The 143,649-nt window shown below is 44.7% G+C and overlaps 3 protein-coding genes and 2 long non-coding RNA genes across 7 annotated transcripts; 2 read left to right on the plus strand and 3 right to left on the minus strand.

The window, feature by feature from the left end:
* Positions 1–13,080: 13,080 nt before the first annotated feature.
* On the minus strand, positions 13,081–20,188 carry LOC139594066 (zonadhesin-like). 2 transcript variants are annotated; one of them, XM_071435650.1, is made up of 3 exons: positions 19,940–20,188; positions 13,995–14,562; positions 13,081–13,780 (listed from the first exon to the last, which is right to left on the minus strand). In XM_071435650.1, exons 2-3 carry the CDS (start codon positions 14,428–14,430, stop codon positions 13,308–13,310), a joined length of 909 nt encoding a protein of 302 aa, XP_071291751.1. In that variant the 5' UTR covers positions 14,431–14,562; positions 19,940–20,188; the 3' UTR covers positions 13,081–13,307. The 2 variants fall into 2 exon arrangements, with proteins under 2 accessions (XP_071291751.1, XP_071291750.1); XM_071435649.1 differs by lacking the exon at positions 19,940–20,188 and having other exon boundaries at positions 13,995–15,144.
* On the plus strand, positions 20,158–31,191 carry LOC139594067 (uncharacterized). Its single transcript, XR_011680503.1, has 2 exons — positions 20,158–20,274; positions 26,434–31,191. It is a non-coding gene; the product is annotated as an uncharacterized lncRNA (long non-coding RNA).
* Positions 31,192–40,089: 8,898 nt separating this feature from the next.
* LOC139594069 (uncharacterized) lies at positions 40,090–46,100 on the minus strand. Its single transcript, XR_011680504.1, has 2 exons — positions 46,010–46,100; positions 40,090–42,900 (listed from the first exon to the last, which is right to left on the minus strand). It is a non-coding gene; the product is annotated as an uncharacterized lncRNA (long non-coding RNA).
* Positions 46,101–46,224: 124 nt separating this feature from the next.
* Positions 46,225–69,500, plus strand: FCGBP (Fc gamma binding protein). 2 transcript variants are annotated; one of them, XM_071435651.1, is made up of 20 exons: positions 46,225–46,344; positions 49,472–49,528; positions 52,604–53,812; positions 53,899–54,233; positions 54,436–55,006; positions 55,371–55,975; positions 56,261–56,831; positions 57,478–58,058; positions 58,426–58,993; positions 59,208–59,401; positions 60,118–60,259; positions 60,770–61,101; positions 61,810–62,389; positions 62,866–63,464; positions 63,958–64,522; positions 64,961–65,553; positions 66,079–66,571; positions 67,094–67,293; positions 68,020–68,394; positions 68,888–69,500. In XM_071435651.1, exons 2-20 carry the CDS (start codon positions 49,486–49,488, stop codon positions 69,176–69,178), a joined length of 8,847 nt encoding a protein of 2,948 aa, XP_071291752.1. In that variant the 5' UTR covers positions 46,225–46,344; positions 49,472–49,485; the 3' UTR covers positions 69,179–69,500. The 2 variants fall into 2 exon arrangements, with proteins under 2 accessions (XP_071291752.1, XP_071291753.1); XM_071435652.1 differs by lacking the exon at positions 46,225–46,344 and adding an exon at positions 47,837–48,489.
* A 70,639-nt stretch (positions 69,501–140,139) lies between these two features.
* On the minus strand, positions 140,140–143,098 carry RGS2 (regulator of G protein signaling 2). The gene is made up of 5 exons (XM_071435654.1): positions 142,929–143,098; positions 142,673–142,774; positions 142,510–142,571; positions 141,491–141,657; positions 140,140–141,112 (listed from the first exon to the last, which is right to left on the minus strand). Exons 1-5 carry the CDS (start codon positions 143,036–143,038, stop codon positions 140,918–140,920), a joined length of 636 nt encoding a protein of 211 aa, XP_071291755.1. The 5' UTR covers positions 143,039–143,098; the 3' UTR covers positions 140,140–140,917.
* Positions 143,099–143,649: the final 551 nt, after the last annotated feature.

The following is a 143,649-nucleotide window of genomic DNA, read 5'->3' on the forward strand; positions in this document are numbered from 1 at the left end:
ATTTATATTTTTCATATTTATATTTGCCTTTACATTTACAGTTTATATTGATGTATTATATTTACAGAAGTATATAACATATATCACAATAAAATAATATATATGCTTTATTTCTATTATATATCTATTTCTAATACTTATATTTACTTACATTTTATATTTATATATGTATTTATGGTACATTTCTATATTTAGATTTCTAGTTTTATGATAATTATATTTTTATAAAAACGCTGCCTATAACACAATAAAAATAAAATAAATTTAAAAAATTATTTTAAACCATATTTAAATATTTTTATATTTTTATTTTTTATATTTCTATTCACATTCAGATTTATAATTTTGCATTTATCATCCTATAATCTATTGATGTACTATTATAAATTACACATAATATATTACAATATAATAAGATATATACAGTATTATTGTTATTATAAAATGTATCTATCTCTATTATTTTGTATTTATTTATATTTTATCTTTTTCTATATATCTCTATACCTTTATTATATATTTCCATATTTCTATTTCTACATGGTGATCTTTCCATTTATAACCTATGTTTCTGTATTTTACATAAACATATAATGGATATTAAACATTATAATATCTTGTAGTAATATATAATATTTATGTTGCATGTTCTATTTATATATATTTATTTTATTTACATTTTATATCTACAATTTATATTCGCATTTCTAAATTTATATATTTGTTTTGCTTATTTATAGTTGTATGGCAGGGAGGCAGGGGGACAGGATGGGATGGGATGGGACGGGACGAGAGGGGACAGGACGGGCGCCCCGCATGGCACGGCAGACATACGGGCCACTCCCAAGATGGCTGCCGTGAGAGGACCTCGGCAGAGAGAGGCGTTTTTGCCGCTGCATCAGTGGGGGACTGCAGTACTGCTCTCTGTGCACAAAGCGGCAGCACTGCCACCCACCTCAGCCAGGGGCTGCGGCACGCCTTGGGGCTGTGGGCAGAGTAGGCGGGAAAAAAAAGAACAGGTGCCATCCCCTCCAAAATCTCCTCTAACATACGTGCCCCAAAATAACCCACACAAAAAACCCCCCAAACCCTTCCTCTACCCCAATAAGAACCAAAAAGCCACTCTTTCTTTTAAATATATTTTAGTTTTATATTTTTAATATTTATATTCACATTTATATGTATAATGTATATTGATGTATAATGTTATGTATATTCTATATTCCATCTGCTCCTATTACTTTTTATATATTTCTATTTTCATACATATCTTTATATATTGATTATATATTTCTATATTTGGATTTATATTTCTATAATGGTTATATTTTTTAAAATAAAACCTCTGCCTCTACGCAAATAAAAATCAAAAAAGGCCCTTTCTTTTAAACCGTATTTAAAATTTAAAAAATTTACATCTTTCACATTTATATTAACATTTACATTTAAAACGTATATTGATGTATGGTGTTATTTATATTTGATATTACATCTCTTCCTATTACCTATATTTATTCATATTTAATATTTCCATACATATATCTTATCTATCTTTATATATTGATTATATATTTCTATATTTAGAACTATATCAAAATAATATGCATGTTCATATTACTTCAAATAAAACCCCTGCCTCTAACCAAATACAAACCAAAAAAAGCCCTGTCTTTTAGACTATATTTAAATATTTTTGTATTTATATTTTTCATATTATATTCACATTTGCATTTATCGTTTATATTGATGTATTATATTTATAAATATATATCATAATGTAATAATATAAACTTTAATTTATATTATATATCATATGTTTGGCTAATACTTATATTTATTTAAATTTTTATTTATATATATCTTTAAGTATTTATGATATATTTCTATACTTAGATTTCTACCTTTATTTTATTTATATTTATAATTTTTATAATAAACCTGTATTTCCCTTGACACAGCATGAGACTGTGTCGTCTGGTTCTGTCAGTTGCTGCCTGGGGAAAGAGACCAACCCTCACCTGACTACAACCACCATTCAGGAAGTTGTAGAGAGTGATAAGGTCACCTCTGAATCTCCCTTTCTCCAGGCCTGGAACATGTGGGAAAGGTCTTGAAAATGTAGGATGGATTCTTGGAAAGATGCAGTGGGTTCTGGGACACAAGAAGCAGCTGGAGCACCAGGAGAAAGTTCTGGAGAATTTCCAAGGATCACCTGAGGGACTAGAAGGCTTCAACCCAAGATGCATCCCACTCCATTCCCCTCCTCCCCTACTCTGGCTCCTTCCCTTCTCAAAGAAAACCCCAGCCTTTACGGCATCCTGATGGCGTCCTCCAGTCATGGACCATGGCCCCATGCTTCTGACACGTCGCCGCATAGGTCTCCAGCACCTGGCAGAGGATTGACCTCGCCCCATTGCTCAGACACAGGTCAGACAGGCAGTTGCAATAGAAGTCATGAGGTGTTGTAGTGCGTTTTTATACTTTGTAATACTTTGAAGTAGTTTTGTTTTGTATCCCCATATTTCTCCCAAATGGTTTATCCCCGACTGTACCCCCCTCCCTTTACCTGTGTTATCCCTCTCCCTGGATGAGATCATCCCCAAACCCTCACCCTGGCTCTGTCAAGCACTCAGCATCCCATCCCTCCGAATCTAGAAGATTCGGTCCAAGTCGTTGAGTGATTAGCCAGAGGCTAGGGGTCAGCCCCCCAAGCCTTGCCCCATACTTGTCCTAAATGTCTATCCCCCAGTACCCATCTCTTAGGGTCACTTATTGGTTAGTAAAATGTTATCTACTTTGGTTTCCACCTCCCTTTAAATATAACCTTGGCACATCTCCCGGGGCTCTCAGCAGGAGGCCCCCTGAGGCGCAGGAGCTCTTTTGGACTCCTAATAAAACCTTGGATTAACCCCTGCTAAGAGTCGACCCTTTGTCTTCTACTGATGTCTCTAGTGTCTCTTCTGCTGCAAAGGCGGCCAGCCCAGGTGCCCTCAGTACCCTCGGGGCACAGAGAGTGTCTCCCCGAGGTCGGTCGTGTCGGGGCTGCCCCCTGGTGTCTGCCGACTCAGGACTGGCCCAGGGTTACTGAGAGGCTCACAGAGGGACCGAGACAATGAGGCTTCACTATGTCGTGACATGCTCTGAAGGGCCCCTGGAAGGATTTTTTGATGATCCCACAATAGTGGCTCCTGCCATAAAGCTCCATCTTTTTCTCATCACACACTGGGCATACGCCATCACAATAATCCCAACAAATCGTCAGACTTGGAGCCAGTGCTTTTCCAGCTTTTAGCCATGTGACAATTGCAGTGATGTTGTCACCAGCCTTGGGGACATTGTCAAGGGGCTTGAGGTTGAAATTCCTGCAGAGGCCGCAAACATGGCAGAAGTAGGTGCTGGGGAGGTTGATCTGGAGGTGCCAGTTCCAGTCATGGGAGACCTGGAGACCAAAATCTGTCTCCAGAGCAACACAGAGCCCACTGGTACACACCCTTCTATCTGCCAGGAGCACAGAGAGCAGTGTCACCTCCCCGTTTGTTGTGGTGTGTTTTATGTTTGTTCAGTTTTCCCCCCATTGTTCTCTCAGAAGGTCCTGCCCTGTTACCAGTTTGTGTCAATCCCCAAACCCCTCCCCAGTTGTCTTGGTTATCTTTCTTGTTCCCCACCCCTGGCAGCCTGCCTGTCACTCGACACCCCTGCCTCTTTTTCTAGAAAGTTCGGGCCAGGATGTCGGGTGATTGGGTTAGGGGCCAGGGTCCCTCCCACAACTGTGTTTGATGGGTTCTCCGATTATGCCAATCCTTAATGTATCCCTCTCTGATTTGCTATCTTTCACCCCTCCCACCCTCTGTAAAACCAAGGCTTTCCCTGCCTCGGGGCCCTCAGCTCCTTCTACCTGAACCTGCACGTTTCCCTACCAATAAAACCACCCTCCCTGAAGAAACTGAGGGTCGCCTCTTCATTTCATCCTGCGACTTCGGAGCTCTCTACTGCGGCCACACGTCCGCAAGGCTTGACATTGCCTTAGGCACAAGGCCCTGACTTCGGGTTGGGGAAGTGCCTTACTGGCTGGAGGTTGGCTGGACACTTATCTAGCCTGGGTGTTTTATTTTCCACCGGCCACCGCTCCAGTTTTGGCGCCCGGCGCGGGGCCCCCCCTTTTTCGGACTCGTGGACCCCACGGATGGGATTTCGAGAATCCCAGCGGTCGCGGAACTACCCTGTGGTCAAGCAGACCTTGCTCGTGAGGTGGCGCTCCCCAGGGACCCTGGACGGCAGCTCCTTGCACACTGGAGGCGTCCTTGTCGCAGGACCCTCCTCGTTCCAGCTTTTCGTTTGTCGCCTCCGGACTTTGTGAGTATTCTGCTACTCTCCCTGTTGCCTTCCCCTCTCTTGGTGTTTCGTCACCACCCTTCTTTTTCTCTAGACAGGGGCCGGGAGTGGGCACCCTTATTTTTTTTTCTTTCGCGTTTACTGGAATGGGGGGGCTTTATCGCGGCTGCCACTTATAACATCGAGCGATGGGTGCGAAGTTTTCGCTCTCGGCAGCTCAGAAGGGGCTGTTTTACCAAGTTGTGGGTATCCTAGTTGGGGGGGGTTGTTCCGTTGATAAAAAGGAAGTTAAAAAATTATTCCAATGGCTTTTTTCTGAGTTTCCCGAAGTCTCCCCCGATCTAATCAAGGATCCTGCATTTTGGCAGAGGGCAAATGCCAAGTTATCAAACTTGATTAGATCAGGAGACACCTTGCTTTCTCCGTTAGCTTTTTGGATTTCACAAATTCGATCTATCTTGAAAGCAGGAGGAAACTCAGAAAAACCTTCGGTCAGTTTTAATTCGTGCCCCAGTTCTTCCACCTCTCCCTCTACCCCTAACCCTTCTTCCCGTCCCCATAAACGTAAAACCGGGATTCTGAAGGGTGCAGTGCGCTCCAGCCCCGCGCAGGGTGACCATTCGTCCCCTGGCCCCCTTCAGAATCCTCGGCCCCCCCGCCCTAAGAGTCCTGGCCAGTCTCTTAGGGGCTCCTCGTCTTCCCCTACCTCCCCTATTCCCGTCCCCAGGTCCTCAGTTTCTAAAACCCCAAGATCCAAAACCCTAATTTCTAAGTCCCCAGTTTGCTCCCAGTCGCCTCCAATTCCCCAAAATGGCTCCTATGGGGCCCAAGATGGAGGCAGCCACATGGCCGAAATGGCGGGAAAGCCCTCTTCTTCTCCCCAGAATCCCTTCTTCCCAAGCTCCAACCCCTTCCTGCCATTCGGCCACTCCCAATGTTCTACCCCCTCGTCCTTCCCCCCTCCTGGTCCCTCCGCCTTTCCCGAAACCTCCCCTTCAGTAGTCCCTCCCCTTTCTCCTCCCATGTCCCCGCCCATGGCTCCTCCCTCGGTCCCTCCCATACCACCTCCCATCTCTCCACCCCCTGCCAGTCAAAAAGTTCCACCCCTTGTCTCCGCCTCCTGGGAGGGTCCCTCGATATCAGACCGCCCTGCTCAAGTTCCCAGCCATGCCCCTACCTCCTCCTCTCCTGGTTCCCACGCTCTCCCTGCTGGCTCCCGTGCTTTGGGTTCCGGGGGGGGGGGGGGGGGGGGGGGGGGGGGAGTTGGGAACCGGGAACCGGAGTCTGCTGCGATACCATCTGCAGCCCCGGTTGTTTACCATCCAGAAGGAGATGGTGGGGTGCGTCGCCAATGGGTCCCCCTACACCATTCTCAGATCAAAGAGCTGTGCAAGGCACAGAAAGATTACGGCCGGGACAGCGAATACTTTTGGGGAGTGTTGCAGGCAACACTTACCAAAGCCGATGTCACCCCCTATGACATCCGGCGCCTCTTCACGTGCCTGCTCAATCCCACCAAGCAGGCTATGTGGGAGGCAGCCTGGAAGAGGGGAGTGACGGAGGCCCTCCCGAGCCTGTGGGAACAGCCCCACACGGGGCTGGACCTAACGGGCAATGTCCTGGCCGTCGATCAACTCCTTGGGACCGGGAACTGGGCAGATGGGCACTCGCAGGCGAGTGCCATCCCCCAGGAGGCTCTCCGGGAGTCAGCGCGGGCAGCCGAGAAGGCATTCCTGGCGCTGCCAGGGGCGGCTCCTCTCCTTTCTTTTTCCAGGATCTTTCAGGGTGCTGAGGAATCTTTCCTCGATTTTGTCGAGCGTCTTCGAAAAGCCGTCGAGCAGCAAGTGGCGGACGAGGTTGCCCGGGAACATATCCTGAAGGAAGTAGCGTCCACGAATGCAAACTCTGCGTGTAGGGACGCCATCCTCAGCCTCCCGGTGCACCCACCCCCCTCGCTGCACGATATGCTCGAGGTCTGCACCCGGAAGGTCCTAATCATGCCATCTAGGGAGGGAGAGAAGAAAAAAACAGCTGCCGCCCCGAGTCAGCGCCGCAGAAGAAGCGCCTGAAGACACCTTCTCTGAAGCCACCTGCCGCTCGCCTGCTCCCGGTCCTTCCGCCGCCAAATCACCTTGCCATCTGTGCGGAAAGCTCGGGCATTGGATGCCCGACTGCCCGCTGCGGCGGGAATTTTATGAATTCAAAAAGGGGCAGGGACTCCTGGGGAAAACCCAGACAAAAAACTAACATCTGAGCGCAGTTCCCCCCTGCGCCATGATAAAAATAGAGCGGGACAACCAACACCACGCAGGGAGGGGAGATCTCAGGGACCGCCGCCTGCCAAACAAGACATATTCTCACCGGACTTGTCATATGTTGCACGTCTCCAACCTAGACCCGTGCTAACTACCTTTTCTGCTTTCAGACCCTTCCGGCTGCAGCTGACGGAGCCGCTACATCTTAAGAACTCCGATTTTCAACTCGTGTCAGTCAGCCCGGAATGCCCAGGTAACTGGGGGCAGATAAGGTGTAAGTACGTCATTGTTGGAGACACTAAGCACACACCTTTAGAGGTGAACATAATCCTGGGTCTTCTGCCATCTGACCCGGGACTGTTCGCCGTGGGGCTGCACTGTGTCCAACCCCCCACTTTCCTGCCCAAGGGACAAGTGATTGCGCAAGCGATCCCTGTTCCCGAAATGACTTGGGCCCTGGAGCTTCCTCCGGCTGAACTCCAAAATCCAACAGTAGCTTGGGCCCAGGTCCTGGGGCGGGAAAGGCCTCATGTCACCTGTCATATCTCGAAAGGGGGAGAGGGCAAGCCTCTTAAAGGCTTGTTGGACACAGGAGCAGATGTAACGATCATTCCTTCCCGGGAATGGCCGTCACATTGGGAATTGCAAAACGCGCCTGGCCACGTCCGAGGTGTCGGGCGTTTACAATTGGCACGTCAATCAAAGAGCGTCGTACAAATTACGGGGCCGGATGGGCAATTAGCTTCAGTGCGCCCATTCGTATTAGATTACACGGAACCCCTGTGGGGGAGAGACCTCTTGGCCCAGTGGGGAGCCCGAATTGACCTCCCAGCAGCTCCCCAGGTTTTTCGGGCAGCGGTCACTGATGAGCGCCCTACCTGGAAACTGAATTGGAAATCAGATAAACCAGTGCAGGTAGTGCAGTGGCCGCTCAACAAGCAAAAATTAGTGGCGCTCAATGAGCTCGTTAAGGAGCAGCTACTGAAGGGCAACCTGGTGGAGACCATGTCCGAATGGAACTCCCCAGTGTTCGTTATCAAAAAGCCCAACAAAGATAAGTGGCGGCTCCTTCACGACCTCCGCCAAATTAACAACATCATTGAAGATATGGGGCCTCTCCAACCAGGGATGCCGTCCCCAACGATGCTCCCCCAAAATTGGAATTTGGTCATTATTGACATAAAAGATTGCTTTTTCCAAATTCCCTTACACCCGGACAATGCTCCGCGTTTCGCCTTCACGGTTCCTGCCATCAACCATGAAGCCCCAAGCAAGCGCTATCATTGGCAGGTCCTTCCACAAGGCCTAAAGGCCAGCCCAGTGATCTGCCAATGGTACGTCGCTTCCTTGCTGTCCCCAGTACGTGCAGCCACCAAAGACACCATCATTTACCACTATATGGATGACATCCTAGTGTGTGCTCCGACCAACAACCTACTTACCCACGCGCTTGACCTGACAATCGATGCATTGGTTGTTGCAGGGTTCGAGCTCCAGCAAGATAAGATTCAACAGATGCCACCCTGGAAGTACCTGGGCCTGGAAATAACGAAGCGGACCATTGTTCCGCAAAAATTGGCTATTAAAACTAACATCAAAAACGTGGCGGATGTCCACCAGCTGTGTGGGTCCTTGAATTGGGTAAGGCCTTAGCTAGGCATTCCAACAGAAGACCTAGCCCCCCTTTTCAATTTATTGAAAGGGGGAGAAGAGCTTAGTTCTCCAAGGTCCCTTACCCCAGAGGCCCAGACAGCACTGGAGAAGATCCAAAACTCCACCTCGGCCAGGCAGGCCCACAGATATCACCCGGGCCTGCCATTTAAATTCATTGTTTTAGGTAAGCTGCCACACCTCCATGGGGTGATTTTCCAGTGGGACGATTCCATCAAGGGCAAGGACCGGGGCTCGGGGAATCCCCTCTTAATCATAGAGTGGGTGTTCCTCAGCCATCACAGGTCCAAAAGGATGACACAGCCAGCCGAGCTGGTGGCAGAATTGATCAGAAAGGCTAGATCACGGATCAGAGAGTTGGCAGGTTGTGACTTTGACTGCATCCACATTCCTTTAAAATTCGATTCAGGCCATCTAAAAAGAAAGATGATTGATAACCTTCTGGAAACAAATGAGACGCTTCAACTGGCTTTGGACAGCTACACCGGCCAAATTGCAGTGGATCGGCCGGCCCACAAATTATTCAATCAGGAATTCACATTGTCTATAAAATCAGATCAGAGTAGAACCCCTCTGAAGGCTTTGACAGTTTTTACAGACGCGTCTGGAGCATCCCACAAGTCAGTGATGACTTGGAAGGATCCTCAGACTCAGCGGTGGGAGGCAGATGTCACCGAGGTGGAAGGCTCACCTCAAGTTGCTGAGTTGGACACAGTCGTCAGAGCCTTTGAGAAGTTCTCTGAACCATTCAATTTAGTCACTGATTCAGCCTATGTCGCGGGTGTAGTTTCCAGAGCCGAAAATGCAATTTTACAGGAGGTATCAAACATCCCTTTGTTTAACTTGCTCTCTAAGCTTGTGAACTTAGTCTCCCACCGAGAGCAACCCTTTTATGTGATGCATGTCAGGTCACATACCGATTTGCCTGGGTTTATTGCGGAAGGCAATAGGCGTGCTGATGCCCTTGCCTCTCCTGTTCAAGCTGCCCCACTCCCTGATCTGTTCAGTCAGGCCAAGATCAGCCACCAGCAATTTCATCAGAACGCCCCTGGCCTTGTTCGACAATTCCATCTTACACACGAACAGGCCAAGGCGATCGTGGCTACATGTCCTCAATGCCAGTCCCACCAGCTCCCAACAATACCCTTGGGAGCTAACCCCAGAGGTCTATCTAGTTGCGAGGTGTGGCAGATGGATGTTACCCACATTCCTTCCTTTGGCCGTCTGCAATTCGTACATGTCTCAGTGGATACCTTCTCCGGCGCAGTCTATGCCTCTGCCCACACAGGGGAAAAGGTAGCAGATTGTGAAAAACATCTAGTTCAAGCGTTCGCTGTCCTGGGCATCCCCAAGGTCCTGAATACAGACAATGGCCCGACGTATAAATCCAGGGAGCTGCGAAGCTTCCTGCAACAATGGGGAATAGAGCATAAGACCGGCATCCCCTATTCCCCGACAGGCCAAGCCGTGGTAGAAAGGACCCACCAGAGCCTAAAAAGAGTTCTAGAACAACAACGAGTGGCCGTGAAGGTGGAGTCCCCCCATATCCGTCTCGCGAAGGCGCTTTTTACCATTAATTTCCTAAACTGTTCTTTCAAAAATCTCAATCCGCCTATCGTGCGACATTTCGGGAGACATGAGCAGCTGCAGGCCGGGGCCAGGCCTCCTGTCCTGATTAAGGATCCGGAGACCTGGAAAACGGAAGGGCCTTTCGATCTCGTGACTTGGGGAAGGGGATACGCTTGCGTGTCCACCCCCTCAGGTCCGAGATGGATCCCCGCTAAGTGGGTCAAGCCCTTCCGCCCTGGGAAGACTCTGAGAGCAGGAAACGTAGAACAGGTCACGGAGGCACGTTGGCGGCGGCGGCGGAAGCTCCCAGGGATGGAGCCACTCCTAGTTTAACCCTCTCCCTGCCCCGGGCAGGACCTGATTCAGAGTCATTCCTTATGTCTGTCTCTTGTTTGTTTTTAGTTTTCCCCCGATGGAACGTGTCTACATCTTAGCCCGCTTGACAGCCGTCCTCATCTGGACCCTGATGCCATCAGTGGGCCCATGGATCGTCCCTCAGCCCAAGGCCAACGTTTGGCGCACCCTCGCGAGTGCCCTCGGCCAAGAACACATATGTTTAGATATGGACTCAGCAGAGGACCCTATGTCGTCATGCCTTGTGGGGATCCCTCTCTCCCTTAATGAATTTCCCTCCCCTTTCAATACTTCCCTCACCTCCCTCTTATCCAAGACCCCTCCTCTAAAAATCAATGCACAAAATGCCTGGGGAGAAGGAGTCAAGGGGCTGGCCCCTTTGAGCTCTGAACCTCCAGAGCTTAATTTGCTCGGCTCTGCCAATGCTTCCCTCTGTATTTGGTTTCAGTTCGCCCCTAACCCTTGGGACAGCAGGTACTCGTGGATCAAACCATCAAGGCCCGAGTACAAAGCTGCCCAGTGGTGTCAAATGACCATCGAGATGCCACTTGCTTCCACCCTGGGTAGCCAACCGCTGTCCCTGCCCCGAGGTATCTTTTTCATTTGCGGAGACCGAGCTTGGGCAGGCATCCCCACTCGTCTAGCCGGAAGTATCTGCACTTTTGGGCGGCTGTCGCTGCTTACACCCAACATTACCCAAATTCGCGATTGGAAAACGAAAAGAGCACAACCGAATTCGGCCCGCTCCAAAAGAGATCTCAAAGATCTCGACCCGGATTGTGACTCCCAAATTGAACATTGGTCAAAACCAAAAACTGTAGCCCTCACCCTGTTTTTGCCCTGGGTGTCTGTGGCCAAGTCTCTAGGTGAATTGGCCCACCTGGAGTGTTGGGTAGCTAAGCAAGCCAATTTAACATCAGCGACGCTATCAGACCTCCTCACAGACGAGGAAATAACAAGGAAGGCGACCCTCCAAAATCGCGCGGCAATTGACTTCCTGCTTTTACTGCATCACCACCGCTGCGAGGAGTTTGAGGGCCTCTGCTGCCTTAATTTGTCATCTCGGGCCGAGGACGCGAGGGTGGCCATAGATAAAATGCAAGGCCTTGTCCACCAAATAAAACAACAGACATCAGACTGGCTGGGGAACCTCTTTTAAGGATGGGACCTTCAAGCTGGGCTGAGTCCATCCTGAAAGCTATACTTTCCACCCTTTTAGTTTTACTTATTGTTTTGATCGCCTGCTCCGTAGTCTGGGGACTCGTAAAGAGACTTATATCCAGGACCATCAATGTCCCAGACGTCAGCCGAGCGGAAGTCTCAGAAGAAGAAGGAGAAAGAGTTGACACCGCTTTGTTGGAGAACTCCGATCCTGAAGACTGCAGCTTGGTTTCTAGCGACGCGGAGCAGGCTGAAACTTCATTTTGAACGGTGTTTGCCCTTACTGTTCTTTTAAACGAAAAAGGGGGAGATGTTGTGGTGTGTTTTATGCTTGTTCAGTTTTCCCCCCATTGTTCTCTCAGAAGGTCCTGCCCTGTTACCAGTTTGTGTCAATCCCCAAACCCCTCCCCAGTTGTCTTGGTTATCTTTCTTGTTCCCCACCCCTGGCAGCCTGCCTGTCACTCGACACCCCTGCCTCTTTTTCTAGAAAGTTCGGGCCAGGATGTCGGGTGATTGGGTTAGGGGCCAGGGTCCCTCCCACAACTGTGTTTGATGGGTTCTCCGATTATGCCAATCCTTAATGTATCCCTCTCTGATTTGCTATCTTTCACCCCTCCCACCCTCTGTAAAACCAAGGCTTTCCCTGCCTCGGGGCCCTCAGCTCCTTCTACCTGAACCTGCACGTTTCCCTACCAATAAAACCACCCTCCCTGAAGAAACTGAGGGTCGCCTCTTCATTTCATCCTGCGACTTCGGAGCTCTCTACTGCGGCCACACGTCCGCAAGGCTTGACATCGCCTTAGGCACAAAGCCCTGACTTCGGGTTGGGGAAGTGCCTTACTGGCTGGAGGTTGGCTGGACACTTATCTAGCCTGGGCGTTTTACTTTCCACCGGCCACCGCTCCACCCGTTCACCTGCCAATGGCCCAACATGCCTAATTATCTCAATGTTTTATTCTCAACATACACCAATATTTCATTTCAAATGTATCCTAATATTCTATTCCTTACATATCCCAATTCTTTATTCCCAGCATATTCCAACACTAAATCTCATCATATCCCAACATTTTACACCTCAAATATCCCAATTTATTCTTGCCATATTTTATTACTGATATGTCCCAATATTCTATTCCCACTATGACCCAATATTTCATTCCCAGAATATCCAAACACCCCATAGTTTTTTGTTCCTGCTGCATTCCAACATTTTATTCCTGAAATATACAAATATTTTATTCCCTAGACACACCAACATTTTATCCCAGTTTATCCCAACATCTTATTCCTGGAATATCCTGTCTTTTTGCTGACACATACCAACATTTTACTCCCAACAAATCCCAACATCCTATTCCAATCTTATCACAACATTCTGTTCCTGACATATCCAAATATTCTATTCCCCATATTTTGTTCCTACCATTTTCTCAACTTTTTATTCCTGACATTTCCCAACATTTTATTCCCAAAATATGTCAATATTTCAGCAATCAGCTTCCCAGTCTGACTGATTTATCCCAAAATAACATTGGCACTGCTGGATGAAGAAGGAGGTAGGGAAGAGCTGGATGAAGCAAAAAGTTGAGAAAAAGCCCAAATTCTCACAATTCCACCCAACTCACCAGACTCTTCTGTCTTCATTCTGACAGAAGGAGATGCATTGTCCATAGATGTCAACATTGACCAAGGAGACGTAGTGTCACTGTTGAGACAGAAACAGGAATGAAGGCAACACAACTCCATGCATTTTCAGCAGGCATAAAAGCTCACTTTATTACAAAACTTCACGTTTTTATAACTGATATCATTCACCTAGAACCTGATTGGTTCTTAATAACAGCTGTCACCCCATTGATTAATTAGGTTAATTAGGAACAACACCATCTTTCCATAACATCACATATAAGACGTTCCACATGTTCACCAACACCAGCTGCAGAGACCAAGATAAGAATTGTTTTAATTCTTTTCTCTGAGCTTCTCACAATTTCCCCAGGACAATGCCTGGGAAACTACCTGTTTCTCTCTGACAATGTCCACAACATAAGACACAGATTGGATCCCACCACGGATGTCATTCTTGGCCTGGACCCTGAAGGGCACCAGCCCAGGGTCATTCCCATGGGATTCAGCCATGGTGTAGGTGCAGGTTCCTTGGAAGTCAAAGTCAAGGCTGTCGAAGGTTTGGAAGTGTGGGTCACCATGTGGCGACCAGGGCTGGGACACAGTGGGATTGGGCACCGCGGGGCCGGCAGTGCTCCTTGGGGCGGCAGTGCAGGGACTTGCAGGGAATGTATCACTGTCCTTCAAAGACTGGTGACACTGGCAGCCCTCAGTGCAGGTTTGGGGACAGGTGGTGGTATTTCCGGTGCAGATGTTGGCACAGGTGTTGGTGCAAAGGGAGTAGGTGCTGTTGGCTGGGCAGGTGGGGGCTGGAAGTTTCATGGAATCATGTATTGAGTTGGGTTGGAAGGGACCTTAAAGCTCATCCCATCACCATCATCCCATGTCCTGTGTGTCAGCACTGTCACCCAGACCCAAACAAGGAACATTCCCCACCTGTGCCCCCCCCAAACTCCAGTATCACCTAGAGATCTTTCCAACTCCAAAGAGGGGATATTTGCCCCTGTGCCCTCCCAAACTCACGGCAGAAGGATGATGTCCTCCAAGCCCCCACGGTGACACCGGCACCTTGGCATGCAGTGACATAGCTCTGGACACTCTGGCACAGGACATGTGTGTCCCCTCCCATCAGACAGAGGTCATGGATGCAGGATTGGGAATACGGGATGGGGTCAATGATGCGATGGCAGGAGCCAAAGGGACCTTCAGAGGCCGTGAGTAGGCCACAATAGTTGGGTTTCTGGAGGACTGCCACTTTCTCCTCTGTGCAGGTGGGACACTCATCCTTGGGACAGGTGTCATTGCAAGGTGTATCTGTTGTTTTCCATGCAGATCCAAAGGCTGTTGCATCTGGAGCCAGCTGGCCACTGGAAAGCTGGAACTCATCATTGCCTTGGCCATTGTAGTTGCCGCAGAGGCCACACAAGCGCCCCATGTAGGTCTGGGGGACCGTGACCATCACGTGCTGGACGAGGTCATAGTGGACAACGAGGCCGAAGTCAGTGCGGAGCAGGACGCCTGTCCCATGTGGGTAGACCTGCACCTGTCCCTCACTCAGGATGGTGGGGAGGTGGTGGGAGATGGAATCCACCTGGGATAGAGAAGGAAGAGTCCTCCAGTGAGGAGGTGGGACCAAACATTTGGGGGAAACACCTTCCAGACAATATTCTGACAGATTTGTGGATCCCCCTTGGAAGAAAAAAGTTTGGATGAGAATGGATTAGTCTTGGAGATGGGGTGAGGGCTCCCCTCACCAAGGAAACAGAGTTTTGGGGTTGATTGAGGCAGAACGAAAAAATTAGGGAAAACAACTTCCAACCAAGGTTTTAATGCATTTACAGATTTTGCTTAGAAAGAAAAGTTGGGAGGAGTATGGATTGGGCTGAAGTGTCCCTTCCATCAAGGAAACCAAATTTGGGAGGGATCCCATGAGATTTGGAACATAAAGTGCCACCATACCATGACACCTATCCCCTTTCCTTGTTTCAAGGTCAAGGTGAAACAAGGACTCCCATAGACTTCCACAGACAATGCTTGGATCCCGAAGACTTTCCCCTTCTGCTGTGACTCCTTCTAGATTGTGACCATAAATGATGTCACATTGTCACCTGTGCAGATCTGGGTGAGGACATAGGAGCAAGTACCAGTGATATTGAAGGCTATCCCCTCAAAGGTGACAGGTGGTGGACACCTGCAAAGGACACTGATGACCTTCCCATGGCCATCATCAGGACAGGAAGTGTTTTGGCACTCGGAAGCATCACAGTCTTGGGCTCACTGTGACCCCTTGTTCAGCTTGGCCGGAGGGAACTGGCAAAATAAGGGACAGGAATGATGGTCTTGCCCAGAAAATAAATGTTTTAATAACAAAAAACAAACATGGAAACTGCAGAGTACAGGGGCAAGATTCAAAAGACCCAGGGGCGTGGCCAACGCAACCACATTTAGGGGTCTTTTGATTGAAGGGTCCAATTACTTGGGGGAAAACCTGTTAAAATCTGATACAAATGATTAAAACACAACTTGCATACATAAATATGTATAAAAGTAGGTGATAAGGACTTTTTAAATTTAGGAAATAGGCAACTGGGGGGTTAGGTAAAAAAGGATAATTCTGGCTTTTTTTCTAAAAGAAATTGAATTTGGGCGTTTGGAGGAAAAATAGGAATAATGAGATTTGGGAATAAAATATGGGAATAAAGGGGTGTTTCTTAAAATATAAATCAGGGTTGGTTTTTGTTTTTGTTTTTTTTTAACTGTGGTTTTGAAGAAAAATAAACAGGGAAATAAGGAATTAGGATTTTAAAAATTAAAATACAATGAATAAAAGGGATTTTTCCTTAAAAATCCCAATTTAAAACATAGTTTATGTAGTCTTTTAAAAAGGAAGAAAAATAAGAAATAAATTAGGGGGAAAAGAGGAAAAAAGGTTTTTCCTTATAAAACTGCATAAGAAGTTGGGTTGATACAGGTTTTGCATGAAAAATTAAAGAAAAAGTAAAGAAAATAATGTATAAGAGGGTTTTTTTCCCATAAAATGAATTGTTTTTATTAAAATAGAACAAATAAAAGGCCTTTTATCATAAAAAAAATTCAAAAAATAGACTTTTTTTCCTCCCCCAGAAATACAGTCAGTGTATTGACGGTGAGTTTTGTTCCTGGAAAAACACCAAAATAGCTAATTAGAATTTTACCTCAAAAAAAAACCCCAAAAAACTCCCGAAAACTAAAATGTAAACCCAAGTAATGAGGATAAAGTGCATTTTCATTTTTTCTTTAGAAAGTGAGCAAAAAGGGGATGTTTTAATGAAAAATAAGAAGATTCTAAAGGCTATTGGATTAAAACAAATTATTTTAAAAGGACACTTTTTGGTTAAAACCAATAAATATGAGGCTGAGAGGTTGTTGGGGAAGACACAAAATGAGGGGAAAAGGGAATTTTCAGGAAAAAAAACACCCCAGGCATTCAGAATTTCCTTTTCTTATTTCAAGCAAATAAGTCCAAATTCAAGAAATTTGGGAATTTTGTGTGCAAAATGGGGATGTTTCTTACCACAGAAGGGAAGGAGGAGCCACCAGGACCAACCTGTGCTACTCCTGTGAAAAACACCCAAAAATACTAAAAATTGCTATTTTATGGGAAAAATCCCTGTGAGCCCAGAGATGTCTCCAGAACCCTCAAATTACCCCCAAAATGCCTTTTTTCCCCCCCATGGAATCCCTTGGGGCTTATTTTGGCCCCTGTTGCCACCAAATCCACCCAAAAACCTTCCAAACACTATGAATTTTGCCTCAAATCCCACAAAATTGGGTCAAAATGCTTGTTTTTCCCTCTAAATTTCCTGCAGTTTGGGTCAAAATGGAGTTCAACAAATGAGCCAATCCTCCCTCCCCCTCCAAGGCCACTTCAAATTCCCCATTCCTATCAGATTTGCCCAAAACATTTCAAAAAAGATAAATTTTAACCAAAATCACCTAGATTTGTGTCAAATTCAAGTTAAAATGCTGGTGCAGCCCTCACCCACCAATCCCTTACCTTGATGACACCTCAATACTACATTTCCACCAAATTCACACTAAAACTTCATGGAAAGAATGAATTTTGCCCCAAATTCCCCCAGTTTGGGTCAAAACGGTGTTCAAAATCCAGGACAACCTGCCCTCCACCTTATCCCACTCAAGTTCCCCCAAATCCCAAATTCAGCCTAAAAAGGGGGAAAAAATTCCAAATTCTGGGCATGAAGAGGGCAAAAAATCTGAAATTTGGGGAAAAAGTGCACAAAAAGGGAAGACCCCTGAGATTTGGGGGGAAATGGGCAAAAAATAAAAAATCTGGGCACAAAAAGTGTTTCAATCCAACATTTGTGAAGAAAAAGGAATAAAATTATGAAACTTATGGGGATAAGGGGGCAAAAGCCATAAAACTGGGGAGGAGAAAGGGTAAAAAATCTGAAATTTGGGCAAAAAACCCCTCCTCAATTTCTGTCCATACCCAAAGAATAAGGAAAATAAATTAAAAACAGGGAATGAAGCCTCTCCACTCACCAGCCTGTCAACTCCAGAATTCCAGGGACTCTGCAAACATAGACAAAGCACTTGTCCCCAGATTGCCCTTTTTATCCCCAAATGGGGCTCAGCCACAGCCAAACCATGCACATTTGGGCAGATTCAGCAAAATTTCAGGATGCAAAGTGGGGAGGAGGGGCCAGGGGGGCATGTTCCACAGTTCCAGAGAATTTGGGAACTGGCAGCTGGATCCTGTCACTGATAGGACGGTGACAGAGTGGAAATCAAAAGAATTGCTGTTCCCATGGCGCTCTCTGCCTCCATTGAAAAGAATGAAGGATTTGTCTTTACAAACAAACTGTAGGTCTGCTGATGAACAGAAATGGATACTAAGAGATAAAAGAAACAATGGGCATCTTTAACATACATTCCATAGGAATTTCATTGATTGACATAAGGAAAAGAAAAAGGAGGGGTATACATTGGAAGGGGGTCTTTATTAGGTGATTCAGGAAGACTGTGCCTCTCAAGCACCCTAGACAATGGGGAAAGAGAGAGGGAAATGCAGCAGGGTAATCAGGATAAAAAGAAGGCTGCGTCCTCCAAAAATTTGGTAGGCCCCAGGGGAAATGCCCATGACCTCTCTCTATATCTGAATAAAGTTACAGGACTCTGTCTCCTTTTTGGAAATAAACCTCTGGTGTTTGTGGGTTAATTTTCCTGACACTGTGACCCTGGGGAAAGGACAAACCAAGTCCAGATGTTTTTTATCCAAAATTAATGATCCAAGTCCCAGCAGGAAATTCTGGCCCAAATGACTGAAAAAGCTGAAGAAAACCAGCTGGAGCCAGGAGAGACGATGGCAAACAGGGAATTAAAGGGCTTTTGCCTTAAAATGAAGACATAAAAATGGGGAAACCCTGAACCCCACAGAGATCCTCAAAACTGTCCAGAGACAGAGACACCACCCCCAAAGCCATCCAGGGACCCCCAAAACTACATGGGGATCCCCCAAAACTACCCAGGGATCCCCTCAGCCCTCTAAACCTCCCAAACCACAAGGTCTCTCCAGGAAGATGGGGGTCCCTGGAAGGGTTTTGGGGGTCCTGATAAATGACACGGAGAAGAGAAATTTTCAGTTGCCCTGAAGGTGCTGGATGGAGCTTAAAGACAACTGTCAGAAAAGCTGAAAGGATTTAAAGGCATGCACAGAGGATCACAAGCACAGCTGGAGCCGGTGGACAAATAGGTAATGAGGAATATAGTGGGGTTTTTGTCAAGTTATGTAACAAGAAGTAACAGTGCACACTCAAGGAAAACCTTCAAGGAAAGGTCACGTGTAATATGGAAGCATTCCGTGAATATGACTACCAGAGACCCGTTAGTGGTCCCTACAGGACCATACCCTGTGGCAGTTTCGTCACACACATCAGATTAAAGGAGAAATCCTTCAGTGTGTCACTGGTGGGGCTAGACGCACTCTTGTGGGCTAAGGTGGTCATTTGTGGACCAGGGGCGGTCACTTGTGGGGCAGGGGGGCAGTTGTGGGTCAGGGTCACTTGAGGGGCTGAAGGGGCACTTGTGGGTTGGGGAGACACTTCTGGCTCAGGAAGTCCCTTGTGGGGCTGGGGAAGCACTTGTGGGACTGCCACCCCTCGTGACATGCAGCCCCCCCAGGCCCTCTCAGGGACCTCCTCCTCTGGATGCTGCGATGCCACCGCCAGGCCATAAGGGGAAGCCTTTGGCAAGACATCCCCACCCCCAAATTTCAGGGGTATGCCCCTGCGCCTTCCCCAGGTCCCCCTAACTCCCCATTTGCTCTCCCTTCCCTTCCCCAGGGCCATCAAGATCCTCTTGGAATGCCCACCTGGGCAACCCCAATGCATGGTGGGGCCAATAAAGCAATGGCACCCCAAAATTGCACCCGGGAGGTGGGGAGACCCTCAAAACTCCCTCCCTTACCGCCCTCACCTTTGGGATTGTCCCCAATCCCCTCTCCCCCCAAATGTCCCCAGGAGCTTTAGGGGGCTTCTGGGGGCTCAAAAGCAGCTGTTGGTGGGGCGCTGGGTGTCTCTAGGGGGTCCGGGAGGGTCTTTGGAGTGTCTGGAGGGGCTCTGATGAGGCTGAGGAAGGGATTTGGGGGGTTGTACGGGGAGTGCTGGAAATCAGGAGTAGTTGGGAGGGTGTCTATAGGGCATCTAGAAGAGGTCTGTGGGATTTTTGGGGGAGACTCTAGGAGTGCTGAGGAAAATCTGTGAAAGATATTGGGGGTCCAGGTAGGGGTTTTGGGGGACCCTTGGGCTTTGGAGTGTCGTTAACAGTCCAGAGGTCTGTGGGATGTTTTGGGGGGCCCAGGACAGCGTTGGAGGGTCTGTGGGGACTAGGAAGTCTATAGGGGCGCCTGGGGGTTTATTGGGAGCATCAGGGCGGGGAACCCCCAAACCCTTAGGAGTGGGGCTCACCTGTCTTCTTCACCTTCACATGGCTGATGTGGCGCCGGGGGCTTCTGGTGTCCTTCCGCCCCTGGGGGCGCTGTGGGGGGTCAAGGGGGCATCCGAAGCTCACCCTGAGCCCCCAAAAATCCCTCGTGCCCCCCACCCCCCATTGGCCGCTGGTTTGGCGCCAGCTTACTCACTTCCTGGACTACAACTCCCGAAAGACCGCGGGGCCCTGTAGGCCGCCGATAGAGCCGGGACTGCGGTTCCCGTCATGCCCCACGGCCCCTGAAGAGTCCCGCCAGAGCCAGGACTGTCCCCTAAGTACCGTCCCGGCTGCTCCCCAAGTGCCTCCCTGAACCGTAAGTGCGCTCCTGGGCCCCGTAAGTACCCCCAGTTTCTCTCTCCTGACCCTCAAGTACCCCTCATGGTCCCAATGGCCGCCCGCCCCCCGTCCCCTACTTGCCCCCAAAATGCCCCCTGTGTGTCCTCTCGGACCCCCAAGTGCTCTCCAACTGCCTCCCCTAAGCGCCCCTCCAGACCCTTTAATGATCCCGCAAGCACCCCCCAGCTGGCCTCCAAGCGCCCCTCGAGTGTCTCCTGGGAACTGGAGTGATGACAACAATGTAGAGAAAGACCCTGACTCTATCGCAGTATCAGCAACCATTCAGCCTTTAATTAAAATTTGAATCAAAACTGCAATGGCCGATGTAGGGGATGGACAAGCCTCCCCACTTTTTCATGCTACTCCCGTGGTCCCTCTTGGGGCCAGGGAAGTTGCAGGAAAAACATTCCTGTGTGTTGTGCGCATCAAGATTTCATAGAAATCAGGAACAGAGTCTGTGTGGTGAACTTCCCTGACAGGTGGAGATAAATCCCTCCATCCCCTACAGACTCCCCGGCAGATCCCAAATACCCTCAGGATCCCCTCAAAATGCTCCATAGCTCTCCCCCGTGAACACCCTATAAACCCTCAGAACCCTCCCAAACCTCCCTCTACAACCTCATGTGGCTCTCTAAAATAACCCATAGATCTCGGCACTCCCCCACACCCCCCAAAAGGGGCTACCCCAGGTGGCCACAACTAGTCATGGACTGCCTGAGTCACTTTTTGGGCTGATATGTGTGTAGGTATAAATCTTATAGAGAGATAAAATATAGAAAGGGGCCTCCAGGAGAGCTAGGGAGGGCCTTTGTCAGGGGACAGGATGGAGGGTGAGGGTTTTCACCTGCCAGAGGACAGGGCTAGATGGGATTTTGGGAAGAAAATTCCTCCTTGTGAGGGTGGTGAGAACCTGGCACCGGTTGTCCAGAGAAGCTGCAGCTGCTCCATCCCTGGAAGTGTCCAAGGCCAGGTTGGACAGGGCTTGGAGCATCCTGGGATAGTGGGAGATGTCCCTGCCCATGGCAGGGGGTGGATCAAGATGACCTTTGAAGTCCCTTCCAACCCAAACCAGCCTGGGATTCTAAAAGTGGGGGAGGTTTGGGGTAGGCGACCTTGGCTGACCCCAGGTGCCCCCCCAGGCTGTTCCATCACTCACGCTTCAGGAAGAGACAGCAAGAGAAAACCTGATGAAAAAGCTCCTGGGGGAGATGGGTTGGGGCATGTGAGTCTCTCAAGAACTGCTCCAGCCCTTTCCAGTCCCTCAGGTGGAGGCACTTGGGACATGATTCCTACCCAATAGGTGCCCCAATGAGGGAGAAGACTGGTTCAGCCTTCTTGATCCAGCCTGTCCTGATCCCTCTGCAGAGCCTTTCTGCTCTCCAGCAGATCCACACTCCCACACAAGTTGGTGTCATTTGTGAACTTAGTTTGACTTCCACTTGATCCCCTCATCCAGATCACCAGTAAAGATGTTGAACAGGACTGGACCCAGCACTGACTCCTGGGGTCACCTACAAGTAATTGGGTGTTATGGATAGAGTGGGAGCTTCAGACAAGCCCTGTCTTAGGCTAAGATTTTGGGTACAGCTTGAATTAGGTGGCCTGCACCTAAACCACTCTGGCTCGCAAGTTGTAAGAGTGACAGATCAGGTCTATTATGAAATTAGTTATTTATTGAATAGACAGGAGATACTAGACAAAAGGTCTTGAACAGAGTTACTTACTACACAGTATAAAACAAAAGAACTACTAGAAGATTACATAAAACAGTGCCCAACATTAAGGTACTGTCCTAGTTTAGGGCAAATTTGGGAGAAAACCTCCAAAGGGGGCCCCTCCAGAAAGCAAACCCACACGGCTCCTGCCCTCCAACTTGTTCGGGAAGGATTCCTCAGAGAGAAGTGGAAAGAACCTGTTTATTAACAGGCAAAGCCCCCCCCCCAGCACACAAAATAAACAATACTGGATGGCAACACTCCTTCACTACTCTGAAAAAGATGACAAATTCAGAAAGTCTCTCTTGGTGGTGGTTGCTCTGTTATCAATCCCTCTGGTGCTGGGGTAGCTGCTGCAGGCCACAAGGTGCAAACTCTCGGTGTTTCCCAGGTTGCAGTCCACAGCAGGTTCAAGTGGTTCCAAGAAAAGGGAAAGAAAAACAGTCCAGGGAAAATTTGGACTGCCTAGCTAAACTAACTAACAAGCAGAAGCAAAAGCAAGAGCAAAGCAGGAGCAAGAGCAAAGCGAAAGCAAGTGCAAAAAAACCCACAAAAGCAGCCCTATATACTGCTCCATCTCTGTGCCCGCCAAGTGTGAGGGAGTGAGCAGGCTGATAACAAAACAAAACTTCGCTCTTCAGAGCCAGTCTTGAAGGCACAGAACATGATATCCAGCATAAACAGAATAGACGACTGGGGATACAAGCATCATAACATCACCCTAGGACATTCCACTCCTTATCCCCATATTGTCAATATACTACCAAACATCATGCATTTTATTCAAGTAAAAACTTCCATCTGTTTTCCCCAAAAAATTACAAGCAATACCCATCATGCCCCCGTCACATCCCCACACCGGACCACTGAAACCAGGCCCCATACTATAGCACTGCAGAATTCCCCACTTTCATTCTACTCACTCAAAACTCCATCTTTCACTTGCTCAGACCTTCGACACACATTTCCTTCTATCTCATGTATGGTTTAATGTACAGACAATGGCAGTAACATCCAACTAACAGTGATATTTGCATATCATTCTCACCCCACAATCAAATCTCCCTGAGGTACATATCGTGTTGTTCCACTGCTTTGCATTATCCACCATGTGCAACCTGGTCTCTGAGCAAAGACAACCCCACGACTGGGTTTGTCTGTACTCGAGGCAGAATTGATCCACAGGGTCTTCCCTAACAAACCTCTGACACATACCGCTGGGACTTGATCTCCATCTATTAACATTCAGGGACTCAGACTAGTCAGGACCTGCTGGCTTGGTGGAACCTCAGCTGTTAAGTAACCAAGTGGCCTTTGCTAAATGCTGCTCCCAATTTTTGAAAGATCCCCCACCCAAGGCTTTCAACTGGGTTTTTAGTAGTCCATTGTACCTCTCCACTTTGCCTGCAGCTGGTGCATGGTAGGGGATATGGTACACCGACTCAATGCCATGTTCCCTAACCCAGGAATTGATAAGGCTATTCTTGAAATGAGTCCCATTGTCTGACTCAGTCCTCTCAGGGATACCATGTCTCCACAGGACCTGCTTTTCCAGGCCCAGGATGGTGTTCCGGGAAGTGCTATGAGACACAGGGTAGGTTTCCAACCATCCAGTGGTGGCTTCCACCATTGTGGGCACGTAGTGCTTGCCTTGGCGTGTCTGGGGCACTGGGATGTAGTCAATCTGCCAGGCCTCCTCATACTTGTACTTGGACCATCGCCCACCGTACCACAGGGGCTTCACTTGCTTGGCCTGCTTGATGGCAGCACACGTCTCACAGTCATGGATAACTGAAATACTGTTCATGGTTAAACCCACCCCTCAGTCTCTTGCCCACTTATAGGTGGCATTTCTACCCTGATGGCCTGAGGCATCATGGGCCCATCGAGCTAGGGATAACTCTCCCTTGAGTTCCCAATCTAGGTCTATCTTTGACACCCTTATCTTCACAACCTGGTCTACCTGCTCATTGTTTTGGTGTTCTTCATTGGCTTTACTTTTGGGGACATGGGCATCTACGTGGTGGATTTTCACAGGTAGCCTCCCTACCCTGGTAGCAATTTCTTTCCACTCATCAGCAGCCCAAACTGATTTTTCTCTATGCTGCCAATTAGCTTTTTTCCACCTCTCCAGCTATCTCCACAGAGCATTGGCTACCATACATGAATCAGTGTAGCGGTAGAGCTTTGGCCACTTCTCTCTTTCAGCAATGTCCAGGGCCAGTTGAACAACTTTGAGTTCTGCAAGTTGACTTGATACACCTTCTCCTTCAGTGGCCTCTGTGACCTGTCATGTGGGGCTCCATACGGCTGCTTTCTACTTTCCTTTCATTCTTACAATGCGGCAAGAACCACCAGTAAAAAGAGTGTATCATGTTTCTTCTGCTGGCAGTTGGTTATATGGTGGTGCTTCTTCAGCACATGTCACTTTTTATTCCTCTTTATCAGCAAGATTAAAGTTTTCACCTTTCTGGATGGTTTGTAATTATTCCCAGAATCCTAGGGCTCTTCAGTTTTCCAATATGGGCGTACTGTGTGATGAGAGCAATCTGTTTGCTCCATGTAGCACTGGTAGCATGGTGGGTAGAGGGAACCTTTGCTTTGAACATCCACCCCAGTACTGGTAGTCGGGGTGCCAGGAGGAGTTGTGCTTCAGTGCCTACTCTGAGGCGGCTTGGACTCCTTCATAGGCTGCTGAAATTTCTTTCTCTGTTGGAGTATAGTTGCCTTCAGACCCTCTGTAGCTTCGACTCCAAAATCTTAGTGGTCAGCCTTGAGTATCTCCAGGCACCTTTTGCCAAAGGCTCCAGGACAACCCATGGTTCCGAGCTGCAGAGTAGAGCATGTTCTTCACCTCTGGTCCTGTCCTGATCAGGCTAAGGGCTACTGCATGAGCGATCTCTTGCTTAATTTGGGCAAAGGCTTGTTGCTGTTCAGGGCCCTAGTGGAAAGTGTTCTTCTTATGGCTGACCAGGTAAAGAGGGCTTACGATCTGGCTGTACTCAGGAATATGCATTCTCCAAAAACCTATGGCGCCGGGAAAGCTTGTGTTTCCTTGCTGTATGGTGGAGACATAGCTGTGATCTTGTTGATGACCTCAGTGGGAATCTGACGCTGCCTATTTTGCCACTTCACTCCCAGAAACTGGATCTCTTGAGCAGGTCCCTTGTCTTTGCTCTTCCTGATGGCGAAGCTGGCTTTCAGGACAATCTGGATGATTTTCTCTCCTTTCTCAAACACTTCTGCTGCCATCTTCCCCCACACAATGATGTCATCATATATTGCAGATGTTTTGGAGCCTCACCCTTTTCCAGTGCAGTCTGGATCAGTCCATGGCAGATGGTAGGACTGTGCTTCCACCCCTGGGGCAGTCAGTTCCAGGTGTACTGCACACTTCTCCAGGTGAAGGCAAACTGAGCTCTGCATTCTGCTGCCAGAGGAATGGAGAAAAGTGCATTGGCAATATTGATAGTGGCGTATCACTTTGCTGTCTTGTACTCAAGCTCATACTGGAGTTCCAGCAGTGCTCAGTGGTGGAGTCACTTCATTTAATGCACAGTAGTCCACAGTCAATCTCCATTCTCCTTCAGATTTACACACAGGCCAAATGGGGCTGTTGAAGGGTGAGTGGATCTTGCTGACCACCCCTTGGCTCTCTAGCTCACATATCATTTTGTGAATGGGGGTCATGGCATTTTGATTTGTTTGGTGTTGTCAGCGGTGCACTGTCAAGGTGTTAATCAACATTTGTTGCTCTTCCACCTTCAGGAGTCCTACTGAAGATGGGTTTTTTGATAGTCCAGGCAAGGTGTTCAATTTCTTGACCCTCTCTGTCTTTACAGCAGCTATTCGAAATGCCCATCTGAGTCCCTTTGGGTCTTTGAAATACCCACTTTGGAGGTAATTTATGCCCAAAATGCATGGGGCCTCTGGGCCGGTCACAATAGGATGTTTCTTCCACTCATTTCTAGTCAGGCTCACTTTAGCTTCCACCAAAGTGAAATCCTGCGATCTCCCTTTCACACCAGCAATAGAAACAGATTCTGCCCCCACATGTCTTGATGGGATTAATGTGATAATGGGATTAAGCTTTATATTCTTATGGTTCAGATGTGCCAGGCTAATGAATCTACACAGTCCAAAAAATGCGGTTTTCACAAGCCTCTACCTGGCCAGAGGCAGGGCCTCTCTAAGCCTGGTTATCCTTCTTTCCCTGGGCATATATCTTCAAGGTTCCTTCAAGGGGATTGAAAATATTGTCATCATCATCATATGTGGCAGCTTGGTTATGGGCTACTGGAGCTTGTTCCAGATTGCAAGGCAAGATGTATTGTATTACCATCTGTATGGCAGTTGTCTTTTGTCAAGGGGGCAGTTTGCCTTATCTCTCTCTCTGAGTGATCACAATCACTCCTCCCTAGGGAGGGGACATCTGCTGATAACAGGCTATTGAATGTCACTGCATGACTGATAAGAACTATAGCATCCCATTGGGAGATGCTCTGCCCAGTGGGAGGAGCCAAGCATTGTTACCCGGATATAATCTGGAGCTCCTGGAATAGCTGCACAGCTTCTCTACTGGATTTCCCTGAGGAACAGCAGCTGCCTCTTCTTCCACTGGATCTTCGGAGGAAGAATACACCCTTTTCTACAGGACCCCCTGCTCCAACAGAACCACACCTGGCACTTCAGGAGGACTGCAGCCACATTTCCAATTGGACTGCTACCAGCACCCTGACGAACAGGGTGTCAGGTTGAGTTCTGACTCTGTCAGTGTTGTTCTGGTGTACTGCATTGTTTATTTTATCCTTTTATTTTTCTTCCCTATTAAAGAACTGTTATTTCCTGCTCCCATATTTTTTGCCTGAGAGCCCCTTAATTTAAAATTTATAGCAATTCAGAGGGGTGGGGAGGGTTTACATTCTCCATTTCAGGGGAGACTCCTGCCTTCCTTAGCAGACTCCTGTCTTTCCAAACCAAGATAGAGCTAGAGCTGCTTCTCTTTTGGAACTTCCTCTCTGAGTCTTGCCTTCCTTGAGTTCACGCACCCGTTGTGCCAGAGCAGCAGTAGATTTTCCATCCCATCTCCTCACATTTTCTCCGCAATCACGCAGGAAGAACCACAGCTCAGCTTGGGGTGTACCTTCTCTCCCTATCTGGGGAATTTTTGCATTGGATACCAGAACTTTTGATTTGTATTGCTGAGATTTGGAGAAAGCTCTTTTTAATCTTTTCCCTGAGTCTCTCGTGATTCTCGTCCATCCTGTCTTTTAATTTTTGCAGACGTGTTTCCACTGCTGCAATTCTGGCATGTGTTGGGCCATGTAAAGTATCTGCATATGCTTGGAGCTTCTTTGCCATATTAAGCACAGTCTCTTCACTGTCATGCCGCTTCATTATTGCTAAAGCAGAAGCATATTCGTGTGGCCCAAGTCGTACAAATTTTTGCCACATCACAGATGTACATGGTACCAAGTCTGGATTTACAGTGTTCACATCATCTGAGAAGACAATCTCTGCCACTGCCATTTCTCTCAAGTGTTGGATCCCTTGTTCTATGGTCTTCTACTGAGTTTGCTGCACATAGAGATCGTCTGCACACAGGTATCTTTGTGCTACACTTTCCAGGACCCGTGCCAAGAGGCTGTGAGGGTTTGCCCCCCTCATCATTCCTTGGTCGATGACGGGATCATGTGACAGGGGTCCCAAATGCCTCGCTTCAGTGCAGTCCAAAACTGTAGCCTCGCCTGCAGCATCCAAAGATGGACTAACCAACTAATTATGGATTCATCAGGTCTTCAAGTGTAATCCTTTCTTAGGCCACGAAGGTCCTTTAGGGAATAGAACTCAATAGTGGCTTCTGATGTTGTGTCAGTTGCTTTAACTTTGGCTTTTGTATCAGTAATTGGTGTTGAGGGTCCTTCCACCAGATCATTATTGTCGGTTGCTGGCCGATTGGTTTTGCTTGTGTGCTTCTTTCCTGCAGCGATTGCCAGTGGCTTAGGTTCTCTGTCTGGTTTAGCTACAACCTGAGTAGCTGGGGTGTTGGCTGTAGCCTGACTGGGATAGCTGCTGATTTATCTCTTTGCCCCCCTGCCTCTATCTGCTGCCCTACAGTATCTAGCAGTGTGCAATAAGCATAGGCCAGGGTCCAGCTTATTGCAATGAGCTTTTTCTCTTTAGAGTCATCATGGCACTTCTCTTTCAGGTATTTTCCTGCCTCAGCTGGGTTCTGAATTTGTTCACATGGAAAATCTCAGTCTACAGGGTCAGAAAATTCCTTCAGGGTTTGGCCCATATTTTCCCATTCTCCACACTACTCAGGATTTTCCACGCCTGGGTCTACTTCTGGGTCAGGGGTCTCATCAGCTCTTCTGGACATCTCAGCCCTCATCCTAGAGAAGCTGAAGACCATATAGAGGAAGCTTACTAGATAAAATACCAGAAAAATGGTCTCTTTAACATTCAGGGGAAAATGAACATTCTCAAAAGGTGACATAACAGATTCAAAGGAGAAGAAGGAAAGGAAAGGCTGGAAAGCCTCATTCCCTGCTCCTCCTCTAACAAATCAGATGCAATTACTAATAAATTCCCGAAACATATTACTGGAACTGGGACACAGGGTAGGACGAAGAAACCATAAACCATACATATCATAAGCAGACTTCAGTATCTTTGTAAACATGCTATAAATCATTATCACCAAGCCCAGCACAATAGCTATTCTAATTTTTGCTTCTCTACTGTAAAAACTAGGTATTAGGGACAATAATCTTAGTGACCAGAAAGGTATTGAAACCTCAAAAAAGTCTAGAGACTAGAACAAATGAAGGCCTCCACCCCAAGAAACATTACAAATTCAAGCAACGTGGCTACTAACTGCTTTTACCCACTACAGAGCAAGCACAACTAACATACAATTAATAAAGGTTTTTTTCACTTTCTCAGGCCACGTGCTGGGCGCCACTAAATGTATTTGTCCTGGTTCAGGGCAAATTTGGGATAGAACCCCCAAAGGCGTTCCTCCTCTAGAAAAGCAGATTCATTTGGCCCCTCCCTCAACTGGTTTGGGAGAAAATACGTTTTTATAGAAAAGTGGAAAAAACTGTTTTTGAAACAATAAAACCTAAACAACATTAAACAATAAAACCTCTTGCTGCTCCAAAAGAGATGACAAACTCAGAAAAGTCCCCTCCCCGGGCTGCAGTTCAGGTCACTCAGTCTCTTATCAGCCCCTCTGTTGCTGGAAATGCCGCGGCCCAGTCCCAGCCCAGTGGGCCACAGGTGCAGCTGCCGGTGCTCTTCTGGATGTTCAGTCCAGAGCAGGTTTCAAGAGGTCCAAAGAAAAGGGGGGAAAAAAAATCACAGTCCAGGGAACTTCTTTGCCTCAGCAAGGTAAAACTAACTAAAAGCAAAGGGGAGCTCTGTCCCACTGTCTGTTCATCCACAGACAACACAGTCCAGGAGCAGGAATGTGGAGGAGTGAGTGCAGTGTCTGAAAACAAGTTGCATGCTTCTTCTCTCCCCCCTTCACTCTGGAACAAGTCTTAAAGGTGCAAAACTTATTATTCAGCATAAATAGAACAAGACGATTGGGGATAAAAGCATCATATAGTCAACCTAGGACAGTCCCGCTCCTGGTGCTGGCAGCCATACTGGAGCTTGGCCCCCTCCCGGGGGTCTCTCTTGGCTGGTGCCCGCAGGCGCTGCCAGTGCAGGACTTCTATTGCAGCGCTGGTGGGCAGGGGGCAGCGGTTTCACTGCCAGGACTGCGGCTCTGAGCCCTCCCCGGCAGGGCTGCCCACCTGCCTGGCAACAGTGGCGCCCCCTGGGCGCCGGCCTCACCTGCCCGCCCTCAGCCCCAGCTGCACAGGCTGCTGTGACCTGGACTTGGCAGCAAGTATCAGCCAGCTTGTTCTGGCCACGTGGAGTGGCAGCTGTGGGTTTTCAATGGGGGTGCGAGGGGAGACGGATCGTCCTGAAGGCTGATTTTGCCATAATACAGAGTAAAGTCAAGGGACGTGCCCAGGAAATTCAGTTTCTAGAAGTAAAATAGCAAGATGGACATTGTCAGATTCCAGTGGATGTGGTTAACAAAATAGCAGCCATGTCCCCACTGACCAACAGGAGGGAAACACAGGCTTTCCTGGCACTGTGGTGTTTTGGAGAATGCATATTCCATGTTACAGTCAGATTGTAAACCCTCTCTATCATGTGACATGGAAGAAGGTTGATTTCAAGTGGGATCCTTCACAGCAACAAGCTTTTGAACAAATTAGAGGAGATTGTTCCTACAGTAGCCATTGGACCAGTCAGGAGAGAACAAAGTGTGGAAAACAGGCTCCACACTGTAGTCAGGGAGAGTGGTCCATCCTGGAGCCTCTGGCAGAAGGTACCTGGGAAAGTTTGAGGACCACCCTATGGCTCTTGAGTCTGGGATACAAAGGATCTGAGTCCAGCTATATCTCTACACCACACTGCAGTTACTGGCAGCTTTTGAGGAGGTTCCATCTGTTTCAGAAGTGATTGGCACCAAAGCACAGCTTTCACTGGCACCCAACTGCCAGTGCTAGGCTGGACGTTCAAAGGGAAAAGCATCTTGGAAGTCATTATGAACTAGCCCTGAGGCAAAAATTTCATATTATCATCAGAAGGGGAAGAGATGAAGGTGGCACATGCTAAGGACGCCCTGACTACCAGGAAATGAAGTCTCACTCTCTCTTTACTGATGGTTCCTGCCATATTGTAGGGATGGATCAAAAATGGAAAGCTGCTGTATGGAGTCCTACACGACAACTTGTGGAAGCCACAGAAGGGCAAGGTGGATCCAGTCAGGTTACAGAGCTTAAAGCTTAAAGCCATCTAGCTGGCTTTGAATATGGCTGAATGAGAGAAGTGGCCAACACTCTGCCTCAGCACTGACTCATGGATGGTGGCAAATGCTCCGTGGGGGTGCCTGGAACGATGGAAAAAGGGCAATTGGCAACACAATGGAAATGCATCAGGGCTGCTGGACTGGGGCAAGTCATCGCTGCTAGGGGAGAAGCTGGTTGTGAAAGTCCCTCCTGTGGATGCTCATGTACCCAGGAGTCAGGCACTGAAGAGCATCACAACAATGGAGAGGGGGATGGGGCTGCCAGGATTAAAGTGTCTCAGGCAAGTCTGGCCTGGCCACACAAGTGTGAGTTATTTCTGGCTCAGTGGACCCATGATGCCACAGGTAACCAGAGTTTCACAGGCAGATGAGAGGTTGCCCAGGCAAGGTAAAGACCTTTCTGTCCTGGCACATTTCAAATGGGAGCAACCCTTGGATGGATCCAAATTTTGAGCTTGGCACCAAATTTAGGAGGTTGGGCTCAGAAAGTATATGAAAGCACATTTCCTTGGAAGGAGAAACACCTAGTTCTACTGTTGGTGCTGCAGACGATTGTCAGCCCAGAAAAGGAAAAGGCAAACAAGACATATCTCTGCAGGCACCCTTTTCTGTTGGAGAAATCCTTGGACATACTCATTAGTAGAGGTGGTTTCCAAATTCCTCATATGTGCTCCCAAAAGGGAATGACACTATTTTTCCTTGGAAAATAAATTATTAGTCGAAGTGTTTTAGGATGAAAACATTTTGCTGGCCTTTACCTCCACCTGGCAGATGATCATCTGCAGCACCATCAGTTGGACAAGGTGTTTCCCTTCACAAGAATAGGTACTGTCATTCACATTGAAAAAAACCTAGTTGCAGCATTTGGAGCCGAATTCCAGTATTGAATATATCCAGGGCTCTAGACATTGCTCTCACACCAAACAGACTAGGGCAGAAAGTCTTGCTGGCATTTTCCTCCCCTCTCCACTTTATAATCTGTGGCTAGCTGTTTTCCTTCCCATGTAAAAGCACTGTCATTCCATTTCAGGAGTCAAACACACAATTTTGTAAATCACCTGCTGTCACCACCCCATCAATGCCCAAGCACATGGGTGCTTATATTGTGGCTGTTAGGTTTGGAGTATTGGGTACTTCAACTGTTAGTGGGGCCAAATAGGCCAGAACTTCAGAAATTCCACTTCTCCCTGCAGTAAAAATCCAGCACGGGGACACACTTGCAGTCCTTGGATCAGGGAGTGCAGATGCCATGTGGAGTCAGCACAGTCTCTGGACTTCTTTTAGGGTTTGGGCTAATGTTCAAACATTAACATTGACTCACTGCCATCAGGCAGACAACAGATTTAAATGTTCAGAACATCAAAACCCTAAATATTGTCATTGTGATCTTTGATTGCAAAGCAAGTAGCCAATATCCACTTCTCATCTGGGACCCATAAATTAACCTTAGCAGCTTGGCAGATAACATTTGCTCCATTTACTAAAGTGATTTTAACTCTTAGCATCTGGGTCATACACCCAGCTTCTTGGCATCCTGCTTCGTTAGTACTGAATGTTGTGTTCCTGTATCTATTACAAATGTAATTAATCATTGACCAACTGGAATCTGGATGTATGGGTCATTAGTATGTATTGATAGGGTTCCCCTTGTTGCATTTCAGTCTCACTTGGCTTGTGTATGGAATGCTTTTGCAAATCAGCAAATGGACTCTGCACAATACAGGAATTGGTAGCTTTTCTTTCAGTTTTCATCTTTTCTCCTTTTCTTCCTGGAACTGTTTCTGCAATTGTTCAATTCTCAGTAACAGGGATAAATAAGGTTTCCTCTCTCAGGTCTTGTTTCTCTCTTCTATAATTTTCCCTATTCATATTCTCAAATAATTGTCTTTCCTTACACTCTGCTGAAGCAAGTAGGGTCCTAAGATGATTTTTCTCAGTCATAAGTTTATCCACTTGGATTCTCAGCTTTTCTCCTGTCTCCATCTCAGAAGCCAGTGGTGACTTTGATACCCCATTTTCTGTGTAAGTCTTATTTTTGGTGAGCCTCCTTAAATGCTTGCAGCTGCCAGCCTCCAGCTCACTGAGGATGGCAAAAGTTGTTTCTAAGACTCCAATTTAACAACATTTGCCTGTGGGGCCATAGTAATGATAAGTCTCTCAGGAGTTCCAACTCTCACATCAACATCTTTATCCTGCTTGTGGCAAGGGAGCACAACTTTCCTTTTTCCCCAGGCACTCCATTCCAGGCACTACATTCTCCAGAACAGCAGTGGATAATTTATCACTTACCAAGAAATTCCTTTCTGCAAGCCTTTCGCTCATACTGCGTTCCATCATGCACTGGGACCCTGCTGCTCCCTTTTGGGCAGTCTGCTTCCTTGGTGCAATTCCAATCTCCTGATTGTTGTTCTATTTACTAATTATTAAGTGAAACCAATCCTTCTGCCATAGCTAATTAGCCTTGAAGATCTCTCTCGCAACATTAAGGATCTTGTCTTCCTCTCTGTGGGGTTAACATTTGCTTCAAGAATTTGCTGAAATTCTGCCGCAGTGTTTTATCATGTCCAGCAAAACTCTAACCATGTCAGCCATATACTTGGATAACCAGTGATGTAGGTGAGAGCTGTCCTGGAACATCTGTCATTCATCAGTTGCAAAAATGCCGCCTTCTGTACACCCTCTGTCCAATGATCTATGCTTGGGATCTCGATCCTAAGGAAATCACTCCTCTCTAATGGATTCAACCACCTGCTCCAGCACTCTGAGTTAAAGGCCACAGTTTTCTCTGGTCATCCACCATTAAAAATACTTCTGGCTTCCAGAAGCCTTGAGCGCCTCAGACAAATGATTCAATCACCCTCTGCCAGAGGCACTCTCCAAACATATCCAGTTTCCAATAAGTACGTAAGTCTGCTATACTTTTCCTGGAACTTTGCTATCTTGGCTGCTGTGTACCACACTGTTTTAGTAACAGTGAGCAGACCCTGATATCATAGAAGGTTTCATCTTTAATTTGGGGTTGTAATGTGATTTCCTCATCATCAGATGTAGTGCTGCTTATAGGGTCATTAGAGACGTCAAAGCAATTTTCTGTCCTGTCCACAATTTGAGTTGTTAACTTTCTTTGAAAGTTCAGTAACAAAAAAATTCCCCACCAAGCTCAGCACCAGCCTGTCTAGGGAAAAAAAAGGGTTGAGGGGACCCAAAACTGGAGGTATCCCAAACCAGGTGGGTGGGGGCTGGGCTGGGATTTTAGGGGGAATATTTGGGGTCCTTGAGGTTTGGGGGACTCAGAGGATACCCCAAGGATGGCAGAGATGGGCAGGTTTAAGAGGATTTGGGGTCCCAAGGGAGGTTTTGAGTTCTGAGCCTCAGGAGGGTCTCCAAGGCATGAGGAAGGGGGGGGGTTGGGGTCCCAGGGCAAGGTTGGGGTTGGGCGGGTCCGTTCTAGGGTCCCTCCCACGCCCTCAGGAGCAGGCACGCCCCCAGGAGCAGGCTGTGGCTGGTGCAGCATCCCTGCGGGCCCCGCCCCTCCCTGCTCAGCAGCACCCTCAGGGGCAGCAGCAACCCCAGCAGCTCCACCTCCCAAGTGTCGCTGCCCCCAAGCCCCGCCCCCAAGAACTCCGCCCATGGATGGGAGCTCTCCAGAGCCCCACCCCCATGGGGTACTAAGCCCCGCCCCCCACAGGCAACCCTACCCGCATTCAAGCCACCTCTAAGCATGGCCCTCAAAGCCCTGACCTCCATTCAAAAAGTGAATCCCCTAAGCTCCATCCCCTAGGTGACCCCCCACCACCACTACACATGGAACCCCTTAGGCCCCAAGACCTTCCTGGCCCCCATCCCATGTACCCTCACCCAAAATACTCTCAGAGCCCCCCTCTCTGTGGGTTCTCCCTTCCAGAGGTCCCCCCTGTGGTGCCTCACCCCCAAATCCCCTCCAAGCTCCCCAGCATCAGCACCTAGGGGTCACAAACATTTATTGGGGTGCAGCAGAACTGGGAGGGTCTCCAGCAGGGTGGAGGTCCTGGGTAGGTTTCTCTGGGACTGGCATGCTGGTAGGGGGGTTCCAAGGGGATCATGGGTAGGGGCCCTCAATAATCTGAGGGGTGCTGGACTAAGGAAGGGGACCTCCACCCCGGGATGGGTTCCTGAAGGGGTTGTTGGGGATCCTGAGGTGGGGGAGTCTATGGGGGGCTTGGGTGACCCCATGGGGGGGTGGGGGTCTCAGCATGATGGTCCCATAGGAGGTCCCAGTGAGATTAGGGGTGTGAAATTGTAAGGAAAGACCCCCAGGGGATCCCCATTCAGATGCCCCCCTCCTCGGGTCCCTGCAGGCACCAGGCCAGCTGCACATCCTGGGGGATCAGGGTGACTCGGCGGGCATGCAGTGAGCACAGGTACATGTCTTCCAGCAGCTGCACCATGACGGCCTCTGCTGCCTGTGTCCTGTGATATGTTGTATAGTTTATAAAATAATTCATGCTAAGTGAAATTAAAACCACAGCATAGTGGGTACTAAAAGCAATGTTGGGCAACAAGCCAGCTAAAACACCTGGAAGACATGGTTGCCAGAGATGTATATTCCAAAGGATTCCTTGTCTGACAAGACCCCAGCTGGAGACACTTCAGATAAGCATCACCAGCAACTACAAACTAAGTGGCAGAAATTCAAATACCAGAAAGACACTGCCTCCAGAAGACGTGTATTCCAACGTGTATTCCAAAAGATTTCTTTGTCTGACCAGACCCCAGCAGGAGGCATATTGATAAGCATCATCAGAAGTTCCGCTCCCCAACACCGATCCCCCACACCGCTGAAAGTTTTTTCCTGACAGGATTCCATTGATTATCCACCAGCTCCAGAAAACCCAATGATATGCTAAAGAAGACCCGCTTGCAAAGCCTGAAAGACTGTATAAAAATGGAACCCTTGGACCAGATCAGGGGAGACCCACAGGGACGCTGGTGCAGACCAGGTCTTAAAGGGGCCAGGGGGACAGAGGGAAGCTGTGGGGGTTATAAGGGATCTGTAAGGTCTAGGGGGACATTGCGGATATGAGGGATCTATAGGGAGCTACAGTTATCGCCGATATAGGGGAGTTACAGGGGACGGGGGCGTATGGGGGGTTATGAGGAGCAGGGTGTAGGGCACTAAAGGGAGAGGGAGTGACTATAGATGATGGAAACATATAGGGTATGTAGGGCACAGGCTGGGGTTGGAGGACCACATTAGAGGGAGTCCATAGGAGTGCACTAGAGGGGAGCCTATAAGGGGGCTCGATTTGGGAGGTCCATAGGGGGTCTCTCACTCACTGTGTGCCCCCAGCTGGGGCGATCTGGGTACTGGGGGACTGCCATGCTGTTGGGGGGTGTATTTGGGGCAGAGCATGGTGTGGCCTGAAATAAACACAGGCAGGAGACTTTTCTCCTTTTAAATGCCTTTAGTAAAAGTGACCAGCTTTGGGGGGAGATCCGATGGGTCTGCGCCGACGCCGCCGCTGCTCCCAGTGGTGACTCGGAGGAGGAGTGCAGCTTTGTCCATTGGTCTGTGAACAGAGCTGGGCATTTCATCCTCATGAGAGCGTTGGGAAAGATCCTTTGTTCACTTTTTCAGTTTGACTTCCAGGATTCTGTCTCTAGCCGAGGTCCTTACTTGGCTAGGGTGAGGGGCAAAAAAGGGTCTCAGCATCTCTGCAGGCTCTGGGCTTTGATCCTCACATCCAAAAATCACTTTGATCTCTTAACTCTGTGTTGGCTCGTTGTTTTTGGTGTCTTTTGGTAAGTTTGGTGGGGTGGCTTTCCTGTGGCATGCTGGCTCCAAGGTTATTTGCATGCCCTCCGATGTCCCTCCCTCCCCGATGTCCCCTCCTTTCACTGTCTGAGAAGGGTCATCCATCTGGGAGCAGGCAGGGTGGTACTGACAAAAGGAGTAGTTAACAAAAACAACTGGTGATTACGATAACAAACAGTTAGAACTCCACCCTGGCAGCAACTGGTCCAACCTGTTCACTCTGCAACCTTTTAAAAAAAAATGGCAGCTTTTTCTACTTATAACATGGCCGTGCCCACTGCAGGGTCAGGCCAAGTCCAGGAGGGGACCTGGTGGCTGGGGAAGGGGGAGTCAGGGTGGACTAAGGTGTCCAGGGCCCCCCACGCCACTTCCGGGTACCCCCAAGCTCCCTCTCCCACTCCCTGACAGTGACATCACACCTGGGATCTGACATGCTGCTCCATTCCAATATCCTGCCGCACTGCGCTGCTCATGATGTCACTTTCCTCTTCATGCCAATTGGGGCGCGCGATCACTCTGTGCCGCCAGATTCTATGAGTTGATGGTGCCACACCCAGCCCCGGGCACCCTGCACCTTGGTGCTCCCAGGGTAGTCTCATTTATCATCCCACTGCAGTCCCAGTATGGGCTCTGTAATCATCCTAGTGTGATCCGAGTCATTCCCAGTGTGGTTGCCATTGCTCCCGGTCATCTGCATGGTTTCAGTTACTCCCAGAATGATCCCAGTATGATTCCAGTCCCCTGCAATATGATTCTAGTGCTTTCCAGTCACTCCCAGTGTGAGTCCAGTATGATCACAACGACTCCCAGTATGATCCCTGTCATACCCCCAATGGTCCCAATCAATTCCTGTCGCAACTAGAATGATCCCACTTTGATCCTAGTCACTGCCAATATGATACCAGTTGCCCCCAATGTGGTTCCAGATGCTCCCAGTACGAACCCAGCATGGTTCCAGTAGTCCCCTCCTGTATGATCCTAGTTGCCTGGCACAATCCACTCATATGAATGGGGGTTGTGATGGTTCATTAGCTGATCTCAGAGTGCAAAACACAACACGGAAAGGGGATTGCAGTATCAATCAAAACAAATGCACCTTTTATTGAATGACCACAGCAAATGCGTTAAAGGAATTAGGAAAAATGAAAAGAATAGAGAAAGAGAGAGAGAGGGGGAGTATAGCTACCAAAAGTAGAGACAAAATCCTCATGGTCCAGTCAATGGAGTTTGCCTAGTCATGTTGGGGAGATCTCAAAGTCCTGGTTAACTCAGGGGTCTATTATAGTCCTTTGCATGAGGGGGGAGCAGGTAATAAAGAATAAGTCTCTTGAAATTGCTGAGGGGGAACAGATACAATGAAGAATAAGGGTATTGAAGCCATCAAGGAGGGGAACAAGGACAGATAGTCCATGTTCTCAGCAGTGAGCGGGACCCATTGTTTTCTTGGTCCAGTGAACACATCTGCAGGCAACACTTGGCTCACTTCAGTCTGGTCAGCACCCCTGTGTCAGAATTGTATGGGTCTCAGTCTGAGTCCTTGGGAGGGGGCTTCAATCTTCGTTCGTCATGCTGGTAGTGAAGCAGATGAAGGATTTTCCGTGGGGGGACCACCAAAGTTGCCCCAGCAAGTTCATCTGGCCAAGAGGTGGGAAAATTCTTGGGCTATTGTCACAAAGCAGGTGTAAGCATATAGGGCACGTTGCCCCCTTAGCCAGGCCCTGCTATAAGCAGTGTACCATGGCAGCAAATACACCTGCAAACAATCACTTGGCAGGCCAGAACTCTGCACAGGGGCCTCAGGATCTTGGCATGCATCTACCTCAAGCAGGCCAGAATTCGGATCAGGGTCCTCAGGATCCCGGTCTCTGTCCTTGCAATGGTCGTGAGGCAAATGAGGGGAACTTCAGACCGTCTTTCACATTGCCCCAGTTGTGGACTCAGTACCCCCAACATGGTTCCAGCATCTTTCATTTGCTCCCAGTGTGTCTTCAGTTGACTCCCAACATGGTCCCAGTAGCTCCCTGTGCCTCCCAGTGCCCAGTGGGGGTCAGTCAAGGATTATAACTGTCCATAAAATCCATTGGGAGAAGCAGATTGGGGTGTTAGTGAACCCATGGTGGCCCAGGTGGGCTTTGGGGTCTCTTGAGGGCATTGCCTCACAGACCATCCAGTTAACCCCCAGTTTTTCCAGTGGACCACCACACTCCTTATTTGACCCCATCAAGCCTCTCAGTTGTCCCTAGTTGTCCACCCAGGCCAGATGTTGAACAGGACCGGCCCCAACACTGCGCCCTGGGGTGTCGGAACTCAGGACATCCCTCTGGCTGTCCTGGACAGCCAAGACCCCTGCCAGGGGGCTCAGAGACCCTGGCACAGAGCCAGAGATGCCTGCAGTTTTGCTTATGACCCATGGAGCAAGTTACCAACCTTATATGAAGATCTGCAAGCCATGACAGTTTAAGTAGAATGATATTGAATTAATCACGGGGTAAAAAATAGATTTTTGGGGTTTTTAGAATGGGGGTTCAGGGGGCAAGATGGAGGAATCTGGGTGTGTCCAGCCTTTCTCCTTCTTCTTGGCCTCTATCTTCTGCTGTGATGTTGGCACTTTTAGATTGGTTTAGAGTAGAAGCTCACTGTGTAACATAGGTGATAGGTATTGGAAAGTAATTGTAAATATTGTACATGTAGTTTTTATTATAAAGACATAACACTGCCCCAGGGGCAGAGTGCCTTGGACTGTCTTGCTGAGTGGACCTCGGCTGGACAGGAGGAAAAATTTTATAGATAAGATACAATAAACAACCTTGAGACCGAGAACTGAAGAGCTGACTCCTTCTTCGACCGCTGGTCTGGGAAAAGAGATTTTCTAACATTTCTCGGGGTCACTCTGACCACCTAGAGACCCCGAGACTAGGGAACCCCAGCAGTGCCCAGCCCCAGCTGGCTGTGGCCCCATTCCCACTCCTCCTTGGCCTGGCGACCAGCCAGGTGTTCCCAGTGAGAGGCACCTGTCCCAGCCACAAGCTACAGGTGCTCCAAGAGAGGCAGGGAGATGGAGGTAGTGCCAAAGGCTTTGCTGAGCTGCAGGCAGACACACCCACACATGTCTAACACGCACCGGGGCCACCTGGGCACAGCAGGAGATCAGGTGAGTCAGGCAGTACCGGCCTTTTCTAAGCCCTGGCTGTTCCCAATGCCCTGGTTTTCCTGTCCGTGATGTGGGTTCCCCCAGGGAATCTGTTCCAGGGCTGTTCCAGCACCAAGGCCTGGAGTTTGCTGGATCCTTCTGGCCCTGGTCTCAGTGGCTCCCAGTCACCTACAGTACAGTTCCAGTCATTCCCTGTATGATCCTAGTCACTCCCACTATTGTAAGAGCCAAAATGAGGAATGCAAGACTCCAGGCAGTTCTCCAAAATGCAGTTTATTACATCCAAGACCTTACAGCAAGCCAGGGTCGCTGGCGACAGAGCCTGTGCCTACAGCTCCAGCTGCAGGCAGGCCTGGAGACCCTTAGTTTTGGTTACAAATGCATTCTATACTTTTCTTTGCTGAGCATCTTAATACAGTAGAACCAATATATACCTTAACTTTTATCTATAGCCTGTCATAACTGCTATAATTACCATATTCATGTTACTATTCTCCAATAACTAAAAGTTAGTACATTACAATTTAAGCTAGAAGTTTCTCAGTTTTCTTGCAGTGGAAAATTCTGAGACCTTTTTTCTACTTGCAACATCGGCACGCCCCTTTGCCTGTGCTATCTTTCTGCTTAGTAAAAACATCTTCTTGTTTGAAGTGGGTTTATCCTTTGCTCTAAGTCATAAAAAAACCCCTTCTAACTAACCCTTTGCCTCCTTGATTATCCAGTAAGACTGGCTCAGCAATTCTTTACTTCTATCTTAAAACTTGCTTTCATCTCTATTCCTTCTTCAGATTCTACATTTGAAAATCTTTCTGCTAAACATACATATCTGTGAGACTTTCTTGTCAAACTTTAATCCTTCCCAACACACTATGATCCCAGCATGGTCCCAGTTGCTCCTATTTTATCCCCAGTATGATTCCCATTTCTCCCTGTCACTCTCCAGCATGGTTCCTGTTATTGTATTTGCAGGGTCCCTGTGGCAGGAAGGATGACTCCATGTTCTCAGAAGGCCAATTTATTATTTTATGATACTATATTATATTAAAGAATGCTATACTATACTATACTAAAGAATACAGAAAGGATACTTACAGAAGGCTAAAAAGATAATAATGAAAATTTGTGACTCTCTCCAGAGTCTCGACACAGCTTGGCACTGATTGGCCATTGAATCAAAACACTCACATCAGAAACCAATGGAACAATCATCTGCTGGATAAACAATCTCCAAATACATTCCACATGAGCAAAACAGAGGAGAAGCAAATGAGATAATTATTGTTTCCATTTTTCTCTGAGGCTTCTCAGCTTCCCAGGAGAAAAATCCTGGGCAAAGGGATTTTTCAGAAAATGTGAATGTGACATCCAGCTGTTCCCTGTATGATCCTAGTTACCCCAGTTGTGATCCCAGTTGCTCCCAGCATTCTCCCAGTAGCTCCTAGTGCCTCCCTGTGGCCAGTGGGCATCAGTTGAGGGTTGCAGCTGTCCATAAAATCAATCTGGGAGAAAAGGACACACATGTGATGTGAAGGGATATGGAGGGACATAGAGGCACTGTCCTGCTGTCACTGTAACCGTGGGAAAAACAATGTTTCTACTTTAAAAGAACAACAATGTTTCTACTTTAAGAGAATTAAGGCATTACTTTATTCTGGCCAGGATGTTGTTCTGGCCAGAATGTACAACAGAGATAATTTCATCCACATATTGCCTGTGTTGTGGAGAGAAAACCATTCCATCACACATGGTTCTTTACTAGATTTTTCACATACTTACATAGTCAAACCCCAGAAAAATTCATTGGTTCAACATTCATTGGCCACAAGTTACACCATTCTTTGTATCTGGTTTCCTATTGGTTATTGATCCCTTTGCCTTCAATGCTAATTAGGTCATCATTCTTCATTCTCTTATTGATCTTTTCTCAGACCAAGTGTCTCTGACTCACCAGGAAGGAAGTTCGGGTGTTGATGGTCACTTCTCTCTTGAGCATCCTCTGGCAACACCCAGTCTATTGAGATGTCAAGCTAGTCAGGCCTTGCCCGGGGAACAATCCATTCCCTTGCCTCTTGGCAAAAGTGAACAAAACCCCTGACTAAAGTTAGTTAAAAATTTTAGGAGTTGCATCATTTCTAACACTGCCCCTCCCCATGGACACAGTACCCTCATTGCCACCCCGTGTCCCCATGTCTCCCCTTCGTGTACGCCCATGTCCCCAAGGTCCCTCCCAAAACACAGGCAAGAGCCTCAGCAACCACTATTTGGGTAGTTTTTCTCAGCTTCTAAAGTTTCCAGATACTTTTCCTTTGCCATTTTAGAATCCTCACTGAAGGAGAAATTAGGTGTCAGGTCCTGCTGGATGTCCCCAGATTCCCTCCCCAAACCCTGCAGCAGCAGGGAGAGCCTGCCATGTCTGAGTGAATATATTTTATTTTTCATTAAAACATATGAAAAATGATGCTTTTATCTCTAAACCCTTTAGGTCTTGCCTGCTACACCTGATATCACTTCAGAACAGGGGATTTATAAGCCTTAAAATCCTTGAGAAAAATAACATTCACAGTTAATTTTATTTTGGTGCAGTAAAGACTGGTCTTGTGGGATTTGGTGATGTTCACTGGGAATAGCCCAGCAAAGGAAAATTATGAGCAAGGGAAGGGTAAATTTTGCACAAGTTAAAGTCTTGAGAGCAAAGTATCTGCCTTGCAGATGTGCTGCAAGGGAGATTAATAAGTAACATCATCATAATCTATTTATAAAAGGTGAAACACTGACCTCTTGCGTAACACAGCCCAGACAACTTATGGAAAGTAAAACATTTAAAAGCAGCAAATCCACGGCCAGAGTCACATCCAATGTACGCAGCTCGTTCTTGGCCAGGCGCAGCTCCTTCAGTTGTGCCAGGTTGTGGAAGACCTCAGGGCCAAGGCTGTGCAGTCCTGCACTTTCCAGGTTCAGGCTGCGCGTTGGCTCAGGTTCTTGAAGATGCTGGCAGGCAGGTGGTCCATCCCGCTGTTGCTGCCAGCCAGCATCAGATACTGCAGTGTGGAGACCCTGGGGGGCATCCCCTGGGTTGGGGAAACACAAGGATCTTCCCTCAAAAAGCCAAGTAGACCCTATTGGCCTCTTCCCCTGTTCCTATGTCTGTTCCTGTGTCCCTGAGCCACTCCCTCCCTATTCCCTGATTAGCCCTTATCTTTGTACTGCCCCAAGACCAGGATGACCCTGGGCCCCAGGGAGAGAGAAACCTGGACCCTCCATGTGTGTGTACCTGGGACCCAAACATGTTACCACATGGCTGAATTAAACATCTGTGGATACCATGCAAAGGCCCTTTTTCCTTCTTTATCCTGGACTTTACTAGCAGCTATTCAAGCTGCAACACTGCAGCTGTGCCAGGTCATCGAAGGCATTGGCAGGGATGGCCGACAGCGAGTTCTGTGACAGGCAGAGCGAGCGCAAGGCACTGAGGCCCTGGAAGAAGCGTTGTGGGACCACACGCATCCCATATGGCTGCTGCGCCTGCAGCTTCAGCTCACAGAGGTTGTGCAGGGAGCGGAAAGGCGGCAGCTGCTGCAGGTGTGGGCTCAGGCAGCGCAGCACATTGGCAGCAGCTCCAGCACGCCCAGGGTCACCTGCACTGGCTGGAATGCGGCCAGGCTCACCTCCAGCAGCCGGCTGTGGGCCAGGGAAAGCTGGCAAAGCTGCGGGAGGCCCTGGAATGCCATGGCTGCCGAGTGCCGCAGGTTGTTCCCGCCCATGCCAAGGGTCTGCAGGCGATGAGAGAATGACCCACTCAGTAGATGAGGGAAGGGCGGTGGATGTATATTTATAGATATCAGTAAAGCCTTTGACACTGGAGAAACTGGCTGCTCATGGATTGGACAGGGGAACTGTTTGCTGGATGAAAAACTGGCTGATGCCCAAGCCCAGAGAGTGGTGGGCAATGGTACCCAGCTGGGGTACCAGTGTAGCAGGACATGTTCCCTGCCACAAGAGCTTGCTAATTGGTGAAATAAATCACTAAACACTGCTTGTCTCGTGGTTATTTGGGTATCATGTAAGTGACACTTGTAGCTGACAATAAACAGCTTGCTGTGGAAGCAAGATTGTGAAAAGATAAGCTGGAATTTCTGACAGACACTTCACTTCACAAACTATTAAAGCTACACCAAACTTTCACAAAGTAGAAGTCTTCTGCACATTCCCTGGAAATGTGTAGGGCTTTTCCCCCAAAGATGGGATGCTGGTTTTGTAGTTCCTCTCTCAAGGGTTGAGTGAAAGGACTCTGCACACTCTTGCCAGTTTGGTGGTAAGTTACATTGACTCCTAATCTATACTATTTCTTTCCTAGCTTTGATTGTAGGTACCTTAATGTTGGGCACTGTTTTATGTAATCTTCTAGTAGTTCTTTTGTTTTATACTGTGTAGTAAGTAACTCTGTTCAAGACCTTTTGTCTAGTATCTCCTGTCTATTCAATAAATAACTAATTTCATAATAGACCTGATCTGTCACTCTTACAACTTGCGAGCCAGAGTGGTTTAGGTGCAGGCCACCTAATTCAAGCTGTACCCAAAATCTTAGCCTAAGACAGGGCTTGTCTGAAGCTCCCACTCTATCCATAACACCCAATTACTTGTAGGTGACCCCAGGAGTCAGTGCTGGGTCCAGTCCTGTTCAACATCTTTACTGGTGATCTGGATGAGGGGATCAAGTGGAAGTCAAACTAAGTTCACAAATGACACCAACTTGTGTGGGAGTGTGGATCTGCTGGAGAGCAGAAAGGCTCTGCAGAGGGATCAGGACAGGCTGGATCAAGAAGGCTGAACCAGTCTTCTCCCTCATTGGGGCACCTATTGGGTAGGAATCATGTCCCAAGTGCCTCCACCTGAGGGACTGGAAAGGGCTGGAGCAGTTCTTGAGAGACTCACATGCCCCAACCCATCTCCCCCAGGAGCTTTTTCATCAGGTTTTCTCTTGCTGTCTCTTCCTGAAGCGTGAGTGATGGAACAGCCTGGGGGGGCACCTGGGGTCAGCCAAGGTCGCCTACCCCAAACCTCCCCCACTTTTAGAATCCCAGGCTGGTTTGGGTTGGAAGGGACTTCAAAGGTCATCTTGATCCACCCCCTGCCATGGGCAGGGACATCTCCCACTATCCCAGGATGCTCCAAGCCCTGTCCAACCTGGCCTTGGACACTTCCAGGGATGGAGCAGCTGCAGCTTCTCTGGACAACCGGTGCCAGGTTCTCACCACCCTCACAAGGAGGAATTTTCTTCCCAAAATCCCATCTAGCCCTGTCCTCTGGCAGGTGAAAACCCTCACCCTCCATCCTGTCCCCTGACAAAGGCCCTCCCTAGCTCTCCTGGAGGCCCCTTTCTATATTTTATCTCTCTATAAGATTTATACCTACACACATATCAGCCCAAAAAGTGACTCAGGCAGTCCATGACTAGTTGTGGCCACCTGGGGTAGCCCCTTTTGGGGGGTGTGGGGGAGTGCCGAGATCTATGGGTTATTTTAGAGAGCCACATGAGGTTGTAGAGGGAGGTTTGGGAGGGTTCTGAGGGTTTATAGGGTGTTCACGGGGGAGAGCTATGGAGCATTTTGAGGGGATCCTGAGGGTATTTGGGATCTGCCGGGGAGTCTGTAGGGGATGGAGGGATTTATCTCCACCTGTCAGGGAAGTTCACCACACAGACTCTGTTCCTGATTTCTATGAAATCTTGATGCGCACAACACACAGGAATGTTTTTCCTGCAACTTCCCTGGCCCCAAGAGGGACCACGGGAGTAGCATGAAAAAGTGGGGAGGCTTGTCCATCCCCTACATCGGCCATTGCAGTTTTGATTCAAATTTTAATTAAAGGCTGAATGGTTGCTGATACTGCGATAGAGTCAGGGTCTTTCTCTACATTGTTGTCATCACTCCAGTTCCCAGGAGACACTCGAGGGGCGCTTGGAGGCCAGCTGGGGGGTGCTTGCGGGATCATTAAAGGGTCTGGAGGGGCGCTTAGGGGAGGCAGTTGGAGAGCACTTGGGGGTCCGAGAGGACACACAGGGGGCATTTTGGGGGCAAGTAGGGGACGGGGGGCGGGCGGCCATTGGGACCATGAGGGGTACTTGAGGGTCAGGAGAGAGAAACTGGGGGTACTTACGGGGCCCAGGAGCGCACTTACGGTTCAGGGAGGCACTTGGGGAGCAGCCGGGACGGTACTTAGGGGACAGTCCTGGCTCTGGCGGGACTCTTCAGGGGCCGTGGGGCATGACGGGAACCGCAGTCCCGGCTCTATCGGCGGCCTACAGGGCCCCGCGGTCTTTCGGGAGTTGTAGTCCAGGAAGTGAGTAAGCTGGCGCCAAACCAGCGGCCAATGGGGGGTGGGGGGCACGAGGGATTTTTGGGGGCTCAGGGTGAGCTTCGGATGCCCCCTTGACCCCCCACAGCGCCCCCAGGGGCGGAAGGACACCAGAAGCCCCCGGCGCCACATCAGCCATGTGAAGGTGAAGAAGACAGGTGAGCCCCACTCCTAAGGGTTTGGGGGTTCCCCGCCCTGATGCTCCCAATAAACCCCCAGGCGCCCCTATAGACTTCCTAGTCCCCACAGACCCTCCAACGCTGTCCTGGGCCCCCCAAAACATCCCACAGACCTCTGGACTGTTAACGACACTCCAAAGCCCAAGGGTCCCCCAAAACCCCTACCTGGACCCCCAATATCTTTCACAGATTTTCCTCAGCACTCCTAGAGTCTCCCCCAAAAATCCCACAGACCTCTTCTAGATGCCCTATAGACACCCTCCCAACTACTCCTGATTTCCAGCACTCCCCGTACAACCCCCCAAATCCCTTCCTCAGCCTCATCAGAGCCCCTCCAGACACTCCAAAGACCCTCCCGGACCCCCTAGAGACACCCAGCGCCCCACCAACAGCTGCTTTTGAGCCCCCAGAAGCCCCCTAAAGCTCCTGGGGACATTTGGGGGGAGAGGGGATTGGGGACAATCCCAAAGGTGAGGGCGGTAAGGGAGGGAGTTTTGAGGGTCTCCCCACCTCCCGGGTGCAATTTTGGGGTGCCATTGCTTTATTGGCCCCACCATGCATTGGGGTTGCCCAGGTGGGCATTCCAAGAGGATCTTGATGGCCCTGGGGAAGGGAAGGGAGAGCAAATGGGGAGTTAGGGGGACCTGGGGAAGGCGCAGGGGCATACCCCTGAAATTTGGGGGTGGGGATGTCTTGCCAAAGGCTTCCCCTTATGGCCTGGCGGTGGCATCGCAGCATCCAGAGGAGGAGGTCCCTGAGAGGGCCTGGGGGGGCTGCATGTCACGAGGGGTGGCAGTCCCACAAGTGCTTCCCCAGCCCCACAAGGGACTTCCTGAGCCAGAAGTGTCTCCCCAACCCACAAGTGCCCCTTCAGCCCCTCAAGTGACCCTGACCCACAACTGCCCCCCTGCCCCACAAGTGACCGCCCCTGGTCCACAAATGACCACCTTAGCCCACAAGAGTGCGTCTAGCCCCACCAGTGACACACTGAAGGATTTCTCCTTTAATCTGATGTGTGTGACGAAACTGCCACAGGGTATGGTCCTGTAGGGACCACTAACGGGTCTCTGGTAGTCATATTCACGGAATGCTTCCATATTACACGTGACCTTTCCTTGAAGGTTTTCCTTGAGTGTGCACTGTTACTTCTTGTTACATAACTTGACAAAAACCCCACTATATTCCTCATTACCTATTTGTCCACCGGCTCCAGCTGTGCTTGTGATCCTCTGTGCATGCCTTTAAATCCTTTCAGCTTTTCTGACAGTTGTCTTTAAGCTCCATCCAGCACCTTCAGGGCAACTGAAAATTTCTCTTCTCCGTGTCATTTATCAGGACCCCCAAAACCCTTCCAGGGACCCCCATCTTCCTGGAGAGACCTTGTGGTTTGGGAGGTTTAGAGGGCTGAGGGGATCCCTGGGTAGTTTTGGGGGATCCCCATGTAGTTTTGGGGGTCCCTGGATGGCTTTGGGGGTGGTGTCTCTGTCTCTGGACAGTTTTGAGGATCTCTGTGGGGTTCAGGGTTTCCCCATTTTTATGTCTTCATTTTAAGGCAAAAGCCCTTTAATTCCCTGTTTGCCATCGTCTCTCCTGGCTCCAGCTGGTTTTCTTCAGCTTTTTCAGTCATTTGGGCCAGAATTTCCCGTTCGCTGGAATTCCCCGCTGGGACTTGGATCATTAATTTTGGATAAAAAACATCTGGACTTGGCTTGTCCTTTCCCCAATGTCATGGGGTCAGAAGGTACCATGGAGACAGCAATTCTGGGACTTCAGGGAATTTGGGATGATTGCTGTGGGTGCCACACCTGTTATGACATTCCTGTGGGTCCCACACCTGTCACAACATCCCTGTCAGTCACATCCATCAAGATGTCCTGTGAGTTCCACTCCCATCATTTCCTATTCTTGACAGGATCCAGCTGCCAGTTCCCAAATTCTCTGGAACTGTGAGTCATGCCCCTTGCTTGCCTCCCCCTGCCCCCATCCTGAAATTCTGCTGAATCTGCCCAAATCTGTATGGTTTGGCTGTGGCTTGAGTATTTTTTATTTGGGTATAAAAAGAGTGACTTTGGGACAAACACTCTGTGGCTGAAGGGGCCCGGGAACTGAACTGCCAAGGGGCTGGTGAGTGGGAAAGAGTGGGGAGGCTTAATTCCCTGTTTATTCCTGGTTTTCTGTGTTGTTTGGTGATGGGCAGAAATTGAGGATTTTTCTGCCCAAATTTCAGATTTTTTTACCCTTTCCCTTCCCCAGTTATATAACTTTGGCCCCCTTTTCCCCACAAGTTTCATAATTTTAACCTTTTTTTTTTCAAAATGTTGGGTTTTAAACACTTCCCAAATTTCAGGGGTTTGCCCTTTTTGTGCATTTTTCTCCCAAATTTCAGGTTTTTTTGTCCTCATCATGCCCAAAATTTGGTGGATTTTTTCTTCACCTTTTTGAGGCCAAGTTGAGCATTTGGGAGGGTTTGTGTGGGACAGGGTGAGTGAAGGGTTTTCCTGGATGTTGAGCCCCATTTGGATCCAAAATTGGGGGTTGTTGGGCAAAAAAATACCCATTTTGACTGAAACTGGGGGAATTTGGGGAAAAATTCATCCTTTCCATGAAGTTTTAATGTGGATTTGGTGGAAATGGGGTATTGAGGTGGCATCCAGGGCAGGGGTTGGTGGGAGGGCTGTGTCAGCATTTTAACCCCATTTTGACGTGAATTTAGGTGATTTTAGTTAGAATTAATTTGTTTTTAAAGTGAACATGATATAGATGGAGACTCTGATGTGGCCTCAAGGGGATGTTTAATCCCTGTTTAATGCCATTTTGACCAACACGGGGGGGTGATTGGGGGAAAAATATACTTTGACCCAAAATGGGATAACTTGGGAAGAAAATCCATTTTGATCCAAATGTGGAGAATTTTGGACAAAAATTTTGTAGTTTCAAATGTTTGGAGTAGATTTTGAGGCAGTGGAGGCCAAAATAAGCCCCAAGAGGTTTCCATGTGATGAAAAAAGGCATTTTTGGGTAATTTGGAGGTTATTTGAGGCTTCTGGAGACATCCCAGGGCTCACATGGATTTTTCCCATAAAATAACAGTTTCAGTGATTTTCAGTGTTTTTCATAAGGATGGCACAAGATGGGATATGGTGGCTCCTCCTTCCATTCTGTGGTAAGTAAAACTGCTGTTTTCCACACAAAATCCCCAAATTTCCTGGATTTTGTACATATTTCCAGGCTTTTTAGCACAGAAAATGAAATCCTGAGTCCCAGGGCTTGTTTTTTGCCTGAAAATTCCTCTCTTCCCTCATTTTGCATTTTCTCCAACAACCTCTCAGCTGAAGATTTATTATTTTTAATCAAAAACGCCCATTTTGAAATATTTTTTTAATCCAAAAGCCTTTAGAATCTTCTTTTTTCATGAATGCCTCTATAATTTCATGGGAAAAATCCCCTTTTTCCTCACTTTCTACAGGAAAAAAAAGAGTGCGCTTTGTCCTGGTTATTTTGGTTTACTTTTTGGTTTTGGGTTTTTTTTTTGGGTTTTTTGGTTTTTTGTTGTTTTTTTTTTTAGCTAAAATTCTGATGATTAGTTTTAGTGTTTTTCCAGGACAAAACCCCAAGATTTATATGCTGGAACTGTATTTTCTTCCAGGGAAAAACCATATACTTTTAAAAGATGTTTTTAAATGAAAAAAAGTCCTTTTATTTGCTCTTTTTAAATAAAAGAAGTTGGTTCTTAAGGAAAAAACCCCCTTTTATTCCTTATTTTCCTGGCTTTTTTCTAATTGTCATGAAAACCTTTTATCAACCCAATTTTTAGGTAGTGTTCTAAAGAAAAAAATACTTTTTATTCTCTTAATGTTTTCTTGTTTATTTTTTTTGTTTAATTTTATTTTAAAAATTAATTTAATGAGGAAGAAAAGCCCTCTTGAACTCTCTTTTAGGTTTCAGGTACTTTAAAGAAAAAAACCTTTCACTCTGTTCTAATTATTAAAATTCCAATTGCTCATTTCCCTCTTAATGTTTCTTCATAATCCCCCTTTTTTAAAAACCCAACTCTTATTCATGTATTATTTCAGAAAGCCGCCTTTAATCCTCTTTTTTGTTCAAAGTTAAACCTCATTATTCCCTATTTTTCCCCCAAAACACTAAAATTCAATTTTTTTTCCAAAAAATCACCCGAATTATTTTTTTAATCTAACATCCCCAATTCCCTATTTTTTAAATTAAAAAAAAATCCTTTGATGGGCTTTTATATATACAGAGTTTTATTCAATTTTCATCCCATTTTCCTGGGTTTTTTTCCCTGCCAATCTCAAGATTTTTTTTTCCTCCCTTTTAATTAGGAGAAGATACCCACTTTTTTAAACCTGCTTTGGGGCAAAAAATGGCTATTTTGTTGTTTTGTAACATTAAAAAAAACCCTGAAAATATTTTTGATCCCTTTAAAGTATCTTTTGTTTAGTCTTCTTTTATATATTTATATATATATAATGTATATTTTTATATATGCATTTTATCTTATACAAAATACATAAAATTTTAATTTGCTAATAATAATACTAAATAGTGTAATTGAATAGCATCATGTTGATCAATAGGACAGTAATTGCTTATTATTACTTATCTATATTTTTATGTGTTGTGGATATATTAATAATATACATACACTACAACATTTCTATATGAATATATAATATAATCTCTACTGTAATTATAAAAAATACAACATATGATCTATAATGCTGTAATTATCTTATTATCATTATTCTTGATTTGCATTTTTTAGTAAAAATTTCTATGAAAATTCAGTATAAACTTATTTAAAAGTTTATATGGATGTACAAAAGATGTGAACTATGAGAACGTAATATGTCTTCTATTAATATAATATATTACTGCATTTATTAATAAAGCAGACTATATATTGCTATTATATATAACTATATCTAGTTATTAAGATGTAATTATAAACTATAGAGTAGATATAAATTACTACAAATATAATTATATAATACAATTCTTATTTTACAATATAATATGATGTAGAGTTGCATAATATATGAATGACATTGTTATTGTATTACATTGTATTATAACAGTATGTAATTAATGCATATAATATTTATTAACATATTTATTATTATATTCTGCATTACAATGTAATGTCTACTATTATAATTGTTATATTAATTACATATAATGATAGATTATATTGCAATATAGTATAATATAATGGTATATTATTTTTATTCTGGTCTCTAATATATTCTCTACCTTTGTAATTTTGCACCTTACTGCTTATTTTTGCTTGATTTTTACAATTTTTTCCCAAACCGTTTCTATGAAAACAAGAAATAAAATTATTTAAAATCATTATCTGTATAATTTTATAGAGAAAATATAAATCATCTACTGTTTTATATAATTATAAAAATAACATGTAAATTTATTTTCTACTATTATTAATACTGAAATAAATTCAATAGCCACAATGTTTATTATTATATTACTTTAATTATTTTAATGTTTATGGAGTTGGATTAAATATTTGCTGATATTTCTATCACAATTAAGTACAAAGTAATAGAAAAAATACTACTATATATTTAAATATAAGTATTGTATATCACAGTTTTATAATTAATAGATCTGTATAATAATAACATGGAAAATTGTATAATGAAGTTATATAATGGATAATAAGTATAATAATACAGTAACAGGCCAAAATGTAATTGACATATTTTCACTGATATATGAGTCCTATATTATTAATATTTTATCAGTGTGCTAATAAGTAGTAATATACTTAAGTATATTGCATAATACTAGTAATATATCATGAACACTGGGTATAATAATATAAATATCTAGTAATATTGTTGTATTAAGGAATAGTATTTTATGTAATTAATATTAGTTAATAAAACAACATTATTTCATATTTTTAACACATTGATGTATTTTAATAATTTGTTAATAGAATAAAAATGTTGTTTATTAACATAACAAGCTGTAAATAGAATTTATATTATTATTATTAGATATAAAAATGAACTCTATAAATTGGATACTGCAGTCATATCTTTAATGTAATTTCAGTACAATTCCTACTGTAAAATGGGAAAATTGATATATAAACACATACAGTAATGATATAAAAATATAAAAGCCCCCTTTATATAACCCCTTGGTTAACATAAAAATTAACCAAGTCCCCCTTTTCCCCCTCTTTTCCCAGCACTCTCCAGTGCCAGCTACCGGGGCCGGGAGTTCCTGGCCGTGTTCCCACAGAACGATGACGAGTCCCCCAGTGCATACCTGCAGCTGCTGCTCACCTCCTATGGCCCTGCTGATACCCAGGTGTCAGTGATGCTCCATGGTGGCTCTGTCACCAAGAACATCACCCTGAGGCCAGATGTCACTGTGCCCTTGCCTCTCCCTGCTAACCTGGAACTCACTGGAAGCCACACTTCCCATAAAACCTTGGTGGTCCAGGCCAGCGCTGACATCTCCGTAGTGTCTGTCAGCACCAAGAGCAACACTGTGGGTGCCACTGCCCTCCTACCTATGGAGAGCCTGGGCACCAGGTACTATGTAGTGACACCTGTTGGGAACTACACTTATGGCCTGACTGAGTTCGTGGTGGCCACTGGCGCCACCACCACCGCTATCAGCATCACCACCACTGCCACTTTCCACTATGCTGGGGCCACTTATGTCCCTGGTGCCGTGCTCCGCCTATTCCTGCAGCCCTACCACAGCCTGCAGCTCCAGAGCAGCCAGGACTTCACTGGCACAGTTGTGGTGGCCGACACCCCGGTGGCCGTCCTCAGTGGCCACACGTGTGTCAAGGTGTCTGCTGGCTTTGACTTCGTGGTGGAGCAGCTCCTCCCAATGACAGCATGGGGTAGGAGCTACATGGTGCCACCCAACCCACTGCAGACAGATGTTGACTTCGTTTATGTGGTGACAGATGAAGACAACACCATCACCTACAACACCGGGAGTGGGAATGCCACCGTGGCCATGGCGGCAGGGGAGGTGCAGACATTTGTGCTGAACCATAACTCCCACCTGTATATCAGTGCGATGGTGGCAGTGCAGGTGGTGTTTTTCTTCAGCGGGTCGTCCTGGAAAGATCCCTTCCTCCTTGTTGTCCCACCTGTCACTGCCCATTGCACTGCATTCCGCTTTAGCAGTGTGCCCAGCCAGTATAATCATGCCATCCTCATTGCACCCACCACTGCCACTGCCACCACCACCCTCAACCATCAGCCAGACACCACCATGGCATGGCAGGCCATTCCTGGCACAGATTTCTCCTGGGCCAGCATCACTGTGAGAGCAAAAATGCAGAGCGCTGAGAACTCGCAGGTGCCCGTCGGGCTCCTGGTATTTGGGTTCCAGAGTCACACTGGATATGGCTTCCCGGGGCTCTGTGCTGCCAGTGAGTACAGTCAGTCCACTGTTTTGTCACCCCAATGGTTGGGTGTTGTGCAATTGACCATTCACGGGTTTTCCCCTTTTTTTCAGTCCCCACACCACTCTCCTGTGAGGATTTTCTATGTGAGGAGAGGTGTGAGATGGTGGATGGACAACCAGAGTGCATCCAGGAGACTTTCTCCACCTGTTGGCTTGCTGGCGGGTCACACTACCGCAGTTTTGATGGAAAAACCTTTGATTTCATGGGAACATGTGCCTACACCTTGACCACCATCTGCGATCCCGATCCCACCCTTCCTGTCTTCTCTGTTGAGGTCACAAAGAAGGAAAAGGAGAACTCCAAAGTTTCCTCCATCAGCTCCATCACCATCCATGTTGACAACATCACCATCACTGCTGTCCAGTCAGAGAATGGGATGGTGAGGGTAAGCCATCATAATTTCCCAATTTTTAAAAATTTTGCTGAAATTACATATTTATCAATGATCTTGAGGGTCTCTTCCTAAATAATTCCTGGATTTGCTGGTGTGCAGGTAACCCTTGCATGAAAACACTTCTAGTCTTCTTGAACTCTATGCCAAATTTTGATGGATTTTGGTTGTTTTGATGGTTTTTGTTGTCCTCCAGGTGAACAACCACCGCTCGCACCTTCCCATCTCCCTCTCCCATGGGAAGCTCCGCATCCACCAGAAGGGCAAATCCATGTTGATCCAATCAAATTTCAAGCTGAAAGTCCTCTACAACTGGGATGATCATGTAGTGATCAAACTTCCGGCTACTTTTTCTGGAAAAGTCTGTGGAATGTGTGGGAACAACAATGGGAATCCCCAAGATGACACTCTCTCTCCTGATGGAAAACAAGTGTGGGATTTTGTGGAATTTGGGCGGAGCTGGAAGGTGACCAGTGAGAGCGGCCACTGCCAGGACACTTGTGACGGTGACTGTGGGCGGTGCAGATGGGACCAGGTGGTGACATACAAGGCAGAGACCTGGTGTGGGAAGTTGTCCCAACATTCTGGGCCATTCCGGTTATGTCATGACACTATCAGTCCTAGTATCTACGTGAAGAACTGTATCTATGACCTGTGTGCCAATGAGGGGCATCGTGATGCGCTGTGCCATGCCTTTGAGACCTATGCTGATGACTGCCAGGAGGAGGGGATCAATGTTTCCAATTGGAGGACAACAGTGGGATGTCGTGAGTAGAGGATGGTTGGGTGAAAATACTCCTTGGGGTCGGCAGAGCCTAATTAATGTGGGACTAACGATCCATAGGATCATGGGTTGGGAAAGATTATGGCAGCAGATCCAAGCAGGAAATCCATGGAAGGCCAGGGAGATTCCAGAAAGTCCATGTAGAAAGTCCACAAAGTCTGTGGAGTCTCTAGAAAATCTGAGCAAGAAGTCCTCAGAGACTCCAGAATGTCCAGGTGAAAGGTCTAGGAAGTCCATGGAGACTCCATAAAGTCCATGGAGACTCCAGGATATCTGTGTAGATAGTCAAAGAAGTCTGTTCCACCGTGTGCTGCCCCACCCTGACTGCTGTCTCCCTCCCTGTCCAGCTCTCACTTGCCCACCCAACAGCACCTACAGCACCTGTGGCCTCGCCTGCCTCCCTACCTGCAACATCCCTGCTGTGTCATCCAGCTGTGCCACTGTCACCACCTGTGTGGACACCTGCGTGTGCCACGAGGGCCTTGTCCTTGATGCCAATACCTGCATCCCCCCTTCTGAATGTGGCTGTGTCTTTCGGGGTCTCTTCTATGGTCTTGGCGAGGAATTTTGGGGTGACCTCACTTGCACCCAACGCTGTGTGTGTGACGCGGAGAAGCGGCAGGCAGTGTGCTGGGATTCTGGTTGTGGCACTGAGGAGGAATGCCGGGTGGAGGAGGGGATCCAGGATTGTTATCCCAAAAGTTTTGGGGTCTGCACTGCTGTTGGAGCCACCCACTATGAGACCTTTGATGGCAAGAGGTTCATCTTCCAGGGGACATGTGTCTACCTCTTGGTAGGGTTGTGTGAGGACACCCAAAATTTGGTGGGATTCCAGGTGTTGGTGCAGAATGGCCACCGAAGTGACAACCTCATGTTGTCCATCACCATGGTGACAGTCAAAGTCTACAACAAAACCATCAGCATCAGCAGGGAACATCCTGGAAAAATCATGGTGAGTTTAGGAAATGATCCCTTCTTTTTTCACCACATTCTCCACCTTGTGCCAAACCTCATCCCATTAATATCTGAAATGTAATTAAATCAACATAATTTGGCTGTTCCAGATCAAGTGGTTGATCAACCTCCTCTTGGGACTTGGTCCTTCTCATTCTCTTAAATCCAAAATTTAATTCAATTCAAAATTTAATTAAATTGATGCTTTTTGATTGCTCTGGCTGTTGAAAATAGTTTACTATCAGTTTGCAAAGTTGATCAATTTTTATGGTTTTCTCCCCAGATTGATGAGCAGTTGATCAATCTCCCATATCACTACAGTGAAAGAAAGATTGTTGTCTATCGTCACGGGCAGGATGCGGTGGTAGTGACCAATTTTGGCCTTGTTGTCACCTATGACTGGTACAGCCACGTCACCACCATGGTGCCCAGTGGCTTCACCAATGCCCTCTGTGGGCTCTGTGGGAACTACAATGGTGCTGCAAGTGATGACATGATGATGAGGAACAACCATGTGACGTCAGACCCAGATGCCTTTGGGAGCAGCTGGAAGGTCACTGATGTCCCAGGATGTCGTGAGAGGTCAACAGTGGAATGTTCCAGCACTCTTGCACCTTCCCGGCTGCAGCAGGAAGTCTCTGGGATGGGGTGTGAAATTATTTTGGAAGTGGATGGACCTTTCAGAGCATGTCATAGTCATGTTGATGGCCACCAGTACTTCCAGAGCTGCATCCATGACTCCTGCCTGTTCCCTGATCAGGAAGAAGGGATGTGTCCAATCATTGCCTTCTATGCCACCGCATGCCAGGCTGCTGGTGTGTCCATCGGGAGGTGGAGGACAGATAATTTCTGCCGTAAGTTGGGACAATGGGAGGGTTTTTCCTTCAGCAGTATCCAAAGGATCCTCAGGTCTGCTCCAAATCCATGTATGAACAACCTAGAGGTACATGGGAATCCAGTGGGAATTCCACCCAAAGTTTTGGTTGATCCCATAATCCACCCAAATTAAACCTTTCCTAAGGAAGAAGTTGTCTCATCTGGAATAATTTACCCCCTCAAAATCTCCAATTTCCTGGTGTTGGCTAAAAGGTGGATAATTTAGAGGGAGAACCATCAAAAAATGTACCAAAAATAGTGGAATTGGGTTAAAGGGATTCAGCCTGGAGATCAGTTGAGGACCCAATGTGGAGTGATCCCATTCTTTGAGTGAATGTTACGTTTTTCTCCATACAAAGGTGAGAAATTGGGTGGTTTAGTGGAAGAATTCCTATTGAAATGGGCTGGGATGTTCCTTATGGATGATCATTGGATCATCATCCAATAATCATTGGATCATCATTTGATGATGCCCCTTGTCACATGTACAGGGATGAAAATTGAGAGTTTGCCATGGGCTAAAAACCCCTGTATTTGGTGAAGTTTGCACCTGAATTCCAGGAATGTTCCAGGATTTGGCTTGGAATTTCCTGATTCCTTATGAATCCCATTGTTTCCCGGCAGATATTCCCTGTCCTTCCAACAGCTCCTATGAGCTCTGCTCACACACCTGCCAGAACACCTGCAGCGCTGACTCTGCCACATGCCAAGGGCGGTGCCGCGAGGGTTGCACATGTCAGGATGGCTTCATGCTCAGCGGTGACGAGTGTGTCCCCATGTCCCACTGTGGCTGCAGCCACCATGGAGTCTACTACAAAGAGGGGGAGACATTTTACCCCACAGAGCAGGAGGTGTGCCAGTGCCTCTCTGGTGGCACTGTGGAGTGCCAGAATACTTCCTGTCCTGATGGTGGCCATGGGAAGGTCGTCAGTGATGTCGTCCAGTCTCCCTTGCAGCTGTACAGCACCTGTGTAGCCACAGGTGACCACACCTATGTTACCTTTGATGGGATGGCCTTCAACATCACTGGTACTTGCTCCTACATCCTCACCCAGACCTGCACAAGTGAAAACGTGACATCATTTATGGTCACAATCCAGAAGGAGGCGCGGCAGAAGGGGAAGGTCTCTGGGATCCAAGCGTTGTCTGTGGAAGTCTATGGGGTCACCTTGACCTTGAAACAAGGAAAAAGGGCAGATGTCATGGTAACGTGGCACTTTATGTTCCAAATCTCATGGGATCCCCCCAAACTGTGTTTCTTTATAGAAGGGACACCTCAGCCCATCTCCCATCCCAGTCCAACTTTTCTTTCTGAGCAAGATCTGTAAATGCATTAAAACCTTGGTTGGAAGTTGTTTTCCCTAATTTTTTCGTTCTACCTCAATCAACCCCAAAACTCTGTTTCCTTGGTGAGGGGAGTCCTCACCCCATCTCCAAGACTAATCCATTCTCATCCAAACTTTTTTCTTCCAAGGGGGATCCACAAATCTGTCAGAATATTGTTTGGAAGGTGTTTCCCCCAAATGTTTGGTCCCACCTCCTCACTGGAGGACTCTTCCTTCTCTATCCCAGGTGGATTCCATCTCCCACCACCTCCCCACCATCCTGAGTGAGGGACAGGTGCAGGTCTACCCACATGGGACAGGCGTCCTGCTCCGCACTGACTTCGGCCTCGTTGTCCACTATGACCTCGTCCAGCACGTGATGGTCACGGTCCCCCAGACCTACATGGGGCGCTTGTGTGGCCTCTGCGGCAACTACAATGGCCAAGGCAATGATGAGTTCCAGCTTTCCAGTGGCCAGCTGGCTCCAGATGCAACAGCCTTTGGATCTGCATGGAAAACAACAGATACACCTTGCAATGACACCTGTCCCAAGGATGAGTGTCCCACCTGCACAGAGGAGAAAGTGGCAGTCCTCCAGAAACCCAACTATTGTGGCCTACTCACGGCCTCTGAAGGTCCCTTTGGCTCCTGCCATCGCATCATTGACCCCATCCCGTATTCCCAATCCTGCATCCATGACCTCTGTCTGATGGGAGGGGACACACATGTCCTGTGCCAGAGTATCCAGAGCTATGTCACTGCATGCCAAGGTGCCGGTGTCACCGTGGGGGCTTGGAGGACATCATCCTTCTGCCGTGAGTTTGGGAGGGCACAGGGGCAAATATCCCCTCTTTGGAGTTGGAAAGATCTCTAGGTGATACTGGAGTTTGGGGGGGGCACAGGTGGGGAATGTTCCTTGTTTGGGTCTGGGTGACAGTGCTGACACACAGGACATGGGATGATGGTGATGGGATGAGCTTTAAGGTCCCTTCCAACCCAACTCAATACATGATTCCATGAAACTTCCAGCCCCCACCTGCCCAGCCAACAGCACCTACTCCCTTTGCACCAACACCTGTGCCAACATCTGCACCGGAAATACCACCACCTGTCCCCAAACCTGCACTGAGGGCTGCCAGTGCCACCAGGGTTCTGTCTTTGACGGACACAGATGCGTTCCCGAGGATTACTGTGGATGCTTTAGGGATGGGGAATACTATAAGGTAGTTTTTCTGGCCTTTTTTCCTGTTTTTAGGCATTTGTGTCTTTTTTCCCTTCATTTTCTCCCTGTTTTTATACGTTTGCTTCCTTTTTCCTTATATTCCTTCTTCCTTTTATTTTTATGTCCTTACCTATATTTTTCATGCATTTGTTTTCCTTTCTCTCATATTTCTCTGCATTTACCTCTGTTTTCATGGTGTTTTCCTTCTTTTTCCTGGCTTAATGTATTTATATTTTAAAAATTAATTTCCCCACATTTTCTCTATTTCTTATGCATTTACACCTTTCTTTCTTGCATTTTCCCCTACTTTTCTTTCTCATTTTCCCAGCACTTTCCCCTTTCCATCCTCCTATTTTTATGCCATATTTCCCGTGTTCCCTTTCTTTTCCCCTATTTCTAGGCAGTTACATCTTTTTTCTTCTCTGTATTTTTCTCTGTGTTTTGTGTTTGCATTTGTTTTTCTGCATTTTCCCCATTTTTCCTTTATTTATGCTTTTCCCCAGCATTTCCCCCCTATTTTTATACATTTATGTCTTTTTTTTCCTGCATTTACCCTTTTTCCCCCTTTTTATAGGGAAGGTATGCATGTACATCCCTTTGCCTAGCAATTTGTTCACTATTTTCCCTATTCTTCTGCACTTACATCATTTTTTCTGCATTTTTTCTTTTTATCTCCTATTTTCATGGATTTCCCTTTCTCTCTTCTCCCCCCTGCAGCCCCATGAGATGCTTTTCCAGGATCACTGCCAGCGCCGTTGCACCTGTGTCCCTGGCCAGGGCCTTACCTGCCATGACCACGCTTGCACTGAGGATGAATTCTGTGAAATCCAGGAAGGGGTCTTGGGATGCATCAAAAAAAGTGAGGAAAAATTGAGGGAAGAAGGGAGTTTTAGATGCAAAGTGGATCCGGGAGAGATTGAGGGGTTGATTGGGGAAAAAAGGGTAGGGGAGGTGGAGGGAACAGAATTCTGCCTCTAAGGGTCAGGGATGGGACAATTCTTCCCATGGTTTCTCCCAAGGTTTCTCGCTTGTTTTTCTTCCCCATCCCATGATGTTTCCCATGGTTCCTCCCATGTTTTCTCCCATCCCATGGTTTCTTCCATGATCTTTCCCATGCTTTTTCTCATTGTTTTTCCCATGGTTTTCCATGCTATGATTTCTCCCATGGTCCATTCCATGGTTGTTCCCATAGTTTCTTCCATCCCGTGATTTTTCCTATTTCATGGTCTTTCCCATCTTGCAGTTTTCTCTCTTATATGACTTCCCCCCACTTTCTTCTCCATCCTTTTGCCCAACCCATGGCTTCCCCCAGTGTTTATCTCCTATTTCACCCAGCCCATGGCTCATCCTGCTCTCCCTCCCCTCCCAGACCCCTGCAAGTCCCTGCACTGCCGCCCCAAGGAGCGCTGCCGGCCCCGCGGTGCCCAATCCCGTTGTGTCCCAGCCCTGGTCGCCACATGCTGGGCATGGGGTGACCCACACTTCCGAACCTTCGACGGCCTTGACTTTGACTTCCAAGGAACCTGCACCTACACCATGGCTGAATCCCATGGGAATGACCCTGGGCTGGTGCCCTTCAGGGTCCAGGCCAAGAATGACATCCGTGGTGGGATCCAATCTGTGTCCTATGTCTCCCTGGTCAAAGTTGACGTCTATGGACAACGCATCTCCTTCCACCGGAATGAAAATGGAAGAGTCCGGGTGAGTTGGGTGGAAATGTGAGAATTTGGGCTTTTTCCCAACTTTTTGCTTCATCCAGCTCTTCCCTACATCCTTCATCCAGCAGTGCCAATGTTATTTTGGGATAAATCAATCAGATTGGGAGGCTGATTGTTGAAATATTGACATATTTTGGGAATAAAATGTTGGGATATGTCAGGAATAAAAAGTTGAGAAATTATGGGAACAAAATATGGGGAATAGAATATTTGGATATGTCAGGAACAGAATGTTGTGATAAGATTGGAATAAGATGTTGGGATTTGTTGGGAAAAAATATTGGGATATGTCAGCAAAAAACCAGGAATAAGATGTTGGGATAAACTGGGATAAAATGTTGGTGTGTCTAGGGAATAAAATATTAGGATATTTCAGGAATAAAATATTGGGATGCAACAGAAATAAAATACTGTGGAGTGTTTGGATATTCTGGGAATAAAATATTGGGTCATAGTGGGAATGGAATATTGGGACCTATCAGTAATAAAATATCTCTGGAATAAAATGTTGGGATATGTAAAATATAAAATGTAAAATGTGGGGATATGATGAAATTTAGTGTTGGAATATGCTGGGAATAAAGAATTGAGATATGTGAGGAATAAAATATTAGGATACATTTGGAATAAAGTATTGGTGTATGTTGAGAATAAAATATTGAGATAACTGAGAATGTTGGGCCATTGGCAGGTGAATGGGGAGGTGACGCTGCTCCCTGTGCTCCTGGCAGACGGGAAGGTGCGGGTCCATCCCAGTGGGCTCCGTGTTGCTCTGGAGACAGACTTTGGTCTCCAGGTCTCCTATGACTGGAACTGGCACCTCCAGATCAACCTCTCCAGCAGCTACTACCGCCACGTCCGTGGTCTCTGCGGGAATTTCAATCTCAAGCCCCTTGATGACATCCCTGAGGCTGGTAACAACATCACTGCAATTGTCACATGGGCCAAAAACTGGAAAAGTGCTGACTTTGAGGTTGATGACCCAATTTGTTGGGATTATTGTGATGGAGTATGCCCAGTGTGTGATGAGAAAAAGAAGGAGCTTTATGGCGGGAACCACTATTGTGGGATCATCAAAAAATCCTTCCAGGGGCCCTTCAGAGCATGTCACGACATAGTGAAGCCTCATGACTTCTATCGCAACTGCCTATCTGACCTGTGTCTGAGCAATGGGGCAAGGTCAATCCTCTGCCAGGTGCTGGAGACCTATGCGGCGACGTGTCAGAAGCATGGGGCCATGGTCCATGACTGGAGGACGCCATCAGGATGCCGTAAGGGCTGGGGTTTTCTTTGAGAAGGGAAAGAGCCAGAGTGGGGGAGGAGGGGAATGGAGTGGGATGCATCCTGGGTTGAAACCCTCAAATCTCTCACGTGATCCTTGGAAATTCTCCTGGTGCTCCAGCTGCTTCTTGTGTCCCAGAACCCACTGCATCTTTCCAAGAATCCATCCTACATTTTCAAGATCTTTCCCACATGTTCCAGGCCTTTATCATTGTGTTCCAGACCCCATCTTGTGCATTCCAGACCCCATCCCACAATGCCCAGACCCTTGCCACATGGCTCAGACCTCATCCCACTTGTCCCAGTCTTTTCCCACATTTTCCAGACCTTCCTCCTTGCAATCCAGGCCCTTCTTGTTTCCCAGATCCTTCCCCATGTTCAAGACCTTTTCCCAATCCCCACCTACTCTGTTGAATGCTGTCCACTCCCCTAATCCCTCCCTCATCCCAGTTTCCTCCCCCTGCAGCCTTACCTTGCCCTGAAAACAGCCACTATGAGCCCTGTGGCAATGCCTGTCCAGCCACCTGCTCTGACTGGGACAGTTCAGCCACCTGTGACCAGCCCTGCGTGGAGACCTGTGCCTGTAACACTGGCCACGTGCTCAGTGGCGGACAGTGCGTGCCGGTGTCACGCTGTGGCTGCACCCGTGATGGCCGCTACTACCATCCTGGCGAGGAGTTTTGGGGCGATGACACCTGTCACTCCAGGTGCAGGTGTGACATGGAGCTGGGAATGGTGGTGTGTGAGGACTCCGGGTGTAAGCCGGGTGAGGTGTGTGCAGTGGTGAAGGGTGTGCGGCGGTGTGTGGCCAACAGACGCTCCATCTGCGTGGCCACTGGTGACCCCCACTATACCACCTTCGACGGGCGCCACTATGACTTCATGGGTACCTGTGTCTACCTGTTAGCTGGGCTCTGCTCCACTGACCCCACCCTCATCCCCTTTGCTGTCACTGTGGAGAACAATCACCGTGGCAGCCACCTGGTCTCCTTCACCAAGGTGGTCACCATGGAGGTGTACAACATGACCCTCAGCCTCAGCCAGGAACATCCCCAGAAGGTCAAGGTAGGGATGAAGGAGATGATGGGGGTGGTTCAGAGTCATTGCATGGCATCTGGTGAGGGCTCAAGGTCATGGTATGGTCTTCAGGTGCGCTTCAAGGTCATCACATGACACTTGGGTGGAGTTTCAAGGTCCTTGTAAGGTGTTTAGGTGGATTTCAAAGTCATTTCAAGGCATCTAGTTGGGTTTCAGGATTCTTGTATGGTGTTTAGATGGGTTTCAAAGTCATTGGGGTGGCGTCTGGGTGGGCTTCACCTTGGTGGGCTTCAAAGCCATTGCATGGTGTCTTGATGGGCTACAAAGCCGTTGTGTGACAGCTGTGGGTTTCAGGGCCATTCCATGGCATTGGGTTAGGTTTCAAGGTCATTGTATGGTCTTCAGGAGAGTTTCAAGGTCATCATGTGGTATCTAGGTAGTCTTTAAGGTCATTCTATGACACCTGGGTGGGTTTCAACTTCTTTGGGTGACCTCATGCCACCTGCAACTCTCTTGCCAGGTTAATGGTGTCCTGTTGGACCTTCCCTTCACCCACAACCATCAGCTCCAGGTGTCTCTCCGTGGTGTCCATGGCTTCATCACCACTGAGATGGGTGTCACTGTGACCTTTGACTGGTACAGCTACGCCCGTGTCATCATCCCCAACACCTATGCTGGCGCCGTCTGTGGCCTCTGCGGCAATGCCAATGGTGACCCCCATGACGACTTTGTCACCCGTGATGGCCACCATGCTGACAATGAGACCCACTTAGGGGACAGTTGGAAGGTCAGCGATGTCCCTGGGTGCTCAGCGGGGTGCAGCGAGGGCTGCCAGGTGTGCAGTGATGCCCAGAAACGTGCCTACCGTGGGGATAAGCACTGTGGGCTGCTGGGGAAGAAACGGGGGCCCTTTGCCGCCTGCCATGACATCATCGACCCCGGCCCTTACTTGGATGACTGTCTCTTTGACGCCTGCCTGTATGAGGGACACCAGGACACTGTGTGCCCGGCCATTGCCACCTATGTTGCTGCGTGCCAGAGCCAGGGCGCTGCCGTGCGGCCGTGGAGAACGGCTGCCTTCTGCAGTATGAGGGGACCTGGGGGGCTTGGGAGAGGGCAGGGGGGATTTTGGAGGGCAGAGAGGGACACAGGGTTTGGGCAAGGAGTTTTGGGCTGTCCATGGAGGTATTTGGGGTGTCTGGCAGGGGGAAGGGGAGTGGGAGCTGTCTGTGAGGGTTTTGGGGTTTCCATGGCAGGTTTGAAGTGTTCCCAGGGGTTTTTGGGTCTCCATGTGGAGCTTTAGGGTGTTAGTGGGGGTTTGGGGGTCTACACAGGGAGTTTTGGGGTGTCCATGGGGGATTTGAGGTCTGCACAAGGGGAGGCCTGGATGAGGGATTCTAGGGTTCAGACAAGGGAGTTTTGGGAAATCCATGGGAATTTGAGGTGTCCGTTAGGGTTTTGAGGCTTTGCAGGGAGTTTTTGTGGGGGTTTTGGTGTTCCCAACCCTTCTCCCTTCCTGACAGGCCTTGTGTGCCCCCCAAACCAACACTATGAGCTCTGCGGCCCTCCCTGCCCTCCCACCTGCCAAGGTGAAGTTGGACCTCAGGACTGCTCTGATGCCTCCACATGCTTTGAAGGTTGTTTCTGTGATCCTGGATTTTTCCGGAGTGGGGATAACTGTGTGCCCCTCCCCCAGTGTGGCTGTGTTTTGGAGGGCCGCTACTACCCCCGGGGAGAGCAGTTTTACCCTGCGCCCCCCTGCACTGAACGCTGCATCTGCTCCGAAAATGGGAGGCTGGATTGTCACCCCACTCCAGGCTGCTCCAGTGACGAGGAATGCACAGTGCAGGACGGGGTACTGGGGTGCCACCCCCGCACCTGCAGACAGTGCCAGGTTTTGGGGGCCGGGGCTTACAGCACCTTCGATGGGCACCTGGGGAATTTTGGGGGGTCCTGCACCCTCCTACTGCTGGAGTTGGAGAGGGGTGAGCCTGAAGAAGAGCTGGAGCCTATCACGGTGGCCTTGGAGCAGGAGGACACAGAGGTGCAGCGGGTGACAGTGGTGGCGCACGGGGTGACTGTGGTGATGGACAGGGGACAGCAGTGGGAGGTGATGGTGAGTCGAGGCCCTGGGGGCTTGGGGTTGCAAGCCCTGGTTCTGGGGGCAAAAAGATACTTGGGGGGCAAAAAAGGGAATGGAAATGGGGTTTTGGGAGGTGCAGCAGTGAGGAAAGGCCTTGTTTAAGGTGAAAGCTCTGACTTTGGGGTGCACACCCTGTTTTTCAGGAGCAAGCCATGTTTTGGGGGCAATGCTTTTGGGGGTGAAAGCCTGGTTTTGCAGGTACAAACCCTGTTTGGGGTACACACACCACTTTTGGGCTGTACAGATCCTTTCTGGTGTGCTAGCCGTGTGATTGAGGTGGAAACCATGATTTTGGGGTTGAAAACTCTCTTTTTGGAGTGTAATCACCATCCCTTTTTGGGATGTAAACCATGGGTTTGAGGTGCACAGAAGGAAGTCCAGACCCTAGTTTCGAGGGTGCAAACCCTGCTTTTGGGGATGCAAAACCTAATTTGGGGGATTAACCCACCCTTGGTCGTCCGACTTCCCTTTCGAGATCCTCACCCCTGTCTCCCCCAGGTGGATGGCGAGCGCCACTTGCTGCCGCTGTGGCTGCGTGGGGGCGCAGTGGGGGTGGCGCAGGTGGGGTCCCACCGGCTGCTCCAGGTCCAGGGGGGTCCCAAAATCCTCTACGATGGCAACGCGTATATGGTGCTGACGCTGCCCCCCGCATCCCACCGCCCCCGGGGTCTCTGCGGCAACTTCAACGGGGACCCACACGACGACGACCCTGACAGGGCGGCTCTGGGCATCTCCCCCCCAAACTGCACCCGCCTGGGGCCCACCCCCAGCTGCTCCCAGGCCCAGGCGGGGCGCTGCGCAGTGCTCGAGGACCCCGAGGGACCCTTTGCGGGGTGTCACGGGGCGGTGCCGCCCCGCACATACCTGGTGACCTGTGAGCGCCAGGTGTGCGGGGGGGATGGAGACCCCTGCCCCGGCTTTCAGGGCTATGCAGCCGCTTGCCAAGCAGCTGGAGGTGCACTCCAGGAGTGGCGGGAGGCCACGGGTTGCTGTGAGTACATGGAAGGCTTGGGAGTTTTGGAGGGGGTCGGGAATTTGAGGTGACAAGATGATTGGAGTTGGGAATTTGGGGTAGTGAAGTTTGGGGAGGATGGGAATTCACGGGTCAGGATTTTTGAGGGGACAGGAATTCTGCAGGGAGTGGAAATTTTGGTGGGGGTGGGAATTTGGAGGTCTGGGGGAGTGGAATGGAGCAGGGTCTCATTCCTGCATGGAAAAAGGGGTACATGTCTGCATTACTAAGCCCCGATCTGGGGAATGCCCAAATCACACCCCCAAAGGGGACCCCCCCCCGCCCCCCCCCCCCGAAAAACGGGGGAAAGCCTGTGTCCCCTGGTGGAACCCTGTACAACCAGTGGGGCCCCCCTCGTCTCCAAATGGGAGCCCCATGGGAGCATCCACCCCAAAGATGGGATGGCATTGATCCCAGAAGACACCTATTGACCCCAGATGACCCCCCAGTAGCTCCACTGCCCCCCATTGACTCCCTTTGTTTCTTCCCTCCTTTTCCCAGCCCTCACCTGCCCTCCCAAGAGCCACTACCAGTTGTGTGCCCGCACCTGTGAGCACACCTGTGCAGGTGTGTCAGCCCCGCCCCCCTGCAGTGAGCGCTGCTTTGAGGGGTGTCAGTGCGCTGAGGGGCTGCTGTTCGACGGGGCCCGCTGCGTCCTCCCGGGCACCTGTGGCTGCCTCCACCAGGGGCGCTACTTCCAGGTGAGTGTGGCCCTAGTGCCTCCCAGTACAGCCCAGTTCCAGCCCTAGCTCCTTCCAAGCTCCCCATGATGATCCTGGGTCCCTTCAGTGTGCTCCCACAGTGTCCCCAGTCCCTCCCAGTACACCCCAGCATCCCCCATGTCACCATTTCTCCTTGTGTGTCCCACTTTCCCCAGACACATCCCCCAGTAGACCCTTTAGCCCAGGGTCTCTCCTCACGATGAGAGCTCAGGGTCTCTCCTCCCTTCCAGTCTCCCCTGGTATTCCCTGTATTGTCCACAGTCCCTCCCAGGGCAATTGAGTCCTCCCCCAGTTTCCTCCCCAGTGCTCCCAATCCCTCCCAATTTGTCTCTGTTCCCTCCACAGTTCCTCTGAATGCATCCCAGTTTCTTAGTGGGGTAACTTAGTGTCCTTCCCAGTGTCTCCCAGCATGTCCCAGTGTCTCCCTGTGTCTGCACCAGTGTTCCCAGTGTCCCCCAGCAGGTCCCAGTACCCCCAAAGTGCCCCCCATGGGGGACATGGGGATGTGTGGGGACATAGTCACATGCTGGGGACATGCTGGTGGTTCCCATGGGCACCCATTGGGAATATGGAGACACACAGGGGATATGGGAGCCATGGGCCCCCTTCCTTCCTCCCATGAGACCTCACAGCATCATCATCCCCATGTTTTGGCTGTTTTAGGCCACTTTTCCCCACTTTTCACATTTTATCCATGGGAAATAGATCGCTGAGGCCATCCTGACCTCTGACTGCTCCCAATCCTGTACCTGCCGGGGGCCTGGGGGCCTCCAGTGCCGCCCCTTCACTTGCCCCTTTGGCCACACCTGCGGCCTCCGTGATGGCACACGCACCTGCATTGCACGCCCAGGGCACTGTGCTCTGTCCCCTGCCACTCGCTTCGTCACCTTTGATGGTGTCACTGGCCCCACCCTGGTCACTGGCATCTATGTGGTGGCCAGCGTGTGTGACCCCCGAGACCCCGTGTGGTTCCGGCTGCTGGGGGACGTCAGGGACGTTGGGGACCAGCCAGCAGTAGTGGCACTTCACCTCTTCACCCCCCACGGCCTCATCACTGTGCAGAGGAACAGGAAGGTCTGGGTAAGTTTTCACCACCCTGGCTGGTACCCAAAAATGCTGTCACCACTGCATGTTGTCACTCTAAACATCATTCTAACCTTCATTTTAATTTAAAAAAAAATTGATATTTTTCCCCAGTTTCAGACCTGGTAAGAGTCCACATGGGTTGACCCATTCTGCCAGCACCACAGGATGTTCTTACCTTAATTTTTCCCAAATTGCTCTATTATGCTCCCAGTTTCCTGCCAGTGAAGCACCTGTGTGGGTCATGGTCACTAAGAGACATCCATAAATTGACACACCCCATAATTTTGACCAAAATTGCTCTTTATTCTCCCAATTTCATGTCAGAGAATCACCTACATGGGTTGTCCCTCATCTTACCCCCACCATGCCTTGATGCATCCCATCATTTTCCCACAAACTCCCTCTTTTCCACACAGATTCTTCCAACTACCCTTCACCCCTGCATCACCCCAAATCCCCTTTTTTCCATTATTTTGGTGTTTTCCAGCTCAACGGGATCCCCACTCCCCTGCCCGCGGAGTTCCCAGGACCATTGACCATCACGGAGACACGCACAACACTCCGGATCAGTCGAACCCCGGGATTTCTGGTGGAACTGGGCGCCTTGGGGGTGACAGTGGAGGTGCCCAGGGAGGCACGGGCGAGGCTCTGTGGCCTCTGCGGTGACTACGACGGTGCAGCCGGCAATGACCTGCGAGGGCCCGATGGGACGGTGACAAGTGACACGCAGGCACTGGCCGAGGCCTGGCGGGCACCCGACTTCACCTGTCACCATTGAGTCAGAGATGACACGTAGTCGGATTAGAAAGCAAAGTGGCAAAAACTCTTGTTTATTTCATCCTCGCTTCTTTTATAGCTTAGTTTGCGACAGGTGGTCATTTAATCAATACATTTCACCTGATTGGCTAATTAAAAAGACACCCATTTGTAAACAATCTTATTAGAAAAACCACCTACAGGCTGTTTTAATATTTGGCTGTCATTGTTTATCCCCAGCTCCCTAAACCTTCCCAGGCTGATTCTGGGAAAACTTATCTAGCTTTCTCTATCTCTGATCAGGCTATCACATCCACAATCACCCAGGTGGGTGATACCAGGGGCACACTGGGAGAGGGGGGATTGGGGCGTCTTGGGGGTGGCACTAGAGGGAACAGTGCCAAAAAAGGGGGGAAAATTAGCCTAAAAAAGAGGGGAAGAATCCCCCAAAGAAGGGAAAGAAGGCCCAAAAGATGGAAAAGAGACTGAAAAGAGGGAAAGGAGTTCCCCAAAAGGGAGAAAAGACCCCTGAAAAGATGGGAAAGGAGACCAAAAAGAGGGTGAAGAGCCAAAACTGGGGAAAGGACCCCAAAATTTAGGATAAGAGACAAAAAAAGGAGCAAGAGCATGGGGGTGGGGGTGGGGGAAATAACCCCAAAAGATGGGAAATGAGACCAAAAAGAGGGTGAAGAGCCAAAACTGGGGAAAGGACCCCAAAATTTAGGATAAGAGACCAAAAATAGGAGCAAGAGCATGGGGGGGGGGGGGGGGTGGGGGAAATAACCCCAAAAGATGGGAAAAGAGACCTGTAAACAGGGAAAGGAGTCAACAGAGGAAAAGAACTGAAACAAGTGGAAAGAGAGCAAAAAAAGAGAAAAGAAGGTGTAAGGGATCCCCCAAATGAGAATAGAAACTCAAAGGGATGGCAAAGACACCAAAAATGAGTGTAGGACCCAAGGATGGGGGAAAGGAATATTAAAAAGGGAGCAAGAGTGCAAAAAAAATAGGGGGAAAGAGAGACAAGAAAGAGTGACACCAGAAATAGGGGAAAGAACCCTCCACAAAGGGGGGAAGAGGGATGGGAGAGAAGCATAAAAAAGGGGAGAAAAAAGATTCCAAAATAAGGGAAAAGCGAATAAAAAAGGGGGAAATAGACTCTTAAACTGGGGTAAGAGATGAACAACAGAGGGGAAAGAGTTAAAAAAATGGGCATAGCAAGTCCAGAAAAAGGGGAAAAGACCCTTAATTGGGGGAAACTGCCACAAAGTCCCCTTTGAGTTTGTCTTTCTTCCCACCCAGTGATGTGGAAAATTGACATTTCACCTGGGTGGTCAGGCCCTATCACTGGCATCATCATCAACCAGCCTCAGATCCAGAAAACCTGGATTTTTATAAGTCCCAAAACTGTGCTTTCATCCCCAAAATGAAACCTGGGAGAAAACAACATTTGCGGGTGACCTGGGATAAAATCCTGGGAATTCTGGGAAAATGCTGGGGGGCAGTGGGGGGGTGTTGAGGGCTGTTCCCACCCTGTCCTGCCACGGGTGGTTCTGGGTTCTGCGTCCCCCCTTCCCCCAGCCTCCCGTCGGTCAGTATTTCCCAACGCCTGAGTCCCACACCGCGGGGGGGGGGGCGGGGAAGGGTTGGGTGGCACCCGGATGTTTGGTGCCAGGGAGGGGAGGGGGTTCCCGGACATCTGAGTCCACCAGGGGAGGTGTGTGCTACGGCACACATGGAGGGGACCCCTCACCACTATCCCCAGTTCCTCCCAGTACATGCCAGTACCCATCCCCCAGTCATCCCCAGTGTGCTTTCTGGTATCCCCAGTCTCTCCCAGTACAACAAACCCCTATCCCACCCGTCTCTTTCAGCTTCCCTCAGCTGCCCCCAGTATACCTCCATGATAAATGGATATGATTTGTGCTAACTACATTGTAACTATATCAACATTTTAGAAATTATTTGCTAATAATGGGAAAGCAGATGGACCCTTTACAGTTGTTACATGTGAAAAATAGTATACAGGATATAGTATTGAGATAAGCTAGATCCTAAAACAGAATCAGCCTTGGGATGAGCAAAGTTGGGACAATTCCAGATCTGTAGTGGTAGAGTAGTGGTCTTATCTATGAAATAATAAGGCTTATTTGGAACATAATGCTTAACTTTACATAACACAAAGCTTAATGCACATGCAAAACCTGCAAGGTTATTCAGGAGGCAGCGAGGAAGATGGTGAGCCTTCCTCTGAAAAGACTACCAAAAAAACCAGAAGACCCCAAGCAGAACATGTGCTATGCAGTATAGTGACGTAGATTTTAAGAATCCAAAATAGGAGATTTGGGGAATATGTATGTGCATATAGTATATAAGCTGTGTTTGCATTCCATTGTTCCTTGTAAGGGAGGCAGGGTAAGAACACCCCACCCCACCCCCCGCCACGCCCCCATACCCCGATCTGTTTTACTTACGCTTTATATGAACCTTAATCATACTTAATTAATCACTGCCAAATTTTTGTATATGCTTGATTATATTTTATATACTTGATTGTATTCATTTTATGTAAAATTGCTGTTTGATTAAAATGGCTGCTAAATTCAATTTTGTTGTTTATTAAATTAGACATATAGAACTTCATTCATAACAATTTGGTGATGAAACCTGGGAACTCCAGCCTGGGGGAAGGGAGGCTAGTCTTGGGAAGGAGGTCCCCACCAATCTTTAAGGTGGTCCCAAGGTTAGACTCACTTCCCTTGGAGAAGGCGTTCCAATTACAATAAAGCATAAACAAAAGAAGCTAGCGATAGGAAGCACAAAAAAGGGCTCCCTTTAGGAGTGCCAGCTAAAGGTAAAAGTGCCCATGAAATGTCTTGTGCCCAAGAACCATGAGGAAAAGTGGACTGTGTGAGTTGGGCAGGGGGGTGGCTGTGTGCTTGTGTGTGTGTGTGTGTGTGTGTGTGTGTGTGTGTGGAGTATTTGAGATAAGGGCTGGGTCTGGGTAGCCTGGAGCCCTGAAGTGAGTGTGGACCTCCCAGTACCGCATTTTTGGCTCTCTGCGGCCAGGAAAGGAGGGAAGCAAAAGGGGAGAATGAGTGAGGATCCCCGGGAGGGAGTGGCAGGGAGGGTCCTGGTCTGAGAACCCACGGGAGGATCCTCGAGGTGAAGGGAGCAATCCAACTGCTCGGTGGGGTGACTAAGGAGGGGAGTGACTGAGTCAGGTTCACCTTTTCTTGAACTGAAAATAGTTGGCTACTTTAGTATGAGAGTAAGAGGGACTGTGAGGGGAAGTGGCCAGAAGAACATAGTCAGGAAGACAGATTGAGAGGGAGAGGGAGATTAGATTAGGCGTAAGGCAAGTAGCTGGTGAGAAATGAGATAGTGTAACAGAATAACATTAAGTGAGGGAGTTGAACCACAAAGCGAGTGAGGAAAACCAAGACTGGGGACTTGTTTTGTTGCTGCCAAAAATGGGTCAGAGGAAGAGTAAGTCCTTAGACCCAGGGCTTGTGAATTATGAGGGTAATTTGCAAGAACCTGGGATACCTGGCAACTAAGAGGAGGGTTCTCAGGAAGGGAGCATTCCTCAGGACACTCCACTGGGGATGATGTTATGATTTTGGGATGCATGGAAATTTCGAAGAGTAAAAAGCAAGCAGAAAATGATCAATTATTGTATGTTTGAATGGACAAAGGAATGATAACTGATATTAGCCAAAGTTCGGATCATCTGAAGACTGGATTTGTCAGGATTTAAATCTGTATGTAAATTCAAAGGACCCTTTTGATCAGGAAGAGAGCAACGATGCTGCCTGTGGCTTCCCTGGGGGGAGGGGTGAATTTATTGCCCGAAGGCAGGAAAGTGAGGGTTATCTATTGTATCCTTTACAAACTAGAGGGCAAGCAGACAAAAAGGACAGACAAGAGCCATGGGATCCATTAAATCAACTCCCACCCCCTTACAGACAACGTAATCAGCCCATTCAGCCCCAAGTTCCTGAAGGTCCTCCTGTAAAGGCAAATGCACTCCCTATTCAGGAGGAGCCAGAAGCACAGAGAACTAGAGGTGGGAGGGGATGGGGAGAAGAAAGTGACGAGGGAGATGGGGAAGCAGAAAAGGGAGACCAATTATACCCTCTCAGAGAGGTTCCAATGGCAAATCCAGTGTCAGGACAGGGACCTATTGGTATGTGAGTGCTCCCCTGACCACAGGGGACGTTAGAGAATTTAAGAAGCAGATGGGCAAGCTGTTGGAGGATCCTATTGTGTGGAAACCCAGGGCACTGGGAATAATTCTCTGCCTGCTCTGGGGTGCCCTGACCCCCAGGGAAGCACTGACTTTGACACTTATTCATGGAGAAAGTTTCCTAGACTTCAAGATAGACTAGAATCCACAAAAGTGTGAAATAGATTATAGAAAGTAGTGTAGGTGTCTCACTTGGTGAGAAATTTAGGGTCTGGAATTTTTAGTATGTTGTGGATGGAAGCAAGATGGAGGGCACAGGGTGTCGTCCTGGGTTTCTTCTTCATGCTTCTTCTTCCTTCTTCTTCATGGTTTGGGTGGCATTTTGTAATTGGGCAAAAAAGTCTGCATTGCAGGCTCTTTGGGATCAGTTATTGGGTTAAAAGGGAAAATAATCCAGGTGTCAGTTCTTCATTGGATAGTTTAGTCTTAGGAGACCTTGAAACAAGAGATTGTTGGCCATTTCGTGCCTTCTAATGAAAAGCTGCCAAACTCACAGTAGTGAGACTGTTTTACTGGTAAGAAATAATAAGCACTTGAGTCTGAACATGAACTACCGTCTCAAGTGCCTTTAATCCAAACACAGAGAAACTGACAACTGGTACCGCCACACTATTGGAGTGGCAGAGAGATTAGATCAGTTCTTGGAGCCGAATATATACACCTGGGTGGACCTGCAGTCTATCCTAGGAATCTTGTTTACAATGGAAGAGAGATAAATGATTAGACATTCAGGAATGTGAGTTTGGGATAGAGAACATAAGGGGCAGGACAGGGAGGATCAGAAATGGCCTATGCAAGATCCAAATTGGAATAATCAGGAGGCGGGACATAGGCAGAATATGAGTGATCTCCGGTGAATGATTATCCGAGGAATTCGGGAAGCAGTGCCCAGAGGGCAAAATATAGGAAAAACTTTAAGTGAGTATCAAGGGAAGGATGAATCCCTGGTGGAATGGTAAGAGAGACTAAGAAAAGATTTGCAGTTATACTCAGGCATAGACCCCGATACCACAGCAGGGCAGGTTCTTTTGAAAACACAATTTGTAGCTAAGTCCTGGGGGGACATCAGGAAGAAACTGGAAAAATTAGAAGATTGGCTGGATAGGGGGCTTCAGGAATTGTTGAGGGGAGCACAGAAAGTGTATGTAAGAAGGGATGAGCAAAAGCAAAAGACAAAAGCAAAGATTTTGATAACAGCACTCAGGGAAACACAGGCAGCCATGAACACAGGGAAGTCCTCAGGAAAGTATAAACAGCAGAAAAAATCAGGCTCCACCTCTGGGGACATGAGACACACGTGTTTTTCCTGCCACAAGAAGGGAAACATACAAAATTCTTGTCCTACCTCTTGGGGTACAGGGCCCACCTCTTTTTATTGCCACAAAAAAGGACATCTGCAAAAAGACTGTAGAAAAAGGCAACAGGATGAAAAAATGTTTCAAGAAGATTAGGGAGATCAGTGGCTCTACTTAATGAGGACCAAAACGCCAGAAGACCACTTGATAAAACTAGAGATAGGTCCTCACAAGGAAGAAATAATATTTTTAGTGGACACAGGGGGCCTCTAGGTCCACAGTTAGAAAATTATCACAGGGTGTGAAATAAAATGTGAATGTGTCCCAGTAATTTGGATTAAGAGAGAAGCTTTTCAGGTCACTGTGATTAAAAATGTGCAAATTGAAACGTGCAAAAAATTTGGATTGAATGATTTGTTACCAATACTTGAGGCTGATAATAATTTGTTAGGAAGGGATTTAATAACAGCCTTGGGGATTAAAATAACACCTTGTGAAGGAAAACTTAAAGTCTATTCTTTAACTGAAGATGATAATCTGGAGATTAGTGACACCATATGGTATTCCGATGAAGTAGGAAAGTTAAACATTCAGTCTATTTGTGTTGAAATACAGAACCCAGAAATCCCCAATAGAGTAAAACAATATCCAATATCATTAGAGGGTTGGAAGGGATTGAAATTGGCAATTGAGAATTTAATACATCAGGGAGTATTAGAACCCTGTATGTCTCCACGTAACACCCCCATTCTTCTGGTAAAGAAGCCCAATGGTAGTTACTGACTAGTTCAGGATCTCAGAGTAGTGAATCAAAGAACCATTACCTGCTCTCCAGTAGTAGCTAATCCATACACATTACTTAACCAATTACCCCCTAATTACACTTGGTACAGTGTAGTGAATTTAAAGGATGCTTTTTGGACTTGCCCTCCGAATGAAGGCAGAAGGGATTATTTCAGTTTTGAGTGGGAAGATCCAGACACAGGCAGAAAAGAACAGCTTAGGTGGACAGTACTACCCCAAGGTTTCACTGATTCACTGAATCTTTTGAAGTTCTTTGAGTTGCTCAAAGGAATTAAATTGCTACAGTATGTAGATGTTAGTAGCGGGAGAAACCGAAGAGGAAACTAGAAAGGGTACTATTAAGCTTTTTAATTTTTTGGGAGAAAACAGGCTGAAGACATTCAGGTCAAAATTATCAGTTTGTGGAGTCAGAAGTGCGGTATTTAGGTCATTGGATCAGTAAGGGAAAGAAAAACTAAATCCTGGCAGGGTCTCAGAAATATTAAACATGGGACCCCTGAAGTCAAAAAGAGAAATAAGGCAGTTTTTGGGTCTTCTGGGGTATTGCAGGCAGTGAATAGAAGGATTCAGTGGAAGAGTAAAATTCTTATATGAGAAATTAACAACAAATCACTTAAAATGGACCAAAAAGGATCAGGAAAACTTTGAACAAATTAAAGAAGCCCTACTGCAAGCTCCTATACTAAGTCTTCCCTTTTTAGACAAGCCTTTTCAATTATTTGTTAATACAACTGATCCAACAGCTTATGGAGTATTGACTCAGGACTGGGCGGGAAGGCAAAAGCCAGTAGGATATTATTCCAAATTACTAGATCCAGTTAGTAAGGATTGGCCAACAGGTTTACAAGCTCTAGTAGCAACTGCTTTGTTAGTAGAAGAGGCTTGAAAAGTAACCTTTGGGGAACCATTGGAAGTATACACTCCCCACAATATTAGAGGAATTCTCACTCAAAAGGCTGAAAAATGGTTAACTGATAGCCGAATATTAAAATATGAGTCCATCTTGATAACCTCCCCTGAATTAGAGCTGAGACTGATGAATGTACAGAGCCCTGCCCCGTTTCTCTAGGGAGTCCTAGAGAAAGAATTAATACATGACTGCACAGAAGTCATAGAGCTTCAAACAAAAATACATCCAGACCTAAGAGAACAGGAACTACAAACAGGAGAAAAATTATTTATAGATGGATCATCTCGGGTGATAGATGGGAAAAGAAAATGCCATAATTAGTGGAGAAAAACTAGAAGTAAAAGAACCTGGTTCCCTTAGCCCCTCCTGGTCAGCACAAGCCTGTGAACTTTATGTGTTATTTCGTGCATTGTTATTATTAAAGGATCAGGAAGGGGCCATTTACATGGACTCAAAATATGCTTCTGGAGTAGTGCACACTTTTGGAAAAATTTGGAAAGAAAGGGGACTTATAAACACTCAAGGAAAAGGATTAATACACCAGGAATTGGTAATTCAAATACTCAAAGCTTTGAAGAGTCCAAAAAAGATAGCAGTAGTTAATGTGAAAGGACACCAGAGAGGGACAGATATTAAAACAACAGGAAACAATTTGGCTGATGATGAAGCTAAAAAAGTTGCCCTGAGGGAAAACAGCAGTGTAATTATGACTTTTCATGAAGCAGAAACACAGAACGAAACACTATACTTTTCCTTAGCAGAGGTAGAAGCCATAAATAAACTAGGGGCAACTCTGAAAGGGGGACAATGGATTCTCCCTGATGGTAGGAATATAGTACCATAACCTGTGGGAGAGTCAACAGAGAGGGGGAATTGTGGGAATCCATAAAAACCAGAGGGTTTTGGGAAGGTGGTAAAAAATACAGGCCTCAGATGCAGCAGGAATTGTGAAGTTCTAAAACAGCAGAAAAAGATACCTAAGTGGTAGAGAAGATGTGAGAAATAGAACAATAGAGCTGTGTAGTTTGGCTTTCTAAGTTGCAACAAGTTTATTTAGTAGATATGTAGAAGGTTGAGTATGAATAGAGCTCTGTGCTTTGTCTTTTATAAACGAGCCATTGTGTTTGAGAATAGGCCACTATTGTTTTAACCAAAGCTACGTGTGCTTAAGGTGATTGGATAGAACTACTGTCAGCATGCTTTTGCTCTATGTAATTGGCTAAGATGGCTTTATGGTATGTTGTAACATTAAGTTTCTTTGGCTTACTGCCGGACCAGTGAGTTGTTAGCATCTCTCCTCTCCATTGTCATAACCATGTAATGAGACTGATGCTGAAAATAAATAGCTCACAACACTAATCCCAGTGACCCCGTCCCATTTGTGTCTGTATATAAACTGCCGGCGTCACAACCTTTAGCCCAACAGATCCTAGACAACTTACACTGACAGACTCAGTGGGGAACAAAGGCACTTTATGATCACTTTCTAAAATTTTATGGGTGTATAGGAATATTTGAAATTGGGAAACAAATTACTCAGGGATGTCTCACCTGTCAAAAAGTGAACAAAAAGGTGTTGAGGAGTCCTCCCTCTGAAGGCTGCTGGACAGCCTACAGGCCATTTGAAAAGATCCAAGTTGATTGTACCAAATTACACAGAGTGGGCTGGTGGAAATATCTATTAGTTATAGTAGATCAATTGGCTCAGTGGGTAGAAGCATTCCCTGTGGCTCGAGCTACAGCTCAAACAGTAGCCAAGATTTTGTTGGAGCATATTATTCCTAGATTTGGATTAGTGCAGGCTATTGATTCAGATCAGGAATAATTAAAAACTTAAGTCAAACATTAGGAATTACTTGGGAATATCATACCCCATGGCATCCTGAAAGCTCAGGATGAATTGAAAGGATGAATTAAACTATTAAACAGCAACTAACTAAGTTAATGAAAGAAACCAAACTGCTTTGGACCAGGTGCCTTCCCTTGGCCCTGTTAAATGTTAGAACCAAGCCCCACTCTGAAACGGGGATCACACCATATGAGATGTTATATGGATTGCTTTACCCTCAAGGGATGACAATGGATCCCTCAGTAATCGGGGACAAAACCATTCAGGGGTATATTACAACTATCGCAAACAATTTGAGGGAGCTAAGAGAGAAAGACATTTTAGCTCAGACAACTCCCCTCAATTTTCAATATATTCTGTTCAACCAGGACAGTAGGTGTTGATAAAGTGCTGGAGAGGAGAAAGTTTAGAACCTCAGTGGGAAGGACTGTTTCTTGTTCTTTTAACCACAGAAACCGCAGTTCAAATGGCAGAAAGAGGCTGGACTCGTGCTTCACAGGTAAAAGGACCTATACCCAATAAAGATTGGAAAATTATTTCAACACCAGGAGACCTGAAAGTAAAATTAAAAAGGACTTAAAATTGATTAAACCTTTTTTACTAAGGTCCAAAAACACAGTATAAAGTGAAATTGTAATTAATCCATGACATGGCTGATGAGAGTACTTGGTGCCCAGAGGCTACAGCTCATATGGAAAATCCTTTTTGGCTGTGGATTTCATGTAATCCTGTGATACATTTGGTGTGCTACCCACATGTCAAAAGAATAACACAACCCCAGGATATCCAAACATGGTCATCGGTGTGCCCCTTATTGCATAGTAAAATGTGAGCAGTGTAAAGTGGTGAAAATGAAGTGGCTAAGACAACTATATTGGCATAGAACAGCTGTACCTTGTGTAAGTCTCTGTCCAAAGTTCCTCTCATCTGCCTCACAATCAATGTGAAAGGACAGAAACTTGGACCACTGAAAAGACCCTGGTCGGAATTCTGGCCTTGCTTGAAATGATTGCTCACCAAGATCCTGAGAACCCTGCTGGTTTACCAAGATACTGTTTGCAGGTGTGTTTGCTGCCATGGAACACCGAGTCTGGCAAAGGGGGGCAACTTGCCCTGAATGCTTGCACCTGCTTCATGGTTCCTGCTCCAATAGCATGTGAATTTCCCCACCTCTTAGCCTGGTTGGACTTTTCTGGGGTAACCTTTGGTGGTCCCCCCACGGAAGACCCCTCACCTGCTTTTCAACCACCGTGATGTATGGACTGAGATGGAAGAAGCCTCTCTCTCAAGGACTGAGACATGAGACCTCTATACAGAGAAGCTCCCCCCTCCCAAGGACTGAGACTGAAACCCCTAACATGAGGGAGGTGTGTGGGGGAGCCAACCCGACCAAAGTGAGATATTTGCCTGCAGGTGTGGCCATTGGACCAAGAAGACAATGGTTCTCACCTACTGCTGAGAACGTGGACTACCTGTTACATCTATTCTTTATTGTATCTGTTTCTCCCCTCGGCAATTTTCAATAGACTTACCTGTTCCCCCCCTGCAGCAGTTTATCATAATAAAACCCTCTGAGTTAACCAGAGATTTCGAGATTTCCCCAATGTAACAGGTGGATCCTCAGCCAGACTGCAAAGGACTTCATCACTACGTTTGGTATCTTTAACCCCCTCTCTTTCTCTCTCCCCCTTTCTCTATGTTTTTTCTCTCCCTTAATCTCTCTATCACATTTGCTGTGGTCATTCAATAAAAGGTGCATTTGTTTCGATAAATACTGAAATCCCCACTGTGTTGTGTTTTGCACCCTGAGATCATTAAAATGAACCATCACAACCCCCGCTTGTATGAGCGGATCGTGACACCTTGGGACCAAAGAGATGTAGCTTTCATGATTAATTGTATACGATGTTTTAGTATAATAGAGCAAGACTTTAGAATGCACAATTGGGTTTCAGCACAGACCAGCATTGATACTTACTTGCAACAATTTATAATAGAAGATCAAGCACAAAGAGCATTTATTTACTTAGCGTATCACGCGGAACAATTAGTGGCTTTGAGAACACTCCAAGAAAAACAAAGAGTAATAAAAGTAAGATGTGGACATAGTAAGATACCCAGAAACAACAGAAAAAGATAATTAATTGTCTCTCTTAATCTGTTTAAATTACAGACCATAGAACTCCTTTGATAATTAACCATTAAAGGTTTGTGTTTTGTAATCACAACTATCTTTAATCTATTAGAAAAATTAGGCATTCTGGATTGGCTGCTGACCACAACTCTCTTGAGTCTGGAGGCAGAACAATGCTGATGGGAAAGGATTCGACGCTTCCTTGATTAGTGGGAAGAGCCCAGGCAGACTGAAAATTTTCTCAGAGGCCTCCAGCGATTAACACTAACAGATTTTATTGAGGAGCTGCAATTCCAGAAAAAGACACTGTTATTAAGAGAGTCCAAAAACAATTAACACACTGGAAGTGTATTAAGCATGGCTTAGAGTGTCGCCCATGGATTTGCATTATTTGTACATTTTGCTTTAATTTGTGGTGGAGAGTAACCAGAGCAGAAGAAAAAGAGAGGCAATTGATTTATTTAGCTTGCTTGGATCGCATGTGTGAACACCTAACCTTAGAAAGCCTTTTTAGTGATTTTTTTGAACACCTTTGAGACAGGAAGATGGAACCTTTTATGCAGCGGTTTGACTAATAGAGAATTTAGAATTTAAACGAGTCCTTGCTGTATTAGTTTTTGAGGGTAAGAGAGAAAACGATCCATAATATTATAGACTAGTGTATCATAATTAACAGTTGCTGTGGAGAAGGAATCTATGTACCATGCCATAGACACATTCCTGATGCAGATTGGCATTCCGAGTGTGTCTATTGGTGACAATGAAGACTTAATAACCAACCCTGACTTCAGAGCAAAAAGCGACCAACAAAGTGGATAGTTAGCTGAAGTAGTGTGAAAGCAGATCTTATTGAGGTTGGCATATCTCTGGAGCTTTGGTGATTTAGATTAAAGAAAAAAACAAAACCAAAAAGGAAGTAGCTGACTAACCCAGGGAGAGAGATAGGGCAGTGCTGCAAAACTGTAAGTAATTTGTGCCATTTTGGAAACAAAAATAGTTAAAATGGCTCATACAAACTTTATGAGGCTAAGGGTACCAGTGGGACCAAATGTACCAGTGAGTAGATCCCAGGAGATAAACTTTGCTACCAAGAAGATTGACATCTTGGCCCTTGTCTGCAACCCAAGGGGCCTTGAGGAAGAGAATCAGAACTATTGAGGGTAATTTTCACTGTGCTTATTATGATACCCTTGGCAACTGGCCAAAACCATAAAACTGCCTGGGACAGAGTCCGAGAAATAAGAAGGGAACAAGCAATGCAGGAACAAGCGATGATAAAACAAGCAGCGCAAGAGCAAGCAATGAGAAAACAAACTATGCAAAAACAATGTTGTAGGAGTGTCGGGGGGTAGGACGGTTGGGAAGGACGGAGAGGAGAGATCTCTGAAGCTAGGTCATGGAACTTGCGGTTTATTGCAAAGGGCCTGGGTGCAGGGGCCTGCTGGGAGCTGCCAGCCACAGCTCAGAGCAGGCCCGAGAGAAGAGAGGGATAGAGAGGATGAGAGGGTGAGAGCGTAAAAGGGTAAGAGAGCAAAAGCGTAAGAGAGTAAAAGGGGGTAAGAGAGCAAAGTTCCTGTTACAATACAATAAGTCTTCTTCTGTGTTGAATATTCTGATTCTCATTAACCAATCTAGTACAATCTACAAATCCTATAGCATTTACATACAGCCTATAAGAATCACTACATTGCCATACTGTGTTACATTTTAAACCCTAAAAACTCCTCTTTGGACCCCTTCTGCCAAGCTGGTAAGGTCTGCTTGGACCCTTGGACCTGCCTGCAAGCAGAGGGTATTGTTCCATCAAAAGGGGATTACCTTCAGCTGGCCATATCATTGTTTTCCTGTTGTTCAGTACCTGAGGTATCTCAAAGCTTGCTTTCATTTCAATTTCGCTTATAGTTTCTATATTCTCAAAATCTTTTGCCAGGCAATCATATTTATAAGGCTTTCCTGTTTCATCTTCCCCAACACAAAGTCCCAATAATTCTGATCCCTGTGACAAATGCAATCACTCTATGTGAGTCAGGGACAAGATGGAACCTGTGTTTGTGGCACATCCATATGTTAGTGCTGCCTGTTACGATTGCAGCAGTTTTATAGATGTTTGTGTTAAAAATAGAAAAATGCATTGGGTAGGGAAAAACTTAGGCTTCAATGGACAAGTTCCTTATCCTTACAGTGATCAAATTTGTCCTTGATATGAAACATTTTTTTGTTTTGAGAAAGATGAGAATGGAAATGATTCAAGTACAAATGTAAGAGGAAGAGCATTAAAGGAGAAAATAGAAGAAAAACAAAATGAAACAAAAAGGAATATGAAAAGGATCACAGAGAAAGAATTAGAGGAACTGAATGAGTTATATAAACAGTTAAAACAGCAGTATAGCGACTGGGATTTGCCAACCTCAACTAAGAACCTTTTCCTAGATTTGATGCAAGAAATTGCCACAGAATTAGGATTATCCAAATGCTGGATTTGTGGGGGACTTAGAATGGCTGAAAGATGGCCGTGGAGAGGTGACAGTCTAGCTCCAGAACAATTTTTAAAATGGAATCATACTCAAATTTCCAAGACATTAAAATGACCCTGGGGGATGGATTTTGAGTCACCAAGTAATTGGAACAGTTTGTATAACTCGAGAAGGAAGGAAATACAATGAAGTGGTAGGATATACTCCTTGTATATCTACTTTAGTAGTAAATTCAGATAATAATACTAAGACCTGGCGATCCAGAATTCCTACTGGATATTGGGGAATAACAAAAGAAATGGATTGCGAGTGGGATAATCAAACTGATTTGTGCTGGCATAGAAATCCTGGAGCTAACCCCTACCAATCCATAAACGACCTAAAATCCTATTGGGAACAACCAGATAAAACAGTTAACAAATGGAAAGCCCCTGATGGAATATATTGGATTTGTGGGCAATGAGCATACAGTGAGTTACCTCGAAAGTGGGAAGGAACCTGTACCTTAGGAGTTATATGACCCTCCTTCTTCATCATACCAAGGTCCAGGAGCAATATTCTAGGAACACCACTTTATGAAACCCTAGAAAGGAATAAAAGAGACTTAAGCCTCAACTTTCCAAAAGCAGGAGGAAACCAGAACTGGGGGAAGATGAAGAGCCTGCAGAAAGAATTATAGCCTATTATGACCTAGCTACTTGGGCTGAGGATGGATCCTGGGGATATAGAACCCCAGTTTATCTATTGAATCAGTTGATAGGGCTTCAGGCAGTAGTTGTGGTTGCTTCAAACCATACTTCTGATGCCCTAAAATTGCTGGCCAAGCAACATTCATAAATGCAAGCATTTGCGTATCAAAACAGAATTGCCCTAGACTATCTGTTAGCAGAAGAAGGGGGAGTTTGTGGCAGACTAAATGAATCTGAGTGCTGTGTGGAGATAGATGATCATGGGGAAGCCATCACAAAACTTGCTGAAGAAATTAAAAGAGTGGCACATGTACCAGTTCAAAAGTGGAATTCTATTCTGAAAGCTGATTGGTGGGATAACCTCTTTAGAGGTGCTTGGTGGAGGAAGCTGGGATTTATGCTATTATGTTCTACTTTAGGATTGTTGTTTTTACCTTGTATGATTCCATGCCTTATTAGACTCATCCACTCAGTAATTCAAGGACTGCAAATTACAGCAATGCCCATTGATCCAGAATTGGCAGCAAAAAAGAAATAAAATTCTTTGATGATATAAAAAGCAAGATCTACTTGCACTCAAGGGAAAGAAACTGAAAAGAGGCTGACCAAATGTAAAGAGAATGCACTAGCACAAGAAATGCTAATCAAATCTGAGAAAGAGTGCAAATAGCTTGACGCATCATGGGAGATGTTAGAAAACTTAGAAGTAGAAATGAGAGAACATGAAAACCTGCATTATTGGGAATATAGAAGATAATGAGATTCAGTTTTTTAATAAAAATCACTAATCAATATGATCAAAAAGGGAAATGGGGGAAATAGTGATAAATGGATATAATTCATGCTAACTAAATTATAACTATATCAATATTTTAGAAAATAATTGTTATAAAGTAATAACGGAAAAGTATATGTGATTAGAGTAACAAAGCAGATAGGTCCCTTTGCAGATGTTACATGTGAAAAATAGGATTCAGGATGTAGTATTGAGATAAGCTAGATCCCAAAACAGAATCGGCCTTGGCATGAGCAAAGCTGGGACGATTCCAGGTATGGAATCTAAATTGAGGCTTTATCTATGAAATAATAAGGCTTATTTTTGGAACATAATGCTTGCTTACCTAACACAAAGCTTAATGCACATGCACAACCTCCAAGGTTATTCAGAGGACAGGGACAGCAAGGAAGATGGCAAGCCTTCCTCTGAAAAGACCACCAAAAAGCCAGGAGACCCCCTAACAACAAGTGGAGTATGTGCTATGCAGTATAGCACATAGTGACGTAGATTTCAAGAATTGAAAATAGGAGGAGATTTATGAAAAAAATTGATGAATATGTATTTGCATACAGTATATAAGTTTAGTTTGGATTACTTTGTTTCGTACGTGAGGCAGAGTGAGAAGCCCTCCCCGTATCCCAGTGGGTTCTGCTTATGCTTTATACGAACCTTAATGATACTTAATTAATCACTGCCAAATTTTTTTGTATATGCTTGATTATATTTAATATACTTGATTGTATTCATTTATATACAATTGCTGTTCAATTAAAATTGCTGCTAAATTCAATTTTGTTGTTTATTAAACTAAACATATAGAACTTCATTCATAACAGAGATTAAAAAAGACCTTCCCCAAATCTCAGCAATACAGATCAAAAGTTCTCGTACCAAACACAAACATCCCCCAAACACAGATAAAAAGTATACCCCACGAGCTGAGCTGTAGTTCTTCCTGCATGGTTGTACAGAAAACATGAAGAGATGAGATAGAAAATCTACTGCTGCTCTAGCACAACAAGTGCTTGAATTGAAAACCAGCAAGAGTCAGAAAAAAACACCACCAAAAAAATAGTCACTTCAATAGTCCATAGCTGAACTGCCAAGTATAATGATGATGACATGTCCAATCCCCTTAAGAAAACCTCCAAAACATATGCTCAAAAAAAACCCAAAACCAAGCTTAGAGGGGCCCTGCCTCTAGCCAAGTAGAGGCTAGCGAAAACTGTGGTTTTTAGACTTCGTGAATTCATTAGAGTAGCACATCAGAACCACAAAAATATGAAGCCTTAGTCAAACTGGTGCACAGTGCGCATTAATCTCATCAAGACATGTAAAGACAAAATCTCTTTCTGTTGCTAACATGACAAGAAGATCACAAGATTTTACTTTAGTAAAAGCTAATGTAAACCTGACTAAAAATAAGTAGAAGAAACACCCTATTGTAACTAGCCCAAAAGCCCGACACATTTTAAGCATAAACTTCCTCCAAAAGAAATATTTCGAAACCCAAAAAAAACTTTAGGTCAGCGTTTCAAATAGCAGCTATAAAACCAGAAAACATCAAACAATTAAACACCTTACTCAAACTATCGAAAAACCTGTCTATAATAAAACTCCTAAAAATAAAACCACAACAAATAGCGATTATCACTTCAACAATACACCACCAACATATAAAACAACTCAAAATAATATAATTCCCATCCATAAAATAATCCATCAACTAAAAAACCAAAAAGTAATCAACAAAACCCATTCACCCTTCAGCAATCCCATTTAGCCTATACACAAATATAAAAAAACCAAAACTGTAGACTACCAAACCTTAAATGAAGTAACTCCACCATTAAGTACTACTGTACCAAACATATTAAAACTCCACTACAAACTAAAATCCTCGACAACAAAGTAATAGACCACTATTAGCATTAGAAATGCATTTTTCTCCATTCCTTTAACAACAAAATCAAGACTCAATTTGCCTTCCCACAAAAAACATAAATACACCTAAATCCAACTACCCCAAAAATAGCAACATAAGCCCACCATCTACTGTAAACAAATCCAAACTAAACTAAAAAAAAGTAAAGCTCCAAAACATCTGCAGTGCATCAATAATATAATTGCATTTAAAAAACCAAAATAATTTTAAAAAATCATCTGAATTCTCCCAAAAGCCAATTTTGCTATCAAAAAAGGTCAAAAAACCTACTGAAAAAAAATCCAATTCCTAAGAATAACAAAATAAACAACATCAAATTCCCACCAATGTCATCAACAAAATCACATCTCCACCACCACCAACAAAAAAACCCGCAAGCTTTCTTAAGTGCCATAAGATTTTAGAGAATACATATTCCTAAGTACAACCAAATCATAAACTCTCTCTACGTAGTTACCCACAAAATAACACTTTCCAAGAGAGCCCTAAACAACAACAAACCTTTGCCTAAATTAAGCAAGAAATCACTCATACCATAGCCCTTAACCCAATCAAGACACGACCGAATATAAAAAAAACATACTCTACAACCAAAAACCATAATCTGTCCTAAAGCCTTTAACAAAAAATACCTAATAAAACTCAAAACCAGGCATTAAGATTTTTAGAATCAAAACTACAAAAAATCAGAAGCCAACTACACTCCAACAAAAGAAAAATCTTAGCAGCTTTTTAAAAATCCAAACGACCTCAAAAATAATAAGCACTAAAACACAACTCCTCCTAATACCCCAACTATGAATACTAAAGTACATATTCAAAACAAATATTCCCTCTACCCACCATACCACCCATACCACATAGAGCAAGTAGATTGCTGTCATCACACAACACACCCATATAAAAAAAAAACACCCTAAGATTTTAGAAATAATTACAAATTAGCCTGAAATAAAAACTTTAGTCTCACTGCCAAAAAATACAAAGAAGTAACTAAAGAAGCTCCACCATACTGTCAGCAAAAGAAACACATTTCACTCTTTTCACTGACAGTTCTTGTCGCATTGTAGAAATAAAACAAAAGTAGAAAACAGCTGTATAAAACCCAACACAACAAGTTGCAAAAGCTACTTAAAAAATCAAGGCAACTTGCTAAACTCCAAACTGTTCAATTAGCCCTAAACACTCCTAAAAAAGAAAAGTTGCCAAAACTCTATCTCTACACTAATTTGTAGATAGTAACAAATGCTCTATAAAGATAGCTAAAAAAATTTTAAAAAGTAATTAACAGCATTAAAAACCCCAGTTTAGGCTGCTAAAGAGTAAAAAAACATCACTACCAGAGTAGAAAAGCTACCTATAAAAATCCGCCATATAAATATCCATGTGCCCAGAGAAAAACTTAATAAAAACCACCAAAACAATAAAAAAGTAAATCAAATACAAAAATAGAACTGTCAAAAATAAACATACACACAAAAAAGTTATTCCTAGCTCAATAAGCCCATGATGCCTCAAGTCATCAAGGTAGAAATGCCACTTATAAATAAGCACAAGACCAAAAAATAGATTTAACCATAAACAGTATTTCTCAAATGATCCATGATTATAAGATGTGTGCTGTGATCAAGCAAGCCAGGCACTTAAAACCCCTATAGTATAGTAAGGGGTAGTCCAAATATAAGTATAAAGAAGCCTAGCAAATTAACTACATCACACTACCTCCAACCCACCAAAGCAAGCACTATGTACTTACAATAGTAAAAGCCACCACAAAATAGCTAGAAACCTAGCTATTTGTTTCTATGAGCTGTGCCTCACGCTACAGCCCATAACACTATCCTAAGCCTTAAAAACCAAGTCCTTTAAAAGCATAGTGCCCCTAAAAAATTAAATCAAATTATAGGACTCATTTCAAGAACAATGGTATCAACACCTATGCTAGAAAACATAGCATTAAGTATATCATATCCTCTACCATACACCAACTACAAGCAAAATAGAAAAGTACAATAAACTAGTAAAAACCACCTTAAAAATATTAAATGAGACATCTACCAAAAATAAGAGCAACATTTAGCAAAAGCCACCTAGTTAGTTAACAACCAAAGTTCCACCAAGCAAACATGCCCTACCCAATCTAAACCCTTACATACAATAAACAAAGTCCCAATAATACATATCAAAAGTTTATTAAGAAAAACTATTTAGATTAATTCTGCCTCAAGTACAGACAAACCCTTTAGTGGGATTGTCTTGGCTCAGAAACCAAATTGCACATAATAAATAATACAAAAAAATAAAACAACACAATGTATACCTCAAAAAGATCTGATTGTTAAGCAAGAATGATGTGTATATATCACTATTTGCTAAATATTACTACCATTGTCTATATATTACTATATACTGTATATATACATGTATGTATAATATATATGTTTGTAGAGATAGAATATGTATTGTAGTAGTAAGCTGATGATATAGGGATATGGGGTGGAATGTCCTAGATGACTTTGTGATGCTGAATTGTATCCCCATTCATCTGTTTAGCTCAAAGATAAATTTTACACCTTTAAGACTGGTTCTGAGAGCAAAAGAGGGGGAAAGAAGAAGCACACAGTTTGTTTCTGAAACTGCACTCACTCCTCCACATTCCAGCTCCAAGACTACAACACAGACAGCAAGACAGCACTCTCCTTTGCTTTTAGTTAGTTTTTAGCTAGCTGAAGCAGAGAAGTTCCCTCAACTATAGTTTTCCTTTTTCCTTAGAACTATTTGAACCTACTCTAAACTGAAAAACCAGAAGAGCACCAACAATTTGCACCTATAGCACACCAAGACTAGCCTAGGCCACAACATTTCCCAATGCCAGAAAAACTATTAAAAAACTAAGTAAGCGAAAGTACAACCCACAAAAAAATCTTTCTAAGTTTGTCATCTCTTCAAGGCAACAAGAAGCTTTATTCTTCAATAGTGTTCATTTTTTTGTACTAGTGAATACTTTGCCTATTAAGTAAACAATTTTTTCATCTTTTCTACAAGAAAATATTTTCCCAAACCAATTAGAACAAAATCCACTTGAATCTGTTTTCTAAAAAAAAAAAAAAGCTTTAGAAATTTTCTCCCAAATTTGCCCTAAACCAAAACAATGACTCTCCTAACCACTCACTGTAATTTCAGTGTGGATCAATTCTGCTTTTTCAAGAAGAAGCATTGGTGCAGCTTATTTAAGCATGTGCCTGGCATCCACTAGCCATGCAAATTATTTACCCTGCTTTACAAATATTACATCTGGAATAATTGCTCAAATTACAGGTGTCTGCCCAAATTACAGTCAAGCAGGAATATTTTACTGCTTGGAGTAAAATATTCCCTTGGAGGGGAATATTGGAGGCTGTAATAGTGGAATGGAATTTGTAACATTCATAGAGAGGACAATTAAAAAAAAAAAAAACTAACGGAAATCAGCAATTTGGCTTGGAAGACATTTTGTGAAACACAACTCCTAAGCAGTATCAGGAAGAAACATTTTGAGCAAGCTAACCCTCAACAACCTCAGCTTCAAAGATCTGGGAGATTCTTGAACAAATTAAATGGACCTGTTCAGAGCTCTACAGTTTATTTCAGCAGCATACATTTCCAGACATTGTGAGATACTTCAGACATAATACAAGGAGATGCAGCACATTCAGATAATTTCCATCCACATAACATGGGATGGTAAACCATATTAGCCTTTTAATTTGATGTATCTAAACCAGAGTCCACAACTTCCAAATACTTTCATAAAAGGCAGAAACCCAAAAAAAGTAAATACTTGCTTGGTGCTGCAAAGCAGCTGCAAAGCTGTTCTGCAGAGCTCTCTCTCCCTGCTGCTCACATGAGTCCTGAAAGCAGTCTTCTCCATATTGATGAGAAAATCTCTGCATTGCCGAACAGATTGCTGCCTAAAGCTTCCTTCGTAACATGTGCATAGAAACAAACATGTGCATATGAACTGTTGTTTGTAATCTTCAAAGTGTGTAAAAGAAAATTGTCGTTATAGAGCACGACACAGTACAAAGTACCACGACTCCATCAGAAGGGTGCAAGAGAGATTTATTACAACAATATGTTGCTTTTATACTTTTTCAAGATATTTACATTCACTTAACATACACATTCACTGCCCATTGGTTATAGGAATGAAACAAAGTTTTCAGTGGGTGACCAAGGTGCCACGTCACTCTGTGAGCCAGCTAGAGTCTGTATCCCTTAACTTTCTGTCCTTCATCACATCTCCATGGTGACAACCTCGGTGTCTTCCTCAGGAGAGATATGGGGCTTTCCTTATCATCAGGAAGCCTTTGCTGGCTCACAAGAACAGCACAGAATGTCTTTCCTACAATTCCCCCTTTTTGTATTTGACCCACAAATACAACTGCTAAGGACTTCTGCAGGGCCCTTGCAAAAATTCAAGCAGATGGAGGATCCATTCTTCATTCACTTACAGAAAACCAACTTCTACCAACTCCACAACACACACACACCCTCACAGTCTTAAGGTTCATATACAAACAAAGTACATAAAGACAGATCTTTAAATACTGTTACAGACCTCGCAATTTCCCGACGAAACATTCGTAGCAGAATGACACCTTCACTTCTAATCAAGTAACTTTCTCCCACACAGAATCAGAGACCAAGTCATCTGCCTAGTCACCACTTAGAACCAAATAGCATCCATTTAACTTTACAACTGGTTGCTGCTATCATAATGGGCAACCAACCTAGCTGCTAAAACTGTGGACTTCAGTTACTAATTCAACCCCCTATGCAAAGGCAACACTTCTCCCTTAGGTGCATCTAATTCCCCTATTTTGGGACTGTCAGTGCCCTGCAAAAGGAAATGGTACAAGACACACTTTTCAGTAGTACCAACCTCTCTATAAGAGAATTCAAGGAAAAGAAGCAAAAGTAACATCCACCAACTTAAATTTTGGATTTTCAGCGTAAGCCTATAACTACCTTTACTCTGTCTTGAATTACTATCTTTACCACACATTCCTTGAGGGTCCATGCTTCCATCCACCTAATAACCAATGCAATTACCTACTCATTTTGCTCTCACTGTAGAACCCCCCATCCTGTCCTTTTTTGTGTGCTCCAAATAACACAATGGGCAGAGACCCAATGAGGGCCATTTTCTGTTAAAACACATGCGTATCCTCTTCCCCATGTTACTAATTCCACTGGGCCAGTCCACTTTCCCATGACTAAATCTTTTACCCATACCTTAATACCTTTCTTAAAGTTTGGCTGTTTTGAATTCAAAGATGAAAAATGGTAGAATAGAGGAGACACTTGTAAGTCAGGTAAAGGACACAAAAAGTTTAAGACATAAATGGCTTTGTCTAATCTCACTTGAGGTGACTCCCGCTGCATTCCCCCTTTTTGTTTTTGTGCCTGGCACTTCAACACACCATGAGCATGTTCAATAACTGTTTGGCCGGTTGAAGCATGAGGGATACCAGTAGAATGACCAACACCCCAGGCACAAAAAAACACTTGCAATTTCTTTGAAACATATGACGGGCCTTTACATGTGATGGAACGCCTAAGATGGAAAAGGCGTGGCAAAAATGATAAATAACATCCTGAGCTGTTTCACCTACCAACGCTGCGGCAACCATGGCATGAGAAAAGGTGTCAATTGTAATGTGAACACACTTTAAATGGCCAGATTCGGGCGTTTTTGTAACATCTGTTTGCCATTCTTGGAAAGGGAGTAAGCCTCTAGGATTACTACCATAATATTGTGAAACATGAGGCATATGACAATCAGGGCAAGAAGAAATAATTGACTTTGCTTCACTATGTGGTAATTCAAATTGCTGCCATAGTGCCTGAGCACCCTGATGAAAAAATTGGTGAGATAGAACAGCTTGCTGTAACACACTAGGCACCGTTTTTGCTGCTGAGGCAGCCACAAGGGAATCCACATAGGCATTACCTTCAACAAAGAATCCAGGTAGCAATGTATGGCTATGGATAGGCATAATAAGAATGCTTTCGATTACGAATAACAATCCACAATTTTAACAACATAACAAATAATGGTTTCTCCTTTACATTATGCAACACAGCTTGATCCAACTGCTTCACTAAATTAGCAACATAAACACAGTCAGTAACTCTATTTACGGAACTAGGAAATAAGATAAAGGCCAAGAGTATGGCACAAAGTTCAATTAACTGAGGAGACCCTTGTTGAACCATTACTTCATATTCCCAGTGGTCATCCTTCTTCCAGGCTACAGCAGCTTTTCCAGTTCTTCCTTATCCATCTGTAAAAACTGTTGCACCTTCCACTGGCACAGAAGAGCAAAGTTGTTTCCCCTGAAAAGGAATCCTCTTAGTGAAATGCAAAATAGGATAAGAAAGTAAATGATGTGCTATTTGACCTGTAAAGGAAGATAAAGCAGATTGCAGCTCATGATTGTTTTGAAAACACCACTCAAAATACCATTGTTGTACCGGCATGACAATAGTTACAGGATCATGGCAGCATCTGTGACCTTTGATAATGATGTCTGCAAAAAGCTCATACAGGCCGGGAGCTGTTTTTTGGGACCTGAAAGACAAAAATATCCACTCCAAAATATGCAATATATCTTCCCATTTATCATTCCATTGACACAACAATCCACATGGTATTTCATCATCTCTCAAAATAAATAATTGCACACCAGCAGAAACATCTATTCTAGTAACAAATTTAGATGTCAAGGCCAATTCAATTTCTTCTACAGCCTTTCTGGCGCAGCAGTTAAATGTCTTTCATCGGTAGAGGAAGCTATCCCTGATAGTAAGTCATACAAAGGTTGCAGTTGATGATTGGTTATCCCCAAGTATGGCCTAAGACAATCTATTTCACCAACCAATTTCTGTATGTCAACAGCAGTTTTAATATCAATGTCCAGTTTCACAGGTTGAGGCACAATTTGTGTATTGGTGATTATCAAGCCCAAATATCTCCAAGGCATCTGTCTTTGAAGTTTCTCCAGGGTGATAACCAAACCAAAGGCTTCTAAATTTTTCACAGCACATTGTTTGAGAGGCGAAAATTGTTGTTTATTTTCGGACGCCAACAAGATATCATCCGTATAATGATAGCAATAACAATTGCTAAATTGCTCTCGGACCTTATATAAAGCCTGTGCCACAAACCATTGACAAATACTTGGAGAATTTATCATTCCTTGAGGCAAAACCATCTACTGATACCTTTGGGCTGGTTTCTCATGATTTAAAGAAGGTACAGTAAAGGCAAATTTTTCCTTATCCTGATCAGCCAATGGAATTGTAAAAAAGCAATCTTTCAAATCAATGACAATTATTTCTCATCCTTGTGGAATCATTGTAGGTTTTGGGAGACCTGATTGTAAAGCACCCATTGCAGTCATCACAGCATTTATTGTGCAAAAGTCTTCATTTACCAGATTTCTTTTTTATTACAAACACTGGCATATTCCATGGGCTAAATGATTTTTCAATATGTCCAGCTAGTAACTGTTCTTTTACTAAGCCTCGCAGGCCAAGAAGCTCTTCAATAGGCAGAGGCCACTGATCAGTCCAGACAGGCTTATCTATCAGCCATGTCAAGGACACAACCAGACGTTTAAAGCCCTGCATCCCAGTGGCCCCCACTAAAAATCCATTGTGATCATAACACCCCATTGGGTTAAGCAATCACGTCCCCATAAATTAGGCTGAGCATTAGTAACATATGGTCTAATATTAGCTTGTTGGCCTTTTGGATGTGTTACAGTGATCACAATAGCAGATGAAGCACCAGCAGTTGACCCACCTAACCCAAAAATTCCAAAGGTTGATTGAGTGAGGGGCCATGTTGGAGGCCAAATATGCTGTGAAATTATAATTACATCTGCTCCTGTGTCAAGTAAACCTGATATTGTTGTAGTTTCTGGGTGACATCCCTTAGCAGTGACCAAACATTGTATTACTGGACGCTCATCTGTCACCTTTGGAGTCCAGAGAACCTGAGGTGATCCTGTAGATCCAAAACCTCCGGTGCCATGACTCCAGTCCACTACAGTTGAAACACAACTCATACAAGGAACTAGTTGAGCAATACAAGTATCTTTTTGAATAACAACAGGAGGTTCATGAACAGACACTATAGCCTGAATTTGTCCCACATAATCAGAATTAAGAAGACCCAAATGGACAATTAATACCTTGAATAGTGCTACTAGATCTTCCCATCAGAAAAGCACTCAAACCTTGGCCTATAGGACCATAAGCATCAAGAGGCATTTTACATATACCTCTTGTCAAAATAGTTACTGTACCAGCTACCACCTCTTGTGGCTCCTGTGTATTGGACACAAATGGAGAGCTTTGCAGTGCTGGCAGGGCTCGTGGTTGTCGTCGGGGTATTTGTGTCTCCACGCGCCCCTTCACGTTCCTCTTCCAGTTTCCCTGCACTTCTGACCACCTGAAAAAGATCTTAACTTACAAAATTTAGCAGTATGGCCAAAGTTACCACAACGATAACAAGGCACTTTACTGGTCCAAATTACCCTAGAGAGTGCATATTGTCCGGCAGTTTGATGGCATTGGGTCTTCACATGCTATGATCCTTCACAAACAGAACATCTGGGTGAGGACTTCATGACTGTTGCCAAAGAAGCCAGTTTATATTCAACTGAACTGACCTTTGAGCAAGCAACTACAAGATCAGACAGTGAGGGATCTCTTGGTAAAGAATCAATAATTCTCCTACAATCATCATTCGCATTTTCCCGTGCTAGCTGTCTGCATAAAATTTGCCTCAACTCATCATCTTCTACTTGCTTCTCAAGGGCTGCAGCAACCCTCTCCACAAACTGCAGAAAAGGTTCCTTCACCCCTTGCTGGATGGTAATATACCTCGGTTTAGGAGCTGCCATCTTCATTGTTTCAAGTAAGGCACTCATACCCAGCTGCTGGGCCTGTGCCAGAACCAGGGGGTCCCATCTTGCCTGTAAATCCAGGTTAGAGAATGGTCCATTACCCAGCAAGGCATCAACACCGTGAGGTGGATGGTGCTGAGGTAACTGCATATTGTCCAGAGCTACCCTTTCAACCATTTGTTTCCAGGTAGCTTGAAACACACCATACTGCACTGGCTGAAACAGAATCGTAGCAAGGTGAACAATATCATAAGGTGCAAGTACATCAGCATTTAGAACATGAATCACTTACATCACCTGTGAAGAGTTAACACCATACTGATCTACTTTTGACTGAAGGTCCTGTAAAACCCTTCATGCAAAAACCTGATGGCTATCTTGTTGTCCTCAGTTAGGAGCAGCTTTGAAAACAGGAAAAGCCACAGGCCCACCAGAAGCAGCAGCAGCAGCCATCTCCATCCTTTGCGGTGGACCTATTTTCTCTAACAAATTCCAATCTCCCACTTCAGCTGCTTTCATTCTCACATACTCCCAAAACAGCAAAGGGTGTTGAAGAGTCACAGCCACCTGGCAGGGAGGCAGAGTCCAAGAAACAAGGCCTGCATCTGCTATGAGGTCTAACAGAAACAGATTCCTGCATCTTTTTAGGTGTATTTATAACCGGCAGTTCATCGTCAGAAGTATCACTAGACAAGGAAGGACACACGGTTAAAGATTGCATTTGTTCAACCAGATCAGGTGGGGGGCGGGGGCAGGTGGCTCATGAGGGGTGGAGAGGAGGAGGATGACTCTAAGGAGGGGTGGATGGCTCAAGGGAAAGCGGTGGGGGGGGGAGCAGCCGATCCACGGGAGGGTGGGGGAGTAGCAGCCGACCGAGGGGAGGGGGAGGGTGAGGGGGGAGCAAGTGGCCCAGGGAGAGACAGAAGGGCCGATGACCCAGCCTGTTTTTCACTTCGCTTCTTCTGTAACTTCATTTTTGCTAATTGCTGTGCAGGCGTAAGATACTTTGGTTTAGTACTCAGTTTAACTAACTGCTGAGCAGGTGAAGTATACAAAGGTTTAACACAGTCTTTTGGAGATAAATACCGAGGAACAGTCTTAGTCTGCCGTTTGATTCTCCTGATAGCAAACCCTGGGGGAAGCTCCACAGCAGCTGCAACAGCCTCCTCAGGGGGAGATTCATTGACAGGCTCAGCCTCATCTTCCTCCTGTTCTTCTACTTCAGTTTCTTGCTCTAATTCCTGCTCCTCCAATTCCTCCCCTCTATCTTGTCCTGCTTCCCATTCCTTCAATGCCTCATACAACAGTCTCCAGGTAGTAGCCAAATCGACAACCATCTTATCCCCCTTAGATATCACTTCCCATAGTCTCTTCCCAACATTTTTCCATGCCCGGACACTGAAGGCAGTGTCGGCATCAGCTTCAAAGTCCTGTGATTTACACCATATCAGTAATCTACAAAGAGCATAATCAGAAGCTTGAACATTTTTTCTTCTCAACAAAGTTTTCCATGTGGACAAAACAGTCTTCTCCTCGTTTGATAAATTATTTCCCATTATTTTTCCCAATAGCTCACCTCGAATCAGATCTCTGAATTAGATCCAGACCTCCGCAGCGTCCTTGCTGCCTTCACTCATTTTTAGGGTACCCCTCAACTTTTTTTTTTTCTCTCTTTTTTCTTTCCTTTTTTACAGTCCAGTTGCAATCACGCGGGCGGCCACCAGATGCCGCTATAGAGCGCGACACGGCGCAAGCACCAAGACTCCATCAGGAGGGTGCCTAAGAGAGATTTATTACAGCAGCACCTTGCCTTTACAGTTTTACAGGATATTTACATTTACTTAACAAACACATTCACTGCCCATTGGTCATAAGAAAGAAACAAAGTTCTCAGTAGGTGAACAAGGAGCCACATCATTCTGTGAGCCAGCTAGAGTCCACATCTTTTAACTTTATCTCCTTCATCATGTCACCATAGTGACAACCTTGGTGTCTTCCTCAAGAGAGATACGGGGCTTTCCTTATCTTCAGAAAGCCTTTGCTGGCTCACAAGAACAGCACGAAATGCCTTTCCTACATTTGACTAAATTACAACAACCACTGCAGTCATCCTTATTGGCTTTGGGAACACAGCAGTGGTTGTTATCAAACATATTACCAAATTGGGAAAAGGTAAATGTAAATTATCACAAATTGGAAATTGATGCATTTGGTGCTACACAAAACAACTTTTCTTTGGCTCTCAGCTGTATCCAGGCACAACTGTGGATGCAGTCAGTCGCTGCCTCAATTATAAGAGAAGGAGAAGAAGGCACTTTTCCTGCTGAAATTCAGAAAATACTTTGGGACGGTGCCACTGATTTTCAAAGAGAATTCCAATCCTGGTGGAACTTGGTGAATTTTACTTATCACCCCATTACAAACACAGCCACAGCTCTTTTGTTAACCATACACAATGCCTCAGCACATTTGATATTTCCTATTATTGCATTAGGGCTGAATCCTGATGGAGCTATTCCCTATCTTTCTGAACATAGAGAATGGGCTGTCAAACTGGTGAAAAATGGCAAAATGTTAATTTGGAATCTTGTATTGTCTGAGAACATGGCTTCATCTGTGAAAGTAATGCAATTATAGCTCAAGACATTTGTTTGGACACAGAGAAAATATCTGTCATTTTGAAATTCATCCTAACAAGACTTCTGAAACAGTACTTCTATATATAGGCAATGGGTATGCATGCTTTAGAATTGCTTGTGATATAGTATTAGTAGAAAACGTGGTAGTAGATACTAAAAATCATTCAAATTTTTGTGCTTGTAATTTTACCTATTTATATACAATATTCACATCCTCCCCCAAATTATCTTTCAGCTATATTGTCTAACACCAAGAAAAAAACCCCAAAAAATATTTACTTTTTTTTAAAACTAACCTTGCATTTATTAGCTAAACCAAAAAAAAAATTTCCCCAAATGGTAACTTATTCTTCTAAAACCATTCAACTTTACTCCAATCCAAAAAACCAAGCTATCATCAGAAAACCCCATTCCACGACCCAAAAAACCCATGCCACACCCCAATTCCAAAAAAACCAAAACCACAGCTGCAAAAATACCTCAACATCTACTGACTTTTTCTCCACAACAGATTTATTACCTAAGTAATTATTCTTTTTCTCTTACCTACATACACTCTACTTACTAAATAAACAAGTCTTTTCACTATTTCTTTAAAAATTTTTCCTTTAAAGCCTATTAAAAAAATGACTGAAACCTGCCTTTTTAACAGAAGAAACCCATTCATTTTAAAGCATTTCCTCCCGGTTTGTCTCGAACCGAGACACTTTCTAAGGTCTGGATCCCGTTCCGGTGCACCGGAACCAAATCAATCTGCTCTGGCTCTGAAAACATCAGCGACACCAAACTCAGCTACGAGCACAAAACACCTGGCTGTTCCTATCCCTCTGTCTATCCCTCAGGCCCTGCTCTGTCGTGTCCTACCCTTCCACGCTACAGACGCCCGGGAGCGAGATTAATCCCTCAGAACCGTCCCATCGATACCCTCGGGCATTCCAGTTTCCATGGGGATATCGCAGGAACCTGCCGCATTCCATTCCCTAGTGCAGCAACAAGAAAGTCCTCACCCAGCCTGTCTCTTCATAAAATCGTGTACAAGGATTAAACAAGCCTTGAGATCTGAGGGGCACCGTCGGCCCAAAAAGCCCCAACTCTGCATCCCGAGGAAATGAACACCACAAATAGATCAATGAACATCAGATGCACGGACATTGTCAGTTTGGGCCTGCATTAGCTCAGCAATGCGGAAATTAGTTCTCTAGAGCCCTAAGTTCTCATTAGAGAATGCAGAATGTATTGAGCACTGTTTCTAGAAGGTGCCCATGTCAGTATTTAAAGCTGTGGCTCGGTTAAAGAGCAATACTAACAAAGCCCACAGACAAAAAGCCTGGGGTGTTAGGGTTTTCCCCTTTTCCTTTTGGAAAAGCATACTCCGAAGCTGTCAAGCTACAAGTGTCCTCCAGCTCCCCTCACCGGGCTCCGCTCCGCAGGCGGGAGACACCGGGGAGGCCACGCGAACCCCGAGAGCGGCGGCGCTCGCAGCCCGGGGGCGGCCCCGCGCTGCCGGCCCCGGACGGAGCGCGGCTCTCGTCAGGAAAGCGGCTCCTCCTCCGGCACGCAGGGGCGGCGCCGCCCCGGAGAACCTCCCCGCCCGCTCCCTCTGCCCGGCGGGGCCGGCGCCGGGCCCCGGGGGGCCCCGGCCCCGGCGGCGCCCGAGCCCCGCGCCCGGAGCGGACAGAGCGGCCGACACCGGCCGGGCCGGCTCAGCAGCGCCCGCGCCGCCTCTGCCGCCCTTTGCCGGCCCGGCGCCAGCTGCCCTCGGCTCCGCACGGCGGCTCGCACCGGCAAAGCGGCTCCGCCACTGCCGCGCCGGCCTGGCCGCGCCAAATTCCCCGGCCTCCTCAGCAACTGCCCAGGCCGTGCCAGGAGCGCTCCCGAGCGGGAACGTTCCGGGCCGGGCCACGGGCAGAAGAAGCACCCTCAAATGCAGCGGGACAGCCCGTTTGCAACCCTGCAAACGCTGCCAGAGCTGCAGGTTCCCGCAACTGAGCCCCGAAACTGACGCCGCAGGTGGGGCTCAGCTCACTTCAGCCAACACAAGGGCAAATAAATGTCTTCTCTCCTTCTTCCCTTCAATTTAATCCCCTAAATTAGCAGAAAAGAAGTGTTTTTTCTCAAAACTCTCAAACGATGGGGAAAGGAGGATTTTTACCTCAATTCAAACCCTTAAAAAGCAGGGATAACAGGGCTTTTCACGAGCTATTTGAAATTTTAGCATATGAAGAATGCTTTTTCCCTAGAGTTTGACTCATTCTTAGTTCTGAAAGTCTGTGCATTTGAACAGTCTTACTAAAGACAAATTTCTTACATAAACAGCTCATGTAGACATGTAGAAAGGTTCATGCCTGCGTGTACAGTTTATGTTTTTGATTAGATCCTGTCTTTGAGGAACTGCTCACTGTATTTCTAAATTGTTTTCAAATGTGAGATCCTGGTATCTTAACTGTAGAGGGTGAGAAATACTTTCAACGTTTTCTTTCACACTGTAAACAAAACTAAGTTCAAAACAGCTCTGAGAGAGTAATGAATTAAAAGTGAGATGTTTAATTTAGTCTGGGCTTCAGTTCATTTTGTTCTTAGTCCATTATTTATAAGAGGTTTTATATTTTACTGTAAGCTCTCAGTGTTTCAGGTCACCATTTTTCTGCTAAACCATCTATTGAATGAATAAAAAAAATCTTCTATATACTGTCCCATTCCTCATATTTATCTAAATTTATTCTTTGTTTCTCTTGTCACTGCTTTCCTGACATTTTTTTCTTCTGGAGGATGGCCTAGCAAAATACATCAATTTTATGAGTTCCAAATAGAAAGAGGTTGAAGAAAAACAGTTGAGTAATATTTATAGGTGCAAAGACTACCTCAAAATTACAAAATAGACTAATCTGCTTTGCATGAAGGACTAATTAATTAATCCAGTCCTAACGTATGCTTTTGCACTTTTATTTCTTAGAGGGTAAAACATGCAGTAACAGGTTTTTAAACTTGAGAACCCCATTTCTTGGATGCCATGTAGAACTGGACATATCAGGAGCCTGGGAGGATGAGCTTGCTGCAGAGAAGGACTTTTCCTTTCCCCTCATCCATGTGGGGGAGCACCAGGTCTGGATATTCTCCTGAGTTGAAGCTACTTCTGGTTTATAAGTGCCTTCAGAACACCCTGACCAGTGAATATTTTGTCCTAAACTAAGAGAAAACAGAGCTGATAGCAATGGATCCTCTCTAGCTGTTTGCTGTTCATATTTTCAGGCTGTACCTGCCTATTCTAAGCTGGCTACACTGTAACTGTAATTTATTGTGGTTATTGGAGTGAAAATGCAGAAACTGGAGCCAGCAGAAATTGATGTAGAAGGCACTTTGCTTGTAGAAGCTACTTTGCTAGGGTGGACAGTATTTCTGGGTTTTTATTGAGCTCTTATTTTCTGCCTTTATCTAGATGAAGGTACATCTGCCCCTTCTGTTATGCTACTCCCAATGAAAAATGAGATTATTTTTGCTTTCTTCCTTGGAGAATCCTTTAACCATGAGGAGGTTATGGAAGAGGTAAGCGCCATCACTCTGCACATCTTTAGAAGAAAAGAAGAAGAATCCTGTTCTTGTTTGGAGCAGAAATTGTGGGATCATGCTCATCACGCATTCTCTGGACTCTGCACACATTGTCACCCTTTGTGATACTACACTGGGGATTGGATAGACCACTTGAAGGTGTTTCCATCTTCTTGATGTGTTTTGGACACTAAGTTCCCCCTCAGTGTTGTAGGAGTGAAGATTTCACTGGAGGTTAGACTAAAAGATAGACTAAAAGACATGACTAAAAGGTACAGACCTAAACTCTCAGATTCATTAATAGAGTTGGATGGCATGAGTTTCTCTGAAAATCACTGCCCTCTGCCATTGGGTGTCTTCCTTGGCGACACACATTTTACATGATGTGCTGCTTTTGGACCTGTATCTCTTCACTGACAGCAGTGGGGAGAATCACTGCACAGAACAGGACTGGGTCTGGGTGAAGCCAGGACTGCACTCAACTGCTGCTCAGTACCTGCTAGATATTCTCATGCCCAGTCTCCACAAGGCATTGCTGTAGCATGTGGGATTTGCCTGTTCTAGGCTACAAGAAGCTGAGTGCTGTTTATAATTACTTTCTAATTTACAGAGCATAACATGGTTTGGCTTTAAGCATAAAGAGAAAAAAAAAGAGTTTTTTAATTGCAATTGGAGAAAATCATAATATGGAAGCTGCTGGCAGTACACCTTCTGGTGTAGAGAAGTCTTATATGCAGTGATTTAGAGAGTACATTAAATTAATCACAAACTCTTAGAAGTTAATATTAACTCAAGTAGACTGAAATCACCCTTACATTTTATTTTTGGAAATTCATTAAATAAGGATGTTTGTGCTCATGTTCAGTTGCATCAACTGTCTTATGATCCATTTGCTTGCATCTTTTTCTTTCTACAAGTCCTTGACACCTACAAATTATAGAAGAGAGCAGTCATGCCTATAGTTAAAACACTGTCTAAATCCTTAACAGGATTGAAAAAAATTCACTCTGGTAACAGCATCCCATTTTTGCCTCAAGATGTGTAACTAATTGCTTTCTGGTTTTTTGGGGGGTTTTTAATGCAATTTTCTCTTTTTTAATCTTTATTTTGTTGATTATTTATGACTCTCATGAGCAGATGTTGCATTTTATGTTCTTAAATAGTTATGTCAGTGTATTCACATAGATAAAAAAAATCTGGCCTACAATTGTCAATATCACTATCTTGGTGGGCAGTTTGATAAATGTTTTTTTTTGTCAACCTTTAATTTGCATTTAAGATACTGCATAAACATTGATATGGTTTTGATATGTTATCACTTATGAAAGGCTCTCGTCCCACCAAAAAAAAAAGATACAAACCAAAATGAAAAAGGTCTTGTGGCAAGATAAGATATCTGCTGACACAGAAAAGCATAATTGCTTGCCAGTCACTGCATTGTTTCTCAACATCCGTTCTGGGTTTGAACACCTGTATGTCCAACAAACACCAAGAACTTTCATTATTCCATAGCTGTTTTGAACAGAAAAATGGCTTTTAGTGACATTTCAAGTGCAATAATCCTATTTGCATTGGTACGCATAGCTCACATGTGTTTCACTTGTTTTCTGTCCAAAACAACATTCCTTTTGCAAAGTTTAGCTTTGGATATGGAAAAATACAAGGGTTTCAAATGCCATTCGCAGACTTCAAACTAACGTCTACCTTAGAGCTCTTGAGGAATTGGAAGTGGAGCTTAGCTGTGAGTGCTTGAGTTGTAGTTGCTGTTGCTGAAGTGGAAGGTTTAGCTCACTCTATCCTTAGTGCATCTGCCAAAAAACTGTTATGACAACTTCCAATTTTTATTTCATTTCAGCAGGAAAAAAAATTACCTGAGTTATGAACCTATAATACGAATTTGGAAATACCAGTTAGCCACTTTCCTGAAAAGACTGGAAAATTCTATTTTTTAAAGTTTATTTTGAATAGGTGCATTCAGAAGGAGTCCTTTCTTGCTGATAGTGCAGTGGCCTCTGAAAGGCTCCAGTTAAGGCTTAATAGACATGGCACAAAAGATGTGGTATAAACTTAGCAAAAGAAGTTAATAACTGTGCAAAAATCTCAGATGGCATCGATGAGTTTATCTCCCCTGCACTCAGTGGTGTGAAATCAGTCTGCAGCAGCACTAGTTCCCATGTGTTTATGTAATTGTGGGAATAAAATCTAATGAAGCTCCTGAAAGTAAAATTTTACCTTTTGTTATTCATTTTTATTTCCTCCCATTGCCATTTTTGGGTCAACAAACTCAGAACAAGAGCAGAAGCAGTATGAATATTAGCATTGCATATTACTATTGAAATATATATTTGAAATATAGGAGTGGGAATATTCCTATTGCATATGTAGGTGTGAGTAATTTAAAAAAAATTAAACTGGTTTTGACTGTTACATGTGCTTGCATTTAAATATTAATTTGTGTAAATCAAACCTCAGGTGCATAAAGACAATAACAAAGCTGCAAAGGGATGCTCCCTCCTCTCTTTCTGATCCTAATTTTGATCTTAAAAAAATCCTCAAAGTTAAAATTCAAATATTTTAATTATTGTGTTAGGAAGAAGAAAGAAACAGAAGAGCAAGTGATTTTCTGCCTCTTTCTTTCATCCCAAACTTTGCCTAAAAACCTGAAGGTGCTTCTCACAGCATTGCCAAGTTACCCTACTTCAAAGGGATGCCTAGGATTTATAGTATTAGTTCCCTGGAAACTCAGGCTGAGTCTCTTTTGTTTAAAAGCCTTCATTCAGTTACTGAAGATCTTCTCTATTGATACAGTACATGTTAGATAAAGAATCTATATGCTCCTATTCTGTTACAACTTGATTCTTTTGATAAATACTGCTAGAGGAGAACCTCAAAAGGAGTCACTGTCTTACTTGTCTTCTTCTGAGTTGTTGTCAGAAACTGCATTTAGTCTAAATATCCATGCTCAGCCCACCATTCCAGAGCTCTCCATAACAGGACATGTTTTTCCAGTTCTTTATTTTAAAAGGGAATGTTTTCTGTTAAATCCCTTGCATGAGACTCACATCACTATGACCTGAAGCAAATGTTTGTGTCTTGTTTCATAAGATGGGCTGGCTTGTGGGAGAAAGCAAGCCCCAGCAAAGACAGACCTGCATGTCTTGCAAAAGTAACTGTAACATATTTTTATCTTTGTCCTGCTATCAGGATGTAAACCTATCTGAATAGGGCCTGCACAGATTCTGATGTAGATACATGCATTACTTACAATGTGAGTATTGGAACTTTTGTGCCCAGGTCCAAAACTTACGCTATTGAATTTCACAGAACTGAGTAAATGGGCTGAATTCAACAGTCCCCAGAAAATCAGGGAGAGCATCCTTTTGTGCATGGGGGCAGGAAACATTTTTAGGAATTGCTGTCTTTGCCTTTCTGCAGTATTGCACCCAGGGCATCCCTGGGAAATGCAGACCTTGCTGTTGGCAGAAATGCTGTCACAGAAATGTGACTGCTGAGCAGCAAACCAAAGGGAGAACAAGTCCTGGCATAAATAATAACAGCCCTGGCTCTGCAGGGGCTGGAGCTGAGCAGGGTTTTGTCCTTGGCTGCAATTTCAGGCCTTCCCTTGGTGCCTCAGACACTCAGTGTTTGAAACAGTGACCTGCAGGTTGGGTTTGGCAGCCAGGGCTCTCCACGGCCCCACTGCCAGCCAGGAGGAGAGCAGCTTCCTAGCTTTCTTAGCCACTCTGAGCAGCTCTGCAGCTCTCTCCCTGTGCTTTCCGACGCAGCTCCAGTGTGGTGGCTGGGGTGGGGGGAAGGGAGGAGTGTGTGGGGGGGTGTCTGCATCTATCCCAAGGCTTCTCTCAGGAAATGGCCCGGCTAATTTTAGAAGCAAAAACAGTCAAAAGAGGCCCATTTCAAATGCAGCCAGAGTACCTCCCCTCTAATCAGCACTGAAATCTGATTGATGCTAAAGCCTTTCCTTAGCAGAATGTTTATTGCTCTTGAAGGGGGTGGGGAGAAAAACAACATAAGAGACCTTTTACAAGGCAGGCATAAGTGAACAGAAGCACTTTAAATATCAACTTGTGGGAACCAGCAGACTGATGCAATATATCACAGGGACAGAAAGGCCAGACGACAACTTTCTGAGTACATGGCATAAAATCAGATGGGGAGAAAAGAAACTGGTACTTTTTGCCTGACACGACCTGAGGAAAATTACTGGTACTTTTTGCCTGACACGACCTGAGGAAAATTACTGGCTGTTATGCAGCTCTTGCATGGTTGTTTCAGGCATATCATGTTCTGAAGTGATTAAAATACAACTGGTGACTGCAGGAACCCAAATGCCCTTCTGAATTGTGTGCAAAATGTGACAGTTGTTCCTTCAACCCAGGTAGTTTTCAGAACATGCTTCAGCAATGGCTTTTTTTTTGCATTTGATTTCTGTATTCTTGTACTGAATGAAAACACAGGAAGTGCAAAATCTTGTGGCAATATTCTGTTTATAAGGGGAAAGGTCACCTCTTGTCAGGATCTGTGGGTGTTGTATGGATTCACACCGTGCCAGGAAGGTAGGGAAGACAAAATCAAAATTATGCACATTTTTCAATCTTTCATCTAAACTCTGCAGCACAAATTGAATTTTTTTTCAGTGAACAGCTGTTGGAGAAAAAAATTTACTCCAGGAGTAAACTAGTGATATTTTCATTATTTTCCTAGCAGGACTGCCAATGAAGGCTCCTCTCTTCCTCGCTGACTACAGGAGCCTGGGAAATGAAGAAAGTCCTAAAGAGAGAGAGTCACATCCATTTTCTGCTGTCTGCTCTTCAACAGACCTTTATCATGCTTCTTTTCACAGAGGGTGGGGTGTTTTTGCACTGGGTATTTTGTCTTATGTAACTATTACTACATTTGAAAATGCTACTTAGCTGCAGGCATAAGAAACAGACTTTAACCTAAATAGAGTAGGCCTGAAACTGATGTATTTGGGCATGGCTTTAAACGCTCACATTTTGGGCTGCATATTATAGCTCAAGTTAAAAGGTACTGCATTGTTTCTAATTGTATGTACATTTCTCCTCTGATTGCTACATATGAAAGAACCAATTCCCTTTTATTTTTTGTAGGAAGGTACTTCCTGGTCTTCCTAATAGCTTCAGAAAAAGAGCAGTTTTTCTCTGTAGGAAATATCTGCCAAAAACCTAGTGCCAGTCTAGAACATTTTGTTACAGCTGATTGTGCCTCAAATCTCATCTTTCAGACATTTTGGGAAGAATTCTTTTCTCTCCTTAGTCTGGACTAACATGAACACTGATGAAGGATTTCTTGCATGATTTAAGTTCTCAGAGCACAGCTGGTAAGTGCAGCAGCAGTCATGTAATGTACAACTTGTTACAACTGTCTGCTCTAGTGGGTTTTACCAAGCTCTTGCCACAAGTTCTAGTGGGAACAAATGAGTCTGTGCTGAAGGCTTTTGACAAATCCAACCAGGAACATTTTTTGAGAACTGTAGGACCTTTTTGAGGATGTATGTAAAGATCTAATATGAGGCACGGAAGTGAGAGCCTTAAGGCAAGGAAACTGCTCCATTGTTTGTGCTCTTAAAATTGCTTTAGGGTTCAAGTCACTCCTGAACCAAAAACAATAAGATATTAGATCTCAGCAAACTCATGGATGTCAGAGCTATTTTGAGAAATTGGAATACTACATAGTAACCACATATTTGCCATGATATGATGTGTGGCCCCAATTCAAAGAAATTGTAAATACTGCTGATGGTCCAAATTATTATTCCCTTGCTATGTCTAAACTTCAAAGAAAAACAGTCTCTTAATAGTTTGTATGCTTCTATAAATAATATTTCTCTTTATTGCATACTGAGAAAAGAATAGTATTCAATGAGTCACACTTTTTGTGGGGTCTGTGGACAAAGCTCTCAAGGCTTTATGAGCTTTTACAATGTGCAAAAGCTTTAAGGTTCAACAGTCTTTCTTCTTCCAGCAATAAATTAAAGGCAGATTCTTAAAATATTTCAACATGAGTTACAGAACTTGCTTTAAGAAACACCTTGGTACTAAGTTGCTCTCAGATTCAAATGGTGGAGAGTAAAACCTCCTCCTTATGGGTAAAGTGAAGGAAAACTTTGTCCAGACATTTCTTGGGTGTGATTTGTGTTATTATTCAATAAGGTGGAGGTAATGTGTTCACTGAATGCTGTAATGCAAAACTGCCAGGACTGATTTGGGAGTTTTTATTTACTTGAAATGAAACCTACTTAAGAGAAGTGAGATTTGGCCATCATTTATTGCAAGTGGCACAAATCCTGTTCTGTTACAGCCCTAGTCCTGTTGAAGTGCATGGTAGCAGAGAGAAAAAATTGACCTTCCTTATTATAATTTACAACTATTTGACCTTCCTTATTATAATTTGCAACTTTGAGCCAAAGTGGCAGATAAGCTGCTTCAATACCATTTTGATAATTTTGATATTTCTCTTGCATAAGAATTGCAGTATGCGGAAATTCCATTGGGATTGTATCTTTTGTCAAATGACAAACCCAAAACCTGAAAAGACAGTGATTTTGAGGCGTGCAGTTCCTTGCCTACAGAATTATCTTTTGCAAATAAGTACCTTTGAGTGGCCTGGGGCAGCAGACCTGCAAATTTTTTGCTGTCCCACGTAAATGTCAAGAGGTTTGAAGTTCGGTGGATGCATCTTGATGTTTTACCAGGCCTGGCTTAGCTGGAAGGTTCATGGCAGTATTGTTCATTTTGTCAGAATAAGAGCTGAAATAATAAGCCCACTTCTGTGACTGAGCACAGCTTTATCTTCAGTACCCATCTGATAGGAGAGAGAAGAAATCAGAGCCACAGTAAGGATGGGATCACCGGGAAGCTATTGAATAAGGTTATTTGAAGAAATTTCCTGTGTCTTCGGATACTTAATCCAGAAATCTCTCTCCATTTTGCAATGGCTTTGAGGGAAGCATATGATACACTGAAAGATACTGAATAATCTTCTGACTGACCAGATCAATTCCATAATGTTGTCAAAGAGCCCAGTAAATACATAGGGGAATAATTTCCATTTATGTGCAAAAGCAAATATAACTGACTTTTTAATACACTTCTGCAGTCACGTCTGTGAACTTTGCATCCTCAGAGGTTGCATTCAGATTGCCTCAAAAGCTACGCCCAAACTTAGAAGATGAAATGAAACTCTGAAGTTTAACTTTTTTTTCACCCTTTTGAGGATGAGGTTCTCCTGAAAAACCTTGGTTTGTTGATTTATCCTCAGCTTTGGAGCAGAGGTTTCTTATCTCCACTATGCTTCCAATTTCTGCTTTGCTAAAATGTGACAGTCTCACTTCTTTCAATTTGGAGATTAGAGAGAATGATGCTATGTTACTGAAGAATATACTTTGAATTTGTCTTTCATTAGACTTTTACAGGTGAAAGTACTATAAAACTAGTAATTGGTCCTATATGATACACTCTGTAAGGAAATGCAAGATTTAAGATTTCTAGGTGAAAGCACTGAGATGAGGGATTGTGCTACCAATGTTTCAGGAACTATTTAAACACAATAAACACTGTGAAAATGGACTGCTGCAAAGGAACTGTGGTATTTCAGAAACTCCATGCTTGCAAGGGGAGCAGCTCTTGCACCCTTTTCCCTCTCTGCTTTTGCAGAATTTGCAATAGTTTTTGTAGGATTTCATGAAGACTCCTCATGAAGAGAGAGAACACAGAACATGCTGTATTCTTTTTACTCTAAGTATGATTTTACTCTACATACTAGACAAATGTCAGATGAACTAAAGGAAAATATTTGATTACATGGGAAATCTGCTCTTAGGGCTAGTGGTTTTTTGTTTAACTGCACTGTTAGGTCCATGAAAGAGCAAGATACTCAAGGACAGACCCCTTCATTGTACAGCTTGTTTACAAATAGTGAGTGGCTGCTTCCGTGGGATCTCACCTAACACACAACTGTCCATAATTACTGGGGGGGGTTCAGTCTCTCATAGGCTGCTAAAAGCATTTTCTTGCAAGAGATCAGGATTTTCCACCATCAAGAAATCTAAAGCTTTTTACTGCTGTGGTGTAGGACATACTGGTTGCAACTAAAACCAGTGCTGGAACAGTAAACAAAGGTTGATTTTGTCCATTTTTCACAGGCATTCATCCAAACCAAGTCATTTCAGGTTCTGGCCAGTTGGAGTAGCTGAATACAGACACAGAGATGCTACTTAAGGACAAGATGAAGTAATGAGTAAGTAATTTTTCTATGTCTGTCCTTCTCTAAGGACACTCATATCTTTAAAAACTCAGATTAACCTCAGTAGAAGACAAATACACATACTAACATGCCTTGAGGAACCAACCCAATCCCCCAATCCATAAAATGAAAATAAGGATTAAAAAAAAAATACCTATTACATTATTGTAAATATTATTTGAATATAAAATACATACAGTGGTGGGACATGTTGGAATCTTGAATTGTCAAATTTAAACCTAGCAAATGTTAAATGTCAATATAATCTCCTAAATAAGTCTGAAAGACTAATGATGATCTCTTGGCTAAAGTTGTCTTCTACATTGTAGGACATTTATCAATTAACTAATTTATTATTGGTCAGGGGTTATTTTAAGGGCTGCTGAGACCATCTGCTGTGCTGACTTAGAAGAGCGTTAGCATTTTGGAAGTTTTGACTTCAGAAGTGAATGCTGTGGGTTCTTCTAGAGATATACTAAAACCTGTATATATTTCTGGGGGACAAAACAGGGGCTGTTTGCTTTTGCTGTTTGCTTTTAGTTAGTGAAACTAACTAAATGTCATGGGTTTGTACAAAATGCGGGTTTTTATTTTTCTTGGTCACAAAATGTACCAGCTGATGATAAAGAAAGTCGAGAAAAAAACTACCTCTATAGTTTTCATATTTCATATTATTTACATGAAAATCAGTGTGAAAGTTATTCCTGTAGCAGAGCAGAAGGGATTGTATTACAAAATCTTTTGTCAGAGCATTGTTTCTGACTGAAATTTTTATGATGATGTTGAATAGAGCTTTCAGTTGGTTGAGATATTTTTGTTTCTTGCCTGTAGGAGAGCAGAGGGAGGAGGAGATGCAAGAGAGAAGACAAGAATTTGTTAGAATATTTAAAGAGCTCAGTCATAGACATCAAGTGCATCTTGTCCTGGTCTTTCAGTTTGAAGGTGAGGATAAAATATGGAATCACCAGGGTCAGAACAGAGCAAGGGCAAAGGAAGCCAAACTCATTATCAGCAACTAAGTTTCCAAATACAGAATAGTTTGTCTGTCCTTGTTAGGCCTGTTTTCTAGATTTAAAAATAGCCAAGATTACTCTTTAATCAACAATTGCAAATTATGATCTGGCAGTGATCTGTGAGGAGCATCCTGCATGTCTGTGCTGTTTGGGTAGTCACAGATTTACGAGTTTTCCTGAATGCCTCCTGGAAAGCTGGGAGGAAGGCCACAGTTCTTTTAGGCACATAAATAAATGCCAATTGTGGTAGTGGCAAAACTGAAATTTGGATCATGTCCTTTACCTCCTCTCTCCCCTCATGTCTAAAATACAGGGAAATATCACAATATAGTGACCTTGTTTTATTAAAATATTTCAAATTTATGTTTACTGAACTCTGAGATTTAGACCAAACTGGTCTAGAAGGTGCTGTCCTCCCCTGCTTTTGGGGGGAAAACTGCCCAGTGATTCACAAGGGATTTTTAAAAGTTTGATCTAGTTGATACAAAAGAATTCTGCCTACCCCTTTAGATTACTGTATTCAGATATGTGATAATGTTTCAGTGCTCCTCCTATTTATACTCCCCTAATCTTTTTTATGTAATGAAATGAATTGTTGTTTCTCTAAGTGTTTAAAAATAAAGAAATAATTTCTTGCTTACAGGTGATAGCGTAATTGGGCAAAACTTAATCGAATGTCTATCTGTATAATTCCACTAGTTTTGATGCCTTAAGTTTTTGCTTTCATATTTTCCAGATTCTGTACTGCATTAGTTTATAACTCCGAACTCCATATAGAGTGTTGGTAGGTTCTCCTCACAGCTCAGTCACACAGAACAATCCTTTTCCAGCCCCAGAACCGTTGCAGCCTCAGGCCCAAAGAGTGCAAACAACATCAAATTGAGGAGAGCAAACTGGGAGGATGGGACTGCATTACCTGGAGCTGGAATTGGACAATTAACCCCAAGATGGAAATGGACCAAAACTTATAAATGTGCGAAAACTCATGACCCAGGGTGCATCTTGGGTGTAGCCACAGCCAGGCTCTTGTGCTGCCCAAGGTGTATCCTTTGAAAGCCTTTAATAAATCCCTGCTTTATTCCTTTAACACTGTCTAGCCTCTGTTCTAGGTAGCCTCTCAAGGCATCAGTTTCAGTGGAAAAATCTCATTAGAACTTGTAACTGAACTGAAACTCTGCTGATTAAAGCAGCTGATGACCCATGAACAATAGATATGCCATTTTACATTTTTATAATCTTCTCTGAAATGGAATAAGAAATTAAATGAGAAAATGTCTGTATGGAGGAAAATATTGCATTATCTCTACATATTGTAATGTCATCTTCAAAAATTACTCTGCAGGAAGAATGACTCATTTTGGAAACAGAGAATGTAATGAAATATCCATGAAAGGTCTGAAAACTGGATGGTTACAGTGACTGCTATAAATAGGTTTCCATAAGCTAAATAAAGGGTTTCTGTGAAATGTCCAGGTGCTGATTTGGGCAAGTCATTAAATGTGTTGGGAGATGGGATTGCCTGAGTTTGAGCTACTGGAATACCGAAGAATTCTTAAGTCACAAGAAGTATTACAGTATGGCTCTTATTTTGGCTACCATTGCCTCTCCTGCATCTCTTCTTTCTCATGTCCTCTTGTTTGTAACTTCTCTTTGTGTATTGCAGAGTAGTAGAAATGTCTGCACCTATTGTACCTTTATGCTTGATTAAAGCAAATGATACCAGAGGGTATCATAATCTGGTAAAATATTCCCAGGAAGAGAAAAAAGTAATCCCTGTGAAATGACTCTGTTTCTGAAAAAATGGAACAACTTATTAGACCGGAATGGTTCTTCTCAAAGATGAGCCAGTCATGGAGCTCATCCATCATTTCCATCAACATCATGGCAACAGGAGTTGTGGAAAGGAATGCTCAATTACAAATTTTCTGATCTTGCCCTGTGGCTTTATGACAGTAACCCTGCTTTTAGGTAAGGTTTTGCTTCAGCTCTGGTCTTTCTAACTCTGACATGTAGTGAGAGGGACACTTGTAAACACGGATGAGAAAAATAGTAGTGTCCCACACATGAGTATTAGTTACTGCACAAATAGCTATATGGGACTGCTTGTCCCATTCACATTTTCTGAAAAATCCCTTTGCCCAGGATTTTTCTCCTGGGAAACTGAAAAGCCTCAGATAAAAAGGGAAACATATTCTTATCTCATTTGCTTCTTCTGTGTTGTGTTCACATGTGGAATGTGTTTGGAGATTGTTTACCACAGGTGATTGTTTTATTGGTTTCTGGTGTGAGTTGTTTTCACTCATTGGCCAATCAAGGCCAAGCTGTGTCAGGAGTCTGGAAAGAGTCACGAGTTTTCATTACTACCTTTTTAACATTCTGTAAGTATCCTTTCTGTAGCCTTTAGTATAGTATAGTTTAGTATTCTTTAATATATTATAGTATCATAAAATAATAAATTAGCCTTCTAGAACATGGAGTCAGATTCATTGTTCCTTCCTCCCTTCATCTGGGGGCAACACAAATAAAACAGCTGCTCAGTTTTCTTTTCTCTCCCTCAGCTTGAAAAGTTCTGATGTTTCTTAGTCTCTATTGTTTCATACTATTTATAACTTGTAGCTACCCAGATCAGCTCACTGTAGCTCCCTTGCTACATTAGAAGATTGTTATTGTCGCCTTTCTGTCTAAAATTACCCCTAGAGTGCTTTATCTTCTTGGTTTCCTCTTATTATTCTCCCTCAGATCATTGTTCTTGATGCTATTTCTAAAAGTAATGTATTGATTTCCTGTCTCTCTCCCTGTGTTTTGATTATTAAGATTATAAATGTTTTAAGATTGTCTGTCATTTATTACCTGTATTGTATCTCTCTTACAAGACAATTGCTACCCTGAATTTAAAAGCTGAATCACAAGCCTAATGAATCCAGAACAGCCATCAAATACCTCTGTGTTCTTTGTTTTATTACTTCATTTCCAAGGTGCTGGTAACAAAGGACTACTTTTTTTCCATGAACAGCAAGATGATGGTTTGCATTTACCTCTCTGAAACCACCATCCATCCACTCAGTCTCTTTCAGGGAAACAACTTCTAAAAAGAAGCTGCTGTAACAAAAGCATTCATCTCATTTAATTTACTTTAGCTCATAAATCTGATATGTGCAAAGCCTGAAAGTTTCAGGTCCATAACTATACTACTTCTTTACTATTCAAGCTTCAGAGTCAAATGATTCAAAGATAAAAGTCAACTGCAGCTCATGAGTTCATGAGGTTTAAACTCATTAAGCTTATGAAACCAGTGTTGTTTGTCTACACAGAACCCTAAGCCAGCCTAGGTTTCTTCAAGCTGGTAAACTGTCACATACTATGATTTAAAAGGGAATAATTTGCACTTTTGCTTGCTTAGAATCAGCTTTGAGTTGGTGAGAGCTCACACACCTCTGCTGCTGGGGGAGCCTCCTGCCTCAAGGGCAATATCCTCTCTGCAGTGTGTTGTCTTTGACTCTGAGTACCTCATGTTTCTCTGATTCTGCTCATATGCTGCAGTTAAACTTCCTTGGAGAAAGGCAGCCAAGGCTTGTCCTGCAGGATTGTCTGGTTCTTGGGGACATTGTGGGAAAAAGGGGCGCGTAAGCAACTGAAGGCCTGTAGGAATCTGGAGATGTGGAGAGAAATGGAGCTATGAAAAAGAAAACTGGGTGAAGGGCATAGACCACAGGAGTGAGGAGAGGTGGATACTGCTCCCTGTGAGCTTGGCAATTCAAAGCCTCCTGCTGGAAGCAGAGGCTGGCATGCCTACACCCTGTGTCTGAAGGGCAGCGTGGGCAGTGCTGAAATTCAGTGCAGCTAAAGCCCTGCTTAAGGATGTAATCTAAAGATTGAAAACAAAAGCTAACCCAGCCCACATGTTGGAACATGGCTGGATACCATTAACTTGAGTGGAATTTCACTCCAGCAGAGGCTTACTCCAGCCATGATCGTATTTTTGAAAAGATAAACATGAATGTATGCTTACATCCCAAATGCAAGTTATTCAAGGGAGATAAGGCAAGAGAAAGTAAATAGAAGTCATTCTATAGACCAGGATGCCAGCTGACCTCGTGTTTTGTCAGCTCACTTCCCAGTATTTGCTCTGCTGAAAGGAAAACTTGAGTATTTCTTTGCAATGTTTGTGAATGGATTGGTGCGTTCATCTTTACGCTTGTCTGTCTCAGCTCTGCAAACAAGATAAGGAGTGATAACGTACCCTGCTGACTACGTGGGCACCCTGAGCAACACCCCAGCTGCTCCCACTGCAGCCCAGCCAGGAACAGGGCCGGAGCAAGATGCTTGATGTGCACAGTGTGTGAAAGGATCTGTGGGGAGCTGAGGATATTTATCCAGCCATAAAGAGAACAGGTGTGTGTGTGTGACTCCATAGAAAACCCAACGTCCTGTTTATCAAAGGAAGTTTCTTGCTTTTTTGTGGCACCAGTCATCCTTGCATTTGAATCTTTGGACAAGAGAAATAAGGAACAAAAGTAATAATAGCTGCAGTATTAGACTTTCTTCCTGAAAGCTGCTTTGCATGGAGGGTGGTTGAAAGGCTGGGCTCACACAGAGAGATGTAATTATGTGGCCAGTGCCTGGGTGGGAAATCTGCTTTATTTCTGAACAATAGAATATTTTCCATCTGCTTGGTTGGAGCAGAAACCTTCTCTATTTATGACAATACTTGGCATAGTGTTGACACTAAAACTACAATTTTCCATTGTTTTTTTGACCCTTGAATAACTTGGTTTATGGGCAAGGGTTATGGCTTTTCTGCTGCATTTTCTTTAGGAGGAGGAAGCTGCAAGACAATGACTGTATGCAGATATCTTCATTCATTTCTAGTGAAGCCTTGCTGAATGGCACTGAAGGCTGATGTCCTGGCTACTGGAGATGGAGGCTGTAGAGTTATCTCCTCATATCAGTGGTTTCCAGATCCATAATTCAGATTGAAACCTTTGTCACTTTTAGGCCAGTGAAAGTCATCTCAGGATCCCAAGAGTCAAAGAGCATTTTTTTCCACTTTGTGTATAATGGCAAACAATAAGTATTCCAAAAAGCCGTACCAAGGCTGTAGCAACAGCAATGAAGAGGCTGTGGTTCACAGGTAGAGCTTTGCAAATGGTTTTATTCTTGGGCTCAAAGTGGAATAAAGCCACATTCCCTCTTGCTCAAGGAGGCTCGGAGTGGAGATTTCTCCAAGAAGGGGCATGTTTGGGCAGTGGCCTTGCAGAAGGGAAATTTTCAGGTTGAAGTTGGTTCAGCCATAGAGCACCTACAAAAGAAAAATCCTTTAAGGGGAAAAAAACCCCAAAACCAAAATGTCATAATTTCACTAGATTTAGGCATGTGTTACTATTTCCTATGAGAACCCTAGTATCTTTTTCTGCCAATTTAGTGGCAATAATAAAATATCTTTAGTGATTTTACCTACACACTTTTATATATGCTGCAAAGCTATTTGACCAAAATGCAACCCCTGATATCTTTGAAATGCCTTCTGCTAGAAATACAAACCAATGCTTTTTTAAAGTAACATACTGACAAGGATAATTTATGTATTCTACAGTATAGAAAATACTGCAGGCAGTGCTATTTTTAGCTGTGTAACCTTTAAGCATATTTATCTATATCGTAGGAAATTGGATTTTAACAGGTGAATAACTTAATATAGCAAAGCAGATAATTACAGATGTGGACGATGTCTGTCCAGATCTCTGTTTTTTCCTGGCTCTAAATTATTCATGTGGGATGGCCAGAAGCCAGCTATGGGGATTATTGATAAAAGTGAGTTAAGAATAGATTAGAACATTTCTCTTTTGCAGTATAATGTTTCTCTGTTGACTGCATTATTTTCCATCTTCCATTAAGCACTGCAAGCCAGACTTTTTTAACCCAATTTTAAACTATTCATGTTCTATATACGTAATATTATTATAAATGCTTGAGTTCCTTGTTTGTAGGGCAGGGGGTGTTCTTTTAAAAGAATTAATGTTGTAAACAAGAAGACAAACATTTCAGCATTTTGCTCAGGCATGGATTTTCTGGAGAAGTAAAACTTTTCTTCCAAAGTTTTGCTAGCTGTCAGAGCTGGATGGCTGAAATGTGCAATACCCTTTCATTTTAGTTGGTGGTGCCAGTGCCATTCTCCTGTGACAGTCAAAGTGTTAGCCCAGCTGTGGGTTTGTGTATTTTTTCTTGTTCTCTGTCACTTTTTTCACTATTGCTCTTTATTTTTAATAAATATAGATTACCAAGAAGATTAAAGTCTTTGGCCTGTATGAAAAGATGAAGAGATGGAGGTACATATGGGGAACTAATTTGAAACGTGATAGTGGAAAAAACATAATTCCTTCTAAAACACAAAATAAATGAGATTTACTCTGTGGCTGTGCAGCATAGTTATAATAACTATAAAAAGTAAATGAAGACTGTACAGTGGTGTAAGAAATGTGAAGTGACTATGTCCCTATGAAGGCCAAAGAGCATTTTGCTACGCTAACACAGTGTTTTGCTGCATTTGAAATTCATTTGAGGCTAAAAGAGGAAAAAAAAAAGAAAAAAGAAGTTTCACTAATGAGGAAGAAAAAGGTATAGAAATAGAGTTCAAAATATTGAGGTTTATTTTGGAATTGAAGTATTTTAGTCTTTGGTCACATTTCTCACCTATGTTGTGGCAAATAGCTGTAAGGAAGGAATGGTCAAAATAGTAACGCTGAATATTTCTGGTGTTCTGAGAAATGTGGAGAAAGGACAGCAGCAATAGCCAAGTGAGTGCTAGAGATTAAAGATTCAGCTCTAAACTCTGAGCTTGCCTTTTTGTGTCATCAGGGTAAATTTCTTTAGTATTTTTCCCTGGTGTAATGAAGATCATTTTCTGATTTATATTGACAGAATTATTTATTTTCTTCTTTTTGTTTTTCATGAATTTTATTTATTTCCATGAATGCTTTTTATAGTCCCAAGATGAAAGTTTCCTGTTGTGTTGTACATTTCCATGTGACTTTTAACTGTAAAACAAACTACAATTCACCAACTTTGCTGGTAATATTAGGAAAATATTGTCCTAAACTTCTTTCCTAGCATGCTTCTGGCTCCTGATCTTTCTCCAGCTCTAGATTTCTGAGCTATTGCATATGTTGTGTAACTTGGTCATGTAAGATTTTGACCTTAGATGAGTGGAAGCTGTGGTACAGGTGCATATATGAAGGTACTGTTTTTAAAATGTCCAACCACTTCATTTTTATTGCTCTTGGCTTTGCATTTGTGTGTAATTGGGACAACTGGAAATACTGAATGGTGGTGGTGCTTCTCACTGAAATGTCATTGCCATTACAGTCATTGTTTAAATAATAATGACTTCAAGAGAAGGAGGTTTGATAAGAACAACAAATGGGGTCTCTGTGGGAAATGGAAACTGAATGACAAAATGATCAAACATGCACAACGTTTGTAGAGGCCATGCAATAAATTATGGGAGTTAACATAGTGTAATCACAGAAACAGAAGAAAGTTGGAAGTAGAAGATAGCTCCAGTGTGGTCTAAAGCTGATACTGTCTCTCAGATGATTTTCTGTTTCCATTTGCTAACATGCTAACTTATGATAAAGAATCATATCATTATACACTTGAGGTTTTTAAGATTATTGTTGTCATTCCACTAAGTCTGACTGTTTCTTATATTTCCTTGCTATTCTTCATATTCCTGCCAGGGTATATCTTGATGGCCAGGATGAAATTTTTGAGGTGTTCAACTTTGTTTACAGTCTGGGCATTGCAACAGCTTGTTTTGGTGTCTCTTCTTCACCCCTGCCCTACCTCTTCCTTTCTATGCCCTTTCCTCTGCTCACTCTTGGCTGGCCAGTCCTGCCCCATCCTTGAGCAAGTTCTGAGCTGTAACTGAGTTAATTTATCTTTCTAACTAAATATAAAATATAGTAAAATCTTTTTTCTAGATTGTTTTCTGTCCTTTCAATGAGTTAAAAAAGAAGGGCCTGATGAATACTGAAGCCCAGCTGGGCAAGCTGGCTGAGAGAGTAGGGGGAGGGCTGGAAAATAATGGTTGTGCAGAGGGATTCATCAGTTCTGTCAAGAGAGCCAAGTCCTTGTGGCTGTTTGCATTTGTTATGCTGAGGAATATCTTCAGTGCAGATAATTTGAGGAGGCAGGAGGCCCAGGAGGCCTTGAATTGCTGACCCCTTGGATAAAAAAGGGCTTGGGGACCTGTGGCACAGCCAGATGAGGGACACTTGGGGACACAAGGAGCCGATGGCCCCAGACATGTAGATTGTGAGGCTGTAGAAGCTTAGAGTCTCCTTTGCTCAGGGTCCCTTCTCAGAGACATCAGCTTAAGCTGTTGATTCTCACTTATTATTGTGCCAAAATTAAGCTACTTTAAGGATCAGGATGTCTGAGATGCTGCAATGGGAGCCTGGGGCCAAGCCAGTGAGGAAACCTGATGTGGCTCTGTGAGTGTGGGGGGTGTAGCTGGGAAGGCACCTCGTTCCCAGCTCAGGTGGTGCAGGTGTGACTGCCAGAGTAGCTCCTGGATGGTTGGACAGGGAAGTGTCCTTAACAGGAACTTGTCCAAAACACACCAGTTTGGTGAAAATGGAGGGTTCCGAGAGTCTGTGTTAGGATGAATCAGCCAGAGCAGGGAGCAAACCCTGTAGGGCACAGCAGAAAGCACTTGCCCGGTTAACCTTGGCACTTCTGTCTCCTTTTTCCCTGTATGAAAAGTTTTCTCTTCCTGGACTTTGCATTATGTTTCCCTGAAAGGTTGCAGTCTCCCTCATGGAAATTATGCAAATGTCACTGTGCGCACGCAAAAAATCTGACAATGGCACAAAAAGTACAGGACCAAAATAGGTTTTGCTAAAAAAAAAAAAAGGTCTATGTAGCAATGAGAGACGTAATTTCCCTTGGACATATTAGAATTATTAGGAGATAGTTCTGTTTATCAGTCTGCCAAAGTCTCTTTTAAAAATGAACTATACATTTCAAAAGGAAATGTGTGTACAAATTTAGTGACAATGATGAAGTAAAAAACCCTGGGATGTAAAAGCAGATTCATTTGCTGCCCCAGATCTTTAACAAATGAAGTTTAGTTCATGTTGCAAAACAAGCTGGCCTTCTAGCAGGGGCCAGGGCTAGAATCTTTTGCCAAAGGTGAATGGTTTGGAAAACTGAGCCTGTGTGAAAGGGAAACAGTGGAAACTATTCCATGCTTGGAGCGTGCCTGGGCTCTGGAAAGCAGCTCTGTAAAAATGTCAGCCTCTGACTGAGTAGGTCTGTTTTCTATGTGTGGCAGCAGCCTGAGCCTGTTGCCTGGTTTGTGTCCTGTGTGCAGGTTGTGTGCACACCACAGTCGATATATTGGTGTTGGGGCTTTGGTTGCTTGGTGCTTCCCAGCCAACAGCACATGCAGCAGATGCTGTCCCAGCCCTGGCCATAAGTGGAAGCCTTCCTTTGCAGACATTTCTCTGCAGATCTCCTCCTGGTTCACCCTTGCAGGTGTCTGCAATGCCGCTGGTCCCAGCAGAGTTCCTTTTAGGGGTGTTTTTGGAAAGCTGGGGCTCTGCAGAACAGACCTAGAGGCTACCCTGCCTTGTGAAGTGTGAGTGTCCCTTTGCCAGAGTGCCAGATTTCTCTTCTGTGTCCCTCAAAAATGCCACAAAAGGAGCACTTAGGTCTAGCAAAGCGTAGTAATGCTACTGAGTCACTGTAGCTTTTCCTAATGTTCTGCTGATGACTTGAAGTCCTACATTCTGACAGGAGCCACCCACAAACATCTACTTGGATGTAAATATGTGTATTACACATTGCTACATTTATACTTCAGTTTTCCATCAGACTTTAAGCTCATTTAACAACTCCTGAAGTGTAAGACACAGGTATAAATGACCTGAAATTGAGTGTCCCTTGTCTGACAGGGGAAGTTAATAATGTTAGTCTCTGAGGGAACTAGAGCAAGAAACATAAATAGGAGCAGAACACTGTGTTCCTTCCTCAGTGTCTTGCCCTAATCCTGACATGTGAGCACCTACCAACACAAATAATGTTATCGGGTCAGAATCGCCAGCCAGTAATAAATCAGCAAGGCTCTAGTGAGGCTCTCACTGCTGTACAGCAGTATGACCTCCAGTCAGGAAGAGACTTTTTATTTGGGCAGAGATGCTTGTGTTTGGTAAGAAGCATCTTGCTACAGTGCCCGGGAGATGTGCATGCAGGTTGGAAAAACAGAGACAGAGAAAGGTGTAAATTTATATGGACTCTGTGTGGATGATGTTCTCTTCCAGCTACCCAGAGCAGCTGCAAGGCCAGTAAGGGTTTCCAAACGTGGAAGAAATGGGCAGACAGCAAATGCTCAGTGGCATGCAGGTTATAGCTCAGAGTTGGACGTTACTGGTTACAAATGATTCACTGCTGGCATACACTGGAAGGGTAAACCTCTCCTTGCAAATGTGCAACACTTGAAAAACTGAACATAGGTAGATGATGAAACCTGCTTTTGGAGTTACTGGCATTTCTGTCTACAGAAAAGATTGTCTTTTCTTCTCAAAAACTACTTGAGAACTCAGTGGAGAAATCTCAGTACAACATGAGGTTAGAATTTACCTCCTTTGAAAAGAGCTGGATGTGGAAGAGCCAATTTCAGTATTCTTTTATTTATAGAAATCTTGGTGGCAGTTTTGTTGCAACTGTGTTCCTACGTGCTATAAGCATCCATCAATATATTTCAGATAGATCTCAAGCCAGCAGCTCTAGGGTTTTTCCATTTCCACCCCTGCACTTTCCAAGCCTTTTCAGTCCCTGTCAAACACTTTATCAAGAGTCATGACGGGTGGATAAAGCACTAGCAAGAGTATCAAGAATTATAGCTTCTGTTGGAAAAACAAGAAGTATTTGGTTCAAAATGTTGGTTCTACTGGTTATATTTAAAGCCCTTTGAAGTCAATAGTGAAAATCTACTGATCCTACTGCAAGATGAATTCTTCCAAGGGATCCAGTACAAACATTCAGAGCTACTTATCGAGAAGAATCAGACTTTCAAAACCAGAGACAAAATACCACCTTTAATGCACATATTTACTCTTTATGTACTAAGCACAAAGAGGAGGCCATAGGGCCAGGAGAGAGATATGGTAACTTACAGTTTATACCATGAAATTGTATCTGACACCACGGTGTATCTATTTGTGAACAGTGTAAATGAGTCTGAACCATCTGGGGAAGTGAGTAAGAAGGGATCTGTGCAGCTGATGGCAGAGGACATCCCCTGTACTTTCTGCACTGTACAGAGGAGGAAGGAAGGGCAGGTTGCACAAAGGCAGTGCCAAGCTGTCAGGATTTCCTCCCTGAGAACTTCTCGTGAATGTACAGAGCATTGTGCGTTACCCAGATATTGCATTGGTGTGTAAAAGTACAGGTCACAGGTACATCTGTGACAAAAAAGGGTAATCATGGCTGTAAAACTGGGCATGCAAAAGAAATGCTTGAATTATGGTTGCTTGTAAAACTTTCCTTAGTCTTCCATCTAGAATTTAAGTACTGCTTTGATTTCCAGAGACACTTTGAATGCATGCTTCTGTACTAGTTTGGGCAGGGCTGTGGCCAGCTCGTACCCCCATCCCTGTGCAGATAATTCACAGGTAGGTGACATACAAAATCCGCATGGAACTGGTATTTTTTGGTGCCCTTGTGCATTCTCTAGTTTCTGTATGGCTTTGCTGTTGCGCAGAATGTCTATAAACATAACCCACAGTCACCTTTTGTACTTTCTCATTTTCTCCCCAAACAAGAATGGTCTGGTCTGGACTTTGCAGTAATCTCTGATGTACAGGCAATCTATCTCCAATGATGCAGGAAAGGAGCCCCAGCCTCTGTCAGCGATCAGGGCTGGCTGGCAGGAGGAGATGAAGGTTCTGCCTAATGTTTAAAGGCAAAAGGGCAAAACATTGCACAGATCAAAGGGACTCAATTATTCACTTTACACAGGCAGAGGCCTTCTGTGGTTTCAGGACAGTGTCAGAGCTGGAGCACCCAAAACAAAACCTGCATTTCCACTGAGCAGGGCATGGCTGGTGATGGAAATGTCTTTTTACCTTGCAGTGCAGTGGCTTGCAGCACTGCTGTCTGCATGTCCTACAGGAACAAGCTCTTTCAGTTGCTGTGAAGCTTTTCAATCACTTTGAAATTCGTTCAGGAAGCAGCTCCTCTGTGACTCCCAGCAGCAAAGAGCAAATCGGCATTGGAGACCTTTCTCGTAGTACTTTGCTAAACTATCTCAGAGATTTGTATGTAACACTGGCAGTTTTTCTGAAAGAATAATCAAAACTCCTCAAAGTGTTTAAGGAAAATATGGCAAGAATTTAAGCCTTGTGTTAGAAAAGTTGTTTGTATAATTCCTCAGAGAATTTATTTATAAACAATGTTGTCGTACATTAACTTCTTGTGCACCCAGTCCTACCCGATCCTCTTTCTGTCTCTTGAAATGTTTAGATAGAAAATATAAATAATCTTTTTATGCTTACTTATTGTCTGCCTCTTGCATTTACAAAGATGCAATCAAGTTTAGAGTTAAACTACAGTGCTTGTTTAAAAATGTGCTGTTTCAGGGACTCTTACGTAAATGCTACTTGAACTTTATTTTTTCTTTCTTCAAATTTTTTATTGCCCTGTCATCAATGTGGAAGGAAGATGTGTGATCAAAAAGAAATGTAGGCCCAACATATTTAGGTCAGTGACATCTGTGCGCTCAGATCCTATATCCACACAGATGTAGGTGTGAGGGCTGGACAGTAGGAAGGAACTACTTCAAGAGCTGTCTTTATCCTGGGATTGACTCAGCATTTGTAATATCTCCCTGTCCAACTCCACAGGTAGTCTCTGGAAGCCAGAATAATGTGCTGCTAAATGTGAGTAATGCTATTTGTATCCAGCTTGTGGTAACAAAAACTGCAAACCAACACTCCAAAAACCCTGAAAATCTTCAGGCCCTAAAACCATTTAGAATTACATGCAAAAAAACCCAAACAAACCAAACCAAACCAACCAACCAAAAAAAAAAAAAAAAATACAACAAAACAAACCCAAAACAGAAACAACAAAAAAGAACCAATAAAAACCCCCAAAAACCTCACCAACAAAAACACCCAAATCCCTCATTGTTGGGACCTCACGCTGATTGTACTGGATTAAGTACAAGTTCTTGCTGCAAAGGATGCACAGGCCTTGCAACACTCCCTGGAGAGGTGACAAACGTGGCAGCCTGTTTCGTTTCTATGCTAATTGAGCAATCACTCATTGCCATCATGGAGGCAATTCCTGCCTGCTCTTGCAGCAGTGTGTGCTGGTCCTCCTGCCCCTCGAGCCCCTGGGAACTGCTGTCCCTGCTGCTGGTGGCAGGGCTGGCATGTGTCTGTCCCCAGAACAGATACCAGGGGCTCTTTCACCCTTGGTGCTCACACTCCAGTAGGTGTTGAATGAGCAATAATCCAGTGCCTGTTTCTGGGTCTGTGCACAGCTCCATGCTTGTACATCCCCTCTGTTGTCTGTCCATAGGTTTTTTCATGATGTGCCTGTATTTCATCAGTTTCATTTGATTCTTGGAGTCTGAAGCACTAGATTCATACATCAAAGGGGGATCCTACCTCTGGCTGAGAGGTTATGGCCATACATGGTACTTAGATTTATAAACCCGGTAAAACTGTTGCTATTTTAAGAAGATGCTGCCAGAAGTCTGGCTCTGGCCCTCTGGAACTAGGTCTTAATAATAATTTTTAAATGTTCCACAGTGGTGACTCTATCACCCTCCAGCAGATTCTCTGTGCTGCAGCAATAGGGGCTCCAGACAAAGGCAGTGGCATTGCACCATTTTATTTTAGTCCTAAACACTCAATAAGAATTAAAAAGAAAGAAGAAGATCTCTTAAATAATAAAAAAAGGGGATTTGGGGACGAAAGTGTAAGTTATTAGCCTTGTAGTCTTTTGTGCTTTTGGAAGTCACATTTCAGCCTTTGCTCTGCAACCACAAATGCTATAGATATGTTTTAAAAAGAAAATTGAATTAGTTTTATATTTAAGCAACTGCTCCAATAGCTTATAGCTCCCATAAAGCAGAAAGGACACCAGAGAAGTTAAAAATGCTGCCCAAGTTCAATGTGCTTTTGATCAACATGTGCTTTTAAGTCTTAAACTTTCACTTTCCATTTTCTTTGCCCAAACCTTGTCAAATAATCTCACTCTAGCACTGAATAGCCAGTTAATTAGCATGCCTCTTTGTTTTCTGCCACTGCTCTAGTAACAGCAAGGAGTTATTTCCTCACTGCCCTGCTTTTACTGCTCTGCTCAGGAAGCTGTGACATGAGGATTTGTCAATGCCACCACACTGACACCACAGCTGCGCACGATGACATCTCCCAGTGAATCAAAAGGGAAAGGCAAATGCCATTACGTGTATCCTGGGGTGTAGCACTGACTGATATGGAAAGTATTAAGAAGTGGCATAATGAGCAGTGTGTGTAGGAGTGCTGGGTGCAAGTAGGGCTTCACTAAAAAAAGCCTTGTGCTGTCTGACAATTGTTTGAGTAAGCCTTAAATTGACAGACGGGGAACAAAGACTGCGCCTCCACTTTTTGGGCTGGCTTATGTGAACAGCAAAGCAAACAAGCAGGGAGCATCAGGTTTCTATTTTTAAACCAAACATTCCTTTTGATTTTGTGCAGAATGATGTGTGAGCAGTGAAGGGTGCACCTTTCTATAGTGTGTGATGATGGGGACTGAATGTGAGTCCCTGCTTCTGTAGGCTGGAAGCATGGGAATGTGCACAGTTACCGCGGTGTAAATAACCCCTCTGTGCTCGGGGGAACGTGCAGGTAAAGTGTAAGCACTTGTTAACCATCTGGTGTGGCTGTCAGCGCAGGAGGTTATCAGAGCCCACCCAGCGGGTCAGGATGCGGGAGCCATGCAATCAGCTCCTGTGGGAACGGCACAGGTTAACACCGTGTGCATGCAAGTGTGTGACAGCTCTGAGTCACTCCTTAATCTTTCTCTCAACCACATAAGAAGGTGGAAGTAAGTGATGGACAGCCACCAAGTTCTGCCATGTGTTCGCACACCAATTAAATACTGATCCTTGCGACACCGCTATGGAAGGAGATGCAAGAGCCTGCTCCTTTTCTCTGCAAGGAATGCCAGAGCTGGCATCCTGCTGGGGGTGAGGATGTGTGGGCGAAAGGGTGGCATTGCAACACCCTAAATATAGATGGGAAGTCCCCAGCTACGCTGCTGTGGGACTGCATTCCAGTCTCTGACAATAGTGCATGATTTTCAGACTGCTTTTTTGCAGCATAGTGCTGGCTTTGCCTCTTTCTAAAGTGCCTTGTGCTGTGCTCTTCAAGCCCTGACTGTGCAAGCAACATTGTTATAATATAGAAACATATCCCTGACATAAAGCTGGGCAAGTACTTTCTTGTTAGAGTGCATGTCCTTGTCTGTGATGTTAAATAAGCTTGTCCTGGACTCCTGCAGTGATAATTCAGAAAGAGAACTTTTAATCACATTGGTTTTTTTACCCTTTGTGGATGGCTGCATTTTTGCCCCTTCCTTAGCTTGCAGAATTCAGCAGCTGGCACTACCAGCTGTGTGTGCTTATGAGAGTGTACAGGGAAGACATAGAAAATACGAAGCTCCTATGTCCTGGTTACAACCTCAGCAAAAGTCTGAGAAGTTTTTCAACTTTGCTTTACCCCGTCCCTAGATCCACATGTCAACTGATCCCTGTAACTCTTAGGGGGGCTCTGCATAGTGGCACACAACTTGGGTCCTTATTTTCCTTAGGATAGCTGAAGGGAGCAAAGACAAGATGATCCCTCTTTCTTTGCGCTGTGGCAGCAAACCACTGCTTGGACATTTGTTGCAAGCAGGCCATCAGCTCTAGTAATCACTCAGACTACTTTTTTTTTCTTTTTCTTCTTTTTTTTTTTTTTTAATCTAACCTGTCATATCTTAAAGCTGTTGATGCTTTCAACCTCTGGATGATCCAGAGTTTAATTACAGAGTGTGCAAGGACATGTTCTCTCTTGTTTGTTTTAGATGTGCCTCCCAGCAGATGTAGTTGGGTGCCAGACACTTCCTGCATTGTGTGAAGCAGGGAGGGCTTGTTTCGTTGATTTTTTTTTTAACTCCTCTGCACTATTTGCAACATTATAAACAGTCCCCTCTGCCACTTTTTTTCTTGGCTTAAAATATTAAAACCTGTCAAACTCAAGAGGGATTTCACACCTTGTATCCCCAACTGGCTGTTGGGGTACAAGGTGTGAAATCCCTCTTGAGGACAGACCCTCTGCCAGCTCCCAGAGCAGCGTGGAGATGAACATTGGTCTGATTTCACAATCCAGGGCTTTCTGCTTTTTGTTCTGTTCCCATGGGCTTTTCTGTGGGAAACAAATCTCTGAAAAGGAAAGTTGTCCACTGTGGTAACGGGATTTTTCTTAAGTGCTAGCTGCTGAAGGCAGCGGGAGCACAGGGAAGCTAAAATTGCTTTTGAAAGCTGTTCTAATGTCTCCTGGGCATTTTGCACATCTCTCTATTTTCCACCTCCTCCCAGTAATGTATGGCAATAAAATAAGATCTAGTGTTAGGAAATTGCTTTAGAGTTAGCTCGGGTTTGTCCTAGATTTAAAGTGATTCCTGAATATTTGTATTCCTGGAACCTTACTCCATACGAAAGTCCATTTTAGCTTAATGTATTTCCCTGAATAGTCTAAACTAAAAGGAAAGGAAAAGACAGCTGGGTACCAGCACCTAAATATTTCTATTATGGGCAGAATATTCTGGCTTATTTTATTTCACATTTATTATTCCAGCAAATTCTCTGATGAAAAAAATGTTAGTGGAACTGTGGAAAGAATTGAATCCCTTTTTTTCCAGTAAATCAAGTCATCACTGTAACCTCATTGAATTGCTTCATATTTTCCCAGACTAAGGGACTGAGAGGATATTTTGGATAGAAGATTCTGTTACGCTGATGTTTATAAATGCCAGTCTTTATACCAACTATCTCCTTTTAGCAAAATCCTATACTCTGTTTAAAAGGCCTCATTTTAGTTTGAGAAGCAAGAAAGATACAGCAATAACTTCTCTTTTTGTAACAAAAATGTGCCAGTCTTGTTGTAGGGCAGAGTCAAGTCAAAGCCAGGGTGTATTTTCTTATTTCTTTGTATTTGTCCCCAAAATGAGGTTTCTCATCTCCATTTCTCACATGCCCTTGCAGGTGACCGGGCACCCGGGAAGCTGAAAGATCTTTGTGTCACTCGCCTTTTCCCCAGACTTTAATTATTAAACATGGTCACCATTTATCAGGCACAACTTCTCAGCAAATATCTTTCTGGAGGAAAACCCACAAATCTGCAGAGCTGGAAAGCTGATGTTGGCTGCTAACAGCAGGTAGAGTAGAGAGAAAAGCAACCTGGGGCTGCTCCAGGACAGGATGAAAGGTGCCTCTGCTGCCAGAGCTGTCCATCATCACACCGCACTGGCTATGAAAATGTGGCAAGCTTTTCTTCAAGAGGCTAGGTTTTAAGTGACAAACTTTGAGTTTGCACATATGCCCAATTAACTCAAAATTAATGGCCCAGAACTTAGTACAACAGTTGTGCTTAATGTTGCAGAACAAAACCTCCCCTTTTATGTCCAGGGTAATACTTTTTTCCTGAAACAGTGTTGGTTAGTCTTGAATATCAAAGGATTGTAAGCATAAGTATAATGTATGCATTTAAATTTACTTAGTTTCTTGTGCCCTTTGATGAGCCTTTCCTAACACCTAGTATTGCATTGCTTCAATTTTTTTTGTCTTTACAGCTTTAATTTTAAAAATAAAAAAATAAATAACTCCCTCTTCTATGTGTTTAGCTGCATGCTTATGAAATCCCTGTACACATGGTCAGATGGAACAATGAGAAAAGATGGAGTTAATGCTTCTGTGGCTGATTGCTTGATTTGCATTTCAGGCTTTTCTGAAAGGCTAAACTTGAGGGGAATATCTATTTATTCAAAATAGTTGCAATCTCATATATGTTTTATTTTAATATTAACGAACACTTGTATTTTAAACACAGACTTTACAGATTGTAACTACTCTCCAAGCAATAGCTGATAGATAGATGTATATGGTCAGTCGTTGAAATGAGTGTAAATGATTTCAATGGTGTGGTGCCAAGGGGGCACCAGACCTAGTTATAAATTAATAACTTGGATTTATTACATAACACCAGTTGGAAAGAAAAATGCTTTAAATAAATGCTTTAAATAATACCATAAATAATAAATGCTTTAAATAATACCACCTCCAGAGTGCTCTGGTATCTTGGAATGTAACTCACTGTGCTTTATTTTGGGTCTAAATCAAGAGCTGTACCTGTTAGCCTTTTGTGTCAGAGACTTTTTACAAGGGCATGTTGTGACAAGGGAAAATGGCTTTGAACTGAAAGAGAATAGGTTTAGATTAGATATTACTGTGAGGGAGGGGAGGCCCTGGCACAGGGTGCCCATAGAAGCTGTGTCTGCCCCTGGATCCCTGGAAGTGTTCAAGGCCAGGTTGGACTGGGCTTGGAGCAGCCTGGGATAGTGGAAGGTGTATCTGCCCATGGCGGGGGGTGGGAATGAGGTGATCTTTAAGTTCCCAACCCAAACCATTCTATGATTTTATGAAGGAAAGTTTTGAAGCTGAGACTTGCCAGCAGAGCTGTAGGTCTTGGAGTGCTTGATCCTCGCCTTGGAAGAAAGCAAGAGGGCATTACTGCAGGTGTGATGTGACTGAAGTAATGTTAGCTGAGCTTCCAAAACCAGTTTCAGACAAAACCTGACTTCTTGTGAAAGGTTAATTTGGAAATATAAATGCTGCTTATGTGAGGAATCTATTTTGGAAAACACCAGATGCCCTTCCTGGAAGGAAGGTGGCAGCTGCCAAGATTAATGGAAAGAAAGCTGTGCTGCGGCTCAAGATGTGCCCTTTAGCAACAGCCATCATTTGGTGATATGGAAAAGTTACATTTCAAAGACATTTCAAACGAGAAACCTGGTTTGAAACATGGCTCCAAGGTCTCACAGTTATTTTCTGTACACCAGATCCAGCTCTTAGTGATCAAGGACAGATTGGGTTCTTTCTTCATAAAAGGATGATGGAGGGAAAAAGATATCTGGTATTGCTGATGTCATTTACTCCTGCCAAGGGGAAAATATGGGTGAAAAGGATTCCCTGAGTTTTGTAATACTGCAGCTATGGCAGTAAATAGAAACGGTGGCTGGGGAAGACTTCAAGAATAGAAATCATTATCATCAGTCTTCAGGCTCTAGGAAAGGGAAATAATCTGCTACGTCAGTTTATCCAAGTCTTTTGGCATTCCTGAAACTGCATCAGGGAGCCTTACTTCAACCCCATTTTCAAGTAATGCATCTCTGCCTCTCTGGGAGAGACTAAAGTAGGAAATACTGATTAGTTAGGAACATACATGTGCTGTAAATAAAATTTCCTTGAAACTTGAGCAAATTTATGTGCAAGTTGAAGCTGTTCAAGCAAGAGCAGTTAAAGTGCTTGCTTCAATTAAAACTGTTTGGCCCCAGTCAAAATGTAACCAGTAACTACAGTCAATAATAACATCAGCTTCAGCTGCTGTGGCTGAGCTGTACCTGCTGCCAGTAAACCACTTTTTGTGTTATGAATAGTGCCTGAGAGGGGCAGGATAGTTATAAACTCTGCAGGAAGAAAGACGCAGCAACACAGTAAGTTAGTTCTAACCCTCCTCTCAAATATACTGGATCCTTGAGTAAATCAGTATGGTCCTAACTAGTTTGGGAAGGCATCACTGCTTGGTGAAAGCAGGAAAAAAAAGCTGGCTACTTAAATCACTTAAAACAGTCTCCTGGCAGCAGATTTGTAGTCTGATATTTTCCTTATAAAAATCAATACACTGTAGGCAGTGTATCCTGTTCCATAACAGCATGAGTTTTACTTGTTCTGGAAACTGCTCGTCATCAGAAAGCCACTAAATAAATGAAGATGTACTGCTGGAAGATATGAATTTCCATCAGTGCTTTTCCAGCCCTGTTTGGAAGCCAGGTAGGCTGCTTTTGGAAAAGGATGGTAATGTTCTGAGCAGCTTTGTCCATTGACACTTTTGCCCATTTGAATTACACCAGTGACTCAGGTCAGGTCACGTTATAAATGTACTAAAATTATTTCCAGGCCATAATTGAACCTTGTACCTCCGATTTTACACCAGTAGGTGCTCAGGTGATCTGTAAAATTAAATTATTTCTTGGATGTTAAACCAGCCAACCAGCCCTTCTCTTTCTTAATGAATGACCTGAGATGTCCCTTCTCTGTTTGAACACCACCACACAGTTTTGCTGGTGATATCCATTTCAGCTGCCCTCTACAGTCTGTAAATATCTCCTGAGGTGCTGCCCCGTGACCAGTCTCATTGGGTTATCAAGGAAGGGGTGGCAGAAAATCAGGAATGCCATTTCCAGATGGATGGCATTCCTTGTGAAGATGCACCAAAGCAAGGTGGATGTGGAGTCTAAAGGGAAAAGTATGAAAAAGTGGTGATGAGGGACTTGAACCTCAATGTCAGTCAGCCACACCTTCCTGTATCTCAGGCCATGTCTCACCAGTGTGTCCCTCTCTTCCCTGTCACCCTTGTTTAGCATCTGGGTGGCTGCAGGCTAAGTTGGATCAGTGATCTGATTCTGTGGAAAACAAATCCACCAAAAAAAGAACAGTTTCCTGCCTGACCAGCTTGCTCATCCAGCTCCACAGCAGCCGCACAGCTGCTAAATTAGATGCAAGAGCAGTGAGGGACAGGCAGGGAGCGGGGGAGTGTGACAGTGTGACCATCCTGCTTCTCGGGAAAGCAGCTGCTCTGGGTGCGTCAGACTACAGCGTAACGAGAGACACATCCTTCGTTTGTCTGAGCAGAGTTCCCTGAATCCATGCAGCTAGCAACACCCTGTGGAAAGCTCATGGAAGAATGCTGATGCTGTCCCAGCACAGGCATATCCTGTGTCCTCTCAGTCCCCTGGTGTGGTGGGACTGGGGAGGATATGACCAAGCAGCTGTCACCCAGCCGGTGATGTCACTCCAGGTCCTTTGATACACATGTTAACAGTATGTTGAGATTTAAAAAAGCTGCACCAATGTGGCTGGGGTAAACTGCTATTAAAGTAACCCTGTGTATTCATTTGTGGTTATGTCAGTTCTGCAAATAACTTGTCCCTGGAAAAAGTAATTTAGGCCGTACTAAGTCCCACAGGCACAAGCTATGCTTTGTTGTCAGCAAAGCAGCAAATCAGCTGCATTATTTCTACCCTTGGGGAGTGCAAGCTCCCCTTGATCTGAAGGGGGGAATATTTCCTATCTTCTGGCAGTCTGCTCTCTGCTCTACATCCACGCTTCCTTAGTGACAGTTCTTCCACTCTCCTCTGTTGTCCGTGGCATTGAGACGCCATGCAAAACCTGTAGTTGATATGTTCTTTGCTTGTAAATAGTACTTTGTTCCCCTCATGTTTGATTGTTTCTGGTAGCATTGATTCCTGGCCCTCCAGCTGTCACGAGCAGCACTTGCCTGAGCCCAGCCCTCCCCCTGGGCAGCTGCAGGGCAACACTCCACTATCCTGTGCTTAGTCAGAGGAGCTGCTGCTGTCTTTGGTCACTATTTCCTAACTTGTTGACTGCCATCATCATTAGTCACTTACTATTTCCTAGTGGAAAACATGTTCCACAGGGACTCCTCTCCAAGTCCATGCTAATTCTACCTGTTCATGTGGAAACAGGGGATGACTCCCATGCTGAGCCTGACCCTGAAACCTTCACTCAGTGGTGATTCACGGGGCTGAAGCAAATGCTTGGCAGGTTGCTCCCCTCACTAGTGGCCAGCCATCCTCTGCAAAGTCCTGTTTTGACCATGCTGCCAGCAAAGTGGTTGGCTTGGTGAGAATGCTCTGTCTTCCCTAGGGAATCCACTTCCTGTGCCAGGGGTGCTTCTCTTCAATCCCAGTACTCCTGTAATTAGGCTAGGCTGCTGGGCTGGAGTAATACTCCTGTTCTAAAAAGTGTACCAGTGACTGCTGCCGGGTGTTTCAGAGAGACTCACCATCCTCTGGGGTTTCTAGGTACTATCTTTAGGAGCTGGCTATTATGGGTATAATTCCTGCTTTGCTGTTTCAGTTATACTGCATAAACTGAGATTTTCTGGATGCTCTAGATTGATGTAATTGCCCCACACAAAACTGAGGATCTGTATTTAATATTTCTTAATATATCATTCTATGTCTTATGTACATCCCTTAACTAACAATCAATTATTTGGTTTCCCTATTTCTATCACAGAGTGAGGCCATGAGGATGAACCAGGGGTGTCAAGGCCCTTGTTCAAAGGAAGCTGAAGAAGGGCTCTGGTTATGCCTGGATGCAGGATATCCCACTGATGGTCAGCTGGGCAATGCTGAGCTGGTTTTCCCTCTGCAGACTCTTCACTCCGCACAGGGCAGGAGTTCCACGCTGCTCTGGGGTTATTTGGCACCAGATCCAACACTGTGCTCAAACCCTTGATGAACATCATAAAAAATAGACTTTGCTCAAGTAGGCTTTACGTAATAATTAGTCTTGGTTAAATGCAGCAGGCATGTTGCAGGACAGGTGCATTAGCCAGGATGTGGGCTGCAAATCATGTAGTTGCTTCTTGCTGCTTCTTTTGATACTAGGCATTGTCATTAGTTTGTTGCCCTGATAAATGTTTGGTTTTCTCACAGGAATGAAATTACTGATAACTGTAGTGTCCAATAGAGCTGATAAAGAAGCATATTTCTTCCTATTCCAGCCATGAAAAGGGAAGGCAGGTGAAAGCCCCTTTCAGGAGGTTCTCCCAAAATTAGCATCCTTGACAAAAAAACTGCAAAGAGATTTGCTGAAGTTCTTGCATATGAAGTGGAGGTACCTTCTCCAAAAGTTACAGGGCAGGAGCAGACCAAGAGACCTTTTAGTGTGCAAAAGCTGCTTGTTCCAGAGCACAGTGGGGTTTATACCATTGTGATTTTTTGTTTGTTTGTTTTTATAAGGAAACATACAAAAAGGAGAAGCTGTTTACAAGTTTGTTTTTCAGAACATCACAGTTCAGAGAAATTGTGGGCTCTTGTATTTCCTCAAACAGCTACAAGACAGCTACCCAATCCCTTCTTACAACCAACTCTGTGCAGTACTTTGTGTTTCCCTCTAAAAAAAGTGAAGCCAGGAGCCTTTATTGGGATATTCTGTATATTTGCAGTAGTCACCTATGCATTCACACAGGCATTAGCCTGTTGGAACATGTGTAATCTCCACAGCATCACAGAGCTGCAGCCAGCGGGACTGTGTAACTATGTCACTGCACTCTGACCTCCACAGAGCTCTGTGACTCTCTGCTCCTGAAGTCACGGCTGATCTCTCCCTCAGCTCTCAACTGTGACCCATTTACGCTGCACATTTATCTGGCATTTTCATCTTGAAGGGCTTCTGGCTGCTGAGCAAGCCGATCTCTCGTTTTGAAAACAGGACTCGGCTTCGAAAGCCAGCAGCCTGCAGGGGAGCCAAGGAACAAAAATGACATCTCGGTGTGCCGATGGCAGCTGAAGGCAGCCGAAGAGTGCTGTCCTGCCTGGCAGGCACTCCTCCCTGTGTGCCGACGCCTAGACCCCGCCCACAGCAGGTATCAGAGGCAGCAAACAGCAGAAACCAAGTACAGAAGACAGCTCAGCTCTGCCAACAGCCGTGCTCGGGCTGGGCAGGTGCCAGGCAGGGCAGCCACACCCGGCACAGAATCCCCCTGACGCAGTACAGAGCCTGCTGAGAGCGGGGAACCTGCCAAGCTCTGCTCATGCCACAGCTGGGATGGCCCCGGGACACTGGGGACGGCTCTCTACCAGCGCCCCTTCGCCTCCCATGCTCAGCCCCACCAGCTCCGGCCGCTCCCATCGAACTCGCTAATCCCAAGGGCCTTTAAAAGTAATAGTCAAATCAAGAGGGTGCCAGCACAGCCCCTCTGCTGTGCTCCTAGTATTTCCATTTCCCTTGGATGCCCACAAAGGCAAAGGGTGTTCAGCTCATTAAACTGCCCACTCTGCTCTCGAATGTCTTTTCCATATTGGACAGCTGACTTTCCGAGCCCTGTAAAAATCATAATAGTACCATGTCCCCTTGAAGCCCAAAGGCAGGCTCCCATCCAAAAAGCCAGCAAGCTGCTCTCTAGTCTAAATCTGTAACACAGAAACGCAACTTATTCCATGAGATCCCAAGCAGAAAAACTGGCTGGGAAACATAAGTACTAATTTATGTCAATTAGATTATCTTGAATGGAATATTTAATATTTTTAATGGAACATTTTTTAATTGATGCTCATGGGTACTTTGTAGCTGTTGGAAACTCTGCTCTAAATGATTATTTTAATGAAAGATTGCCAAAGGACTCACATTTGAAACTCCTTCATAGGTTAACAGTGGGACTGTTTTCCCTGGGCTGACCAGCCCTTGTTTCCCAGTCAGGGCACTCAGGGTAATGCCAATTAGCACAGCTACAGAACTCAAGGAGGCAAATTGCTGAGGGTGTTCACCACAAATCTGACTGTGGAGCCCCCTCAGAAACAGTCTGAGCTGATGGGTTCATATGGATGGCCCAGGAGCTTTCAGAAAAGGATATCTGCATATTTGTGTCAGGACCCTAAGGTTTAACTGGTCTGACCAGTCCCTCCTGTACTCCCCACCTGCTGCCCATTGGAGGGGTCTCCATTTAAGCTCAGCCTTGAGATGCCTCTGTTTCCCCCTGTGAACGTTGCCATAGGTGCAGCCTCCCATACAGCTCTTGCTCCCAGATGGATCAACATCCTAAGCTGCAGATTGGCAGATGGGTCTGTCACCAGCCCCGTTTCTGGCCTGTCTCTGCAATGCACCTTGCATTGATGTAGAAGCCTTGTGGCTCTCTGGCACATGTTAGCTGTGCCACCTGAAGGAAATTGAATTTGGAATGCTGTCCCAGCTTCTGGCCAGTTTTTCCCTCTTGAATCACAGTAAGTTAAATCTGGACCAAAAAACCCCAAACCCATGAAGACCCTAAAACTATTTCTAAAACTATTTCACGGTTCTTCTCTGTTCAAGTTGCCAAATCAGAAAGTCTCATCCCAGAAACCCTTCCACACACATACATGTGTGCCTATACAACCCTTTAAATCATCATTAGTGTCCCCTTTTCCAAAGGGAGAGATGCAATTTCAAGTGGAGAAGCAGATTGATTGTATTTACAGTCTGGTTTTATTTTTCAGCCACAATACACAAATCTATGGAGCAAGATCCCTGCACTATCATTTGTTTTCTGCATGGCATTGCTTTCCCATTCTCCTGGAGTGGTGAACCATCCTCGCTGCTGAGCTCACCCTGCTTTCAGAGGCCCTCTCCAGTCTTGGTGCCACAGAGCATTTGATGAGGGTCAGCAGCCTTGGTGTTGTTCTTTAGAAGGTTAATTTACACGTTGCCTCTTGGTAGCACAGAGGACTCTCCTTCAGCTTGCCCTGTGCGGTGGTGTCTACGCAAGCCCTTCAAAACCCAAATTGTTGCTGGATGCGGTCAGTTGAAACTCCTGACCTAGTTTCTCAAAATGATGTGGATGGCTTAAAAAATTAGATTTACTGCTTTTTTAAATGATTGTGTAGTCTTTGCTTCAAGTTCTTGTTTGAGGAATTGCTAGAGATACTCCAGTTGCAATTATGAATTTCTCTTCATTGTCATAAAGGTGACAGGTGTATTTTTATGTGATACATGATCAGGGAAACTGCTTGCCTCTAGCAGCTAGGAAAAATACCAACTATTTTGACATTGTGATTTAAAAACAGTCATATGTGGATAGTTAGAAGTTGCTGTTATTCCAGTTTTGCTGGGTCTCGAAGGCAAAGACTTCAATGTATTCAAGTCTGTGCTAAAAGCTTTCTAGCATAAATTCCTGAGCAAAAGCTGCAGCAGCAGCAGCAGCAGCTGCTATCTGGCATAGAGTCCCTGGCATCGAGTCCAAAGTTCTGAGAAGGAGTAGCAGCAGCAGGCTTCTTTCTTCTTGATGATGATGATGATCATGGAGAAGAAGAAGCAGCAGCAGCAGGAGGAATAACAGCCATTTTGCTTCTTCTTCTTCATTCTCCTTGCACCCCATTACAGGGGCATTTAATTCATAAAACAACCAATCAGCTAAAAACACAATTCTAAAACATTCTTTCTAAACTAATCTAAGCATAATTCTAATGTACAAAAGTAGTACAAAACTAATACGAAAGTAGTGTCAGTTATTACCTAAATGTTTATGCATATAATTTTATCTATTTACGCATATAGCTTTATCTGTTTACATGAATAATTCTATCTATTCTATCTAGAAATACAAGCAATGTTCTGCTATGTTTTCGTTATGTCTGGAGCTAAGTTACTGAACTTTAAACTAGGTTTTAGGGCCTTACTAGCTAACACAGTCTCTTAAAGCACTTAAGATATATTTCTACTTACTTAAAACTATAACTAACTGCTGCCTCCACTTAAAGTTACACTTCTACTTCATATCTAGGTGGCTTTATATATTTCAGCTTCCTTAAAGGGTCTAATTCAAACCCTACATTTCTTTCTCTCTCTGAAGGACTCTGAGAGACTTCTGTCTCATGCACTCCAACAGCAGGGGTGTTTCAACAATTCCAGATCCTCAGACCTATGTGCAGTTATCAAGTATGGGCTGGCAGTGACTTGCTTGGGATCAGTCTGGGCTCGCTGTGTGGCTGGAGGCAACACCCAGGTGCTGGGGTGCCCTCCTGCAGGTGCCCACTTCTCACTCCTCAGCTTTTTGCAGAATGTCTGTTACCTATCAATGCTGGGCTTGTTTACGCATTTGTCCAGGTTCTGTGCTCCTTCACAGCTATTCACTGAGATCCTTCTTATTTTTCTACCTGGACAGCTCCAGCCCGTATCCCAAATAGTGAATGTGGGCAGGAGCAGTTTTATAACCTACTAAAAAATGGATAGTGCTCTGGCCAGCTGCTGAGCAGCACCCAGACCTTGGCCCAGAGGACCCCAGTTCTGTCACTCTCCCCTTGCTGCTTCCATGCCAATCCTGTCCCCATGTCAGTCCTATCCCTGGCATCACAGTGTGTTTGGCTGTGGGCAGCCTGGTGGAACTGGGGGTGTGTGAATGTGGACAGCCTGTGGGGGAAGGAGCGGTTTATTATTTGTTGCCTTTGGATACTGATACCAGAGTACCAATTTTAACTGCAGCTGTGAGGCTGCCTGGAGTACGGAACCAGCATCTCTTAAAGCAATTGTTTGGGTTTTATTTCCATAGGAAATGTTCATAGCAATATCTCGGGTTGCAGCACTCCCAATATGCCTGTATTACCTGGTTTTCTAGTGAAGCTTCCTCCTAGGAGTTGGGAAAACAGATTAAAAATGGAAAAGCAGAAATTGGAAGGAATATTGTGTGTTGGATTTTACAAGCAAGATGTTTTAATTTTTTTTTCTCTTTTATCAAGGGTTTTGTTTTTTTTAACCAACCCTTGATACCAGGTTGTTTTGCTGCACAGCTTGGCTGTGGAGCCAGGCCTCTCTGTGCTGCAGACAGACTGTGCCAGGGACTCAGCATGGCTCAGTTGCTTTGTGAGCCCAGTGGCTTGCTCTGTGGCAGCTGCAGAGCTGCCTGCATGGCCTTGCTAATGCTCAATACTCATAAGTCAGATTTTAAAAATACCCCAGGGCAGCCTCAGGCAGAGATGCCAGGCCTAACAGCCCCACTTAATTTCCTCTACATACTGTGCTATGAGTTGTTCAGGCACCTGCTGAAACTAGAAATGTTTCTTTCCTTAAAACAAGACACCAGCAAATGTGGGTAATTACCACATCACAAATTGTCACAGTTGAATCTTCATGGGATTATTCCTGCCCCAGGTTTGAGTCTTTAATAGGTATACTGCGTACTATTTTTATTATTTTGTTACATTACAAAAGCAATTATCAGCCCAAATCTGTTTTCCCTTGTTAGTAAAAAAACCTCTGTTGCAGGAAATTATTGGGATGAAGTTTTTTTTGTGCTTTCTTTATGTGAACTTAACTGATCAGCAAATGTAGCTGCATGAGAGCTGGCTCTCACAGCCCCAGCCACCTATGGCAAGGTGGGGGCCATACCAAATAAATTTCTGTGCAGAGAGCCAGTATAATAGACGTGTATATCTGCAGGTATGTATGTATTCACTATACATAGAATCCTCATGTAATTATAGTCTGGTTGGGGTTGGAATAAGCCCTAAAGATGATCTAGTTCCCACCCCCCTGCCATAGGCAGGGAACCTCCCACCAGACCAGGCTGCTCAAAGCCCTGTCCAACCTGGTCTTGAACACTTCCAGGGATGGCGCAGCCACAGCTTCTCTGGGCTACCTAGTCCAATGCCTCTCCACCCTCATAGCAAAGCACTTCCTCTTAACATTTAATCTAGTCTGACCTATTCTGTTGGAATCCATTCCCCTTTTTCTTGTCACTCCATGCTCTTGTGAAAGCCCCTCTCCATCTTTCTTGTAGGCTCCTCTCCTGCAATGCATATATACAGACCTGAAGGAGCTGCTTTTGAATAGCTTTTTGGATGTGTAACTGAAGTAGAAAAAACCATAGTTAGAATTTTCTTGATGCTTGGATATACATGAAATCAGCAATTAAAGCAGAGAAACTGTGCATTGGAATAAAAATAGCTAGAGCCAGGACCTAAACAGACCTGAAATGAAGATGCCACAAAGCTAACTAGAGACTGGTTTTGGGTAAAATAGTATATGGAATAACAATGACCAGTAATTTTTCCCGAAGCAACTATCACCTAGCTGGGAGTCAAATGCCTTTATTGTACTATTGCCTCTCCTGACTTTGCACAGGTTTTGTGATATTAAAATCCTCCTAAACACTGTCTGAAGAAGCTGTTGGGCAGGAGCAAGTGCAGTACCATGGGTGCCTGTGTTCCCAGTGTCATCCTGTGAGCTACAGCAGCATTGCAGCTCTGTTTGATCTGGCATCATGGGTAGCTGAATGTGTGCCTAGCACATCTTAGAGATTGGCTTCACAGACATGTTGGGACAGAGGATGTGGTTGAACATGTCTCCCTGTTAAGCTTTCAAGCTCTGAAGGTTTTTATTCTGTTGATAAAAAACAAACAGAAAACTCAATTCATAGATTAAGAACTACCTGCTTTAAAATTAGCTCTATTAAGATCTCACCCAGGACCCACAGTCCCCATACTCTGGAGTCCAGCACCAGACAGTGTTTATCTGTATGTGCAACACACATTAGGCAACAAAAGAAGCTTTGTACCAAAATAGTTTATTAAAAACAATAAAATTTCATTGAATCTTGCTGTCTTTAAGACAGAATTATGACATTGCAGCATTCAACACAATCATAATCCACATATAAATATAGTGCTATACAGCTCCTCTTTGCCTTGGCCAAATTCTGCCCTCAGTCTGGCCCCAACAGCCCTGCTGACACAACCCAGCCCTGCATACTTTAGCTGCAGAACCTGTTCCTCTGGGAACTGAGTTATTCTATCCTTTCCTCCCCTCACAGTGCTGTTACTGTGAAGAGGTTACACAGAAACCCAGCACAGCTCTTAGCAGCTCAAGGCAGTAACAGAACCGGTGTGAGCACACTGAGCCACCAACAACAGCATCCCACTGGGGGATGTTTAGGAAAAATAAATAGGCAACCAATTACTCAAGCTCCCAGCAGTGCCCAAGTGCAGAGAGCAGCTTCTGTTCACAAGAAGGAAGCTCTGTCTGGACCCACCACATCGCTCCTCGGCCATGACAGAACAGCTCCTGCAGAGCCACCTCTTGCTGCAGCTCTGGCAGAGAAGGGCAGTGCCAGCAGCTGGCTGGCATGCCTCTGACATCTCCTCTGAACACCCTCCGACAGCATCACTCTGGGCCATCAGCTCTGCACCAAAGTCAATATTTGTCCTTGCACTGTGGCATATAGACTGAGTGCCCGGTGCCCCAGCCTTTTGGGTCAGGATGCTGCTCATGAGCTGTGGCTCGGCTTCCTCACCAGCCCAGAGGTTGCTTCTCCTTCCTCTCCATCTCTCATGTGCCCTGGGCTGCTCTGCTGATAGGTGTCTTCTTGCACAGTTCCTGATAGAATTCAGATTCCAAAAACCGTGGGTAGGAGTTATTCTCCATTAAGCTGTAAACTCTCTTCTGCGCCACACTGAAGCAGTTATGGGTGGCTTCCTGGATGTTCTGTGCGATCAGGTTCTTGGTCTGGAAGTCTATGTTTATCTGAAATACAGAAAGATTACTCCTTAGAGCAGAATTCAAGTAAGTGTTAATACACAGTACAACTTCTGAAGAGGTGAAAAAGGCAAGACCCCATTACTGCAGGGTCAAATTACTGGAGAATTTTCTTTAAAAAAAATTCTTCTTTTGCACAAAACCAAAGCTAATTCAGATATATCTTTTCTCAGTTAAAACGGAAATTCTCTGCAATGCTGCTTGTGCCATTTTCCAGCTTGGTGAAAAGGCACTTGTATTCAGACCCAGACGTTAACAGGGAGGTTATGCACAATGCAGTTTGACATCTGTATCTTGAGTTCAAAGAAATAACAGCTGTGAGAACTCAAACAGCAGAGCATTTATGTATAAGCAGCTTTTCTTTACCTCTTTGGGAGCCTCCTTTTCAATGAAGTCATTGTAGATTTTCTTTGCTTTCAATGTCAGCTTTTGGGGCGATTTTGTTTTCTTGAAGTCCTCACAGGCCAACCAGAACTCAATGTTCTCTTCACAAAATTCAGACTTTAAAAAAGCTCGGAAAGCAGCAAGACCATCTAAGGAAAGAAAAAAATACTCATCATCAATTAACTATTTCAGGAACCTTGATTTTACCTATTGGTTATATCAGCTTCTACCAGAATGCTTTGTTGTAGGTCTATTTTTTCAGTAGTATCATGGCAAAAAAAAAAAAAATCCATAATTTATGCTTGTAAGCAAGTTAATGCTTTAACAGCTTGCAGATGTCCCTTTGAGTTTGCCATTTCTTAGGCGAACACAAAAAATAAAACCATTTCTATGGTTATGTTTCCTTCTGTAATGCCTAAGAATGCATTAAAAAAACCCATTTCTTTCTAGATAAGATCTCCTCTGTTAACCTTTACACTGCAGTAAATGACTGCTACAGTACTCTGGAATATTCTTTCAATGGAAAGGATGACTAAAGCTCAAAGAGCAAATAGTACTATTATTTCTTAGTCATTTTGCTTTGCTAGTGAATGCTGCTTCTTGCAGAGCTACAGTAAAACCCCAGGATCACTGAACCCATGTTGCATGATCCTTCCCACATTACTGGAAAGCATTTGCTTTGCTTATGCAGTGAGCTCAGGGAAGAAACATCCTTCTCCCATTTGGCAAAGCCAAGCTAACAGGTATGATTTTAGCTATGGGGGTTTCAAGAAAGAAACAAAATCTACTGAGATATTCTTTGTTTTATTATTAGTTTACATTAAAAAAAAAAACTTCTATGTATTTTGGCTTTAACTGTTAAAAGCGTTTAACTTGCAAGACCAGAATCAAGCTCTTTATGTGAGAGGTACAATACTGACATGAAAGGAAGCAAACTCTTACAGACATATAAACTTCTCCTTCCCTTGCTCCCAAATATTACTTTTTCAAGACAAACTTACATTTGTTAGCAAGCAGTTCATCAAAGGCTTCTGACCACAGCTGCGCTTCTTCAGGTGAAGGTCTGCAGAAAGAGAGTGAGAACATTAGACTACACTGCTCAAGCTTTACTGCTTTTGAAGAACACTCAAGTTATTTAAACAGAGTCTCTTTCTCATAACTTACCTGAAGTAGTTGCGGTGTTTCCCTGCCTTCTTAGACTTCCTTTTGTTAGAGTTGGAAGAGTTCTGCAGGAAGTAGCTCAGTCTTGTTTTCCAATCTTTAATGCTGGAAAAAAGAAGAGGGATATGCTCGCTTAAAATGACAGCTCGCAAAGCTTTAGACAGCAGCGCTTTCCCTGAGGCGGCTCCTGCAGCAGCAGTCACCCAGAGCCCCTGAAGGCAAGGAAAACGCTTCCCGTCCTGCGGGCGAGGGGACTCACATCGTTCTCTTCATCCTGCCCTTGTCGGCCTCCTCCGGCTCGCTGCGGCGGCGGCCGCCCCGCTCCATGCGCCCGCCGTGCCGCACTACCAGCAACAGCGCGCTCTGCATCGCCGGCCGCTCCGGCCACCCGGGCCGCGCCCGCTCTTATGGCCCCGCGGGCGGGCGGGGCCGGGCCGGGCCGGGCGGGGCGGGGCCGGGCTGGGCTGAGGGCGGCGCCGAGCCAGCCACGGTTGCTTGTCTTTCCCAGCATAGCAAGCTGGGCTCTCTTCTGCATCACGTCTGCTTTTCCCCCATTATTTTGTTTTTCCTTACTCCCCCCCTTCTTGGAAATCTTTCGGCGTGTCACACTGCCAAAGGGCTGGCTGTCCTTTCCGTCAGTCAGAAACTACCCTGCTCTTCTGGAGGTTTTTCTTTTAAGGTTCAGATTTTTGAGTGTGACCGGTACGTGAAAAAGGAAGGACTTAGCCATATTTCTTCAAAAATTTAAGTAGATCTAAGTTTGAGTTTACGGTGCTTTTGGTGTCGCCCCTCTGCTAACCCAGGCTGTGAATCCCTTCCACCCCGTGTCTGCGCAGGATTTAGCTCTGGGCAGTGTTGCCACCTACCAGTGAATTGTGGAAATCACTCCCAGTACTGGAAGCTGAAGTTGCAGCGCCTTACTCGAGCACTCGGCTTGTTGAATAGGCCATGTGGTCCTTCTCAGCAGCATCCAGCTGGAG

Source organism: Agelaius tricolor, unplaced genomic scaffold (genome assembly GCF_023055355.1).
Source record: "Agelaius tricolor isolate 1412-34295 unplaced genomic scaffold, bAgeTri1.0.p SCAF_11, whole genome shotgun sequence".
Classification (NCBI taxonomy): Eukaryota; Metazoa; Chordata; class Aves; order Passeriformes; family Icteridae; genus Agelaius; species Agelaius tricolor.

What these genes read in the sequence shown, in the direction of transcription:
- FCGBP (XM_071435651.1), top strand. Translation starts at nt 49,486, where the DNA reads ATGGCACAAGATGGGATATGGTGGCTCCTCCTTCCATTCTGTG. An exon ending in CAGAGAATGGGATGGTGAGG is followed by an intron (nt 54,234 to 54,435) that starts GTAAGCCATCAT and finishes GTTGTCCTCCAG; the next exon opens with GTGAACAACCACCGCTCGCA. An exon ending in GAGAACGGCTGCCTTCTGCA is followed by an intron (nt 64,523 to 64,960) that starts GTATGAGGGGAC and finishes CCTTCCTGACAG; the next exon opens with GCCTTGTGTGCCCCCCAAAC.
- LOC139594066 (XM_071435650.1), bottom strand. Translation starts at nt 14,430, where the DNA reads ATGGTCACGGTCCCCCAGACCTACATGGGGCGCTTGTGTGGCCTCTGC. An exon ending in GAGGACATCATCCTTCTGCC is followed by an intron (nt 13,781 to 13,994) that starts GTGAGTTTGGGA and finishes TGAAACTTCCAG; the next exon opens with CCCCCACCTGCCCAGCCAAC.
- RGS2 (XM_071435654.1), bottom strand. Translation starts at nt 143,038, where the DNA reads ATGCAGAGCGCGCTGTTGCTGGTAGTGCGGCACGGCGGGCGCATGGAG. An exon ending in AAACACCGCAACTACTTCAG is followed by an intron (nt 142,572 to 142,672) that starts GTAAGTTATGAG and finishes CTCTTTCTGCAG; the next exon opens with ACCTTCACCTGAAGAAGCGC. An exon ending in AAAAGGAGGCTCCCAAAGAG is followed by an intron (nt 141,113 to 141,490) that starts GTAAAGAAAAGC and finishes TCTGTATTTCAG; the next exon opens with ATAAACATAGACTTCCAGAC.